This window comes from Oratosquilla oratoria, chromosome 29 (genome assembly GCF_046742065.1).
Source record: "Oratosquilla oratoria isolate Oo_2021 chromosome 29, ASM4674206v1, whole genome shotgun sequence".
NCBI lineage: Eukaryota > Metazoa > Arthropoda > Malacostraca > Stomatopoda > Squillidae > Oratosquilla > Oratosquilla oratoria.
Genome location: NC_134805.1, coordinates 26,314,957 through 26,444,956, shown reverse-complemented (window position 1 = coordinate 26,444,956; position 130,000 = coordinate 26,314,957). Strand labels below are relative to the sequence as shown.

Sequence of the window (130,000 nt, the reverse complement as noted above, 5' to 3'; positions counted from 1 at the left end):
TATTATTACTATTATTACTATTATTATTATTATTATTATTATTATTATTATTATTATTATTATTATTATTGTTATTATCATTACTATTACTATTACTATTATTATTATTATTATTATTATTACTATTATTATTATTATTATTATTATTATTATTATTATTATTATTATTATTATTATTATTATATATAATTACTATTATTATCATTGTTGTTGTTTTTATCTACCTTTCTTGACGGAATTGGATTTGGGAGAAAAATGAAGAAGGAACCACACGAATGTTGAGAATTAATGAAAATGGGAAAGAAAAGAAAAAAGCTGAGAACAAGAATTAGACCAATGAAACCGTGTGGGATGAGCTAAATGAAGCCATGATAGCTCGTGGTCGGGATGTCGAACAAGCAAACATGTGCGTGAACGACCAAATAAGACGTAGATGAGTATATTTTAGATGACGATTTGTTCCATGAGAGGGGTAGAGCACCGAGGAAGCTGTGCTGTCGAAATGCACTGGAGTAGGGGTGGGCAACCCTTGGCACGCGTGCAAAATCTGGCACGCGAGAGTCAGAGCTCACCTCTCAAAGAAAAAGTAACTAATAAATATAGAACCTCTTCTGTATAGCCATTGGTGGAACCACACGCTATGCTGAGCGGTGGATTGAAGGCCCTAGGAGGTGGAGAAAGAGGTGGCCCAAACTCGTTTGTAGGCCTATAATTGTACTCCGTTGGCACTCGACGAAATCTCGTAAGATTTGGCTGATTTTGGCACCAATACTTAAAAAGCCCCCCCCCCCCCTCTGCACTAGAGAACGAATTCGTATTGTCAAGAGTAAGAGTAGTCAGTACAGGTGCACGAAAAATAAACATCTCTTGCTCTTACCTGCAGGAGCTGCACTTTCGACGAACGCGGTTGGGAGGAGGAGGAGGAGGAGGACGAGAGGCAGCAGCAGGTGATGGCACTTATGTGCTGATTCCATTCTGGTGGCGGCGGTAGAGGCGGGGAGGAGAACATTCAACTGGTGGAAGTGGTAAGACCAGTGAGACTGTTTGCGTTAATGGAAGAAAAGGAGGTGGTGGACGTTGAGTCATGGGAGGAAGGAAACCTCTGAATTCTTTTCGAGGGGATTAGCATTTTTCTTTGCTTTCGTCTTTGTTTTCAGTCTATGCCGATAGACAGGAGCATCAACATATGTTTGTGAGCCGACGGCGCTGATTGCCCGAAGAATCTACTCGGATTTAACTCTTTGTTTCACCACAGCACTCGTGTGTGTGTGTGTGTGTGTGTGTGTGTGTGTGTGTGTGTGTGTGTGTGTGTGTGTGTGTGTGTGTGTGTGTGTGTGTGTGTGTGTGTGTGTGTGTGTGTGTGTGTTCTTGTGTGAGTGTGTGTATTGTGAGGGAATGTACGAGAAAATGTGAGAGAGAGAGAAAGAGAGGGAGAAAAAGAGAGATAAGGGGGAGCAAGTGGCAGTAATTTATGGTAGGCTCCCAACGACAGATGTTAGACTTAGAGTGAAAATGCAGCGACAAGAAAAGTGGAAGAAAGAAAAGCTAGATCGAGGTCAGGGGAAGTTATTTGGGCGCAGTTTCCTGTAGCTTTGTTACCCAGAGAGAGAGAGAGAGAGAGAGAGAGAGAGAGAGAGAGAGAGAGAGAGAGAGAGAGAGAGAGAGAGATAGAGGGGCAACTGTAAAGTCATCAAAGGCACGATTAATGTGACCCTTGGAAAATTTCCCCTTACAGTTGGAAGCCCAGAGTTTAAGATGTCCTGGGATGCGTCAACTGCAGTGACTGTGGACGGTTAGTTTCGTCCAACCGGTATCTGCAGATACACAACATAGCGAAACATTTTCTTTTTAACGCTTGTTTCCATGAAACATTCCTATAGGTTCTTCACCACATCACTTCATGGATTTTTTCTTCTTCTTCTTTCTATGTATTTCTTTTGTATTTTCTCTGTTTCTCTTCTTTTCTGAATGTATTTGTCCCTTCTCCTAGTAGATGTAGTGTTCATTCACATGTTAATAATCACTTTCTGTACCCCTGCACCTCCCTCCTCCCCATCTTTCTGCTTCCACCCACACATTGTTGTCCTTTTCCCAAACTCACACTTTGACACTCGTCTTACCAACTTCTTCACAACACGAGGAACACTGGTAACTCTCTTTTGGAACTGAATCCTTTAAGGATTATACTCCCACTGCCCCACGGAGGGTCGCGATGCTTATCGGAAGGACGGGGACACCGATTCCCAGAAGAGAGCGCCGGAGGAGAACACAACACGGCGCAGCACGACCTAGTCACCCTTCGACGACGCGGCTGGTATGAGACTGACTCGATGTGGCCCTAACGCTCCCACCCCTGCGGCACTTTACGGCACTTTGCACGCACGCACGCACGCACACGCGCACACATATACACACACGAGGAGTTGTGTGTGTGTGTGTGTGTGTGTAAGGTGTGTGTGCATTAACCATAGATCGGTCATACGAGCTCTGAGCTCTCTACCGGGAGGGAAATAGCTGTCGATCACGAGCCCAAAACGCGATCCAAAGACAAAGGTAAATACACATACACATATATACATACATACATATACACGCGTGTACTCACTCTCCACACACACTATGTGGTATTTGCAATAACGAAGAACGGGGTGACTATAAAAACTGTCCTATTTATGCTTAGTGATAATAATTCTAAGATAATTGACAAATCAACAAGCTAATAACCCCCTTCTGAGTGGAATTTGCTTTCATAGTGCGTTTTTTCCTGATTTAATTAGCTTGTGACATCATCATCACAGAAAACGGTAATAAATTCGTTCTCGGGGGGGGGGGGAACGGAACTATGCATCATTGACAGCGATACGGGAGTCTGAAGGTATCTCGTGTTGGTCGAAATTACTGAACTATTTCTCTTCAGCCTGTGGATACCATGTGGATGAAAATTATGTGTTTATTTGTTTTGTTATCATTTGTCTGTTTATTATCATTTGCTTGATTCTCAAATTTTATTATTTATATGTCAATTTATCATTATTTACTATTTACCTGTTTGTTTATTGTGTAAGTATACCTATGCACTTATCTGTGTACTTTATCTATCTTTTACATTATTATAGTTTTTATTTATTTATTTATTCATCATTATTATGATCTTTTTTCGCATCCGACCAGATATGGACCAAAAGGTCTTCTGTCGGTCGGTATGCTCCGCCATTGTATCCTTTGTAAAATCTGCTTTGCTTTCGGATTTCGTCACATTCTCTGTAGACAGAAATTCATAAGTGAAGAGCTTGTCATTTACGAGTTATTGAGTTCACTCATATCGCTTACAGCTATTCAGTGTGATATTTGCTTTCATTTTTATCTATCGTGTTTACTTTAAGACGACGATATTACCATCAGAATAGCGTCATATTACATACGTACACGCATACATACACATACACCCGCGCACACGCACGCACACACATGCGCCTGTGCAAATGCACACCACATGTACACGCAAACACATACAGACGCGCGCACGAACACACATTCTCTCTCTCTCTCTCTCTCTCACACACACACACACACACACACACACACACACACACACACACATATACATACACGCAAACACATACACACGCACCCTCTCTCTCTCTCTCTCTCTCTCTCTCACACACACACACACACACACACACACACACACACACACACACACACACACAAATAAAAAAAAACACGCATGCACTCATGGTGGCAGTGTAACACGAGACGACCTCGACGACGACGGGAGGACTGGTGATCGGCATTTTTTTTTTTTTTTTGGGGGGGGAGGGGGTGCAAGGGTGTTAGAAGGGTATGCATAGTTAACTCAGGGTGCCAATTCCATACGCATGGGGTGGGGGGACGATCTCACATCCGGTGTTGGCGTCAAGCCTCTCCCGCTGCCCCTGCAGATGCACTATCACACTGGGCTATTTTTCCTCCGACTGTTGGAACAGATTTTCAGCCTTCAGCTTTCGGGAAGGAATCTGATTTGCTGGAGGAAAAGAGTTTTCATTCAGCATATTAAAGGACTTTCCATGTATTTTTGTTTGAAAACAAATCAATTTGTCATAGTGATTTTACGGCGGGGAAAAAAATCTGGAGGTGGGCGGTACCGCCGATTTATCGGAGATTGGAGGAAAATAGCCCAATGTGATAACCTCAACAACAACAACAGCACTTCTACTGCTGCTGTTACTACTACTACTACTACTATCTACTACTACTACTACTACTACTACTACTACTACTACTACTACTACTACTACTACTACTACTACTACTACTACTACTACTACTACTACTACTAGTACTACTACTAATGATAATAATGATAGTAATAATAATAATAACAATAATAATAATAATAATAATAATAATAATAATAATAATAATAATAATAATAATAATAATAATAATAATAATAATAATAATAATAATAATAATAATAATAATAATAATAATAATATTATAATCGAGAAACAGCGATGATTGCGAATCTGAATAAATCGCCCGCACTTCGAAAACAGCTTCGGTTCTCGTCGGGAATCTTCGGGAGTGTGACGTAAGAGAACCCAAACATCGACATTCACACACCATTGTTCGCCATTGTTAAACGTTGAGTCTATTGAACAGCTGTGAGAAAATTTAGGCCATAATTTATCAGATTTTTCTCACAGCTGTTCAATAAATTTAATGTTACAATGGCGTGTGAATAACGATATGTCACAAGATTGTCGACGATAGCCAAAGCTGTTTTCAGAGTGCAAACGATTTATTCAGGGTTGAAACATAGCGTTTTTGTTGCCTAAATTTTAGTTTAATGAGTGGGAATGGTCGGCCGAGCAATGCTTTTTTATTTTCTTTGCTTGGAGTATTGAAAAAATGTCACTCGTTGTGCAATTTAACCTTTACAAGGACGTCAGTCCGCTTTATACGGGTAAAAAATGAAAAATTATGAAAAAACAAATTTGATGAAAAATAGTTTTAATTGTTGGCAACAACGCCGTGAAATTTAAAATGATACAGCGATTTTTACTATGAATGATTAATTATAATTTCAGTATAAATATCGCATGTTGGCAATCATAGCATCAGAACACATGAGTACATGTATCTAGCTTGTTACTGTTTTGACTACAGCTTCGCTCTGTTTTTTACTTTGTCCTTTTAGATCATGCATTTCACAGCAACTCCGTGATGTGTGTGAGAGAGAGATAAAAAGAGAGAGAGGAGGAAGGAGAGTACATCAGTTCATACCACAACGTGAGTAAGGACGCACGGGTGACGTGGCTGTGTTGACATTTACTATGCTTTCTTACAGCCTACAAACAGTGGAGGGGTGCAACAAAGACTTCTCGAGTGCTGGTGATCTTGACTAGGAAGAAGCCTGCCCCTGGTAGAACAAAATCATAAGAATGAAGGAGACTGCAAGAGACCATAAGGCCTACACTAGGCAGTTCCATATCCATCACCACCTGTCATCCCCATCCATAAACTTGTCTAACCGTTTCTTAAAACAACTGATAGTTTCAGCGCTCACTACATGGTTACTAAGTCTATTCCATTCATTGACCACCCTATTAGTAAACAAATTCTTGCCTATTTCATCGCCAGTGTCAGATAGTTCCCAGATAACCCCAAGGGTGTGGTCTCTGTACTATTAAAAGACTATCAATCTCTATTTTTAGAAACACTATAGATACCTTCATTTACTTGAATAATGAATTATAGAAATAATTCATTTACATATTTCACCAATCACATCCATTGCAGTGATGACTGGAGTGTAGAAATCTAAAGGTAAAATTTGAAGCCCATTTTCTAGATTTTCTCCCTAAGATATTGTCAAAGTATTACTACTCTGACAAATTTTGGTCTCTTTGCATTTTTTCTTTCAAGCTGATACTTTGTTCTAAATTCTGAACATCATTCATTATGATGTGTTGAATATTGAAATTTCTAGAGTGATTTATGTTATAATCAGTTAGAAATTCAGTGGGGGTAAATATATCAGTGGATCAAAGCATAACCAATGAACCTACACATGTTTAGTGTGTTGATAATTATAACCATGCCCAATACTTTCTGAAAAATAAATCCAAAACACAAGTCCAAATAGTTACTAGTAGTGGTTTGGATATTGATTATTTTTGCACAATAAAATAATTATTTTTTATTGTGTAAGAACAGTATCTGTTGACAGACTTCAATGAAACTTGGTCAGAATGATTACATTGATAAGCATGACTTTCAGTAAAAATGTCAGCTTCCTAACACCATTAGAAATAAAGTGTCTGAAGCGGACTGACGTCCTTAAGTTATACAAATTTCTTTTTCCGGTAAACTATATTACTACTATTACTATTACTGCTGCTACTACTACTACTACTACTACTACTATTTTTTTAATCAGACGACCTCCGCCCTCGTGGAACTGTGTGGTGAAAGCAGGCAAGATTTGTCTCCCACAGACAGCAACAACAACAACTACTACTACTACTACTACTACTACTACTACTACTACTACTACTACTACTACTACTACTACTACTACTACTACTACTACTACTTCCTGGTAGATATTTTCATTGACAACTGCTACTCTTTCAGGACAATGCTACTCCGAAAAACCCTCTCAACTCGAGGATGCAGTCCTGGGGGGTGAGAGTGTTTATTCTTAGAAACCACTGTCGTCTTAAAACGGTGGGGGTGGGGGGTGGGAGGAAGGACACCTTCTTGGGAACGAGGGTGGTGAGGTCGTTGTCATCATCATTATCATCAGCAAAATCACCACTACCACCTCCAGGTTAGGTTAGGTTAGCTTACGTTCAGTTTGGTTAGGTTAGGTTTGATTGCTTGAGTTGCTTTAGTTTGATTAAGTTAGGTTACGTTAATTAGGTTGCTTAGATTAGATGCTCTCATACACACGGCACACAGCCCTTCAGACACACAATCATCTACAAACACGTATACTCACAAGAACACATACACACAAATACACATTGACACAAAAAGCACAATCACGCACACATATTCTTACTGTCTGTCTGTCTGCCTCCTTTCCCTCCCTCCCTCCCTCTGTGGGTGTGAGTGTGGGTCCCTCTGTGGGTGTGAGTGTGGGTGTATGCATGCATGCATGAGAGTGGTTAAGGATGGTATGAGCTTACTTTACATATATATCGGGAAGGTGGGAGACAACGTGAATCACTTCTGTACTAGGGCCAGCCCTGTCATTTGCTGCAAGCAACTGTGTCGTTTTAGGCCGATGTTTGGGTTGCTTCCCCGCCTGGCTAGGGCTGTCGGGAACCAACGCAGGAAGCCCGCAGTGGGTCCTGGGAATCGCACTCACCACCACCTGCTCGCGAGTTCGACACGGTATCCACTGGGCTACCGCGCGGCCCTAGATGACCTTACATATACTGTATATATGTATATATATGTTTATGTATATATATATATGTATATATATGTATGTGTATGTATATATGCAATAAAAACACTAGGAGCGTGTGTTCACAAATGCGTAAGTGACCACTAGGAAAAGTAAACTAACGAAGCAGAGCGCTTTCGTATAATTACATCTTCAGTGGTTGCTTACGCATATATATGTGTATATGTGTGTATGTATATATATATATATATGTGTGTGTATGTATGTATATATGTGTATATATGTGTATATGTGTGTGTATGTGCGTGTGTATATATATGTATATGTGTGTGTATGCATATGTATGTGTGTATGTATATAAGTATATGTATATGTATGTGTATATGTGTGTGTATGTATATACATATATGTGTGTGTATATATATGTATATATATGTATATACGTATGTGTATGTGTATGTGTGTATATATGTACGTATGTGTGTATGTATATATATATGTATATGTATGTATGTATGTATATATATGTATATATATTGTGAATACGAATTAGGTCCACCAACCAATTGACCCTTTCGACACTTACCGGCTTTGTTGATTTTGTTGCGGGTAACGTTAAACGAATCCATCTCGCTGAGGGGGACGTCGCTGTATTGAAGCGGTTAAGACAATCTTGATGAGATCTTCCGCTTCGGTGATATAGGGATTGTGTTGTCTCCCGAGACAGAGCATTTTATTCTGCTGAACAGCGGCTTTTTTGTAACGAGATTAACCCTTTGACCTATGTATTGGTTTTATTCTGATGAATGAAATCGCCTGGCGGCAGCAAGATTAACTAAGGTTGAGTGTAGACACAATGTTAATCGAAATGTGTTCCATTTGTCACAGTTGAATAAAACCGCTTGGTGGCAGCCAAAATAAACATATTACTGTATTTGTTTATTTGTTTTGTTATCATTTGTCTGTTTATTATTATTTGCTAGATTCTCATTTATCATTAGTTATATGTCAATTAATTATTATTTGCTATTTACCTGTTTGTTTATTATTTAACTATATGCATTTATTTATTTTATTTATTATTATTTACATTATTATAGTTTTTGTTTATTCATTTATTTATTTATTAATTTATTTATCATTATTATAATTTTTTTACGCATCCGACCTAGATATGGACCAAAAGGTCTCCTGTCGGCATGCTCCACCTTTGTAATCCTTTGTAATTAAAGCCGCCCTTGTTAACGTCACCGTTATATTAGCGAAATAGAAATGTCTAGCCTTAGCTTGAAAATAGTTGTAGAGTTCGTTGTAACTGCAGTGCGGTGGGCCGAGGTGGGAGGGGGTGAGGAGGGGGTACCTTGCAGCACGAGGAACAAGGCGGGAACACCATTTTTGTCATATGTGTATATATATATATATATCTATATATATATATATATATATATATATATATATATATATATATATATATATATATATATATATATATATATTAACAATTGTTTCATTTTGCCATTCACTCCGTTTCATCGAAGTTTACTCCTCTCTGGACAATCGAATCCTTTCTACTGGTGCAGACATGTTGACCATAAGTAGTTTGTTTACTTCAGGGTGACCAGATTTTGAAAACAGGATAATGTTTACCGGCTATGTGAAGCGCAGAAAACAAACTTGCAACTCCAGGACCCGCCTCATTGACTTGTACATTGTATATTTTGTCTCGTATTACATATGTTGAAACATCACAACTTTAGAGTAATGTATATTCTGCAGGTTTAAAAGGATTGTAAAAGTTACCGTGATATATCGAATTCATTGGAGAAAAATGCAGATGATTTTTTTTTCAGAATTTTAGGAAGATTATTTTTTTGTGGATAGTCGGTTATTTTTTATTGTCATATTATGCACCTGATGCAGCTGTTTTCAGAAGTTGAGGTTTGGTTTGAGCAAATGTGATGAACTTTGAACAGATCAGTGTGAAATTGCTTTTTTGTGTTATCCTCGGCAATTGTTATTGTTATTTCGAACTATGTGTTCTTTTCATTATCTGCACTTCATTCAATGCCAAATGAAATTACTATTATTAATTATTATTATCATTGTTATCATTATCATTATTATTATGTTATTATTATTATTATAATTATTATTATTATTATAATTATTATTATTATTATCATTATTATTATTATTATTGTCATTATTATTATCATTATTATTATTAGTATTATCATTATTATTATTATTATCATTATTATTAGTATTATCATTATTATTATTGTTATTATTATTATAATAACAACAACTCTGGCTTGATCAGCTTGACACCGTACCTGCTCCTGCATCCACCCCATCGTTGGCCCATCAAAGAGAACACTTTCCACTTGGGCATTTGAGTGATGAGTACTCAGTGCCAGATCCGCTCGGTGCTCAAATATATCAAACTTCACTCAGATGTTGCTGCTTTCGAATCAACACACCTGTAAAATGTAAAATTTTCTCAAATTTTTATGCGAAGTATATAAAATCTTGAAAATACGAGACAAAACGCGTCCCCGGGGAGGGGAGGTGAGGTACGGGACGCGGGACAAATGCTTTAAATATGGGACGATCCCCTTTCTTCTCCTACGTCAACCCTGGATTGCAGTTATAGCAAGAACCTTTGTTGCACCACTTCTTAGGTACTACTAAATCTAATTAGCGAAGTGTATATAGAGACACAATACACCACTAAACACTGCCCATTTGTCACAAAATGAATATTATAATCACATATCTATCCCCTGTTTCCTTCCGACCGTTTCCACGTCGTTTTTTTCAAGAAACTGACAAAATATGAAAATGAAATATTAATATTATATATTTGTATTCCATATATGTTTCTAGAGTGTTTACTAGATTGGCAGGAGAGTCATCAGCTACAAGTGACGACAAACCTATGACGTAATGTCGTCCTAACGGGTTATCGAGCACATAATCAATATCATTGATGCATTATCAATATTGATTAAGGAAAAAAATTATATGGTTTAACTGTTAGGCATTATCTGAGGCGGATGGATACATGGACGAGTGACTGTTATGGGGATGTTCTGATATAATGGTTTGAATTTTGGCGCCTCGCAACAGCTCGAACTGTGACGTCATAATGGTTTACTCAGAAGTAGTGAGACAAACAGTTGAATGGAAGCAGTGAGACCAGGTAGGTAAATGACTAAATGTCAGTTTTTTATTGTATTGTGTCTGTATAGAAAATATATCTTTACTCGGTGTTCGTAATACATTTTGTAATATTGCAACAAAGAAGAATTTCGTAAACATAGAAAATGATCAATTTATCCTTAATGACGAAAATTCCAAAATAACTGGAAAATAGATGAGCAAATAATCCTTTACGAATTGGTATTTTCGTCAGGGATTCTTAATTCTGGGGTCCGTAGATGAGTTTCAGTGGGTCCAAAAGGATCAGGTAAAGATTAACATTTATATTTGCTATACAAGCCTCACTCTTGTCCCAGTCTTGGCAGAGATCACTTCACAGTTTCATATTCTTATTCAAGGCAAACATCAACAACTCTCTCATTGATCAGATCTGTGATGCACGAGAGGATTGTATTTCATGATCATGATATATAACCCTTACTTTGTGCATATAAAGAAGTCCTAGTTGGATGAAACGGCAATAATAAAATTTCAACGGATTCTTGGCGTTTAAACTCGCCACCCTACCACTTATAATGGAGTGTCTTTTTTCAGAATGTTTAAAGTTTAGTAACACTTTGTGTACCTCATTTATGTGTGACAATCAAAAATAAATAATGTACATTGTATACATTGCATGCAAAGTTGTGTTTATGTAAATACTCCTGATGATGAATGGAGTTCATAGCTTCCATCAGATTCTACGGTCCGTGACCTTTTAATGCAGCGACCCAAATCTCGTAAACATTTCGTTTTATTTAAATTTCAAAATAATTGTAGATGTTGAGAAGATTTCTCACATCAATTAAATCGACCGTGTCTCCATAATGTTGCCCATGACGTTAACGATTTAGGTATTCTAATAAAGTATTATTACTTATAAGAATATTTCTAATATGAATATTAAAATCTTTGGCAAACCGTTCAAATTGATTGATACCCAACTTTGGGTCGGGACGCTGGGTGTTAGGAACCATTGCTCCAGTGACTTGTTTAGTTTGATTTGTGGCTGCCTTGGGGAACAGAATCATGCATCAGTCAAAATAGATAGGATTCTAAAGGTATCTTGTGTTCATAGGAAAAAATAGATCCAGTTTGCGGTATATACTGTTGACGCTATCTTCCATCTACTTCGCTTTTCGTTATATTCTCCGTAGGAAGTAATGTGTGAGTGAAGAGTTGCCATCTACATTTTTTCTTGAGTTTGCTCGTATTTCTTGTAACTATGTTTAATGTAATATTTGCCTTACACTTATTTATTGTGTTTACTACGACACTGCACTGCCGTGATCAGCAGTGTCCACGACGAATGACTGTACACACACGTACACACATGCACACACATACACATGCTGCGCATAAACATGACATACACTCACATCAATATGGCACCCACGCGCGCACACACGTAAACACAAACGCACACAATCTCGGACTATGTCACCTCGCACATAAAATCAAACGCTAGACTCAAAATACCATGTGTAGGATGACAGATATATGAAATTAAAAAAATAACTGTGTACAGTGTAAACCTATTGACAATTCAAACACTGGAACCACTGTCAAGAGTTGGATGAAAATGACAGGAGAATTTCAAAGGCTCTAGTCAAATTGTCAAGAGCAGTACTGCCGTGAAAAGGCAGAACGCATTAACTCCAAAATCCTTGTTTTCAGAAAATCGATATTTAATATTCCAGTGCTTATTATTTCTTTTCTATTTATATCTGGAGCCTATAATTTTGCTGACTTAAATTTTAACACTTATTTTATTGCTCTATGATAATATATTCCTTGTATCGAGTTATACATTGTCACACTAGTCACACAATGCATGATAACTATTTCATAATAGGAGATAATGCGTTGTGGCTTGCAATTATTCTTTTTTAAGAATTTCAAATTGATTTGGCAAAATGTTTTTTTTCTGCTGAGAATGCAAAACAATATTGTAAATTATGGCAAATGAATAGTTTATTGTTTTTATTGCGTTTAGTAATTTCAAAATAATACATTATTTTTTTGAACAGTAAATTTGGCCATGATAAAGGACCTAAAAAAGAACTGAAATAGAAACGATTGGTTTTTCCTTTTTATAGTGCTGGTGCATACAATTATTTCACTGAAAACATGGATTGGATAGACTAAATTCAGACATAACTCCAAATAGAAAATAATTCCTGTCACAAAATAAAGCTGTTTTAGTGATAGTGCATACAATTATTTCACTAAAAACACGAGTTGCATAGACTAAATTTAGACATAACTCTGAATATAAAATAATTCCTGTCACAAAAAAAGCAATACAAATTAATGTTTTGTTTTTACATTCTTCATATACTTATGAGAGAAAGACATGATATTCCTGCACATTATGCTAAACTGCAATTTTACAAATTGAAAAAAAATAACAATACTTAATCACACCAAAATAACAAATTCCTACGTTTGTTGCACAAAAAACAAAAATAAGTGCTGCACTGTATTATTCAAATTCTCAATAGATTCCACCATACTCGTACATAGATATCTAAAAAAAAAAGATAAGGTCACATCAATTATTATGTCTATTTTGTGTCAGCATTATTGAGCAAATCTTTGCTATTAGGATTTTCTGGCATTTTTAACCAGAACTCTCGTCTGTTTGGAGGCATCTTGCATACCAGTTTCTCAAGTATTTTCTTCTTCTTTGTTGAAGATATACCTCTGGGACAATTTTTCAGAGGAGTCTCTAGCAGTTCACTTGATATATCAACATTTCTTTTCAGAAAATTACAAGACTTATACTGGCCATTAAATGATGTCTTGTACTTAAATCCATTCAATCCCTTTTCAAATTTGACTTCGACTAGGTCTTCCAAGTATGGTATATTGTCAGCACCCTCCTGGGACCTTGTTTTTCTTTTATTGTTGATTTCTGGAATGTTGAGGAAGTTTTCCTTCTTGTTAATGTCAAGAATAGATAGTCTCTTGACAGAACTTTCAATAGCATTTTTCAAATCTTCAAAGTCATACATGTCCCCTTTTCGTCTAAGGACTCGTTCAATATGGCCATGGATACCATCAGCTGCCATGAATGTATGACCTGAAGTTAAGTACTTAAAACTGACACTGTTGATTTGGTTCTCACTGTTGATCAGAATTGCAATGGCATTATAAAGGCACCAATTTTTGTTTTGTGCTGCACAATTATCTGTCCAGAAAACAAATTCTTGGGCATCTCTCTCTTTCTTGATAAGGGACAAAAATGCATTGGCAACATGTTCCTTATTCCTGCCCGCAGTTGACTCGTCCCACAACACAGCATAATGTTTTTCTCTTGCTGTAAAGATTCTTCCTTCCTTCACTTCTTTTTCTTTCATGCTGGCAAATGTTTCATTGAAAACGATCAATCGAGGTGTAAATGTGCAGCTTTTTAATCCATTGATCATTGGCAGCAGTAAGACTTTCTGCATATCAACAGCATAAACTCTGCTGACAGAGCTCCATGCTTTTAAACTGTCTTCTTTATAGGCGTGACGAGCTTCTTGAGCCTTTGCAATGTGGTTTTCTTGTGCCATTTTTAAACTGTCAGTAATTTCATCCTCTTTGAGGTGTTTATAGGCTGCACATGTGTCACAAATATCTTCCTTTGGTTCTCCAAAACCTATGTTTTCTTGTTTGAATACCTTACGGTATGTTCCGTATGTGCAGTAGCTAGGATTATGTACTAAAAAGTCATCATACATATCCTTTAATGATGTTTCACATGAGATGTATCTCCTGTTTGGTGCATGTTCCCTTCTATAGTGAGATATTTGTGGGTTATATTTCTGTATGTGCTCCACAATTATAGAGTGATCCTTTTTATTAGCGGGGATGTGTCGACCCCTCTTGTCTGGCTGTACTGTGGACATCCCACCAGTTGAACTTCTTGCTTTTTTCACAAGTTCAACAATGACTCGGTTACTGCTGTATCCGAGAGTACGAACAAAGAATGTCTGGCAAACCCGTATTTCCTTTCCAGAGCTTTCAAGGAAAGTATAAATAAGGGAACAAGTTTTTTCGGATGTAGAATCTACATCTGATGGCCTCTCTCTTTGGACTGTTTTTTTTTTTTTACAAATTCTAGAAAGAAGCCATTGTTTTTGTATGTCATGAGTCATGTTCCAAAACATGTCATGGATGTTCTCTCTGTCCTCATTAAGAAATTGTGTTCTGCATTTCTTTCTGCAACTGTCTCCACAAGGTGAGAGAAGTGGATGTTTGTTTCTTTGATTGTCCAGCCTTTCTGCAGAGGTTCTAGGTCTTTTTCTTGGATTGATATCCTTGACAGGTTATTATATACTAATACGGCATTGTAGAGGATTTCATGTTTCAACTTGCTGCAGTGTGCAGTCTGGTAGCGTGAATGATCGTGTTGACTTCATGGCATAACGCATCAAGTTTATGACATAGAGCATCAACTCCCTCAAGCACACACAATATTTACAAGCAAGACGCATCATGTCCATACAAGGAAGGAGTTAATGCTTTCTGACACGTAAATATCGATACAGTGCGTTTTGCCTTAAAATGCTTGAAAAACGCCGTGGAGTTAATGCACTCTGCCACTTGAGATATCTGTATCATGACAAGATAGACGTAAACCACTGTCATAGACATTTTCGTCTCATTCTGCTGATTCCGTAGGTATCAAAATTGGAAAAAAAAATCGCGTTTTTGGAGTTAATGCGTTCTGCCTTTTCACGGCAGAGGTATGGCATCTCGCACATATCAAACGCTAGACTCAAAATATCATGTGTAGGATGACACGAATATATGAAATTCAGATGCTGTCAAACGTTGTCATTCAGTTGTCACTTCTACATAGAATGTCTTATCATATGAAGAGACAGATCAAGAAGTTTAATTATGTGATAATGGTATCATTCAGCAACTGCTAAATAACAATGGTCACCATGTAGTTTTACACAAACACTAATTAAAATGAATGGCAACAAAAGTTGACTGGACAATAATACTAGTCATAGATATAATCGCTATGACTGCCAGACAAGAGCGAGTATCTAAAGGAAATTTCTTACAAGACTCTGAAAGACATATAATCTTAAATTGTTTGGATTGATGCATCAAGCTTGTGCCACAAACGTGAAGCTGTGAAATTGAAGGAATTTTGTCCAAAACAGACCTGAAACGAGGTAATACAAGAGACCACTAGATAGTGTGTTGTGGGAATGCACAGAGCGTACACGAACTAATATATGTTTGAGATATTTAGTTGGCTGGCCATGTACAATTTTGTACACGTGGCAAGTAGTTAAAAAGCTCACTGTTTTCCAATGTAAGCCAGTAAAGACAACTAAAATGGGGTGCATCAATATGTGTTCTAATCTAGGGTTTAATTTGAGTATTGCCCTGATACGTTTGTTTTGGCAGATTTGTACTTCGTGTTTTATGAGTTGAGATAGACTTGGGTATCATGAACAACAACCGTGATCGAAGTGACACTGCACTAGTGGAGAGACCAATAGTTTGGTGGTTTTGATATCTAGAAAATGAAGATTCTGTAAAACAACTTTACTCTGCTATTAACTTTAGTGATGACTTTATTTGCCATTGTTGTGGCATAACTCATGTTTTGGTAAAATTCCACGCCTATATGTCTAACACACTTTTTGATTGCGACATTGATTCCATTATAGGTAACATTAAAATTTGAGCACTGTTTTAACATGGAGTTTATATCGAAAAATACTCATATTTACCCAAATGCAGAGATAACTTCCTGTCAACAAGCCACTGACCAACCGATCCAAGTTCCGAACTAAGTGCACAATCAATGATATTAACATTCTTGTGTGAATACAGCAGTGTTTAATCATCTGCATACAATAACAGGTTGCAACTGACTGCAGACTTCATGTCATTCACATATATGAGGGACACATGTTACATTCATCAGTGTGACAGAGTTGACATCAACAAGTATGAGGAAAACCATTTAACACATGTTTTGTTGGATTTATCCAGAAGAATATCACTATTCATAGTATCAAATATTTTCTATGCAGCACCATAACCACAGTAGCTGTCTTTATCCAAGTCTGATCGAATATGTTCATAATGTTTTGTTGTAGGTACCCTTAGGCCTTACAATTAATCATACACCACTCTTGCATAGTTTCATGACGCTCAGAATAAACATGGGCCAGTAATTTATACCTGCATATTTTCCATGATTTTGTTTTAACAGAGGAACGACATGTGCTTGTTTAAAACCAGACACCACACCTCGACCAAATGACAAATTTACATTTTGGGTGTATGTTGAATTAGCACAATATTTAAAGTCAGTCATAAGACACTGCTTTTACAATTAATTGATATCAAAGAAAATTTACAAGGGGTGACAATAAATTTTAGTTTCGAGCATGGCTTACAAAAGAAGTATCTTTTTATACAAATTAACGATATTTACAAAACTAAATAGATAAGATTGTATAAGAACTAAATTAGAAAAAGGGTTTGATATCAATCATTCAAATGTTTCGAATTTATACAAACCTGGAAATAGTACTACACGAGCGCGTGCACACACACACACACATACATTATACACACACATTGGCTAAGTGTCTTTTCGAATAGTCTTGGCAAAGCGTCTTGTTGAAGAATCTTGACGAAAAGTTTTGTCGAAGAAAGTCTTCGCGATGAATAATTCTTGTTGAAGTCTTGTCGAAATGTCTTGGCGAAGCTTCTTGTTGTGATTCTTTGAGAAGAGTCTTAGTCAAGAGTCTTGTTGGAGAGTGATTCTTGATGAAGAGTGATCCTTGTTGAAGTCTTGGGGGAGTGTCTTGGTGAAGAGTTTTGTCGGAGAGTGAGTTTTGGCGAAGAGTCTTGTTGGAGAGTGATTCTTGATGAAGAGTGATCCTTGTTGAAGTCTTGGTGAGGAGTTTTGTCGGAGAGTGAGTTTTGGCGAAGAGTCTTGTTGGAGAGTGGGTTTTGGCGAAGAGTGATTCTTGTCGTAGTCTTGTCGAAGAGTCTTGGCAGATAGTCACGGCAAAGAGTCTTGTTGGAAAGTGATTATCTTAGCAAAGAGTCTTGGCGAAATGTCTTGACAAAGAGCCTTGTCAGGGAGAGTCTTGGCGAAGAGTCTTATCGAAGATTCTTAGAGTCTTGTTTTAGAATGATTCTTGGGGAGGAGTCTTTGCAAAGAGTTCTTGCGAGGTGTCTTCTCAAAGAAGCTTGTCGAAGAGTCTTGTTGAAAAGTTTTGGCAGTGTCGGTAGAAATCAGTGGGAGTCACCGGGACTCCCGTAAGCTGGAAAAGACTTTGAAAAAATAACACACACACAACTGTGTACATATATACACATATATGTGCAAAATTCATCACAAAAACACATGAATATCAAATATGCTGGAAACCTTTGGGAAGTAAGAAAACTTCCAGGGAATGTAGAAATATTACAAATGGAAAACAAACGAATGACCAAAGAGGTTGACTGGAAAGAAACATAGGGAGGTCACACTTTGACCTCGCTCAGACTGAGTCTGAGTAATGACCTGTATTGTCCTAGGACAGGACCTGTGCTGGGAATTGCGGGGCCCAATTTGAAAGTTGTTAGCAGGGTCCATACTCTACAAAAGTTCGAAATTGATAGTCTTAGAATTATTTTCTTACCAGTTTCAATAAAGTCCGTCACAGCTTCCTCTGCCCAAGGTCTGGGCTTAACACATCCTTGTAAAGCCTACTTGAGACGCGGGGCCAAATTTTATCAAATCGGTCAAATAGGCTTAAAACTGGTCCTGCGGATCACTGAAGCATCTAAAATTAATGACAAAATCACTCGACCTCTAATTTTAGTAATATGATAAAAAAAAAAAATTCTCGGTGTAACAAGATTTAGTTTAATTCTACAACCGAAATGAAAGCCACATTTTTCTTTGTATTGTTTCAGTCAAATACATGAATATCATCTCCAACAGGAACAAAAACACCACTGGACAATTGGGTCGTTTATTATTGTTTTACTCTTACAATCAGTCTTTTACACGTTTGTGTCCCGTGTATTTTTTACACTATTTACATGGAATCATGTAGTGTATAATACACATAAATGTATTTGTATATGTATACATGTGTGTACACACACACAAATATATATATATATATATATATAATACTGATGACCCACTTTCGGAGAAGAATAAGCGAAGATATAGAGATCTGTATATTTCGATCACTAACTGTGATCCTCTTCGGCAGATATAAGTTACAAAGTACAGAGCAATGTGTATTTATAGTAAAGCAGTGAGGTAACATGAGGGGACGAGGCTCAGGTCAACACGCCCGGCACGCATGCTCGCATCTTGGTGGCTCAAGTCACATGACCGACGTTGCATGGGCCTTGTTGATTTTTGTCCACCGTTAATGTTGATGGTAACATTTTATTTATGGCAAAAGAAGAAATACAGTCTGGTGACCATTGACCATGGGAAATGTTATAATTTGGGAAATTATTTATTAAGGAGGATTCTACTATTTTTCTTCTGAAACTACATTTGGATTTATAAATTATATATATATATATATATATATATATATAATTATATATATATATATACACATACAGTACATGCATAAATATGTGGATGGTTTTTCCGAGGAATTCTTTAATGAAAAGATACAACATAATTTATATATATTGTATTATATATAAACAACACACACACACACACACACACACGGACGTAATCGCGCCGGTGTGTCGATTTTTCGCGCCGGGAGTTCGATTTGTTCGCGCCGGGAGTTCGATTTTTTCACGCCGAAGTTCGATTTTTCGCGCCGGAGGATGTTAAGTTCGATTTTTCGCGCTGGAGGGTGTTTTGCATCGAGAAGCCCCCTCCTGAGCTTCGAAGATCTTCGACGGGAGTTCCTCGCCGCGGGATTCCACCACGCGGAGGACACGCAGGGGCTCTGCCGCGTGTCGCGCAACGGTCCTGGGGAGCCGCGTCCCTTGTATCCTTCCTTCATTCCACGGGAGCCGAGTCCTCGATGGGGCATTCGCGCAACGAATTCCCTCCGAGGACATCGACCGTCAAGTCACCTCGAAGTCCAGGAGGAGACTCCCCGACGCCGCATAGGTCGATGTTTCGCGCCGAAATTCGCTTGTGACGGTTCCCGCCGGAGTACTTCGCGCCGATGACAGCCTCTGCCTCAGTGGCAGCGAAGGATCTCGCAGTACTGTTTCCGGCAGCATCGCAGATTTACCTCCTTCTCCATACGGGTACACTACTGTATGTATATGCATATAAATATATATGTTATGTGTGTGTTTGCGTATACACACACACACACACATTATATATACATACATATATATATTAGAATATATATATATACATATATATGTATATATATATATATATTAGAAAAAAAAAATAGATATATATATACATATACATATGCATGCTAATAAGAACACTGGTATGTGTGTTCACTTATACAAAGTAGACCACTTGGAAAAAGAAACTACTTTTTGCACTGAAGATGTAATATACGAAAGTGCTCTGCTTTGTTAGTTTCTTTTTCCAAGTGGTTTACTCTGCATATATATATATATATATATATATATATATTTATATATATATATATTTGGATGATGGAGAACATAAACACAAGGGAAAGCACAGAATCCTGATCACTCTTAAGTTTCGTTCACGTAGGAACTTCTTCAGTGTGCAGAAAACTGTGACAGAAGCTCAAGTACCAAACTCGGATATCTCTTCAGATGCTTAGGAAAGGTTGCTTTTATTTTTCTGGCACGTCCTAGAATTAAAAGGCCGGTTTGTCTTGCTAAATCCTCCTCGATGGTTTGAAGAATTCTCCTCCCCAGTTTGGTAAACGGTCGAATTTTTCCGCATGAACTACTAAAGAATTAGATGTCCTACGTGCTCTAATGTCTTTCTATGTTCAAAATCCTTTTGTCCCTCTTAAATAGCCGATTCACCATAGTATGCCATTGTGAGGTCTTTATCAAATAACCTATATAGCCTCTTATTGGTTACTCTAGCCATGTTCATACCCGTTTTTATCAGATATCTATCTATTACAGGTGAAGTTTCTGAGCCTGGTACCAATATAAAATTGGTGGTAATTTTATTTCTTTTTAATCTCCTCATCAATCCCTCTGGGTATCCAAGCTTGTCAAAGGCTTACATAATGTAATCAAATTCTTCCTGTAAGTATTCTTCACTACATATCTGTAGCACCCTGAGAAAAAAAGCCTATCACTATACCACTCTTTGTCCTATCATGTGTACAGAAGTAATGAACTAAATCATATTTGTTTTCTGTATACTGTATATAGCAGAGATTGTAAACCTATATGCATGTTGGATATACCACTGAAATGTTCTTAGAGATGTCTAGATTTTTGTAAGCGAAGTCATAATCTAGTTATTCAAATGGATGTTGGAGGACAAATAGCCCAGTGTGATAACTCTTTGATATCAATGTCCTGACAGCTGGCGGCCATCATCTTTGTCTCATTCCAAGTGTCAAAACAGATTTGCCTCTGATGTCGTCAGTCCCCAGTAAGACCTTGAACTGTGTCAAATTTCTTTTTCTTCTTAGAATGAGAGAGAAAATGCTATGTTGGCTATCTTCTTGTCCTCTGCCCCCAGGGTAATCAGTAATCAGTAAAAAAAGAAAATATATTATATATATATATATATAAATAAACAAATACATTGGATAGGGATGGTATGGAAGAGATTTAGGGAGGATAGCAGGAAGTACGTACATACATACATATACCATCGGCTTTTTCCCCCCCTTACATCGGAGGTGGCCAAAAAACGAAGGTGAACATTGTTTAAGTTGGTAATTTATGTACATATTTATATATGCATACAGTACCTATATACATACATATACCAAAGTTGTGCAATGTGCTTTTATGACTGGAAAGTAGACTCCACTCAAAAAAAAATACTGATCACTTTTATATTTACTCTTCCCACTTCCTATTTCTAAAGTAAAATGGTAGGAAGTAGGAAAAATAAATATAAAAGTGATGTTAAAAAACTCCTTAAACATTGACTGCGTACATCTCATGCAATTAATACCCATTACTAAATGCACATATAAATATGTACATAAATTACCAACTAAAACAATGTTCACCTTTATATACAAGGGTAATAAAAACCACATTATGTTTTCATGTTTTCTCTTTTAATTGTTTGATTTTAAAAATATAATATTCCTTCTGGACTTTGCAGAGGTCCCTTTGTGCATCCCAAGCTTCTTTCATTGAAACTAAACTTTCGTCAATCATTTTTTCTCTTCTTGCCTTCCATGATTGACTTACTTCTCTAGGGTTCAATGGGACACTAGGATTGGGCGGAAACCTGTAAGAATTGCACATATATTTGTCTAACATCAGTTACTGAAGTAAATGTGGCCTCATCACTGGCCACTGTGATTACTATACTTGCTACTTTTTGTGCAAATAATAGTATATATTCCAATAAACAATATTGAAGATGTAATTATATGTAAATGTTCTGCTTCATTAGGTGTGTTTTCCTGGTAGTTACTCTCATTCACACACCCACACACATACCTACATTGACTAAACTGTGCAGTGGTACCATTCTCGACCGCTAATTCTGTGATCCAAGTTTGAATCGCACCAAAGGCTGAAAGTTCAGCATCTCTACACTATGAGCTGGCACTTCAGGTCAAGTGGAAAAGGTGCTGGGTGTTCGTGTAACATCACAGCATTACCCATATATGAACTCCGAGCTCTCATCAAGGAGGGTAATAGCTGATGATCATGAGTCCATGCATGCATGCACACATTACATCCTTTCTTCCTTACAAGTACGGTAACCTTCTACCCCTTCCCAGACATATCCAAGAACCCACTCATTGTCCTCTCTGCCACTTCTTAGCACCTCATGCTTGGATCCGAAACAATGGTGCAAGACACAGCACTTCCACAGTAGGGCCCAACTACTGGAACTGATTTACACCCATTTGATTACATGGCAATCTCCACCGTCCATCCACTTATGAATTATACAGCTGACCATGAGAAATCCTTTAGAGGAACATCATTTCCTCATCCATTTATGACCTCATTTCATCCATTCTCTATCTTTTGTCCTCTTTCATCCTAAGACTGCTGAGACAACAAATAGGATTGTGTATTGGTGTGGGATGGGTGTAGTTGAGTGTATGCTTTGATTTGGCCATCCCTTTATAAGAGGAAAAAGACTTTTTAGTAAGCATATATGTATAATATAAAATTCACATTGCTACATATATATATTACATAAAGTCATCAAGATTCTAGCCATACCTTTCCTCTTGGTATTTTCTCATATCAACTGCAACACTGTCTCCATATTCAGTATTATCATGCTTTGACAAATTAGGGTCTTCTGTTGCAAGTTCCACTGGCTTATCTCCATCTTTCTCTGCTCATTAAACATGAAATGATCAAAATTATTTTTTTTCCTTGTATTGACATGCACTAAATATATGAGTAAAATAGATATGAATCACTATAAACACATTTAATCAGACCCTTTCACTGCACCAGAGTTTCCCTCAACTGAACAAGTCTTCCAGATGGTATTTAGAATAAAGGTACAAGTCATACAATCCAGTAAACATGTTAAATTAGATGGTTTAACTCTTCCACTTCAGTGAATTAAGTTAACCTAACCTAACCTAACTTAACCCGTCATCCAGGAGGTGCCAAGATAGAAGGGAGGGAGGAGGGTGGAGGGGAGTGGAATATATAAGAAATGAAATGGGTGGGAGTGATTTCTATGCCTTTTTCTTTTTGGCTACCCCCCATGTCAGGGGGAAAAAGCCTCTGGTGTATGTATGTATGCACTTCAGTGAATGAAATTGCCTTATGGCAGCTTAAAAAATGTTGAAGTTGTAAAATGCAGTGACAGGATTAATCTGTTCCATTATGCACATAATGTTATAAACTAACCTGTAAAACTAAACCTGGAATGATTCCTTTTCAATACTTCAAGAATACTGCTCACATTGCAGGGCAAAGCAAACATGTCATCTTAATTCAATACCTTCTCCCCTAAAGACATTAACATCCAGAACTCATCCAATTTTCTTTCTGAACACTACTACATAGTCCAAAAATTCCTCAATTACCATCACACCCATCACCCTGGCCCATGTATACTTATGCTCATCCTCTTGTGAAACAATGTATACAATACCACCATTTACCATTTTTACACATCTCAGTATTTCCCAATCATTTTTCCTGCCACCTCATTCCTCCCTACTGGGCTGACTTTATCTCTTATCATTAAGATCACCTAACAGCACATTTATGTTTCTCTCAGAACTCTACAAACTCATTTAATCAATCCAAAACACTTCCCACATCTTATTTTTCTCACTATCCTTCCATTAAATGTGAAGGGCTAGGGCAGAGGTGGGGAACCTGCGGCCTTTGATATACATACTATTTAAAAAATTATTTATTGTTTAAAAAGTATATTATTTATTATAAAAAGGGATAAAATAATGAATAAAAAAATAATAATTTGTTCAGTGCGGCCTCAATGTGGGACGATGAATTGTAAGGTGGCCTCCATGCACAAAAAGGTTCCCCACCCCTGGGCTAGGGTCTGGGAGGGGGATGCAAAGTATTACCCTGACAACTGGATCATTGAATGTACATGGATGACAACAACAAGGGACTGGTAGTGCACAAAGTGAGAAGGTGTGTTAGTTGTCAATGAACTGAAACTGAAGGGGCAGAGTGAGTTTAGGAATGTGGTGGGTGGTTAGGGTGTCTGGACTGGTGAGAGGGCAAGGAGAGGAGTGGTATTATTGCAAGTGATGAGATAGAGAAGTGTTTGGTGGAATGGAGAGAGGTGTTATCAAAGATAATGTAGGTAGATGTGAAATTGGGATGGGAGATACTTGTATTTCTCTATCTATATCTACATACCAAAAGCTATAGGCAGATAAATACCCACATCTTCCATCTCAATTTCACTTTCATCTACATTACCTTTGATGACATTGCACATTGAATGACCCAATTGTTAGGGTTCTGTTTGGGGTCCCCTTTCCAGACCCTCTTATGCCAACTTTTCATACATACATATACCAAGGCTTTTTCCCCCTTACAAGGGAGGTAGCCAAAAAGGGAAAGGCATAAAATCACTCCCACCCATTTCATCCCCAAATACACTCCACACCCCTCCCACCCTCCCTCTTATCCCTGCACCTTGCCCACTGTCTTGGGTCAGAAGCAGTCACTCAAGAAAAATACAGAAGGGAATCCTTACTCCCCTCACTCTGTCATTTGATCACCTTCTACGACACCCATGGGCAAAGTGAAGGCAGTTTTCTTCCCCCTCCCAATCTGTTTTTACAGTACAAACCTTTGCTCGTTTATTCCTACAGTAACATTTCTACCCTCACTTGCCTATAACAGGTTACTAAGTATCATTTCTAGGTTCCTAACCACCTAGACTTTACATTCCCAATTATTTCCTTTCACTCTCTTAGCTTTCAATTACTGTTGGATTACAGAATGGAACTATCAATCATGCTGACATATACTAACCTGTTACACAATTAGGTCTCTTAGATGGTGGCTCTTGAACATCCTTTGGCAATGGGTTAATCTTGCTCTTGCACTTATCACTGTTTGCAGCTAGAGGAAAGATGGCATTAATAGCATCGGCTATACTTTTATCACTTTGTTAACCATGGACCACCCTCTTCACATCCATCACAAACTTCCTTTCATTTACTAGCTCACATGCTAAGAGGATTTGTGGCTAAGTCCATTTAACAAAATTTAATTTCGTTTTGTAGTTCTGGCACTAGTTGAGGCCTGAGGGTCATGTTTGTGAAACCACTATTTTGTAAACATTACTGAATCTCAAATTCTGGCCTCAAATTTGCAGTTAATGGAACATATGTGATGTCATCATTATTTTGTGACCAACCCAACAGTAGGCTATCACTGCGAGTTGCATTACCAAGACAGTAGTTGTAAATCCAAGCTGACATAATTCACATACCTCATCTCATCCACTAGTAATCTTCAAGCCTCCAAACAGTTATTTGTTGAAATCATACATAAGCTAACATCAAAAGTAAGTACTTCACAGCCACATATAACAAAACTGGAATATGTCATGTGTCATGGATACTGTGCTCAAATAAAATAACACACAAGACGTAAATCTTTTCCTTCGTGATCTCCCTTCATTTTAGCAGTATCAAATACAAAATAAGGTACATGTAAGTAGGAAGCTGACTGAAGAGGCAAGCAAGGCTCAGAATAAAACCCCACCAAAGAGCATCACAGAGTAGACCAAAGCTCTACTGCTCCAAGCATGCTTCAATGGCCAACTGCGCGCAATGCTCTTTTCTTATAGGAATTACAAGTTCCGTCAAGCCTAGCTGGCTACTTTTAACTTTACCTCCAAAGCCATAAAAAGTAATCTGTAAAATGTGTAAACACTTACCCTTGCTCTTTGCATTCAAATACGCCTGATAGCTGGGTGAGGCATAATATATTTTCATTGCTTTCTCATATTCAAGCTGCAAGACAAAATGGACAAGACACAAGTAGTACCTAGGAGGTAGAGTACTGGGGAGGGGAGGCAAAGAAGTGAGAAGAATTCATTTTAAATAGAAGGATGGCTAAGGTCATTCAAAGTGCAAGAAGCAGCAAATTAGTAAATTATTTTTGGATAACATAGAAAAAACTCAACAAATGAATAAAGGAACTCTCTCAACTGAGTCTGAATACTGCATTTTGTTAAGGAAAATGGTATTGAGAGAAAAAAAAAAAAAGTTTGTATTTACCTAGTTGTATTCTACAGGAAAGGGAGCTACACTTCTGGTGTCTCGTCTTTGTATCTCGCCATATCTAATTTGCTCTTAAATTCATGTAATGTTTTTGCACACCCTATTGTTTCGTCTAGTATGTTCCATGTGATTCACCATGGTCTTTGAATCATGGGCTGGGCTCATGATCGACAGCTATTTCCCTTCTGACTAATCTATGGGTAATGCTGTGACCTTACATGTACACACACCCCCAACTCCCTGCCCACGAGAGTTGGAGTAACAACCCGCAGAGCAACAGTACTGAAATTATTTCAGCCCTGGGCGGGATTTGATCCCAAACCTCCGTAATGGCAGCCGGAAACTCTACCATCTGCGCCACGAGTTGTGTGTGCATGTATTCACCTTGGTCTTTGGATCGCGTGTTGGACTAGTAATCGACAGCTATTTCCCTCCCGGAAGAGAGCGCAGAGCTCGTATGACCAATCTATGGGTAATGCTATGTGTATATATACACATGCACACACACACACAAAAGCAAAAATATGTAAAAAAGTTGTCAAAAGTAAATGGATTAAACATTTGGAAGAGAATAATACACTAAATCCAAAACAATTTGGATTTAGACATGGAAAATCATGTGCTACAAACTTGATTTGCTTTTGCTCTGAGCTAATAGAAATAATGCAAGAAAGGGACGGATGGGCAGACTGTGCCTTCTTAGATCTACAAAAGGCATTTGATAAAGTACCACACAAAAAGCTACTTAAGAAAAATTCAAATAATACGTGGAGTACAAGGAAAGTTATTGGAATGGATGGAAGATTTCTTGAACAGGAGATATATGAGGGTGGTACAAGAACTCAAGAACTCAACCTGGGAAGAAATGATAAGAGGAATCCCACAAGGTTCTGATAATGTTTGCCATATATATAAATGACATGGATGAATATGTGGAATGTTATATGAACTTCTCTGCAAATGCTACAAAACTACTAATGAGAGTAAGTACAGAGAAGATTGTAAATCACTACAAAAAGACCTGGATAAAGTCTGGGAATGGAGTCAAAAGTGTGAAGTGAACTTCAACATAAAAAAATGTAGTATAATGGAATTTGGCAATAGTAAAAACAGAATATCAGAACACTATAAAGTTGGTACAAAGGAAGTTAAAAAAGTTAAATTGGAAAGGGACCTAAGAGTAATTATCAGCAATGACATGGCACCAGACAAACATCAACAAAATAGTCAGAGAAACCTTCAATTTACTAAGATCATTGAAAGTGTTCTTTGACTACTTGGATGAAGAAATGGTAAAGAAAATATTAGTTACATTGATAAGACCAAGACTGGAGTATGCTGCCCCACTATGGACACCCAGTACTAAAAAGAATATAGAGAAATTAGAAAGAATTCAAAGATCAATAACAAAGATGGCACCAACAATCTCCAAACTGACATATGAACAAAGATTGGACAAACTTGAACTACCAACCCTGGAACAAAGAAGAGAAAGAGGAGATCTACTGACCATCTACAGAATTATGAAAGGGATGGAAGTCCTTAATAGAGACAATTTACAAAAGCAAGATAAAAGAAAAACAAGAGGACATGAAAAGAAACTTAAAAAGGATAGTTATAGAAATGATCTGAAAAAGAATAATACCCACACAGAGTGGTGGATATCTGGAATAAATTGGATGAGGAAACAGTGAGTGCAAAAACTATACAAGAATCTAAAAACAAACTTGATGCTGAAAGATACAAAGATGGGTCAGTATGAGCATAGCTCTCTTCCTGTAAAATACAACTTGGTAAATACAACAACTACCTTTAACCCTAATAAATACTCTTGCTTATAAGTGCAGCACACTGTGCTAAGCTGATTGCTTACCTTCTCCGACTCGTATTCATCAGCCAAATCCTGCCTATAAGCTTCAGGTAGGTCATTCCACATGGATAAGATCATCTTGCCAATCTCCAATAGCTTGAGGTCAGGATTGGCAGCCTTCACTTGATCCCAGACCTTGAATGTGGAAGGTATTACAGCAAATTGTGATCTTGCAGTAATGGACCTTTATAGCCAAAATCCAAAACCTCTACAAAGTCTTACTCACCGATGTTCAAAAGCTATTGTATATACAGGATCATAAGCCTTTTGATATTAAGTTGCTCTCCAACTATTACAGTTCTTCAAGTGTATCTTTAAACATGTATATCATTTAAAGTTCATAAACTTCAATCATTTTGTTCTTCTTAACAAAATAGGATGTGCATCAAACTACCTAGAAACATATTATCTTCAAAATCATATCTTTAGACATGTGAATCATGTAAGAACAAAGAAGAAAAAAATAATTATGTCCACCTATCAGTTGACTTTGGGGGTATTCATAGAATGAATCACAGAAAAAGGCAAAAGCAAAGCTCTTACAACCATAGGACAAAATTTGATATATCCAAAATCGCATCATGCGTATTGAGCTCGTTGTTAATTAAGAAAATATATGGTTTCTCTTTTTAATGGAATGGCAGCACTGCACTTATTTTGAAATAAGTCTAAGACTTGCATGGCAGCACTGCACTTATTTTGAAAAAAGTCTAAGACTTGCAATGTATTATATTTTAATATCAGCATGTCATACTCAAAAGGAGAATCATAAATCTTCAATTTTTCTGTGCTAATGAATCAAACTTCTATATGCTTCCATTACTTTCTCAACATGTATTCTTAGCCAATAATCAAGTATATACAGCAATATTAAGTACATTAACTTCAAGTGAAGACCTCCATTAATAAAGCCACAAATGGTATTCCCTGAAATAAAATAAAACAACAAATGCAAGCACATGTAGACAGCAAGACCTGTTATTGCAACAATACAACAGTGTCTTCAGCTCCCCATGTCAGAATAAAATTGTACAAAACCCAGGAGAATTCTTTGCGGAGAACCCTGAACAGCTACAAATCACCGACTTGGACATCACAGCTGAAGACATACAGTCTGCAATAAAAGAACTGAGGCCAAATGCAGCTGCTGGACCAGATGGAGTACCAACCATGCTACTCCTAAGCTGTAGAAACACCTTGGCAAAACTGCTGCTTAGACTATGGAGAAAGTCCCTAGACACAGGAATAATCCCGGAGCTCCTCAAAACTGCCACTGTGTCCCCAATATACAAGGGTGGTGACAGATGCATCCCAAAGAATTATAGACCAGTTGCTCTAACATCACACCTGATCAAGATCTTTGAAAAGAGTGTCCGCAACAAAATAGTGAAATACATAGAGGACAACCAACTATTCAATGACAGCCAACACGACTTCAGAAAAGGAAGATCCTGCATATCAAAGCTCCTAGCTCATCATGATTGGGTCCTACACAACCTAGCTAAGGGGAAGAACATTGATGTAGTGTTCCTTAATTTTGGAAAGGCCTTTGATAAAGTGGACCATGGAATACTGTTACACAAACTCAGGGACCTTGGCATCACAGGGAAACTGGGCGTTTGGATCCATGCATTCCTCACAGGACGCCTACAGACAGTCTCGGTAGGAGGGTCCCGATCACAAAAATCATAGGTAATCAGCGGTGTACCCCAAGGCTCTGTATTGGGCCCACTCCTATTCCTGATCTACATGGGAGACATAAATGAGGGAGTGAATGGCTCTAGCCTCTCCTCATTTGCCGACGACACCAGTCTGAGCCTACCAATCACCAGTACTGATGATGTACCTAACCTCCAGAGAGACCTAGACACTGTATATGCCTGGGCCTCAAGAAATAACATGATCTTCAATGAAGACAAATTTGAAATACTGCGACATGGCCAACATCAAGCAATAAAAACTGAAACAAACCTACTCACAGAAGGAGGCCATGAAATTAGCTCACTTCAGGCCACTAAATGCCTGGGGGTACATCTGGGAGAAGACTGCAAATTTCACCACCACATAGCAGAAACTGTGAGAAGAGCGAGAGGGATGGCAGGCTGGGTACTCAGAACCTTCTGTACCAGAGAACCCAAAATAATGTTGACCCTCTGGAACACCATGATTCAGCCACTCTTAGACTACTGTAGCCAGCTGTGGTCCCCTCACAAAAGAGGGGAAATTCTGCAATTAGAGGCTGTCCAACACTCTTACACTAGGCAAATCAGAGGAATGAGGGAACTAAGCTACTGGGGATGTCTTAAAAAGTTGGGGCTCTATTCTCAACAACGAAGAAGAGAAAGGTATCGTGCAATCTATGTGTGGAAAATAATTGAAGGAAAGGTACCTAACCCAGCACCCCATTCACTACAGCCTTATAGCACTGAATGTGCAGAGAGGAAAATAACAAGGAAAGCAATACCGACCAAAGCTCCGGAAAGGATCAAGACCCTGCTAATGAATAGCCTGAGCCATGAGGGTCCAAAGGTCTTTAATGCCCTCCCGAGGGATATAAGAGATATCACCAGCTGTACAGTGGACAGACCGAAGGCTGGACTAGATAAATTCCTGTCATCAGTACCAGGCTAAACTGCAGGATGCTGGTCAACAAACACCATACCAGACCAGGTGACCTTAAAGAAATTGGACAGCAGGAATGGTAACAGTGGCGGATCACCATGGCTGTGAATAAGTCTTCTAGACACATCCAAGTAAATCCAAGTAAGTAAATTACCTTACGAGAATACTTCATGTAGGGCGTGACGGGCTTCTCAGGATCTTTGGGGGGTTTCGGAATTCGAGCTTTACTCTGTGGGGTAAGAAAATTACACATATCACTACCAAACCTAAGGAGCTTATATGCCATCAACTTTACTAATATGAATACGTGTGTGTATATACACAAACCTATTCATATATATATATATATATATATACACATATACACACACACAACAGTCGAAGTGACAGCAAAGTTTGGAACTTTAGGAAAACTTCAAATTTCGTGGATCTCAACAAGGGAGTATACATATTGGTCAAATGAACATACTTTGTCACCATTGTCAGGCTTTAAGATTTTCAAGTGATATGGACACGGTAAAGGAAACATGGACTAGAGGTGAAGCTTTTATTCCTGACGATTCGTCTATCGACTTTTTCAAAGGAATGAGCATACTAGATACATACAGAGTTTATATACATGCCATACGGCTCAAGGGGGTATATGAGTGTATAATGCTGTGTTCTGATTGGCCCGCTGGGACCGCCAATCACGAAGCGCTATACTCGCTGAGGATTTAGCCCAGGTGAAGCTCCCAGCCTTATTGTTGATATTGGGACGAGTGGTGATGTAAGCAGGTTCTATAGATTTCCTGGTCTTCTTATCCATACCTTCGTGTAGAATCTCGGCTTGGTTCCATTGTGGGAGGTGCCCAGATTCGTCAACATGCACAACCATTGCGTTGGTGAGTCTATGGTGACGGAGGTCGGCCTTATGCTCCCTGATTCTAGTGTCAAGCCCCCTCTTGGTCTCTCCATAGTATGCTTCATTGCATGATGTGCATGGGATCTTATATACGACGCTGTCTTTACTCCCCCTCATCTTAGTCTCGCTTCACCTGGGCTAAATCCTCAGCGAGTATAGCACTTCGTGATTGGCGGTCCCAGCGGGCCAATCGGAACACAGCGTTATACACTCATATACCCCCTTGAGCCGTATGGCGTGTATATAAACTCTGTATATATCTAGTATGCTCATTCCTTTGAGAAAGTCGATAGACGAAACGTCAGGAATAAAAGCTTCACCTCTAGTCCATGTTTCCTTTACCATGTCTATACAACTTGTTCATATGGATTTTCATTTTCAAGTGAAATTTTTCACAGATTCTGCTAGTACTAATCATAAATATAATTGCTATGACTGCTAAACATGTACGAGTAAGTATCTGATAGAAATTTCCTACAAGACTCCGAATGACATATAATTCTAAATTATTTGGATTGATACATCAAGCTTGCTCCATAAAAGTGAAGCTGTGAACTTGAAAGAACTTTTGTCCAAAACAGACCTGAAATGAGGTAATACAACAGACCACTTGATCATGCGTTGTGATAATGCACAGAGCATACGTGAACTTGATTATGTTTGAAATATCTAGCTGTCTGACCGTGTCCGTGTACAGTTTTGTGCACATGGCAAGTAGTTAAAAAGCTCACTCTGATTTCCACTGTAAACCAATTAAGACAACTATAATGGGGTACATCAAGACATGTTCTAGGATTTAATTTGAGTATTGCCCTGATAAGTTTGTTTTGGCAGATTTACAACTGCAATCAAAGTAACACACTGTGTTACTTTCATTACGGTTGTTGCTCATGATACCCAAGTCTATCTCAACTTATAATAAATCACAAACTACAAATCTGCCAACACAAACTTATCAGGGCAATACTCAAACCCTAGAATACTTATTAATGCATTCCATTTTTGTTATCTTTAATGGCTTACATTGGAAAACAGAGTGAGCTTTTTATCTACTTGCCATGTGCACAAAACTGTAAACAGTCAGACAGCTAAATATTTCAAACATAATCTAGTTCATGTACGCTCTGCGCATTATCACAACACACGATCTAGTGGTCAGTTGTATTACTTAGTTTCAGGTCTGTTTTGGACAGTTCTTTCAAGTTCACAGCTTCACGTTTATGAAATTATGGAACAAGCTTGATGTATCAATCCAATTTAGAATTATATGTCATTCAGAGTCTTGTAGGAAATTTCTCTTAGATACTTACTCGTACATGTCTAGCAGCCATAGCAATTATATCTATGATTAGTACTAGCAGAACCCGTGAAAATTTTCACTTGAAAATCTAAAAGCCTAGCAATGGTAGCAAACTATGTTCATTTGACCAATATAATACCTCAAATGTCTACCTTCATTTACATTATTTCTTCGTTGTCTCATTCTGTTCCTCCTATTTTCAAGATACTGCCTTCTTTCCTCTTTATTCATAGCATTTCTTCTCTGTAAATCTCTGTTCCTCATATTTTCAAGATACTGCCTTCTTTCCTCTTCATTCATAGCATTTCTTCTCTGTAAATCTCTGTTCCGCATATTTTCTAGATGCTTTTCTCTCTCTTGATTGTTCATATTTTTCCTCAATGCTTGCATTCGTTCTCTATTACGGTCTCGTATTATTTGTCTTTCTTGTGCTCCTAGTCTTTCTCGTCTTCTTCTCTGGCGTTCTCTTGCTGCCTCTCTCTGTTGTCTCACTCTTTCTTCCATGTTTTGGGCTTTAGTTGAAATACCAGTAATTTCAATTCAAAATAACTACTAATTTTTGTAGTTCGATGAACCATTTAGATTGTTGTATCCGTGATAAAATTGATCCATTCAAAACATACTTGCGCATGCAGGAAAGCCATGTACAAACATTGGAAATGTCTTCACGACCTATGGAGGAGTCATGAACACTATTAATAAGAATATATCTATTTACCCATTTAATTATTCATTTATTTACCAGTACTTATTTATCTATTATTTGTTTGTTTATCAATTTATTGATCTATCAATTAGTTTATTAACTTGAAATAATAATAATAATAATAATAATAATAATAAGTTTATTTGGCAAAGAATCATCACACATGAAGCGTAGATAATCATAATGACAGGAACACATAGTTCGAACTAATAATTGCAAATGCCGAGGATAACACAAAAAAAGCTTGTAAGCTTATTTCCATTGATGATTGTGGTCCTCATTAGATTGTTTTTCTACACTAAGTTACAGACAATATACGTAGGGGGTTAAAGGGACCAGAGATAGTCATGAGTAATACCAATTATCAGTACACATGATATGACATAAACATTGTTATAGTTTTGCTAATACAGTGTAACAGTACATACAATGATACATATTCATATACCAAAATACCTGTAATAATGTAATTAGTATGTACTAATACTAATAATACTGTACTATTGTATTTCTTATTTACTTTAGCTTTGGGTGGCATAGTAATTGCACAGCACTAAACAACAGCACCTAACACACAAGCGAAAACACTGCAAACACAGCTAATAAACGTCCTAACGTCCACACCCATCACGGTCTTGTTATTAACTAGTAAACAAATCAAAATACGCGCCATCACGCCATCAGCCACTCAGCGGACAAACGCCGAACTAACGGACGCATTCACCATACCCGCGAAATTTAGACTGTCGGACCAGACCAGCGGATTTTGACCTTTGCATCCGATATCCGGTAATTCGGTGTCCGCCAATGAGAGGTCAATCTATATTACTAAAGCGTTCAGAACACGTAGGATATTGAGACCAAAACTTGAATACCATCACAATAAGGAACATTGCGTTATGCAAAGGAACAACAAAATAATGCTAAAAGGTAACAAAACAGTATGAGTGAGTACCATATCAGAGTAGTATCATTAATGATATACTACATTATTCTACAGCTGTATCAACATGTTGTTATAGTGAATGCTACATTGCAACTAGGGTCACCTATCAATTAATACTAAATCTTACCTGTAACTCAGGACAGAGTGGGTAGTTTGTATGAGCACTAGGAAGTAGTACATTATAACCTGAAGCACCAGAAGTAGGGTACAGGGGACCGGTACTCGTATGAGTAAAGCAACAAGGAGATCGAGGGAAAGGTCCAATTACCTTGTTGCCTGGTACCCTGATTCACCAGGCTTGTATTATGGTCAGATCATAACTGTTCTCGGACCCTACCTGAGACATATACCATGCTATGGCTAGCAAAACAACGGTGGAAACCAATTTGTAACATCAAACATTATTTTGCTAAACTAAACCTCCGAAGGACAAAAAGGGAAGGTCAGTACAGTTATGAGTGAACGCAGATTTGAATGGTATTACTCATGGAGTCAGGTATCCCTCACTAGGCTAGTAGTACATAAAATCAAGGCTGCTTATCTGTTTATTTATCTATTTGCTTATGAATTAATTTTTGTCTGTTTGTCTATTCATTTATTCATTTATCTATTTATTTTCATGAGGTTCTGTCAGGAGCTCAGAAAGCAACACGACATGACGTCACACGTTACCCGTTGGAAGCGCGGAATGCGCAGCGGACTCTCGAGTCGTCTCTCTCTCTCTCTCTCTCTCTCTCTCTCTCTCTCTCTCTCTCTCTCTCTCTGTCTCTCTCTCTCTCTCTCCTTCTCGATAGGTCAATCATGAAGGTATTAATTTTTTTAATAGTTTATGTCATGACACAATAAACTTTTATAGATGTTTGATTATCTTCATGTAACCTATGATTAAACTTGTATAGATGTTTGAATACTGCTAAATAAAAACTGATCTATAACAATGGGTTCTGATCCTGCGTGACACACTTAGGTACAAGCTTAAGCTTTGAATAAATGCCTTTTTTTAATATTTCATTTATCGAAAGAATGTGATAAATAGGTGAGTAAAATCGTCTGTCTTTAGCCAGAATAAAACTATTTCAATTTATTTGCACCGTGACGTCATTAAGGACGCGCTGAAGCGACGTGACGTCACCGTTCTCGGCCAATAAGTCATCTCCGTTGCCGTGACGTCACCATTGTCGCTTACCTGGCAGCCAATCAGTCATCTCCTTTTTGCCGTGACGTCACTGCTCTTGGCTAATAAGTCGTCTCCGTTGCCGTGACGCCACCACTCTCGCTTCGCTCGCAGCCAATCAGTCGTCAGCAATTTTGGAAGGCTTCGTTGCCGTGACGTCACCGCGTGGCACACATAGGTACAAGCGTATTAATATATAGATTATTGTCCAGTCAACTTTTGTTGTCATTCAATTTAGTTAGTATCTGTGTAAAACTACTACATGTATTACAGTATTATTTCTTATTAAGAATTTTGTATATTTTTGTTATTCCATTCCGTAAGGGATCTTAATGGAAACAAACCCCTTATTGTTGCTTTAGTGACCCCTACTACATCATTACATTCTTACCTGTGACTCTGTCTGTATTCTTCACATCTTTTAACCGATTAATTTGCATTGGTTATTGGCTTGAATTGCATGTGAATTAATTTTATACTGAAAAGGATTATCGTGAATCTGAATCCCAATAGATCATTATCATCAGTCACTTCCTCTCTTTATATCCCTCCCTCTCCATCTCGTTTTACTCCACCCTCCTCCCCTTTCTCTCTCCATCTCCTCATCACGCCTTCCCCCTTTCTATTCTTTCTCTCCTTTTCTTAAACTGGACTAGTGGCTACATCGTATTAGTGTAGGACTGTTTCTATGCCACTGACTTATCGTAGAAGTTGGGGAGCAGCCGACAGTTGTCAGCTCTCCTTGGCCTGGGTGAGAAAGTGAGGGAAATTCAGTCGAAGCTGATAGAGAGGAAACTTAGGAGCAGTCCAAAGACTGAGTTTCAGGCTCTAGGATTTGCACCCTCGTATGGATGTGAAGATGTTGTTGGGTTTTGAAGAGGAGTGGGAGAAAGATGACTCTGGCAATCATCCCAAACAAACACTTTGTGCAGTGTCGTAGCCAGAAGTCGGGTCGTCTAAGCGAAACCGGTCAGGAATAAACTCGGGCTTAGACCCGTGTCTTATTCTTCCACGTTCCTCAAACCTATCACAATGTCTCAAGATTTAATATCCATATTAGAATATAATTAATAGGCAATAATACTGTATTAGAATGCCTAACTTCTTAGTAATGGTAACAAATGTCAATAGAGCACAGTGTAATCAAGCTTCTGCAGGGACAGTAAAAGAAACCTAACGTCAACACAGGGTGTGAGATCGTCCCCATGCGTAGAGAAGGGGCACCGGGGGTTAACTATGCACCCCCCCCAAAAAAAAAAAAAAAAAAAAAAAAAAAAAAGTTGCCAATCACCAGACCTCCCGTCGTCGTCGATCGGTATTCTCCATACCGATCTCTTCCTCTGATGATGGGATGAACCCAGTGTTGCCGTTCCTGTATTTTGCTGTCGAGCAATATGAACGCACTCACGAAATCCTCCATCGCGACTGATTCTTGGTCAAGTTGCTCAGACGCTCTGCTCCGCCCCGCTCCTCTCCGCTTGTAGTGTGAACACCTCTCCGTTCCGCTTGTAGCGTGTGTTTGTGTATTTACGAGAAGGGGAGCTACGCTCGTGGTGTCCCGCCTTTGTATCTCGCAGTGTCTAGTGAATGTTTTTGCACACACTATTTTTTCGTCCAGTTTGTTCCAAGTGTCCACCACTCAATGTAGAAAACTGTTCTTCTTCAGATCTATTCTACAACTATCTTTTTTGAGTGTCTTTCCATGCCCTCTTGTGTTTCTCTTGTTCCAGTTTAACAAGTCCTCTCTATCGGTGTGTGTGTGTGTGTGTGTGTATACACACACACACACACACACACACATATATATATATATATATATATATATATATATATATATATATATATATATATATATATATATATATATATGTATATATATATATATATATATATATATATATATATATATATATACATACGCACACAAACATTGTACCAATATATAAAGGAGGAAGTAAGGAAGTAAGGAAGATCCAACTAACTACAGACCGGTCTCACTAACAAACATGGTAGCTAAAATATGTGAAAAAGTGATTAAAAGTAGATGGGTTAAACATTTGGAAGAAAAATCTATACTAAACCCAAGCCAATTTGGATTTAGACAAGGAAGATCATGTACAACAAATCTAATCTGCTTCTATTCGAGAATAATATATATAATAGATGAGAGAGATGGATGGGCAGACTGTGCCCATCTAGATATATGAAAGGCATTTGACAAAGTACCGCATACAAATAATAATAGGGAAATTAGAATCAATAGGTGGCATTGCAGGTAATTTATTAAAATGGATGGAAGACTTCCTGACTGGGAGAAAAATGAGGGTAGTAATTAGAGACAAATACTCGAAATGGGAAGAAATGATAAGTGGTGTTCCACAAGGGTCAGTACTGGCTCCAATCATGTTTGCCATATACGTAAACGACATGGACGAAGGAGTTGAATGTTATATGAATTTCTTCGCAGATGATGCAAAAATATTAAAGAAAGTATCAACAAATGAGGACTGTGACTCATTACAATCAGACCTGGACACAATCTGGAAATGGACTCAAAAGTGGGAGGTGAACTTTAATATCAAGAAGTGTAGCATAATGGAGTTTGGTAAAAGCAAAAACAGAATTTCAAAAAATTACAAAATTGGTGAAAATTAAATAAAAAGTGCACTCGGAAAGGGACCTTGGAGTGATAATCAGCAATGACATGACACCGGACAGACATATAAACAAAATAGTAGGTGAAACATACAACCTACTAAGGTCAATGAAAGTGGCATTTGAATACTTGGATGAAGAAAGGATAGAAAAAATATTAGTCACATTGATTAGACCAAAACTGGAATATGCAGCGACACTATGGACACCCAGTACTAAAAAGAATATAAGGAAACTAGAAAGAATACAGAGAACAACAACAAAGTTGGCACCAGCTCTTTCCAAATTAACATACGAACAAAGATTATCGAAGCTAGAATTACCAACACTAAAGCAAAGAAGAGAAAGAGGTGATCTACTGACTATATATAGAATCATGAAAGGAAGTGAAATCCTTGACAGAAAATATTTACTAAAAATGACAATGGAAAAACAAGAGGTCAGGAAAAGAAACTGAAAAAGGACAACTATAGAAGAGATAGGAAAAAGAATAGCTTCCCACACAGAATGCTGGATATATGGAATAACTTAGATGAAAAAACAGTGTGTGCAAATACTATTCACGATTTTAAGAATAAACTTGATGATGAAAGATACAAAGACGGGTCACCACGTGCATAACTCTCTTCCCGTATAATACAACTAGGTAAATACACACACACACACACACACACACACACACACACACACACACACACACACACACACACACACACACACACACACACACACACAAACTCGGTGGCGCGGTTGATAGAGTACTGGTTCGAATCCTGCCCAGGGCCGAAATTATTTCGGTATCGTTGCGCTTCGGGTCGTTACTCCGACTCTCGTGGGCGGGGAGTTGGGTGTGTGTGTAAGGTCATAGCATTACCCATTGATCGGTCATACGAGCTCTGAGCTCTCTTCCGGTAGGGAAATAGCTGTCGATCACGAGTCCAATACGCGATCCAAAAGACCAAGGTGAACACACACACACACACACACACACACACACACACACACACACACACACACACACACACACACACACACACACACACACACACACACACACACACACACACACACACACACACACACACACACACACACACACACCGGTGGCGGATTGGTAAGGCACTGGCCTCACAAGCCGGAGAACCGGGGTTCGATTCCCCGGCCGGGCGGAGACAAGTTGGGTTTGTCTCCTTTCACGTGTAGCCCCTGTTCACCTAGCAGCGAGTAGGTACGGGACCTTTGTCAAGGAGTTGTGACCTTGCATTCCCGGTGTGTGGAGTGTGAGTGGTCTCAGACCTACCCAGAGATCTGCTAATAATGAGCTCTGAGCTCACTGCCGTAGGGTGGTGTCTGGCTGTCTCGAAAAGAGGCTGCAGCAGATCCGAGGTGAGGTGAATACACACACACACACACACACACACACACACACACACACACACATATATATATATATACATATATATGTATATATATATGTGTATATATATATACGGACAGGAAAATCCTGGGCAGGATACGGACAGGAAAATTCCGCAGTATTTCAGCACGTCGCCAATAAAAACCACCGAATAAATTGGGACGATGCTGAAATAATTTATAAATCCAAATGTAGTTTCAGAAGAAAAATAGTAGAATCCTCCTTAATAAATAATTTCCCAAATTATAACATTTCCCATGGTCAATGGTCACCAGACTGTATTTCTTCTTTTGCCATAAATAAAATGTTACCATCAACATTAGCGGTGGACAAAAATCACCAAGGCCCATGCAACGCCGGTCATGTGACCTGAGCCACCAAGATGCGAGCATGCGTGCCGGGCGTGTTGACCTGAGCCCCGTCCCCTCATGCTACCTCACTGCTTTACTATAAATACACATTGTTCTGTACTTTGTAACTCATATCTCTCTCAGTACGCCCAATCTGACCGCGGGCTGGTTGACGGAGAGACTTGGGACACCTTTCTGTCCGACCGGCCCGCAACCAAACGCTGGCCTCTCGCTGACGCTGGTGAGCGAGTTTACACTTCTGACATTTACACACAATTCCCAATCGCGTAATTCTCTGTTTTCAGAGTTGTGATTGGAAGGAAAGAGACCATACAACACCCGCCCGTCTGCCCCTCCCTCGCATCGCCACTGAATCTACTCTTCCGAATTCCAAACCCAGTCTGGGGATAAACAGACAACGCTCGCCCCACCTGTGGCTCATCAGGTTCGCGCTCGCCAGCGGTGGCGGCGAGGAGTTATCTCCTTGCCGCTCCCGTTCTGGTCACTGATCTCTTCGTTGACGTCGGCAGGCGGGTGTACACCGCCCGTCTGCCCCCCCTCGCACCGCCCCTTGATCAGCTCTAAAAGGACTTCAAACCCAGTCTGGGGATAAACAGACAACGCTCGCCCCACCTGTGGCTTATCAGGTTCGCCCTCGCCAGCGGTGGCGGCGGGGAGTTATCTCCTTGCCGCTCCCGTTCTGGTCACTGATCTCTCGTTGACGTCGGCAGGCGGGTGTACACCGCCCGTCTGCCCCCCCTCGCTCCGCCCCTTGATCAGCTCTAAAAGGACTTCAAACCCAAAACCTGGGGATAATCAGGGTACGCTCGCCCCACCTGTGGCTTATCAGGTTCGCCCTCTACACGCGGAAAGTGAAATCAACTCACTTCTCGTAAGATACACACATACACCTCTCACGAACAGAGCCACAAATCACGCACAAACATATACACTTACTTTTTCTTCGACTAAAATTAGCTTCCTTTCTAACTTTCTCTTCTACTACATCTTCTCATTTCAGTTTACCTCCCACTAAAGATTTTTCCGTTTTTCCACCTTTCTCTACTACTACGCCTCCTACCATTTTCTAAACTTTAGTTGGTGATCCTAACCCCGTTGGTAATCCTAACCTCCGGCGTCAGGCGCTTCCCTCCAAGCTCCTGGTCCAGTCCTCCTAAGCCATGACAACAATCTAGCCCCTAATCGCTCGCAATTCGCCCGGTGGCAATAGCCCTCTTTTATACACTACTATCTTTTCATTTTCTAACAGACATTCTTCCCCTCCCACAAAACCCGATCCCGCGCAAGCGAGGTGGTCTTTTCTTGGAATCCAGAATCCATATCTGCCGAAGAGGATCACAGTAAGTGATCGAAATATACAGATCTCTATATATTCGCTTATTCTTCTCCGAAAGTGGGTCATCAGTATTATTTTACATATGTGCTACGACATATCTTTGTTGTGATATATATATATATATATATATATATATATATATATATATATATATATATATATATTATGTATATATATACATATATATATATATATATATATATATTTGGAAATGGCTTCAGTGGGGAGCCATCTCATCTCCATCAGTTATAGACGGAATGACTTCAAACAACCAAATCAATACGGGAAACCACATTTCAGTAAACTCAAAGGACTTAATTATGAAGCGAGACTAGGAAGCTGAACTCCAATGTTGGCATACAGAAGAGCACGGGGCGACTATAATAGACATACAAGATACTCACTGGAAAATATGATGGGGAATGTAGTCAAAGCATATTGAAACTTCGAGAAGAAAATATCTGTTAGGGGAATTCACTGAAGCTTTTCAAGACCAGGTCACGGGTGGATACAAGGAAGTATACTTTCCCATGTAGGGTGATAAATAACTGGAATCAGTTGTCTGAGTGGGTGGTCACAGCAACATCAATCAACCAGTTTGATGTCAGATTTGATAGTTTCTGGTTTAATTAAGAATTGAAGTACGATTATAAAGCAAAGATAATCCACCACACGCTGTCACAAGTTGAGTTGATAATATAGATCTAGAGTGACAGGCGTAAGCCTCATCTAGGAAGTCATCTATGTAAGATCGTAAGATGCCGAGCTAGTCTTTATATCGATAGTTCCGGATTCTTGTTATTTTTAGAGATGTCTTACTGTAAAGCTTGTTTTCTTGTGTTTTATTCTCTCATCCACATTTATATTGCATTTCCTTATGCTCCAAAGATGTACGAGGGTGTGGTTTAAGATTAGACAGTTTTTATTAAATATACGATTTAGAATTTTTCAGTGTGTCGCTGTATGCGTTCGGATTGCCGTGATATGACTGACGCTGTGGGAGTGCTGATGGAGACGAGCAGAAAAGGCAACAAATTTGTGAGAAACTACGCACTTACGGATTTCATATTTTGTAATAGGGCTTCACAGTAAATACCAGTAAGTACTGGGGACAAGTGTTTTCTTTATGTGTGTGAAAAGGTTTAATGACAGAATGTACTGGAGTCTGAAAATTTCAGCTAGTCGGCAGTCCGAGCCCACAAAGGACGCTATCTTAGACTGAGCAATAAGCAGTAGTTGTTTTGTTGTTGTTGTTGGTTTATGTGCAAACAAAATTAGGCAACATTTTCTAAATCTGACTAGGGGAGGTTTATATAAATTCAGCCATGCTATTTTTTAAGTATAGGTACCGGTAATGAGATTGTCGAGAACTTGAGGGCCAAAGAGACGATTAGGTCATTTACGGTGATATAAGTAAGATTCTAGTTTAAGTTTTTCCGTACAACGACGCACCCGTGGACCTTATATTTAGTAGGACAGTGAGGATGTTAGTAGAATAGTGGGGGTGGAGGCCCAGTAATATGGTGCTACTACCATACTAACTAGGGAATGACAAGCTATTTCCACCGTCCGGTAATCACAGCGTTAGATGTTATTTTCACCGAACGAGTGGTTTTAAATGCGTGAAATAGTATATATATATTTTTTTAAAGTACACATTACGCGATAAAGCTTTGGAAATTTGAATATTAGTTAGTTTTTGTAGATTTTAATATATCAAAGTTTTGAAAGTAATGTACTTTTTCTTGGAAATCATACATAGTACATATATATACCTAGGCTTTTTCCCCCTTTCAAGGGAGGTAGCCAAAAAAAAAGGCATAAAATCATTCTCACCCATTCCATCCCTAAATACACTCCACTCCCCTTCACCCTCCCTCTTATCTTAGCACCACCTGGCACTATCTTGGAAATCAATACTAAAAAAGTTGCTAAAAGCAAATACACTACGTCTACTGAATAAAGTGTTCATAGGATTGAGATGCCATGTCTTTCCAGTCCCTCTAAAAGCAAATACACTACCAAACAAAGCTGTGACCATAAGATCTGGAATGCATCCTCAGTATTTTCATTAGTGCCTCACTTAGAGCTGAGATTCATCCATTTCTTATCCCCTTCGATACAATGACGCCTATGTAGGCGTCATGAGGAGCAAGTGAATTTTGATAACCATAGAAAATTGATGAAGCCAGTTTAGAGAGAATGGAGATTATGTAGGTACGACTACAATAAATATAATCAAGATGCCAATGTCGGCATCATTGAGTACCCACTTGCTCCTCATGCCGCCTACGTAGGCGTCACCGTATGGAAGTGGTTAAGCACCCTGCAGTCCGATCAGATACTCACAGATATCAATACAGATGAAGTTTTGGAAGAGGCTCATGCCTGTGACTCTAGCTCGATAACCTGATAGCTGTTATTCCTGGTATGTACGGTGGTGGTGGAAGTTATTTATACTCTATAATTAGATTTCTATTCCTGGCTTTTCCAGATTTTATCTAGTCTTGATTAAAATTGTAGCATTGTCTTCACTGACCACCCACTCTGGCAAATCATTCCAAGTATTTACTGATTTGAAAAAACATTTTCTTATATTTAGTCTTGCTCTCTCTTTGAATTTCCTCTTATACATTGTTCATATTTCTGGATAATAATCTTAAAAGTTTCAATTTGATCTTGTGATCCTTTGTGGGCCAGTGTCAGTAGATCTGATTTCTTCAGCCTTTATAATCGTGTCCTTTCAGCTGTGGTATCATTATTGTGGCTCTTTGTCGGACCTACTAATTTGCGACAACATGCGACAACTTGAGACAACAACATTTTTTATTGCGACAACTAATATATTTTCCACTTTTTCCCTCAAAATTGTAATCTAGTGGGGAATTTACATCTATATTGTTAATATTGTGGTATTTGGAGACCAGAAATTTAGCGATTTCCTTTAGACTTGCACTGCCGAAAATGCGTCAACAAATCGAGCCATTTCTACCATGGCCGCACGAGCAGGTGTCTGTAAAATGAAAACTGTAAGACGGACCTGCAACATTTTTTATTGCGACAATTAATATATTTTCCACTTTTTTCCTCAAAACTGTAATCTAGTGGGGAATTTACATCTATATTGTTAATATTGTGGTATTTGGAGGCCAGAAATTTAGCGATTTCCCTTAGACTCGCACTGCCGAAAATGCGTCAACAAATCGAGCCATTTCTACCATGGCCGCACGAGCAGGTGTCTGTAAAACACCTTTCGTTGTAGACTTTTTTATTTTACTACTGCAAGGTCTGCAAGTACGGATAATAGTAGGGAGTGATGAGGAAAAGGCAATTGTCAAAGCGATGAAGGAATGCTTTCCAGGAGCAACTTTCATGTTATGCGCTCAACATCTGGAAGAGAACACAAAAAGGAAACTCAGTGCAATTGGGATAACAAAAACAAAATGTGTAATTCAGGATATATTCGGAGCAAGTGGAATATTGACACAACCCGATGATTTTGCATTTGAGCAACGAGCCTTAGAACTTAAAGCAAGATTAAATCAGATAGCTCCTTCCTTTATGAATTACTTTGAAAACAAACTTACCTGCTCTTCGGGACTATGTGCATAGACCAAAGACTCAGAACGATTTCTTGCCGTTCAGTTGGACAAACAATAACTGCGAGTCTATGAACAATATACTGAAGTACAGTATTAATTGGAATCCTCGAAAACTACCCGAGTTAATTGATAAATTGCACGGGGTTGTTAAGCTTCAAGAACTTGATACCAAACGCGCCCTGTACCAGAAAGGAAATTACGAAGTAGCTGGATGGGTAGAAAAATTCCGTGCCAACGATATGGTGTGGAATTCAAAAACCGAGGAACAAAAGAATGCAATTTACGAAAAGTTTCTAAGTTACAAACAGAAGAAAGCGCAGAGTACCCACATCGTTTCAACTGATGGACTGTTAAAAATTCCGAAAACCCCCACAACCGCTAAGAAGCCGGGTCAACGCACACGAGTGAGAGGAGAGCGGGCAAGGAAAAGGAAGAAATTAATACATGATTAACGGGGAACTCTAGATATTTTTTGTTGTGAATAAGTGTGTATGTATGCTTTTGTATCTTATAATGCAATGTTAAATTTTTAGAATACTTATTGTACCTATTGTATTAATTGTGAATAGATGACAAATTTGAACTACATGATTTTTATTTATTTTTTCCTTATCCGTACTTGCAGACTTTGCAGTAGTAAAATGAAAAAAGCCTACAACGAAAGGAAATCCCCGCCTAAATGCATGTGCCGACCTTACAGTTCCATTTTTACAGACACCTGCTCGTGCGGCCATGGTAGAAATGGCTCGATTTGTTGACGCATTTTTGGGAGTGCAAGTCTAAAGGAAATCGCTAAATTTCTGGTCTCCAAATACCACAATATTAACAATATAGATGTAAATTCCCCACTAGATTACAATTTTGAGGAAAAAAGTGGAAAATATATTAGTTGTCGCAATAAAAAATGTTGTTGTCTCAAGTTGTCGCATGTTGTCTGTTGTTGTCGCAAATTAGTAGGTCCCCTCTTTGTTGAACATTTTCAGTAGCCTCAATGTCTTTGACTAGATAAGGACACCAGATCTGATTAGCATATTCTAAATGAGGCCTTACTAGTGCAGTGTACAGTGCTTTCAGGATGAAACATTAAAAGTGAACAAAATTTCTCCTAATAGTGCCGAGAATGTCATTAGCCTTGTTGATTTTCTTGGCTAGGTGCTCTGTGAATGTGAAATGGTTGTCAATTCCAATTCCAATGTCCTTTTCATTTTTAGTGCTGGTTATGGTGTCATACATCTTGTACTCTTGTTCTTTAACATCAGATCTACCTATTCTCATATGTTTATTTGGAACTTTCCTGTTATTGCCCCACCACTATTTTTTTTTTTTTTTCTGTTGTCTTTGATTTTGTTTATCTTAGGTTAGGATAGGTTAGGTTAACCTAACCTAACCTAACCTATCCTAACCTAACCTAACCTAAGGTAAACAAAATCAAAGACAACAGAAAAATAAAAAAAATTAGTGGTGAAGCAACAACAGGAAAGATCTGTTTATTTTTATCTGGTTGGAATTTGAGCATCCCTCTCTCCAACCATTTTCACAATTCATCTATGTCTTCCAGAAGCTTGTTACAATCCTCTTCATTTGTAATTGTTTTAAAAATTTTGGTATCATTTGCACAAAGATATACCTCGCTCCCATGTGTAACTGCATCTGGAAAATCATTGATGAAGATAACAAATAACAGAAGCCCCAGCACTGATCCCTGAGGCACCCCACTGGTGACCTCCCTCCAGTCAGGCCTCACCATTAACCATTACTTGTTGCTTTCTGCCAGACAAAAAACTTTTAATCCACTGGAACAGATTACCGTCAATTCCAAAACTTTTTATCTTAGCCAGTAGTCTTTTGTGTGGAACTGTCAAATGCCTTCATAATTACAATAAATGGCAGTCAACATCTGATAATGACAATGATCCTTATGGCCTATAGAACTACAGGTATTGCAATACTAAATGAAGGTTAGGTTGGTTAGGTTAGAACAGACAAATTTATTATAATTTCCTCAACCACTGCATCTATCAAAACAGGTGTCTAAGGCAGCCCTAGTGGATCTGCTTATAAGTGTATTGCTTTTAGCAACCTTTTTTGTTATTGATTTTCACTAAGAAACACAAATTACGTGGATGTATTATAATTTACGAAATTTATATTAATTCTCTAATGCTATATCATGTAGGTGTGCACTTCCTAATATTTACCAAAATAACTTATCCGGTTGAACCATACCAATCTGGCCAGAAAAGACTGGGCAAGAGAGGAATAGGCCTTGAAGTCACTGACAGGTTACTTCATTCAAATAAAGGTACTACAAGTACAGGGTCACTGTAAATGCCCAGTTTACCTGGTAAAACAGGTGGTACTCTGGTTATTTCTTTTAGGGGACCCTCTATAACTATTTATCATGTATAATGTGTTTACTTTTATAAAAAATTAAACTTAAAAATATTAGTAAACATAATTGTGATTTGAGTGCCTACTTTGCAGCAATGTGAAAACCTTGGTCCTTTAGTAGAGTGTTTCTTGGGGGGACCTGATGTATCTATATATCAAGTTTATTATGGCTTATATACTTTTATTGTTGTTTCTGATTGATAAATATGTATCGACTTTAGAAATTTCAACTTATATGTAAACAAAATGCTTACTACATATAAGTTGAATTTTTTATAAAGTAGATACACTTTGATGACTTCTGTCGGTGATTGACGCAGCTAGACTGGGGTTCCACTGTGACCAGGCAACTCCCTCACATCAATGGTCCAATCGATCAGTCGGTTGGCGTTGGGGCTGGTGTATCCTGGTGTTGGTGGCTGGTCTGGTATTTTGGCCAACCATATATCCAGATGTTTTTTGAAGGTGTCTGTAGACCCCTGTTATGTTCCTCAATGTGGATGGGATGCAGTTAAACAATCTTGGCCCACTGAACGAGAAGCTGTTGTGTATTTCTGGACTTGATGCTCAGTGTTGATCCAGGAGTAGTCCTCACATAGCACAACCTCCCTCTTCTTTGGTGGACTGTTTCTTGAATACAGGTGTCGGGCACCCTCTTTTCTAACACCTTCCAGGAGTAGATGATAACATAGTGTTCCCTGCACGGTTGGAGAGAAAACAGCTGCAACTCCTTCAGCCTCTCCCAGTAATTCATTTCCTGAAGCCCATGTATTTTGCCAGTGAAAGTCCTTTGGTGCCCTTCAATCTCAATAATTTCTGATATTTTCTGGGGAGACCAAAGTTGGCAGCAGTATTCTAGGTGTGGTAGAACTAATTTCCACATCACTCAGAAACAAAAATAAGAGTATATAAAGCATAATAATAGTATGATAACTATACAGGGTCCCTCAAAAGAAACACTAGGGTATCTCACATTTTACTAGGTAAACCAGGCATTTATTATGACTGCAGGTACAAATTATGGAAAAATTCCAGATGCATGCAAGCATGGAGATGGATTTAAAGAAGTGCATACCTAAACGATATAACAATAGAAAATTAAACATTAATTTTTGTAAATTATGATATTTAAACATAACATATGTTTTTCCTGGTGGAAACCCATAACAAAAAACCTTGTTAAAACAATACATTACCAAGTGGAGCCTCAGTGAGTGCTTCCAGATGCCATGTTTGTTTTGGTAGAAGTATGATAAATTGTTCTGTTGTAGCCTAACCTAACCTGCATTTAGTAATGCTGTACCTGTAATGCTAGAGGCCTTCAGGGTTGTTGTCATTGTCAGGGATAGTGACAGCTGGGTTTGGCATCAGATTGGACTGGAGGGTGTAGAGATTGTTTCATTGCTTCAAGAAAAGCATGAATTGATATATTTTAATTTACAGAAATAATAGTTGATATATTGATATCGTTTAGGTGTGAACAAGGTAGCATTGCTGTCATCAAACTGACATTGATGGGACTGGACAAATGACATAAACCCATCTGGAACTTATCATAACTGCTTCATTTGATGTATTTACTTTTAGCAAGGATTTTGTTATTGATATCTGCCTAGGAAAATCTGTACTCTGTTGATGTATTTTAATGTACCAAATTAATTAATTTTGTATCAATATATTACATAGGTGTGGGATTCCTTAATACTAGCACAGATATTTAACATGAAACTCTTAGGTTCTATTCCAGTATCACATGAACATATTTTTCTTGGTGGTTATACAATTTGGAGGGAAGACCTCAAACTGGCTGAATGGTAAACAGTAGACCAGCTAGTTGGAAGCACTGCCTCTGTTTTTTTTTTTTTTCTTTCCTTCTTTCTTTCTTTCTCCCTCCACCAGAATTGCACAGGTACAGATTTTTAACATAAAACTGACATGGTCCAATAGATTCTTTGGTAAAATTCCAGAAATGTGCAAACATGTATATTTAACATGAAATTTTCATTGCCCAATAGCTCCTAAACTAATATATCCTAATCTAACCATTCCATAGAAAGAATAGAAATTTGAAATGTAAAAACGAAAGAAATGAAAATGTGTTTGTGTGATGACTAGAATAATTCTACTGTGAGACCTCTCATTAACAGACGTTAATTAGCTGTGTTTTCGGTGTTTTAGAGTGGTTTTTGGGTGGCACAGCGATTGCACGCACTAAACAACAGCACCCAAAAACAGCGAAAACATAGCTAATTAACATCCATTAATGAGAGGTCTGACTGTATCTTTTTTCTCTTCACATTTGAAAGATTATTTTTCTATGTTATGGATAAATTAGGTTAGGATAGGAACTATTGAACAACATAAGTTTCATGTAATGTAATCATACAATAAAAAAAAATGTAAAGACAAAAATGAAAAATCTGTTTACGTGATTCAGGAATAGAATCTGTTTTTCTATTATGTTGGTGAATTTTTTGCATCAGTAGTTACCATCAAGTGAGTAAAGAAAACTAAGGTATTTTTACCTGTTATTGGTTCCTATTTATTCTAATGTACCAAAGGTTTTTTTCCCCCTTATAAGGGGGGTAGCCAAATCAAAAGGCACATACCCACTCCCTCCCACTCCACTCCCATCCACCTCCTCTTCCTCCTCCCACATATCTTCGCTTCTCATAGAAAATAACTCGTCTAGTTAACTTGTCTGGTTGGACCATGTCAATCTGTGTCCGTATTAGGATGCATAGAAACAAAAAATATGAGTAACATAGTGTATTCAAGTTGTGGTCTGTTGTTTCCAGGTTTAAATTGACTAATATTATTGTTTATGGCTTTTCATAGGCCCAGGCAGGTACAGAATCAGTGAGAATATGTTGGAATTGGTTTGTTAATGTGTTCAATTTTCCAGGTCATAATGTCCCTTCCACCCAACTACCGTCAGATGGCTATGATGACTCCACAGGCCACTTCACAGCCAACTCGTAAGTCAGAATCTGTTTTAATGACTTCACAGTTTAGGAGATCCCTTTATAGATTGTAGGGAATGCAGCATATGAGAGGAGGGCTAGATAAAGTACATCAGCAAGAGATAAAGTTGAGCTTTGTCGATTATGTTTGATGGGGGGTTATGGTATTCCCTTCCCCTTTGCTATCTACTAGCCTATCCCTGTGCTAAAAACTATAGCTGTGAACTAGTTAATCCCCATTATCTTACTGCTCAATATTAAAATTCCACCTGAGGGCAACTGGATTAAAATTTTGTTCAAGATTCCAAGCAAGACTTTGCCCCTATGACTCAGGTTTGAATTTTAAGTGTAACTCCCTTGAGCGTCCCACATCATCAAGTAATTATGTGAAGGTCAGTATTTTGTTTGAATATGTCTCATGCGCTGTTTTGCTTCCTACCCCCCTTGCAACCCCAAGATAATACTATCTCAGGTGCTAACTTTGCTTATACATCTCCTTGCTCTCCTGCCCTAAGAGCTGTACCATCTAACCCTGTTACTTGCCTGAATTTGATGACACATGAATAAGGTGCTCAGTACCAGTTACTGGTCGAGTATGTGTACATAACGATGCAGGACATAAGCTTTGTCTAAGGTTATTTGCTTTTATTTGATATAGTGTCCTGGACAACCTTTTTATGGCTTAAAAAGTGACATATCAAGTGTCAAAGGCCAAAGTGGTGCAACTGAACCACTGTGCCCTTTTTGGCTCTTGGCAGGTCCCCCATTTGAAGTTGTTCAATAAACCATATATCAGTGAAAGAGTGCTTCAAAATTTGTTTGCAGTGCATGTTCTAAATAGTAATGATTATAACTGCATTGGCCACCTCATGCATGGCTGTTGGTGTATTGGACTCCCTTGTTACAAACATGGTAGACACAGGTGGCTCACCCCCACCTCTGTTTTCCATTATCAAAGGTAACCCAGATGCAAGAGACTTGACATGGTCTAACCTCATAAAGCTCTATGGCTTGCAATGCTACAGGGCAGACGGGACTCCCATGCACTGCAGTCATTATTAGCGATCATTGGCCTTGCCATTAATCCCTCTCCAGCTTCTTGGTTTAGTTATTCACTGCTTGTTTGTCCCAATAGATGTTTACATGCCGGGGTCGCCCCTAACCACCAACATCCTGAAAGGTGAGTTGTTTATAGCAAGTGTCATACTTTGTTTTTTAAACAAGTAAATGTTGGGAACTTAAGTTGTACTATTTTAAGGTTCAGTAAGGTTGCCTTCTCAAGGCTCTTTTACAACAGCTCATATAAAGGAGTGTATAGTGAACCCCACCCATATTCTAATATTGTGCACATGGAAGATTGCTTCAGTGAGACAAGTTTTGAAGCAGCGGTCTACACTTTTATTCTACTTTGCATGACAATTGTGACATTTAAATTTGTATTGCTATAATCTAAAGTCCTTTACATATTTTCCATGCATTAAAATGAGATTATTGTAAATATTCAGAGTTGAGGCAAACTAGACCTTTATTTTGGATAAGTGGGTGATGACAGGTAGAGCTTTGAGTGCCATTGAGCAGATGAAGAGCTTTGACCATGTGCTTGATTTCTTTAATGGTATACCGCTTTAAGGTTTTATAAAGCATTTTAATCATTGTGACCCCCCTACCCCCCATTTAAAAAGTAGTCAGATTAACAATGAACGTTTGTTATATTAGGAGATTTTCTCATTCATGTAAATGGTCTACATTTTGAGGGTCTTTTACGAGGCCAGACTTGGTCACCCCACTTGATAGCTCATAATTTGGGATGAATGAGAAAGTTGTTTGAAATGGAGTGTGGGGTTTGTGATAAAATTAAGGTGTAGGAAATATTTGGAGTAATAAAATATCATCATTACTCTTCATAGTAAGGAATTTTCTTGCTTCTTTGATTTCATGCAGTGTAGAATATGAACCAGCTGCTCATTTGCTGTGGCTGAGCACTTTTTTTTTTATAAAATAGAATATTTAGTTCATATTGAAGATACATAAATGGGAGTGTCTTGTAAAGTTGTGCAGATTTATGTAAGTTGTAGTTATTCTTGTGAGCATAGTCATTAATAAGTTTGCCAAGTAGGCTGTAGGCTGGCATATTTTTCATTCCTAGAAAGAGTTCAGATGATGTTATGCAATCCGTGACTATTCATTCTTCTGTTAGACTCTTGATCCTTTGTATTTTAGTTTAAATTTTTTGTATGGTTATATACAAGTCCTAAATCTCTTACCAAATACTAGCAAGTCCTACATTACTTTGTTGTGTATATTCTGCTGCCCTACATTTGTCAGAGAGTCATAGTCAGCTACAGTTCTTTGGTATTTGATATTCAAAATACAACAGTGTTCAACAATTTACACTGTAGCATTGCTGAGTATTAAGTATGTAATGTTGAGACTGTTGGTTTGATTTTCGTTGTGACTTGCATTGAGGATTGAAAGTTGCAGTATAAAAGAACTTATTTTGTCAATTGTGGTGACTAGAGGATCAGTTTGAAATGCCTCGTAATGTATTTGTAATGTCAATTTTGGTTCCTTGCTTAAAAAAAAAAAAAAAAAAAAAATGTTCAGTGAAGTGCAACTTTTTTTCTTGACGTGATCAACTAGATCAGGGGTGGGCAACCCTTGGCACACGTGCCAAAACTGGCACGCTAACTACGTTTTTCTGGCACACAAAAACCCAGAGCTTGCTTAAAAAAATACTAATAAATCTCTAACTTCTTTTGTATGACCATTGGTAACCACATGCTTTGCTGCACCCAGGGAGGTGAAGGGAGGGGTCCATTTTCATATGTGGCCTATGAATTTGCAATGTTGGCATGTGAGAAAATTTTGTATCATAAATTTGGCTGATTTTAGCACCCACATTTAAAAAGGTTGCCCGCCCAAGGACTTTTGCTGACCTATGGTGTTGTAGGTTTCTAGTTGGTGAAACTCCAGGCATCTGTTGTCCTCATTCATGCTAAATATAGCTTCGCAGCTTAATGATAGAATCAAGTGTCAGTTTGCTCATAGATTTTTGGACATGGAACTCTTTAAGAGAGAAGTTTGAAAGTTGTATTTTGAAGTGAGGTTTAGAAACATGTTACTTGGGATTGGAGCTTTTCAGAGGAATACAATAGGGCTAGGAATGAACTGGCTAGCAGCAGCAAAAAAAAAATAAAAAAAAATAGAGATGACAGTAAAGTGGAAAGGACAGTTTTAAAGTAGATTTGGAAACCTACTGGTTGCAGGAATTTCTGACATTGGAAGAAATTGCCTTATAACATCCAGAAAGAAATAGACAAGATGGTCCTAAGAACAAAGATAAATAGGTTTTGGATCTGCTGAAAGGGAGGTTTTCCTTAGCAGAATAAAATTGCTTGGCAGCATCTTTAGTAATATGTAAATATGGGAGACTTCATCAAGTGAATAGATTTTTCATTTAATCAAGATGCTGACATCGGCATCCTCGCGTACCCACTTGCTCCTCATGACGCCTACGTAGGTGTCATTGTATCGAAGGGGTTAATATTGGAGGTAGCAGCAAATGTGAAAAGATAAATAAAATGACCAAAAGAGGCTTCTCTAGAAAGGAAACTAGAATATTTCAATTTGTCCAGTCTTCCAGCATATAACAAAAGTTAAAATTTGTCCAAAAGAACATTGCTTTTAGAAGCCATACTGATGGTGAGAGAGGTTATAGGTAGAGGGATTTTTCATAATGTTCTTAGGAAGGGTTTATTAAGAAATTGTTATATAATCAAGAAATTAAAGTGAGGATGTTTGAGGGGCAAGTGGTCGCAGTTCTCTGGAATAAATTGGAGTTAATGCAATGCATTTTTTTGAAGAATGCTTGGAGGTACTTCATTTAGACAGTAAGCCTTCTTAGTATTAGTCAATGCCAGCACAGAAATATTTTTTTTTTTAATGTTTATAGAAGGCATGATTAAGTTCAGACAGCAGTTGGCTGGAATAATCCTGGAATCATCTATCACCAAGAATAATATACACACTAAAACAGAAAAACGCTTGATTTGTTGAAACAATATTTATACCATGATAAAATGCTGATGTTCAGAAGATAGGTGCAGTATTGACATCCAAGAAGATGTACCGAATTCAGTAAACATGAAATGGTAAACAGTAGACAGATGCTAAGGACAAGCATTTTAATTTTTTCTTCATCATTTCATGAAAGTTGGGTGATGCCATTTAAGACAGCGATGGGTTGATGTGGCTTGAAAATGTGCTTTAGAAATTGAATAGAATATGAAAAGGTGTGTGGTTAATCAATTTTAGACAGGCACTGTAAACATTAAATTTGTCGTCATTGGGTCGCTTAATTTAGCTGGTGAATACCCAAGTTGATCCATTTGAGAGCAGTGTCGTATACACTTGCTGCTGCTGCTGCCATATAGTTTTGTTCAGCTTAGGGTCCGTGTTGTTTATTTTACCTGATCTTTTCTTTCTGATATGAAACGTAGCTACGATTTAGTAGTATTCCTATTCAGTTCCTTAGTCTTTTGATTGCTTACCTTCACACTTGCATTGTCCAGCACTCGTCTTGCATGGCAAGCACCAATAGAACTCATGCTATGTATACAATATGTTAGGGTTGAAAAGGGGGACAGGAGTCTTTAAGTTGGTTGTAGAGTATGTACAGCTAAACAAGGATATTTCCTTGCTGAGCTCAACTTTTCTCTGATAGCTTAACTCATCATTTAGTGCCAGGAATGCTCCAAAAACAGGTGATTAATGATGCTCTGATACATTGATACATAATCTTGTAGATCCAATACCTCTGTCCTCTTTCTGTACGAGTACCAACAGTTTCCTCTCTGGTGATATATCTATATTTATCTGATAGATAGGATTTTCTGCCCATATAGAAATGAGATATATGTATATATTTAATTGGTAGCCAAGAAGGACTCTTCTGATTTGTTTTAGTAGTGGTGTTGGATATGTAAATTTAAATGGTGTTATAGTTATGCCCACCTTCTTACCCCTCCCTCAAGCCACTACCACCTCCACATCCTCCTCCTCTTCAAGTAATGGAGGCTCAGGAAGCTCCAAAGGTAAAAAGAAAAGAAAAGAAAAAAGAATAGAACAGAAATAGTGGACCCATCTCCCCTCATGCCTTTTTTTTTTTTTTTCTTTTTTTTTTCTTTTTTTTTTTTTTTTTTATTTTTTTTTTCTTCTGACTAATCCAGTCCTGAGATAATGTGATACTGGTCTTCGAGCTTTATCTGTGTACCATCGTGTATGCTGCCACTCCCTGACTTTAGAACTGTGTTTTCTTTTTTCTTTTACTTCTTCCTATACAAGAATGTCTTGAACGAAGTAGAGATGTTTCTTTGCTGGAATCGGACTTGTGTTTTTCCTATTTCTTTCAAACCAGTTGATTCTACATGCATTAGATTGTTTCTATGTTTGTTATAATTTTTTTTTTTATATATATATATATATTTATTTATTTTTTTCCATTGAAATTGGCTCGAGCATGGTGAATGTTTTTTTGCAGTTGTGTTATTGCCAATAACCCCTTCCGTACCAGGTGGCATTTTTCTATTTACATTGGCCGTCGCCAAGTGATTTTGTCACTGTGCCATCCCCTTTAGTAGTATAAGGGTTAAGTTCTACCCCTCCCATACTGAGTGGCACTTTTATTTATATTCTGGCTGTTTTATTCATTGCTGTGACACCCCACAGGTAGTGAAGGGTTTATGCATTCTGTGTTGTGTGTAAAGGAAAAGAGCATTTAGTATGCATAGTGCTTCTGTTTATGTTTCTGTGTATATTTGATTATTTAATAAGTTTTCTTCAATACATTGAATTTTAAATGCTAATGCATGGTTTTTCTGTGTTAAAGGAGAGCAAAATGCATGGTGAGGTTCTTAATCATGTTTCAGGTGGTTCTTAGTCCTTTTTGAAATGTAGAGCAAGCGTAGTAAAGAGGTTTCTACTTCCCAATGTAATGATGGATGAAGTGGAGACTTTATGAACATTGTCCTATGAAAGTTTTGTTGCAAATACATGCCTAATGCTGACTTGTGCTCTGGCGTATATGCATATATTTGTATGCAGTGTGCACATGCAGTCAAAATAATGACACTTGAAACATAATGCACATGCATGCATATGTGCATACACACACACACATATCATTGTTACCTTGAAGTTTCGTTAAGTGGAATACCCACAGACCCACCAAAACTGGCAGTGATTCTTGAGCTTTCCCACTTTGGGAAAAAAAGTTTGGACTGTTGTCGTGTTGACGTATGTGAGACAGAATGAGTGGAAGGGTGGTGAGGTAAACACCAAAAACTGTTGGAGTTTTAATTCTGATGTTTTGCCCTAGAAGGACTTCTTCACACTCTGAAGAAGTCCTTCTAGGATAAAACTTCAGTATTAAAACCGGTTTTTGGCATTTACCTCACCATCCTTCCACTCACACTGTTGTCATGTGTTGGTTTCGAGTAGGACCGTTTTTGTGTCACTGACTCGAAGTAGTAAGAAGGGTGGAGAAGTTGCTGGTTGCCAGCTCTCAAATTGTGGAATAGTGTAAGAAATAGTTGAAAGAGATTTCTTGGGCCCATTCAACTCTGTCAGATCCACAGATTGAGGTGAGGGGGTTGATGGGTTTTGAAAATAGGCAGTGCTGCTCACCATCTTGCTAGACCATCACAAGCAAGTAACTGTTGTTGGTCCTTAGAAATGGAGAAAGCCTTGTGCATATATATATAACTGATTAATTGTTGCCTTGAATTTCACTAAATGGAAAACGTGCAGCTCCATTGTCAGTTTTGTCATTCAGTCAGTCTGTTGTTTGTGGTCTCTTACATGAGACCCACAGCTGTGGTCACTTTGCAGGACCATAGGTCAGTGTTTTATTAATGTGGTACTGTTTCTGTGAAGAGGGATTAAGATAGGACGGTTTGGTAAGGTATGCAGTAGGAGAAAGTTGAAGGTAAATGTGGGTAAAAGGTGATAAGATGTACAAGGGGAGAGGGTGGCAGCAAGTCGGAAGTAAGTCTTAAAGGAGAGAGGCTGGAGGAGGTGGATAGTTTAAGTATTATGGTTGGATGTGGTAGGAAAAGGAGGAGTTGGGGTGGAGGTAAATTGTAGATTGAGAAAATCAAGTATGTCTTAGGGTGATTGAAAAGTGTCATGAAATAGGTATCTGGGAGTGGATTCAAAGAGAATATGAAGGGGTGATCGTGTTTATGGCATTGTATGGGGTGGAGAGTTAAAATTTAAGAGAGGCAGAAAGAAGAAATTTAAATGTGTTTTTGGGAGGGGGTATCTGAGAAGTATGTCAGGAGTTACAAGGTTGGATATAATAAGAAATGTGTAGAGCAGGGGTGGACAGGGAGTTAGCAGATGGGGTGATGAAAGAGCATTGGGATAGTTTGGGCACGTGGAAAGAAAGTGGAAGGCAGAGGTGGATATTGTGAACTGGAGGGGAAGACCGAGGATGAATGGGGTAAAAGACTGAGCAAGAGGGGAATGTCTGTTGAGCAGGGAAAGGAGAAGGCAAGAGATAGGGGTGAGTAGAGAATGGTTGTTTATTGATGTTTTGATGCAACCTGAAGAGATTTCTCCCCATCCTCTGTTTTCTTCATGATGGAATGAGGGAGGGAGGGTTGCCTTGTTAGTGAAGTGGCCCTGGTGTGGAGGTGTTGATTTGTTGCATTGCTTCTGGCCTGGGCAGGGAACAGGGATGACTTCATCCATGAGGAACTAAGATGAGAGGGAAAAGAGGATGTTGGGTGGGAGTGGGTGTGTACCTTGACCGGCTACCTCCCTTATAAGGGGGGAAGATGCCCCCGATAGATAGATAGATATATAGGTAGTTTTTGTGTCGCTAGATAAAAGTGGTAAGGTAAGGGGAGAAGTCATTGGTTCAGTTCTCCAAGTGTGAAAAAGTGAAAGAAATAAAGTTGGAAGTTGATAGAGATCTTGGGGCCCAGTCTGGAGACCTCAGTGTCTGCCCCGCAGGGCTGCACCTCATGATGAAGGTGTAAGGATTGACAAGTTTTGTTAATGGGCAGCATTGCTGTTTATCATGTAGGTACCTATTAGTATAGTGCTAGGGGCACAATCACTGTCTTACAGTCTTATTTTGGTGTTTGTCCAAAAGTACCTATTTTCTCATTCACCACAACTCCTCCATCCCCCAGTCCTCTCAGTTATCAGCCTCCCATATACCTTACCAACTAAACTTATCAGACTGGTCCCACGAAAAAGTACAACATTCATGATGTCGGCAAACCTTGATCTAGCCATTCCCATTCTCTTGCCTCGTGTCCACATTTTGCACTCACATTCTAGCGATTGCAACCATATTTCTCAAGTGCATATAAGCAGACCTTCTGCTTCCCTTGTATATCAAGTGTCTGCTCCATACGTTGGGTACATTCACTACTTCATACTAGCTTACCTTGACATTCAAATACCTATTTCTTATAATACTTTTCTTTCTGTCTAGACATCTACTTGCCTTCTATAATTCACCTCATCTGCTTCTCCATTACAACTCCCCAGTTACTCCAGTCACTATACACACATTTCAACTTCCCAACATTATACATCTCATCACCTTGCTTATGAACATGTTTAGTCTCGACTTCTCAAACTAGTCTCCAGCTGCAGCGTTCTCCTCAGAATCAACCATATATATATGTGCAATGTCATCCACAAACGATAACTGTCACCTTTCATGTTCTTCCCCCCTCACCCGCCAACATGTTGTACATACCTTAACACCCCATCCTATTACAACTATAATCATGTATGGACCAAAAACCTTTTTTCTGCATAGAAATCAGATGGTGGTGTCGAAACTCACACCCACATCATAAGCAAAACTCCTTTCCATCACATCACCAAAGGGACAAAAGGTCACCTTGTCCATGCCACACTGCACAAGTCCAAAGTACAGCAAGGCATAGCTCTCCCATAACCCTACTGGAGCTGGCTTACCCCAACCACTTCACTATATGTCTGCTCCATTCCTCATTACTCAAAATAAGATATGGAGTGGACAAGAACGTAACTTAAGGCTGTCATCCCTTCATCACTAACGATGAGTACCTGGATGTGGTGGTCCTGGAAGATGGTGAGTGAAGCTTCTTGCTTTCAAAGCCCATCAACCCCCATCACCTTCATTAGGTGGTGCTAACTTGGTCTCTAGACTGGGCACAAGATCTCTATCAATTTCATTATAATTCTTGTGCCTTTTCACACATGCATACATACATACATACATATACCAAAAGCTTTTCTCCCCTTACAAAGTAGGTAGCCAAAAAACAAAGGGATAAAAACCACTCCCTCATTCCATCCCCACAGACTCCACTCCCATCCCCCCCCCCCTCTTATCTTGGCTCTGCCTGGATGACAGGTCATCCCCGCATCTTACCCAATGCCCTGGGTCAGAAGCAGTGTCACACATAGAGAGCTAATAACCAGTGATTGCTGCCCTTCTACCATCTTCATCCAGTGACAGAGAAACAGTGTTACACCAGTACAGTACTACCTCTCATTAACGGACTAAAAGGGGGTAACGGTGTCCGTTGATGTGAATAATCCGTTGATTTGGAGTGGTTTTTGGGTGGCATAGTGATTGCATGCACTAAACAACAGCACCAAAAACACAGCTAATTAACGTCCATTAATGAGAGGTAGTACTGTACAACAAAGACAACAATCCAAATTTTTTCCCTAGGGGGATCTGCGGGTCCCATATCTTTCCTGTTTGACAAATGTTCTGTATGCATCCAAAACCGTCTTCACCCTATCCATCTTTCTCATTCTTGGTACTCACAATATTTTTCCATCCACATATACTTCCCACACTACTAATCTTTCCAAATTGATTCCATATGCCCAAAAATAGTTGCATCATATGGATTAATCTTGTTCAAAAGCTCCCTATCCACTCTTGTTCTCTACCTTGGCATATTTCTCATCATCTATTCTTTATCATCATTGGCTACCCCCCCCCTCCCTTGTAAGGGGGAAAAAGTCCTTGATATATTGATATATGTACATACGTTTCTCACAATTTATCTCTGAAACATTTGCTCTCTTCCCATCCGCCTTCCATTTGTTCTTGTTCTTAGTTGCATACAACTTTCCATTTGTATTCGTCCCCAAGAACCAGTTGTTCACAACACCTTCCATTCCACCCAAATAGGTGCTCATTTATTTCCATTACTTGGTGAGCCACTTCCATATTCATTCCTCCACCACAATATGTAACATTAGATACTTTAAAACTCCCCACTTCTCTATATCAAGAGTTTTCATTGTTCTAAACATCTTGCCTTCTTTTTCCCACTCCCAAATGTCTTCCCTAGCCCCCATTCTCAGAAATTTCACAATGGCTGGTACTGAAATGTCTGTTGTGTATTTACAAGTTTGTTAAAGTTTTGGTGTCATTTCAACCCCTAAACCTGGGCAGAGTAGATATCATCCTGGTCATCTTTCTGGAAAATTCTCGTTTCCTTCCTCGTGTATTGACATCATCCCCCCTCCCTCATTAAATTGAAGTAAAAAAAAATTCTTGTTAATCTTTCTGCTTGGTGTTGTATGCTTTTGAAAGTCAAGGTAGCTGTGTGAGGTAAACAGCTGGAATAGTTTTTAGGTTGTAGTGGCCAAATGCTCAAATGTGTTAGTTGTAGCTAGCACTGATTTGGTGGCCAGAGCAATCAATTCTCCTTAGGACAGTAATCAATGGAATTAAAACAAGAACTGTTTGCATGAAAACACAAATCATGATCCAAGACTCCTTTGTGTATGTTTTGGTGATGTAGCCCTACAACATGGGTGGTCAACAAATAGTTCAGACATTTGGCCAGATGAAATGCTTTGTTGGGACGTGGGTAGGCTGGTGATCTATTGTTCCTGTCTGTCTTTCATTGCCACATGACACCTAGGGATAATATTGTGGAAGAGGTCTTTAAGGCAGAAAGTTTTAAAGGTTTATTTTTGGGCCCCATAATGAGCAGTTTCACCTGGACTTGGGGGTTAAGCATGTCTTAAGTTACATTGAAGTTGTATGCTGTTGCTTGATCAATAATTGAAGAAAGAATTGTATTAATAGAAGCATGTTTGTGTAATAAAGGTTTAAGTTATGTGTTTTATCATTAATGAAATATTGAGTCATATTTTGAGTACATTGAATTTGTAAGAATATAATTTCTAATATTTGATGCAATACAATCAGATCGCCTTGCCCGCACTCCTGGGTCGTCCTCGAAGGCTGTGGGTGAATCTAACGTGCCCAGCCCCTTCACTCCAGCCCATCACAGCAATCCAGCTTTTAATCCACAGAAAATGGGTGTCACCAAGGGAGGTGTAAGTTTGGTACAGTAGGAATCTTCGGTTGCTTTGTATTCTTTTGTTCCCCATTTTGTTTAATTTATGAACTAGATGAATGGTATTATTTCTGTTTATTTCTTTTCATTGTTCATTAATGAAAGTAGTTTCTGATATTTTCTATACATTTACAGGGCATTCTTGAGTTGAATTGTATTGTTTTTAGTTTATTGTTGTATATTTCATTTACATATACATACCAGTGGTCTAAGTCAAAGCATGCCCTGACCTCACAGGAGGAAAATTCAAAAAGGGGATCCCAGTTCTTTCACTCTTGCCTTGTATGTAAATATAATCATAAACAGCTTTAAAATGACCAAGTACAGTCATTGCAACTGAGTCTCTTATCACAATAAGTTATCATTTTTGCTTCATAACTATAACTTCTTGTGGGTTTGTATATTTTGCCTGCATAGTAGGACTGGATGATCATCCTACACTTGGGGGCTGATTCCAGGTTTGGTTGTGGTAGGTGGATTTGGTTATTTGAAAGCTGTAAATGACCCAGGGCAATGGGTGAGATGCAGGGATGACCTGTCATCCAGGAGGAGCCAAGAAAAGATGGAGGGAGGAGTGGTGAGTGGGAGTGGAGTGCATGGGGGTTGTGTGAATCAGATTTTTGTGGTAAGGCAGATATGTGAGAAAGATTTAGGTAAAGGCAAGGATGTTATTTTAGGCCTTTATGGATTTGGAAAAGGTTTATGACGATTAGAGAGGTGGGCGCAATGGGAGGTATTTCAGATATATGGGATAAGAAAGCTGTTAAAAGCAGTCAAGACTTTTTACGAGAGTAGTAGAGGCTGTATTAGAATTAGTAAAGAGTGAGTGGTTTCAGGTAAAGGTGGGACTTTACCAGGGAAGTGTTCTGTTGCTTTGGCTGTTCAATTTATACATGGTTAGGGTGATGCAAGAGTAATGGGCTGAGGAATTGAAGGTGGTTAGAAAAAAATGAAGGAAAGTAGGAGATAAGCCAGTTGTTGTTTGCTGATGCCACCGCTTGTGGAAGGATCAGAGAAGGGCTTAAGGAAGTTAGTGATGGAGTTTGGGAAGGTGTGTAAAAGAAGGTAGTTGAAGATGAATGTGGGTTAAAGTAAGGTAATGAGATGTACAAGGGAAGAGGATGGCAGCAAATTGGAAGCGAGTATTAACCACTTCAGTACGGGACTTAAATCTCGCGGGCAGCAGCCAATGCCAGCCGTATGACGTAACGTAATAATATTCGCATCATAAAATATAGTCACCGCTTATATCGATCGTTCTCTCTTTCACCCGCGAATTTTGAAAACCACAGAGAATGGGATTCAGGGCACATTTGGGAGAATGTAAAAACACAGGGGCGACTACAATAAATATAATCAAGACGCCGATAGGGTAGCGTCTCGAATCCACTTGCTCCTCATGACACCTACGTGTGCGGCACCGTATGGAAGGGGTTAAGGGAGAGAGACTGGAGGAAGTAGATGGCTTTACATACTTGGGTGTAAATGTGGCAAGAAAGGGAGGTGTGGGAATGGAGGTAGAATGTAGATTGAGAGAAGCAAGTAAATGCTTTGGGGGATTAAAAAGTGTAATGGGAAATAGACATTTGGGAATGGATCTTAAGATTGTATGAAAGGGCGGTGGTGCTGACAACACTGTATGGGGCAGAAACATGGAACATAAGAGAGGAAGGGAGAGTTTAAATGTGTTCAAAATGAAATGCCCAAGAAGTATGATAGGGGTCCTGGATGGAGTGAGAAACGAGGAGGTGAGGAGGAGAGCAGGGGTGGGAAAGGAGTTGGGAGATAGGGTTGATGAAAGAGTATTGGGATGGTTTGCACACATGGAAAACATCATTCACACACACTCCCTCACTCCTACCCACTCCCTTCCATGCATTGCAGCATCATCCATACACAACTATTCTCCATTCACTCCTATCTTTTATCTTCTCTCTTCAACAGACATTCCCCTCTTTCCCAATGTCCCTTTTCCCCATCATAGACATACATATACCAAGGGCTTTTTCCCCCATACAGGGGATGTAACTAAAGTCCAATCCCACCCATTTCATTCCCACCCACTCCACTCCCGTTCACCACCCTCCCTCTCTCCCTCTTTTCTTGGCTCCTCCTGGATGTGTGTGTGTGTGTGTATATATATATAAATATATAGGTTTGTGTACATATGCACACGCATACATATTAGTAAAGTTGATAGCATATAAGCTCCCTAGGTTTGCTAGTGATATATGTAATTTTCTTACCCCACAGGGTGATGGTCGAATTCCGAAACCCCCCAAAGCTCCTGACAAGCCCCTCATGCCCTACATGAGGTATTCTCGTAAGGTAATGTCTTGCTAGCCATATGTGCTTGCATTTGTTGTTTTATTTTATTTCAGGGACTTGAGTTTTAGTCAGAGAGTTTGAACACCATTTGTGGCTTTATTAATGGAGGTCTTCACTTGAAGTTAATGTACTTAATATTGCTGTATATACTTGATTATTGGCTAAGAATGTATGTTGAGAAAGTAGTGGAAGTATATAGAAGTTTGATTCATTAGCATAGAAAAATAGAAGTTTTATGATTCTCCTTTTGAGTATGACATGCTAATATTAAAATATAATACACTTTAACTCTTAGACTTTTTTCAAAATAAGTGCAGTGCTGCTATTCCGTTAAAAAGAGAAACAGTAGATTTTTTCTTAATTAATAAGAAGTACAATGCGCATGATGTGATTTTGGAATTATCAGATTTTGTCTTCTGGTTGTAAGAGCTTTGCTCACGCCTTTTTCTATGATTCATTTTATGAATACCCCCCCGAAGTCAACCAACAGATGAACTTTTTTTTTTTATTTTTTTTTTTTTAGAAAGATATGATAGTGAAGATAACATATTTCTATGGAGTTTTATGCACATCCTATCTTGTTAAGAAGAGCAAAATGATTGAAGTTATGAACCTTAAATGGTATACATGTTTAAAGATGCACTTGAAGAGCTGTAATAGTCGGAGAGCAACTTGATATCAAAAGAAAGGCTTATGATCCTGTATATACAGTAGCTTTTGAACATTGGCGAGTAAGACTTTGTACAGGTTTTGGTTTTTGGCCGTATAGGCTCATTACTGCAAGTCCACAATTTGCTGTAATACCTTCCACATTCAAGGTCTGGGATCAAGTGAAGGCCGCCAATCCTGACCTCAAGCTATGGGAGATTGGCAAGATCATCGGATCCATGTGGAGGGACCTACCTGAAGCTGACAGGCAGGATTTTGTTGATGAATATGAGTCGGAGAAGGTAAGATATCAGCTTAGCACAGTGTGCTGCACTTGTAAGCAAGAGTATTTATTATGGTTAAAGGGGCAGTCTTGTAGTTTATCAGGTGGTCTCTTCCATGGAGATGTCGGAACTTGTAAGAATTTACTAACTAATCCATTTATCACTCGGAGCGAAATGTATTCTTTATGATTTCCTCATTATTTCCCATTATGTGAATGAAAGAACTTACATGTAGACAACGCCCATAGAGCTACAGATGGAGGTTGTTGTGTTTCTGTAAACATCTCAACATGCGTAGTACACAGTACATAGTATCTGCTAGACAACCCATGTCCATGGTCGTACTACATGAGACCACCCACCAGCACATAGTAAACAGACCCTAGAATTATTATTTGACATAGCACAGGTACAATCCTACCACCCCCATCCTGTCACATGAATACAAATATATTTATTTGTACTTAGGGTGTATGGTGGAAAGAGCTTTGAATACATGTGGTGTGTCAGTAGAACAGGAAAGACTGTACAAGAGATGTGAAGATTTGGAGGAGGATAGTGAGTGGATGAAACAGGGTAGGGAGGCTGCTGCATGGTAAAATGGTGGAGACATACACTCAGGACACCATCCAGTATTAAAATGGTCCCATTAGGATAGGCCTGGTCACAAATGCAAATTGTCTCGGATCTGACCACGACACAGAAGTCACAGAACACCTTATACTACAATGTCCCACACTAACAATACCTAGACAACAACACCGTATTTATTTCCAGTGATGTGTGGACCTGCTTGAGGGGCTGTTGCTAGTTACGTAAAGACGGCTTGTCCTCTGCAATAGTGACCAGGGAAAACAGATTTATATATATATATACATATATACAGTATATATTGAATTAATCTGTTGCCCCAGGTCTCTATTAGAGAACAAGCAGTCTTTAGGAAACTGGCAGTAGCCCGAGAGCAGGTCCACAAGTACATACATACATACATATACCAAAGGCCTTTTCCCCCTTACATGGGGGGTAGCCAAAAAGAAAAAGGCATAGAAATCACTCCCACCCATTTCATTTCTCATATATTCCACTGCCCTCCACCCTCCTCCCTCCCTCCTATCTTGGCACCTCCTGGATGACTGGTCATCCCTGCATCCTGTCCATTGCCCTGGGTCAGAAGCAGTGTCGCAAGACACAGCACATCCACAGCAAGGCCGCTTAAAAAATTCGGTCACCCCCCCTCTCCGTCCCCTCATGCAGGAAAGGAGAAGATGGGGAGAAATCCCTTCGGGCTGCGTCAAATTTTTTCTCATATATACTTCCTCACCCCCCATCCCCCACCCACTCCCCCTCATGCATCACAGTGTGTGTGTGTGTGTGTGTGTGTGTGTGTGTGTGTGTGTGTGTGTGTGTGTGTGTGTGTGTATAAAATTGACACAGCTCAAAGAGATTTCTCCCAGTCTTCTCCATTTCCACATGAGTGTACAGAGAGAGGGGGTTGCCGATTTAATGAAGCGTCCTTGCTGTAGATATGCTGTGTCCTGCAACACTGCTTCTTACCCAGGGTAGTGGGTGAGATGCAGGGATGATCTGTCATCCAGGAAGAACCAAGATAAGAGGGATGGAGGGAGGTGGATGGGAGTGGAGTATGTGGGGATGGAATGGATGGGAGTGGATTTTATGCCTTTGTTTTTTGGGCTACCTCCCTTTTAAGGGGGAAAAAAAGCCTTTGGTATATGCATGTATGTATACACACATACACACACTCATTCACAAAGCACCTGGGCTGGATGGGTGTCATTCAGAGTGTCTGAAAAAGGGAGGTACAGCTATAGTGGACTTGGTAGTACATACATATACCAAGGCTTTTTCCCCCTTCCAAGGGAGGTAGCCACAAAAGGAAAGGCATAAAAACACTCCCACCCATTTCATCCCTAAATACACTCCACACCCCTCCCACCCTTCCTCTCATCTGAGCACCTCCTGGATGACGGGTCATCCCTGAACCCTGCCCACCGCCCTGGGTCAGAAGCAGTGTCGCAAGACACAGTACATCCACAGCAAGGCCGCTTCATTTAATCGGCGACCCCCCCTCTCCGTCCCCCTTTGCATATAAGGAGAGGACGGGGAGAAATCCCTTCGGGCTGCGTCAAAATTTACTCACACACACTACCCCACCCCCCACCCCCCCGCCTATTCCTCCTCATGTCGTCACAACATCATCCATATACCACCATTCTCCACTCACCTCTGTCTTCCGTCCTCTCCCTTCCTTCCTCAACAGACATTCCCCTCTTCCCCAAAGCCCCCTTCACCCCATCCATCCACCTCATCCTAGGACGTCCCCTCATATTCACTCCCTCCACATCTGCCTTCCATACCTCTTTTACTAGTCTTTCGTCACTCATTCTTTCCATGTGTCCAAACCATCCTAATATTCTTTCATCAACCCTCTCTCCCAAATCCTTTTTCACCCCTGTTCTCCTCCTCACCTCCTCATTTCTCACTCTATCTAGCCTAGTAACCCCCACCATACTTCTCAAACACCTCATCTCAAACACATTCAAACTCCTTCTCTCTTCTTCTCTTATGTTCCACGTTTCTGCCCCATACAGTGCTGTTGGCACAATCACTCCTTCATACAGTCTCCTCTTTGCATCCATTCCCAAATGTCTATTTCTCATTACACTCTTTAAACCACCAAGGCATTTACTCGCTTCTCTCAATCTACATTCTACCTCCACCTTCACTCCACCTTTTCCTGCTACACTTGCACCCAAGTATCTAAAACTATCCACTTCCTCCAGTCGCTCTCCCTTAATGTTCACTTCCAGTCTACTGCCACTTTCACCCCTTGTACATCTCATCACCTTACTTTTACCCACATTTATCTTTAGCTTTCTTCTATCACATACTCTCCCAAACTCTGCCACCAGCTTCCTCAATCCCTCCTCTGACCCTGCCACAAGCGCAGTGTCGTCCGCAAACAACAGCTGGCTCACCTCCCACTTTTCTCCATTTTCTTTAACCATCTCCAATCCCTGACTCACTACCCTAGCATTCACCTCTCGCACCACCCCATCCATGTATAAGTTGAACAGCCAGGGCGACATAACGCATCCTTGACGAAGTCCCACCTTTACTTCAAACCACTCACTCTCTCCATTTCCAATCCTAACACATGCTCTACTACTCACATAAAAACTCTTGACAGCTCCCAAAAGCTTTCCTCCTATCCCATAAATCTGCATAACCTCCCACAGTGCCTTTCTGTCTACCCTATCATAAGCCTTTTCCAGATCCATAAAAGCCCAAAAAACATCCTTCCCCTTTCCTATAGCTTTCTCACATATCTGTCTTACCACAAAGATCTGATCTACACAACCTCTACCCGTCCTAAATCCACACTTGGTAGTGAGGTTGTTTAATGTATGTCTAAGAGAGAGGAGAGGACAGGAGGAGTGTGTGTAAAATTCTGGTTATCAAAAGAAAAGGGGACGAATTAGAAGCTCCTTGGGAGAGTGATCCAAGTGTCACAGGCCACCAGACACTGATTTTGTGCTTAACCCCTTCCATACGGTGCCGCACACGTAGGCGTCATGGGGAGCGAGTGTATTCGCGAGGCTGCCATATCGGCGTCTTGATTATATTTATTGTAGTCGCCCCTCCATAATGACATTCTTTCTAATTCTTTTGTAATCGCATTTTCTATAGTTATCAAAATTCACGGGTGAAGAGAGAACGATCGATGTAAGCGGTGACTATATTTTATGATGCGAGTATTATTACGACACGTCGTACGGCTGGCATTGGCTGCTGCCACCAAGATCTAAGTCCATGACGCCTACGTGTGCGGCACCGTATGGAAGGGGTTAACCAGCCAATCTGGGCTTCCTGCACCACCTGATGGGAGTTGGAGTTGTCTCCTTCGAACTTGGTAACTCAGAGGGAGACGAATCCAACTCCAGGAAGTCCAGGTCAGGTGGTTGGGCATGAAATTAGTATCTGGCAGTACATGGCACTTGGATCAATGTAATGTAGTAGTTGTGGAGGGATCAGCTTGTTGAATGTAGTTGGAAAGGCTTATAGTGTTTTAATTGAGAGGATTAGGAGAAAAAGGGAGTAATTGGTGAGGAGCAGTGTGGGTTTTGGGAAGGTAGAGGATGTGTGGATCAAATTTTTGTGGTAAGGCAGATTTGTGAGGTTTTGGCAAGAGGTAAGGATGATTTTTGGGGCTTAATGGATTTGGAGATGGCTTATGACAGGGTAGATTGGAAGGCACTATGGGAGCTATTGCATATATACATACATTTACCAAAGGCTTTTTCCCCCTTACACGGGGGGTAGCCAAAAAAAAAAAAGGCATAGAAATCACCCCCACCCATTTCATTTCTCATATATTCCATTCCCCTCCACCCTTTTCCCTCCCTCCTATCTTGGCACCTCCTGGATGACGGGTCATCCCTGCATCCTGTCCACTGCCCTGGGTCATATATGGATTGGGGAAAAGCTGTTAAGGACAGTTAATAATTTTTATGATAGTAGTAGAACCTGTACAAGGGGAGAGGATGTCAGCAATTTGAAAATGAATCATAAAGGAGAGGCTGGAAGAAGTGGATAGCTTTAGGTACTAAGGGTCACATGTGTCAGGAAAGGGAGGAGTGGAGGTAGAGGTAAATTGTAGATTGAGAGAAGCAAGTAATTGGCTTGGGGATTAAAAACTGTTATGAGGAATAGACATTTGGGAATGGATGCTGAGAGATTGTATGAAGGGGTGATTGTGCCAATAGCACCATATGGGATAGAGACATGGAACATAAGAGAGGAAGAGTTTAAATGTGTTTGAGATGAAATGTCTGAGAATTATGGTAGGGGTTACAAGGTTGGGTAGAGTGAGAAATAAGGAGGTGAGGAGGAGAGCTGGGGTGGAAAAGGAGATGGGAGATAGGGTTGGTGAGTATTGAGATGGTTTTGACACATGGAAGAACAAGTGAAGAAGGATTAGTAAAAGAAGTATGGAAGGCAGAGGTGGATAGAGTGAACATGATGGGTCGACCAAGGATATGTATAGATGGATGGGGTGAAAGGGGCATTGGGAAAGAGGGTGATGTCTGTTGAGAAAGAAAGGGAGAAGGCAGAAGATAGGGGTGAGTGGAGAATGACTGTGTAAGATGTGATACTGTGATGAATGGTAGGGGATAGGGGGTTAGGGAGTGATTATGTTTGAATGATATTTTGACGCAGCCTTAAGGGAGAGGAGGGGGTTGCCGATTAAATAAAGCTGCCTTGCTGTGAATGTGGTGTGTCTTGCTGTATAGTTTTTGACCAAAGGTAATGGATGAGATGCAAAGATGACCCATCATCCATGAGGAGCCAAGATGAGAGGGAGGGAAAGGTAATGGATGGGACTGGAATTATGCCTTTTGACTTTGGCTACCTCCCTTGTAAGGGGGAAAGAGCCCTTGGTATGTGTATTTAGTAGAACTTGTTATAATTTGGAAATGGAGAGGTTTAAGGTAAAGGTGGTGCTGCATCAGGGTCTTGTCATGTCACCATGGCTGTTTAGATGTATAAGGATGGTAAATGGACGGGTAATGGATGGGTTTGGGCATGGTTGGAGATAGTAAGAGAAGTGGGAAGTGAGCCAGTTGTAATTTGCAGATGATGCTGCACTTGTGGCAGGGTCAGAGGGATTAAGGCAGTGATGAAATTTGGGAAGATTCGTGATGGAAGATAGTTGAAGGTAAATGTGGGTAAAACTAAAGTGATAAGATGTACTGTACAAGAAGAGAGAATGGCAGAGAGCTGGAAGTAAGTCTTAAGGAAACAGGTTGAAAGAATGGACAACTGTCAGTATTTGGGTCACATATGACAGGAAATGGAGGAGTGGGGTGGAGGTAATTTGTAGATTGAGAGAAGCAAATGTCTTGGAATGAAAAATGTCACAAGAAATAGACATCTGGGAATTGATGCAAAGATGAAATTATATGAGAGGGTTAATCATACCTATGACACTGTATGGGGCAGAGATTTGGAATTTAAGAGAGGCAGGAAGGAAAAGTTTAAACATTTTAGAGATGAAGTGTCTGAGAAGTATGGTAGAGTTTACAAGGTTGGATAGAGTGAGAAATTAGGTGAAGAGGACAATAGGGGTGGAAAGGGAGCTGGCAGATAGGGCTTATGAAAAATCATTAGGGTGGAATGGACACATAGAAAGAATGAGTGAAGAGAAAACAAAACTGGTATGGAAAGCAGAGGTGGGTGGCTTTGACTTGGGGATGAGATGGATGGGATGAATATGGCTGTGTATAAAAGGGGAATGCCTGTTGAGCCAGGTTAAGGAGAGGGCAGGAGATAGGTGTGAGTGAGGAATGTTTGACAGTTGATGATAAACTGATGAGGCCTGAAGGGATATCTCCTCATCTTCTGTGTTTAATGTTGAGGAGATGGGGAGGGAGGGTAGCCATGTAAATGAATCGGTGGGGATAAACCAGCTATGGATGTCAGGCCCAGGTGTGGATGTGCTGTGCCCTGCTAACAGAGATGGCCCTTCATCCACATAGAGCTAAGATTTGATTTGATGTTATTATTATTATTGTGAGGGAAGAAGCCTCTTGGTTTATTGATCAGTTAGAATATATAAAACACACACACACATACATTAGTAAACGGTGCTAAAACTAGACAAGATTTTAAGAACAAACTGGGTGCAGAAAGATACAAAAGTGGGTCACTATGGGCATAGCTCCCTTCCCATAGAATACAACTAGGTAAATACATACACTAAAGGCTTTTTTCCCCCTTACACGAGAGGTAGCCAAAAAACAAAGGCCAAAAAAAAAAAATCCCCATTCCATCCACATACATACGTACATATACCAAAGGCTTTTTCCCCCTTACATGGGGGGGTAGCCAAAAAGAAAGAGGCATAGAAACCTCTCCCACCCACCTCACTTCCCACATACTCCACTCCCCTCCACCCCCCTCCCTCCCATCTTGGCACCCCACACATACACACACATATTCATACATAAAATCATATACATACATGAAATGGCCTTTTCTTCCTACAAGGAAAGGTGGCCAAGTTAAGGCATACCTTTATCCTATACCCAAAACCCACCCATCCATCCAAAACCCATTGATTACACCTGGTGGATGAAGGTCTCGTCCCAGTGCTCTGCCACACAAACATATGCAGCAGTAATCATTTGAGTTGCTCCTAAAGGAGCACACCTATGTTAATAGAACTGTGGGTGTCTTTTTACACTCATTAGACTCCTTAATATCCTCATCCTCCTTGGTATGTATGTATGTATGTATATATATGTATATATATATATATATATATATATATATTATATATATATATATATATATATATATATATATACATATACATATATATATACATATATATATATAAGGTTATTGTAAATTTTGCTACTCTACCATGAAGATGTCTTAAATAGATGAAAGTGCTTGGTGCCTTATAACTTTTCATATATGAGTGTGTGAGTATATGTATTCACTGAGCAGTTTTGTTTTTATAATGGCTATTTGTATAGAATTGTTAGTTGTCAAATTTCTAGGTTATTTGTACTGTATCTTAGATATATCTACCTCCCCTCCCCCTTGCTCTCCCCCCCCTTGCTCTCCCCCCCTCTCACCCCAATTCTCTAATGCCCTGCTCTTTTCTATATTCCTCTCTCTCTCTCTCTCTCTCTCTCTCTCTCTCTCTCTCTCTCTCTCTCTCTCTCTCTCTTTCTCTCTCTCTCTCTTTCTCTCTCTCTCTCTCTCCCTCCCTCCCTCTCCCCCTTTGCTCTCCCCCTCTCTCCCTCCCTTTCTCCCCTCTCTCTGCTCTCTCCTCCCCTTGTTCTCACTTTCTATTCTCCCCCTTTCCTCCCTCCCTCCCTCCCTCCCTATCCCATGTTCCCCACTTTACTTCTCTCCCACCTCCCCTTAGTTTCTGTCTCCCTCCCTCCCCTCCCAGTTTCTTTATTTGCACTAAAGTGAATTTATATATCAGTGTTGATGTACTATTGCATACACCTAAATCTAACCCTTGGTATATCTTTTGATAACATGTTTGATTGTTGAGTATTTTTTTTTTATAAATATGTTTTCCCCCCTCTCTCTATGTCTCTCCCTCCCTCCCCTCTCTTTCCTCTCCCTCCCTTCCCAATCCCTCCTCTTCTCCCCTCTCTTTCCTCTCCCTCCCTTCCCAATCCCTCCTCTTCTCCCCTCTCTATCCCCCTCCTATTCTCCCCTCTCTATCTCCCTCCTCTTCTTCCCTCCTCTTCTTCCCTCCTCTTCCTCCCTCCTCTTCCTCCCTCCTCTTCCTCCCTCCTCTTCTTCCCTCCTCTTCTTCCCTCCTCTTCTTCCCTCCTCTTCTTCCCTCCTCTTCTTCCCTCCTCATCTTCCCTCCTCTTCTTCCCTCCTCTTCTTCCCTCTCTCTCTCTCTCTCTCTCTCTCTCTCTCTCTCTCTCTCTCTCTCTCTCTCTCTCTCTCTCTCTCTCTCTTCCTGTCACTATCTCCCTCTCTTCCTCTCACTATCTCACTCTCTTCCTCTCTCTCTCTCTCTCTCTCTCTCTCTCTCTCTCTCTCTCTCTCTCTCTCTCTCTCTCTCTCTCTCTCTCTCTCTCTCTCTCTCTCTCTCTCTCTCTCTCTCTCTCTCTCTCTCAATTTTTCCTTCTCTCTCCCTACCTATCTCTCTCAATGCAACTATTTGTGGATGATAATCCACATATTTCAGATATATATATCATGGATTAGGTTTAGGTGTTCATAATTATTGTACCAGTATATGGTAACAGTCCCAGTTTTCTAGGTTTAATGGGGCTGTTGATGTTATTTGTTTCTCTGCATTTATTATGATTATATTTTCTGCATGAAGAGTAGTTTGCAGGTGGTGGGAATGTGTGTAGAGTATATTATTTGCTCATATTTACCCTGGCCTTAATGTGGAATGACCCTCATCTTGGCTCGTGTTAGTTTATTGGTTCATGGATTTGTTTCAGAAGCCACCCTCCCCCCTGTAATTTTTCTCCTTAATTTTCATTATGTGTGTTGCCGGCTGTTAGTAGCCACTTTAGTTCAGTGTAGTTTGTCGTCTCTTTTGCCCAAACTTTTTGTCGTGGGTGATCGATTCATGTAAATTGCCTGTGCTGTCTTCATCATGTTGCTTTACAGCTTATTTATGATTTTTCAACTGTTTGTTTGTGAAGTCCACAAAAAAAAAAAAAAAAAAGATAAAGGAAACAAATTATCTTAACTCAAAATTTTTATGTAGAGAGATTTTCAAAAGATTTTTGGGTCAAGTAAAAGAAAGAGAAGATAAGATATGAAGTCGGCAAATAAAGATGGAGTTTAGAAATAACCTGCGTGGCTGGTAGCTGACACCCTCTGATTTGCAGGCCGATTACAATAAGGCCCTTGAGGTCTATCACAACTCCCCTGCCTACCAACAGTACTTGGCGGCAAAGTCCAAAGGTAAGCCGACATTAGCCAGAGCTGGGAAGGCTTTGGTGGTCAGGCGGTGAAAAGTCCAACCAACAGGACTCCACTTGTAGTTGATACTTTACTTACCTGCACCCTAGTTTATGTTTGTGTCTTTTACTGTATGTCTACTTCTTCATGGAACGGGATGTTCCTCCCGCTCCCAGTGGCTTCACACAAGCATTGCAATATTATATATGTGCTATGAGAATGTTTACTATTGCTTATAGTTTGCTAACCACCCAGTGTGTCACTGGTCTGTTTTTGTGTTGTGGTGTCCAGTAATAACTCTGCATGTGTACCGGTCTTAATATTTTGGGCTAGCATGCTTTGTTTGTCGTTTGTCATATTTTGGTTTAACCCATTTTGTCTTGATTCTATTATTGTAGATGGTGATTGGTCTAAACCTTATTCTGTTGCATGTTCCTCTTGGATAACAACTTTTTATTTATTTATTTTTTTTTTTTTCATTGACATGGTGTACCAGCTGTTTTCTGGACCACAAGGGTAGCAAAGTGGAAAGTACAAAAGAAACTTGTCTTGTTACTTAGAGGCATTTGTGATTGACTGCATTTGTTGGGCAGAAGGATGGATGAGGGACCAACACTATATACCTACAAGAGGTGGTCCATATGAGGACATTGGAGAGATTTTGGCACTTTTAGTCATAAAATTGAGCCCAAAATCTCTTGTCACATAGAAAGTACCACATTGATAAAACACAACCCTGGTACAGCCCCACCTTGCCAAACCATTCACCCTCCATTCCAGCTACCTTTACACAAGCTGTACTACTCATGTAAAAACTTTGGACAAACCCTCACCAAGTTTTCCCCTATTCCACATAACCATAACACATCCCATAGGACTTCACTGTCATCTCAAGTCATACACCTTTAGAGCCATAAAAGCTCAAAAGACAGCCTTACCCCCCTTTGTCAAAAACTCGCATATCTGCCATTGTATGTAAGTGGGTTTTTCCTTTCCTGAACCCACATTGCTCATTCCCTGGTAGTCCTTTCATTCCTCTTCAAATCCGCTTTTGACCCAGTGGCTCAGAAAATGGAATGGAGTCTTTCTCTCAAAAATCATGAGTGACTTTGCTCACTCTTGACAATTATGAATCAAAGAACTAATCTATAGTAATCTAAATGGCCAAACCCTTTCATTGAATCAGAAATCCAAAATCTTGTGTTTCGCTCACTATACATGGGACATCAAGGACCTGACAGTGACAACAAGAAAATAAAGGTAACAAAATGAGACTGATGGGTACACAGTTCTGTGCAAGAGCCTTCAACCCTACACATCCATCTCGTTACATTACACAAGTACAAAAAAGCTGGGAGAAAAATAGGGCTGATATGGTTTAGGCATAGGACAAGAATGAGGAAAGATTAGCAGAGTGTGGAAAGCATTGTGGAAGGGGTGAGAGGAAGACTTGAGAATGAAATGGATGAATAGAATGAAAGGGGGAGATTGATGCATGTGGAATGTCTGCTGAGTAGGAAAGATGAGAGTGAAAGAAGAGTGGATAAAGAAATTACACACCAGAAAGTACGTGAAAGTATGTTCTTGGACTGTCTGTAGTTGTTGGGCCCTTCTATGGGAGCACTGTCTTGCTGCATTGCATGTGAGTTCAGCAGAGTGACTAGAGATACCATGGTGTGCTAAGATGAGAGGGTCAACAAATGGATTTTGGATAAGTGTGGGATGGGTATGTGCCTTGATATACCTCTCATTCTTAAAGGGGTAAAGACTATTTTGTATGTCTGTGTACACAGTGTGTAAAATTTCAGAGATTCATATTTCAAAGATCCAAATTTTCTGAGATCTGGACAAAGACTTTACTAGTTAAAGCAGGTAAGCTAGAAAAGTTAAAATAAAACAATGAAAAAAATATTGATAAATAGATAAGAGCACATTAGCCTGACCTATTCTTAAAGATAATCATTGCTGATGATGATCACTCAGCATATGGCTCAGCAGTCATGACTTAGTAATGGTGATGTGATTGTGTCACATTGTAGTGCAAATATCCATTATTACTATAATTAGTCTTGTCCTCTTAGGAGTTAGTGTTGCCAGATTAAAGAACGGCATTTTTTTATGTATTGCTAAGCAATACTTAAAAGGGTACAAGTTTCATTTTAAATGCTTCAGTAAAGCCTAGAATAGGATAATACAATCTTTGAAATTTGCATTTACTTGTTATAGGTGGTTATAAGTGCATTGAGGGATTAGGGAGAAATGTCAATCTAGTGGTATAGGGAGACCTTAATGCTAGGATAGGAAATGAACCAATAGATGGAGTGGTTGTGAAATGAGGAGTTCCAGGAAAAAATTGTAGTAGAGAGTTGGTGCACATGTGTCTAGAGAATTGATCTTAGCAGATACAGTGTATAGGAAGAAAGTGAAGCATAAGTATGCATGGGAGAGGGTGGTGGATGGAAGGGTGGTAGATAGAGCATTAATGGACTGTATAGTGGTAACCAGGAGTATAGTAGGAAGAGTGAAGGATATATATGATGTAAGGGGAGAGAGTGGGATATTTGATAATTTCTTTGGTGGAAGGTAAATTGAGAGTGGATGGTAAATGGAGAATCATATGAGAGGTACGAAGAGAAGAGAAGAGAAATAAAGCATAAGATAAAGGAGGCAAAGAGTATGACAGAAAACTTTGAAAGTAATAAAAAGATGTTTTGGAAAAAAAATTAAGAGGTGAATCAAGTAGGGAAGGTGCAGATGGAGAAATGATAATGGAAGAGAAGCCAGTAAGAGGAAGATGGGCAGACTAATTTAGGGGGTTGCTAAATGTGAAGGAGGATAGGGAGGGAAAGGTAGTTGCAGTGAGAAGCATTAAGAAAATGACAGTGAGTGAGGAAAATGGAGGAGAAATAAGGAAAGATGAGGTGAAGGCAGTTGTTAATATGATGAGAGCAGGTAAGGCACCTGGGTTGGATAGGTGTCATGCAGAATGTCTTAAAAAAAGGAGGTACAGTGATGGTGGACTGGTTGGTGAGGTTATTTAGTGTTTGTGAGGGTAGAGTGCTGGAGGAGTGCCTGTATAGTTCCACTTTACAAGGGAAAAGGGGACAAGTCAGAGTGTAGTAATTTTAGAGGGATCAGTTTAAGTGTAGTTGGGAAGGCTTATGGGAGGGTCTTGATTGAGAGGATTAAGAGAGGAACAGAGGGAGTAATTGGTGAGAAACGGTGTAGGTTTAGGACAGGTAGGGGTTGTGTAGATCAGATTTTTGTGGTAAGACAGATATGTGAGGAAACTTAGGAAAAGGTAAGGATGATTTTTGGGCCTTTTTTTGGAAAAGGCTAATGACAGAGTAGACAGGAGGTATTGCAGATGTATGGGATAGGAGGAAAACTTAAGAGCAGTCAAGGATTTTTACAAGAGTAGTAGAGCTTGTATTAGAGTCAGAAATGGAGAGTGACTGGTTTGAAGTAAAGGTGGGACTTTGCCAGGGATGTGTTAAGTTTCCTTGGCTGTTCAATTTATACATGGATGGGGTGGTGCAAGAGGTAAATGCAAGGGTAATGGGTCGGGGATTGGAGATGGTTAAAGAAAATGGAGAAAAGTGAGAAATAAGCCAGTTGTTGTTTGCTGATGACACTGCACTTGTAGTAGTATTGGAGGAAGGATTAAGAAAGTTAGTGACAGAGTTAGGGAAGGTGTGCAAAAGAAGGAAGTTAAAGATTAATGTGGATTAAAGTTTGGTGATGAGGAAATGGCAGTAGACTGGAAGGTATTAAGGGAGAGAGAATGGAGAAAGTGGATAGTTTTAGATTCTTGGGTGCGAATGTGGTGGGAAAGGGAGGAGTTGAGATGGAGGTAGAATGTAGATTGAGAGAAGAAAGTAAATCCCCTGGGGGACTTAAAAGTCTAACGAGAAATAGGCATTTGGGAATGGATGCTAAGAGGAGATTGTATGAAGGAGTGATTGTGCCGACAGCACTGTATGGGGCAGAAACATGGAACTTAAGAGAGGAGTTTGAATGTGTTGAGATGAGGTGCCTGAGAAGTATGATAGGGGTTACAAGGCTGGATAGAGTGAGAAAGGTGGAGGTAAGGAGAATGGGGTGGAAAGGAGTTGATGAAAGAGTATTGGGATGGTTTGGACACATGGAAAGAATGAGTGAAGAAAGATTAGTAAAAAAGATGTTGTTGTTGTTGTTGTCGTTCCCTAGACTGTCTGTCCGAGCAGTCCCGTCTCCCCAAGGAATGCCACAGCCGAAACTGGGTTTTCCCACAAATCCTTTATAGAGTGTATGCTGTGTTGTTTGCATGCATGATTGTGTATAATGCAGTCTTCCATTATGTGTTGTATGGTATGGGGTGAAGTGTTACATCCTGGGCAGCTGTTCACAATGCGGTCATCCAGCCTCTTCTGGTAGCTTAGAAGTGCTGGGTGGTGGCCACAACACAGTCTGGCCAGGTGGACTCTGTCCTTTCGTGGGAGAGAGGATTCAGAAGGGTGGATATCAGGGGGTCTGGCATGCAGCAGTGTGTTGTCTTTCAGTGTGTTAATGGAGCGGTGAGTGATATGATTATGAATATGTTTCCGGAGGCTGGTATTTGGTGGTTGTGGAGGAAGAGAAGAGAGTATCTGTGTGTGATACAGGTCTTTGGGTGTTGTTTTAATGTTTCTTGGTGTGTGTGGGTGTTCTGCTATGTAGTGTAGCAGGTGTGATGTGTTTGTGGTGGCTGCAGCAAGTGTTTGTGTGCCTCTCATGTCGAGGTGGTCCTTTACTTTGAGGACTTTTGTTTCATGGTGTAAATGGTCTGTAGGTGTTGTATTTGTGCAGCCTGTAATTGTTTTTTGGGCTTGTATGATTTGAAGGGTGTTGTGGTGTGTCTCAGTAAGAGGAAGATGGGCAGACTAATTTAGATGTGGAAGGCAGAGGTAGGAGTGAACATGAGGGGCGACCAAGGATGGGATGGATGGATGGATGGGGTAAAAGGGGCATTGGGAAAGAGGGGAATGTCTGTTGAGGAAGGACTGGAGAGGACAGAAGATATGGGTGAATGGAGAATGGTTGTATATGGATGATTCTGTGATGCATGAAGGGGAGTGGGTGTGGGATTGGGGATGAGGAAGTATGTGTGAAAATTAAATTGACGCAGCCTGAAGGGATTTCTTCCCGTCTCCTTTTCAGCATGAGGGGACGGAGGGGGGGTCGCCAATTTAATGAAGCGGCCTTGCTGTGGATGTGCTGTGTCTTGTGACACTGCTTCTGACCCAGGGCAGTGGGCAAGATACAGGGATGACCCGTCATCCAAGAGGTGCCAAGATAAGAGTGAGAGACAGGGGTGGAGTGTGTGGGAATGGAGTTGGTGGAGTGGATGTTATGCCTTTGTGTTTTGGCTACCTCCCTTGTAAGGGGGAAAGAGCCTTTGGTATATGTATAGTATACTGCATATATGCCCATATGTGTGTACTGTATGCAGCATTTGAACATTATGTTTAACCCCTTCCATACGGTGCCGCACACGTAGGCGTCATGGGGAGCGAGTGTATTCGCGAGGCTGCCATATCGGCGTCTTGATTATATTTATTGTAGTCGCCCCTCCATAATGACATTCTTTCTAATTCTTTTGTAATCGCATTTTCTATGGTTATCAAAATTCACGGGTGAAGAGAGAACGATCGATATAAGCGGTGACTATATTTTATGATGCGAGTATTATTACGACACGTCGTACGGCTGGCATTGGTTGCTGCCACCGAGATCTAAGTCCATGACACCTACGTGTGTGGCACCGTATGGAAGGGGTTGATGCATTGTATATGTGGAAAATTATCATTTTTTATAATTGTTATTTTGCAACAGATACAATCACCTAATCTTTGCATTCTTCCCAAAATACCTGTTTCCTATAATAGTTTTCATTCCACCCTCACAAAAGAGGTAGCCAGCCAAAGCTACTATTCAGCCACCCTCCATCCATCCCACACCCTTCCCCATCCACTTTTAAAAGTCTCTTAGCTTCTTGTGGATGAAGGGCTATCCAAAGAGTTATTAGAGAAATACAATACAGTACAATAATGATAATTGTTGCCGTGGGTCTAATTGACTGGAAACCTGCAGTCACCGTGAACAACAGTCCTGAGGTCCTCTCACAAATCTGGGAGAAGAAGCTTCACACTGTTAGTGTTATATGAATGTGGGAATCTATACACCAAGGGCTTTTTACTGGATACAATGGGGGTAGCCAAATCAAGAGGCAAGTACCCACTCCCACCCATTCTACTCCCATCTACCACTCTTGCCTCCCTCTCACCTTAGCTCTTTGTGGGCATACGTATATATATATATATATATATATATATATTTATATTTATATATATTTATATATATATATTTATATAAATATAAATATACATATACATATACATATACATATATACACACACATGTACATATACAAAGGGCTTTTTCCCCCATACAAGAGAAGTAGCCCAAGTCAAAAGGCATAATTCCAATCCCACCCATTTCATCCCCATTCACCACTCCTCCCTACCTCCTTCTCATCTTGGCTCCTCCTGGATGACAGGTCATCCCTGCATCTTATTCATTGCCCTGGGTCAGAAGCAATACAACAAGACACAGCACATCCATAGCAAGGCCGGTTCATTTAATTGGCGAACCCCCACCCCACCCCTTGTCCTTTCATGCAGTAACATTGAAGATGGGGAGAAATCCCTTTGAGGCGCATCAAAATATCATTCACATATAACTGCTCCTTAACCCCCCTTTTCATCCCCCTCCCATATATGCATACCAAAATACCTTTTCCACCCTATACCTGTGCCATATCCATCCAAAACCCATTCATTGCAATTTCCATTATCCCATAGGCTAAGGGTCAACTTCCCAGCCATACTTCCTGGGTCAAAAGCAGTGCATCTTGACACAGCACTTCCACATTAGAATCTTACAGCCAAAGCTGGTGTAACTCGCTGCTTCATTATATGGTGACCCCAAGCTCATACATAGTTGATTTGCGTGTATGAATCAAGGTTACCAAATAATATTTCAGATTTTGAATATATATAGATATGTCTATCAATCTATAGATAGACATGTGGAACATAATAGACAAAACAGTGGTGTGTGCAAAAACAATACATGAATTTAAGAGCAAATTACAGAGACGGGACACCAGAAGTGTAGCTCCCCTTCCTGTAAGATACAACTAGGTAAATACATACAAACCTTTTTTTTTTTTTTTCCTCTCCCAGTACCATTTTCCCTAACAAAACACAGTAGCCAGATTCATTTGAGAGAGTTCCTTTATTCATTTGTTGAGTTTTTTCTATGTTGTTATCCAAGAATATTTTATTAATTTGCTGCTTCTCGCACTTTGAATGACCTTAGCCACCCTTCTATTTAAAATGAATTCTTCTCACTTCTTTGCCTCCCCTCCCCAGTACTCTTCCTCCTAGGTACTACTTGTGTCTTGTCCATTTTGTCTTGCAGCTTGAATATGAGAAAGCAATGAAAACGTATCATGCTTCACCCAGCTATCAGGCGTATTTGAATGCAAAGAGCAAGGGTAAGTGTTTACACATTTTACAGATTACTTTTTATGGCTTTGGAGGTAAATTTAAAAGTAGACAGCTAGGCTTGACTGAACATGTGAATCCTATAAGAAAAAGCATGGCACACAGTTGGCCATTTAAGCATGCTCGGAGCAGTAGAGCTTTGGTCTACTCTGTGATGCTCTTTGGTGGGGTTTTATTCTGAGCCTTGCTTGCCTCTTCAGTCAGCTTTCTACTTACATGTACCTTATTTTGTATTTGATACTGCTAAAATGAAGGGAGATCATGAAGGAAAAGACTTACGTCTTGTGTGTTATTTTATTTGAGCACAGTATCCGTGACACATGACATATTACATTTTTATTATATGTGGCTGTGAAGTACTTACTTTTGATGTTAGCTTAGGTATGATTTCAACAAATAACTGTTTGGAGGCCTAAAGATTACTAGCTTGTTTTGAGCAGCCATTTAATGTAAAAATTAACTGCATCTTAAAATATTTGCAATGTCGTGGTTGAAACTCGCAGATGCAGGTTTAGTCACAAGTATATCCTGATACTAGAGTGTGTACTTTAGCATGTGAGAATTGTAGATTTTTGTTTATTTATTTATTTTTTTATTTTTTTATTTTTTTAACTTTTAAGGTAAGTACATTTAACTTAGAAGTTCAGTACACATTGACCCTCTGGTGTTGTGCTATACAAACTTTTCTTTCATTAAACAGTTTTCTTTTGGTGGTGTTAGATTTAAGAATGAAAAACCTTCAAAAGTACCCTTGAGTTATATTTTTCTTTTCATGTAGAGGTCACTATATTGATAGAGCAATTCTTTGTCAGTAAGTTTGTGCAGTTTCTGGTCTACTTAGATATGTATACCATGACACTTTGAAAGTCTTGACTTTGTGATCTACCCTAAGATGAAGAAAACACAGGTAATACTCTCTCCTCTTTCTCTCATTTTGCCTCCTCTCTTTCCTACATTATATCCTCCCTTCCTTCCTCTCTTTTTTCCCCCACCTCCCCTCCCTTTGTTCCTCTCGTCTTTCGTCCTTTTCTTCCTATCCTTCCTTTCCTCTTCCTCACTCCCTCCATAACCTTCCCTTCCCTTCCTGTCCTCTCACTTCCCATCCCTTCCCTTCCCTTATTGTCCCCTCCTTTCTTTCCCCTTCCAATTTTTTCCCTATCTTTCCCCTGCCTTTCCATTCATCCCCTTTCATAACTTTTTTCCTTCTCTTCCTTCCCTTCCCTTTCCTTCCCTTACTTCTTTCTTTTATACCTACATTCTTTACATTCCTCCTTTCATCTTCATTTTTCTCCTCCCTCTATATCCTTCCTTTTCTTTCCTTTTCCCTCTCTTTTCCCCTGCCCCTTCTCCCCACCCCTTCTCCCCTCCCCTCTCCCTCTCCCCCTTCCCTTCTCCCCCTTCCCTTCTCCCCCTTCCCTTCTCCCCCTTCCCTTCCCTTCCCCTCCCTTCCCTACCCCTCCCCTCCCTTCCCTTCCCTTCCCTTCCCCTCCCTTCCCTTCCCTTCCCTTCCCTTCCCCTCCCCTCCCCTCCCCTCCCCTCCCTTCCCTCACCTTCTCCTTCCCCTTCCCCTTCCCCTTCCCCTTCCTCTCTTCTCTCTCTCTCTCTCTCTCTCTCTCTCTCTCTCTCTCTCTCTCTCTCTCTCTCTCTCTCTCTCTCTCTCTCTCTCTCTCTCTCTCTCTCTCTCTCTCTCTACTGAGTATACCTATGCACTGGTGTCTAATGTTTACTGAATTATTGTTAAGAAATAGTGTCATATTTTTATATGTTGGTGTATTTATTTTTCATTAAATGTCCTTTCTAAAGTGAGCAAATCTACCATTAGGAAATATGTGCCTTAGTTTCACATCAGTATGGATGTGGATTTTGAAAAAGAATAAAGTTTCCAAGTTGTTTCAGTTTGTAGTTTTGGGTTTTGTAAGACGTTCTGGCTTTCTATCGCTCCACATCATTTTCTTGCTGGGAAATTTGCCGTTTCTTGTCAGCGTGTGATAAAATTGGCCCTGGATCTCTCTTGCCGTAGACCCATGCCCCTGAGGAATGTAGCCATGGCTGACTCACAGGTTACTCAGGACAGGAAATATTTAATGAATCTCCTGAAATGAGTAAATGTTGCCCAGATAAGATATGCTCCATGTCGTCTGTGTGATAATTGGATCTGGGGCATATCACGGCAGGTGCCATGCTGATTATCTGTTTTTTGCTGAAGATGATCTGTGCATGGTCAGACCACTGGTGTCAGGGAGCATTTTCTTTTATATGTTTATGTCTGTGGAATATCTGATATATAGCCATTAACATACAAGTTTCTACTTGTGTATCTTTAACAATGATTGGTAAGGTGGGATGTCAGTCAGTAAGTCTGTTGCCCCAGGTTACACTTGCAAGAAGGGTCAATAATGGTACTGAAATTGGTTTTAGGGGTAGGCCTGAAGCAGTGATCCTGATGTTTTGTATACAAATGGTGAACAAGCTGAATAAACCAGGCTAAAAGGGCATTTGGTGGTTCTATCAAATTATGTAATAGTCTGTTATGGGGACAGCAACAGTTGTGATGTGGCTTGTTCGGATAACCATAGAAACACACATCATAATAATTACTTTATGCATAGAGTTTTGTGCATGAGGAATGAAAATGTGACCTTTCTAAAAAGATTTTACTACATAATTTACCCTCATTGCAAACAGTTTTCTCGGAGATTTGATGTTGTTGGGAGAATGTGGTGAAACACTGAAAATGCATTACTATGGTATCCTCAAGAATAAAAGTTTTGTTTAGTAGGGAAACTAGTACCATCTTCCCCCATCATTTTTGATAATGAAATAGATGCACAGTTACAAACAAGTTAGTGGCCACCTTCTACTTGGGGAACAGTAGGAAGACGAGGAGAGAGAGAGTGTTCAGTTGTTGGCTCTCTTTGTGTGAGAAAGTGATGGAAAGTGTCTGGAGACGAAGAATGTGGTGAGGGTGTTGATATACATTGAAGATAAGCAGCACATGCACTTGACTACATCCATTCATTCTCTATTCCCACTTCCCTTTTCTCTTTCACTGTATTCCATTCCTCACTCAGTTTTGTTTGGTATCATTTTTGGAACATAAGATTTTCCTTAGTGTGAAGTTGTTCATGAGTATTTAATGAAAACTTAGACCAGATATTTTTGAAGGTAGAATACTGAAAACAGAGTGATGAATCAGCAGGCACTTAACATGAAAATTAATCTGGTTTGATTTCTGAACTGGCTTTAAAGTAACAAGTTTGTTCTCGAGCCAAATCCTTGTTTCAATTTGTAGTCTTTCAATACACAAAATAAGCATTTTACTAGTGCATATTCATGTGATGTAAGGTGCATGAAAAAGTAATTTTTTTTTATCCCAGCTGATTTAGGCAGTAATCATTGGTGCACTTGTGACTGAAAATACGGATTATTATTTGCTGTTAGAATTAAAATTAGAATATCAAACCATTTAATTTTACTGTTTATCTTGATATTGTGTTTATAAGATACAGTTAAGTAGGTGTTAGTATAAGAGTATACTATATTTTAACTTACTAGTAAGTTCCATGTCGATTATTTCTGCCATCATTTATGAAAGTTTTGTATTTAATATTTATTCATTCATACTACTGTTTGAAAGTGCCTAGAGCTTCACTAAATAACTACAAAGAACTCATGCAAATGTTGGAAGAAAATTGAAACAATGGAAATTAGGTTTGCACTAAAGTGGATGACATGAGGGATGTGTATTATGTCAGCTTGGATTAACAACTGCTGCCTTGGTAATGCAACTCACAGTGACGGCATACTGTTGGGTTGGTCACTAGGTGATGATGTCACATTTGTTCCATTAACTGCAAATTTGAGGCCAGAATTTGGGATACATTAATGTTTACAAAAAAGAGGCTGCACAAACATGACCCTCAGGCCTCAACTAGTGCCAGACCTACAAATCGAAATTAAATTTTGTTAAATGGACTTAGCCACAAATCCTCTTAGCATGTGAGCTAGTAAGTGAAAGAAAGTTTGTGATGGATGTGAAGAGGGTGGTCCATGGTTAACAAAGATAGACATACGGCCCAAAGTGATAAAAGTATAGCCGATGCTATTAATGCCGTCTTTCCTCTAGTTGCAAGCAGTGATAAGTGCAAGAGACAGTTTAACCCATTGCCAAAGGATGTTCAAGAGCCACCATCTAAGAGACCTAATTGTGTAACAGGTTAGTATATGTCAGCATGATTGATAGTTCCGTTCTGTAATCCACCAGTAATTAAAAGCTAAGAGCATAAAAGGAAACAATTGAGAATGTAAAGTCTAGGTGGTTAGGAACCTAGAAATGATACTGAGTAACCTGTTATTGGCAAGTGAGGGTAGAAATGTTACTGTAGGAAAAAACGAGCAAAGGTTTGTACTGTAAAAACAGAGAGGGGTGGGAGGGGGGGAAGAAAACTGCCGTTACTTTGCCCATGGGTGTTGTAGAAGGTGACCAAATGACATAGAATGAGGGGAGTAAGGATTCCCTTCTGTATTTTTTTTTAATGAAAAGTTGGCATAAGAGGGTCTGGGAGGGGGACCCCAAACAGAACCCAAACAATTGGGTCATTGAATGTGCAATGTCATCAAAGGTAATGTAGGTGAAAGTGAAATTGAGATGGAAGATATGGATATTTATCTGCCTATATCTCTTGGTATGTAGGTATAGATAGACAAATTAATACCAGTATCTCCCATCCCAATTTCACATCTACCTACATTATCTTTGATAAAACCTCTCTCCAATCCACCATACACTTCTCTATCTCATCACTTAGCAACAATGCCACTCCTTCTGTCCGTGCCCTCTCACCAGTCCAGACACCCTACCCACCCACCCACCCACCACATTCCTAAACTCACCCTGCCCCTTCAGTTTCAGTTCATTGAAAACTAACACACCTTCTCACCTCGTGTACTACCAGTCCCTTTTTGCTGTCATCCATTTACATTCAATGATCCAATTGTTAGGGTTATGCTTTGCATCCCCCTCCCAGACCCTGGCCCTTGACATTTCATAGAAGGATAGTGAGAAAAATAAGATGTGGGAAGTGTTTTGAATTTATTTAAACGAGTTTGTAGAGTTCTGATAGAAACATAAATGTGCTGTTGGGTGATATTAATGATAAGAGATAGTCAGCCTAGTAGGGAGGAATGAGGTGGCAGGAAATATAATGGAGAAATACCAAGATATGTAAAAAAGGTAAATGATGGTAGTGTATACAGTGTTTCACAAGAGGATGAGCCATAAGTATACATGGGCCAAGGTGATGGGTGGGATGGTAATTGAGGTGTTTTTGGACTATGTATTAGTGTTCAGAAAGAAAATTGGAAGAGTTCTGGATGTTAATGTCTTTAGGGGAGAAGGTATTGAATTAAGATGACAAAAATTCATGTGATAGGAGAGGAGAAAAACGGTAAAAGAGATATGCCTGGGTTGGGTTGTCTTTTGGAGCATGACAAAGGGAATAGCTTTAGTGGAATGGTGTCAGTTATTGTGACAATGTGTGCCAGTAGCAAGGAAATGTACTGATGGACTGAAGGAGTGTATATATAGTTCTATTATGCAACAAGATTACATTCTTTTGGCAACAGTGAGAAGGAAAGTCATTTTTACCAGTGAAGTTGTTTATCAATTTAGGTTGAACACTTCCACTTTACTGGGGGTTTGAGTAAAAGCAGCAACGACTGCAACAGCACTGTAGGAGAGAGGCCAAACGCAGAGTATGGGATCCAATATATTGGATCCCATACTCTGCGTTTGGCTTCTCTTCCCTACAGTATTGGGGGTTTCCCCAGTACCAAGTGAAATTCCTAATAGTAGCCAGAATAAAGGTACAAGTCATTATCAGGAGTGAAAGGGTGAAATTATGCATCCACAGTCTGGTTTCTCATGATAGAGAACATCTAAATATCTTAAATAAACCATATTCTGAAAGAAAAAAGCTTCCCAATTGAGTAGTATCTACCCCATCCACAGTAACCATTGGAGCATGTGGAGCCTGAAAACAGGAGGCACAAGCAGAAATCCATTGTACCTCAATACCAACCATACACACCAACACCAAAACCTTATGTGAGACTCTTAGACTTCCCAATACTCCTGTCAGACTTGGCTAGAATAAATGACCCCACACTTGTGGCTAAGTCAGACAAGGTCTTGGGGCAGCTAGTGGTGTTGTTTGGGACAAATCTGAGATGAGAAAGCGGAGAGTAAGGAGATGAGGTGTACAAGGGAGAAGGGTGGCTGTGTGTTGGGGTTTGAAATAGATTCCAGAGTAAGGGAAACAAGTAAAAATTTTGGGAGTGGAAAGAATGAATGAAGAAATATTAGCAAAAGAATTGTGGAAAGTATAGTTGGATAGAATGAACTCGAAGGGTGACTGAGGATGAAGTAGATGGATGGGGTGAAAGGGGCTTTGAGTAAGGGGAATGTCCATTGAGCAAGGAAGGGAGAAGGCAAGGGATAGTGCTGAGTGGAGGATGGCTGTTCATGGATATTATTTTGATGCAGCTTGAAAGGATTTCTCCCCATCGTCTCTATTTTCTGCATGAGGGAGGTTCATTGAGTAATTAAAGTGGCCCTGCTGTGGATGTGCTGTGTCTCGCAGCATTGGTCCTGACCCAGACAGTGGGCAGGAGACCAGGATGACCCTTCGTCTACAAGGAGCTGAGACACAAGGGAAACAATGGTGGATAGGAGTGGGTGTGCACCTTGACTTAAAAGGGGATGATAGTGGTGCTGCCTAGACGGTCTCACCAAGCAATCCCAGGGAAAGAAAGATAGATAGGAAGGTGTCCTGAGAATTGAGTATCTGGAGATGAATATAAAGAGAAGACTATATGAAGGTGTGATTGTGCCCATGACACTTTATGGGGCAGAGAGGGAGGCAAGAAGAAGACAAGTGTGTTTGAGATGAAGGATTTAAAAAGTATGGTGAGAGTTATGAGGATGGATAGTGTGAAGTGAGGTAAGGTGGAAAACATGGATGGAAAGAGAGCTGGCAAATAATGTTGATGAAAGATAATTGGGATGGTTTGTAGGTATTATGATTCTTATTATTTTTATTTATTCATTGTTTTCGTTTGCTACTTTAACTTAAGATTATAGGTGGGGTGAAACGAGGCTGTGATGAATGGGTTTGTAGTAAGGGCATACTACATTAAATTTCCTCTTTCAAAGAGTCCTCTATCAGTACCATCTAAGCCCTTCCAGAGAGAGGGGTTCATGATATAAAATTGAATCTCTGAATCATATATGTTATTATGATAATGAAGACAATGACCAAGGTAACATTTGACTTGCCAAAAAAGGGTCAATATTTTCCACATATACATACATATACCAAAGGCATTTTCCCCCTTACAAGGGAGGTAGCCAAAAAACAAAGGCATAAAATCCACTCCCATCCATTCCATCCCCTACATACTCCACTCCCATTCACCACCCTCCCTCCCTCCCTTCCTTCCTCTTATTTTGGCTACTCCTGGATGATGGGTCATCTCCATCTTGCCCACTGCCCTGGGTCAGAAGTAGTGTCACAAGACACAGCACATCCACAGCAAGGCCGCTTCATTTAATTGGCAACCCCCCCTCTAAGTCCCTTCACGCAGAAAAAGAGAAGACTGAGAGAACTCTGTTTGGGCTGCATCAAATTATTTTTCACACATACTCCCTCACCCCCCATCCCTCACCCACTTCCTTTCATGCATCACAGCATCATCCATACACAACCATTCTCCATTCACCCCTATCTTCTGTCTTCTCCCGTCCTTCCTAAACACACATTCCCCCCTTTCCCAATGCCCCTTTTACCCCATCCATCCATCTCATCCTTGGTCGCCCCCTCATGTTCATTCCTTCTACCTCTGCCTTCCACACCTTTTTTACTAATATTTCTTCGCTCATTCTTTCCATGTGTCTAAACCATCCCAATACTCTTTCATTAACCCTAACTCTCAACTCCCTTTCCACCCCCATACCTCTCCTCACCTCCTCATTTCTCACTCTATCCAGCCTAGTAACCCCTACCATACTTCTCAAACACCTCATCGTAAACACATTCAAACTCCTCTCTTCATCTCTTATGTTCCATGTTTTTGCCCCATACAGTTCTGTTGGCACAATCACTCCTTCAAACAATCTCCTCTTAGCATCCATTCCCAAATGCCTATTTCTCATTACACTTTTTAATCCCACAAGGCATTTACTCGCTTCTCTCAATATACACTCTACCTCCACTCCTCCATTTCCTGCCACATTTGCACCCAAGTATCTAAAACTATCCACTTCCTCCAGTCTCTCTCCCTTTATACTGGCTCCATATGAATTAGCATTTTTTTTTTTTTCCATCATCTTCGATGTAAGTGGCAGATGCACACTTTCCAACCCAACCAGGATATCATTTAATCAACTAAAATTGCGCTCTAACTAAAGAAAGCCAGAACTTGGTGATACTGTAGATTAGGGCAATTTCCTACAAGGAAAGGACAAGTCCGTGCAATTGAGCAGTCTAAACCTGGAAGTTTCATGGTTACCACATCAACACAGAGTAAGAAATTTACATGAAGAGTGGACACCATTTGAAAGTTGTTCGCAATTTGAAAACTTGATGAAGTGCAGGATTGAAGAAGAGCGGCAGATAGATCTAGCAAGGAACATCAAATTAATTATCTTGGGATATGCTTGCTTTGCCCTGCAACGTGAGCAGTATTCCCACAGCATTCAAAAGGAATCATTCCAGGTTTAATTTTACAGGTTAGTTTATAACATTCTCTGCATAATGGAACAGATTAACCCTTTCACTGCATTTTACAACTTCAACATTTTTTAAGCCACCACAAGGCAATTTCATTCACTGAAGTGGAAGAGTTAAACCATCTCATTTGATATATTTACTGGGTTGTAAGACTTGTACCTTTATTCTAAATACCATCTGGAAGACTTATTCAGTTGAGGGAAACCCGGGTGCAGCGAAAGGGTCTGATTAAATGTGTTTATAGTGATTCACATATCTTCATCTATTTTGCTCATATATTTAGTGCATGTCAATACACGGAAAAAAATTAATTTTGATCATTTCATGTTTAATGAGCAGAGAAAGATGGAGATAAGCCAGTGGAACTTGAAACAGAAGACCCTGATTTGTCGAAGCATGGTAATATTGATTATGGAGACAGTGTTGCAGTTCATATGAGAAAATACCAAGAGGAAAGGTATGGCTAGAATCTATGACTGTATTTAATATATATAGCAATGTAGATTATATATAATTGCTACCTCCCTTGTAAGGGGGGAAAAGCCTTTGGTATATGTATGTATGCATATATGTTTACCAAAGCATCTTTTTCCTCTAATAAGGGGATGGCTAAATCAAAGCATACACTCACCTACACCCATCCTACACCAATACAAAATCCTATTTGTTGTCTCTGCAGTCTTTGGATGAAAGATAGAGAATGGATGAAATAAGGTCATAAATAGATGAGGAAATGATGTTCCTCTAAAAGATTTCTCATGGTCAACTATATAATTCACAAGTGGATGGAGGGTGGGGATTACCATGTAATCAAGCAGTAAGAAAGAGGATGTCGTGTGTGTGTGTGTGTGTGTGTGCATGCATGAATGAATACCCCCCTCCCCCCTGTTTTGGATCACGTGTTGGACTCATGATCACCAGCTATTACCCTCCTTGATGAGAGCTCAGAGTTCATAAATGGTTAATGCTGTGATGTTATACACCCAGCACCTTTCCCACCTGACCTGGAATGCCAGCTCATAGGGCAGAGATGCTGAATTTTCAGCCTTAGGTGCAATTCAAACTTGGATCACAGAATTAGCAGTTGAGAATGGTACCACTGCACAGTTTAGTCGATTTAGGCATGTGTGTGGGTGTGTAAATGAGAGTAACTACCAGGAAAACCCAGCCAATTAAGCAGAACACTTCCATACAATTACATCTTCACAGTTTATTGCAGTATATACTATTATTTGCACAAAAAGTAGCTAGTAATCACAGTGGCCAGTGATGAGGCCACATTTTCTTCAGTAACTGATGTTAGACAAATGTATGTGCAATTCTTACAGGTTTCTGCCCAATCCCAGTGTCCCATTGAACCCTAGAGAATTAAGCCAATCATGGAGGGCAAGTGAATTTAATCCTAGAAGAGAAAAAATGATTGAGGAAACTTTAATTTCAATGAAGGAAGCTTGGGATGCACAAAGGGACCTCTACAAGGTCCAGAAGGAATATTATATTTTGAAAATCAAACAATTAAAATAGAAAATATGAAAATATGTGGTTTTTATTACCCTTGTATATAAAGGTGAACATTGTTTTAGTTCGTAATTTATGTACATATTTATATGTGCATGCAGTAATGGGTATTAATTGCACGAGATGTATGCAGTCAGTGTATAAGGATTTTGTGAACAGAGTCATGTAAAGTTCTTTTATGACTGGAAGGTAATCTACACTCAAAAAGGAATACTGATCACTTTTATATTTACTCTTCCTACTTCCTATTATCCTCCCTAAATCTCTCACATACCATCCCCATCCACCATATTTTTTACTGATTACCCTGGGGGCAGGGGACAAGAATGTAGCCAACATAGCATTTTCTCTTTCATCCTATGAGTAGGGTAGCTAGGCCAGGCCACACATCACACATGCTTTTGTCATAAAAATTCGTAATGCTATACATTTACTTCTGATAATTTGTAGGGCTATCATGATTATATTTTACCACAGTCAGAGATCTCAGAAGGGAAAGGACAGAATATTTTAGTCTGAATTATTCTTTAATGGCTGCTTTGAATTGTGGGTGCTAATGTGCCTCTCCATTATATATATATATACACACACACATACATATATCAAAGGCTTTTCCCCCTTACAAGGGAGGTAGCCGAAAAACAAATGCATAGAAATCACTCCCACCCATTCCATCCCTTACATACTCCACTCCCCTCTACCTTCTTCCCTCCCTTTTATCTTGGCACCTCCTGGATGATGGGTCATCCCTGCATCTTGTCCACTGCCCTGTGCCTCTACATTTTATATTTATATATATATTAGTGTCGCACATATTGAGATTTAGATCTGGGTTGTGAACTGACCAGTCAGTTGTTAATGATACTTGAGCCATTACGCTTTGGAGTTTGAGCTAGGGCACTTTCTTTGTAAAGAAGTTTCATATCAGTGTGTTCAAAACTATCAGGAAGGTACATTGATCATCCACAGGGCAGGGGATAGGGATTACCCTTCATCTATGCGGAGCTAACATGATAGAGAAGCGAGGATGGTGGATGAGAGTGGGTGCGTGCGTTGACTGGCTACCTCCCTTATAAGGTGAGGAAGAAGCCCTTGGTATATAGGTGGTAGACATTGATCATATTATGGTAGTGTTTCATAAAGACAAAAAAAGCAAATTAAAATTATTGATTTTGTGGTCATCTTCATGATAGTTTCAAATGCACTGGCATGAAAGCTTTTCCTTCCATCAGATGATCAGATATTCTGCAGCACCTTTGGAGTAAGTTTTGGACGTTACTACAGTACTGCTCATTTGATTACTATGCCAGAAATCACTGGCCCATGCATAGTACTAGGGGTGTGCCGATTAATCGGATTGACACTTTTTTGGTGAATCAGCATCGGCAAGAATCGGCACTTTTGGTGAATCAGCATTGGCGAGAATCTGCATTCTTTTTTAGAATGGGATTCTGCATCGGCAATATTTTGCTGATGCTGATGCTTTTAAAATAACAGCACAAGCCAGAGTAAATGTTAGAGCAAATTATATTAATTTTTAATTTTATTTTTGTATTTTTTATATAAAATTAAACTAAAAATTATATATATATTTAAATAGCAAAGTTTCTACAACAGAAATAATGTGAAAGTAATATGGGAGTAAATCATCTGTGTGTCAGTGTCAATTTTACCCTCTTAAAAGTGCGAAAAATGGGCGGATGGATTTACTCCCACTTATTCTGCAGCAATTTATAACCAAACAAATTTAAAGATTTTTTTTATGTATTTTGACAAGTAAATATATAACAATACATTTTTATACATTTTGGCTTAATAGTTCTGTTATTCAAAAATAAAAATTTTGTACATAGACTTTAGAAGCTTAAAAATTGCTAAATTAAAAACATCTAGCATCTTTGGTAGTATCACATGTATTTTATTAGCGTTTTGAAAGTTTATATTAAGGTTTATTTTGTTTAGTAAGTTGTTCATCAACAACATAATAAAAACGATTAATTTTTTTTATGCATTTATGTATTGTTTTAGAGATTATGTACTACTGGCTTATAGAATAAAACCATGAATTAATTGTGTTTAGTGATGCTGGTTTAAAAATATATGTAAACAAGAATTTTTTATGGAAACAAGTACATAATGAAAAGTAGATACATAATAAAGTAGTAAAAAAGTAGCCCAATCTGGCATGTATGAATCTGCATAGATTATAAAGCAAGTAAAAATCATAGTTCAATTACTTTATATAATTACGGTATATCAGTTTTAATATAAAGTAGAATTGGCATCAGCAACTAAAAGTGAATAGGACTGCATCGGCAATTAATGGTAAATCAGCATCGGCAAAAAAATGGAATCGGCACACCCCTACATAGTACATCTTTTTCATACAGTGTATAGATGTTTACTTAATAACATTTTCTCTGCTTTTGATCCCTGCACACCACACTTGTTACTTGATCTGCTGGCTCATCCTGTACTTGAGCATTCAGATTTCCCAACACTTTCATATTCCGTCCAATTCTGTTCACAAGTTTGTTAAAGTCGCTCCAAATTCTTTCACTTCACTTTTCTCATTGCCAGGGCTATATACTCTGAACCCATCCTAACCTATTCTCAGTTTTGCCTAAATAAACCTTAAAGGGCCATTTACACAGTCAAACAGTTTGACAAACCCGGTTTGTCAGACAAGTGTTTGAAGTGATGTTTGACCATGTGAATGGGGTATTTGGTCATCAAACACATTTGTCGAACATGTTTGACAACCAAATACCCCATTCACATGGTCAAACATCACTTCAGACACTTGTTTGACAAACCGGGTTTGTCAAACAGTTTGACCGTCTAAATGCCCCTTAACTCTATTCACACTACATCTCAATATTTGCCAACAGTACCCCCGCTTCTCTATGCTCTTCCTCTATGGTTGAACACCTTAGCAATCACATTCCCAAATTTGCCCCTGCCTTTCCCTTTCAGTTTGTTTTCATTCAGTGCTAATACATCCATGGTCTCACCAACATGCTACCATTCTTTAGTTTACTCACTTGTTTTGCCTCCACTCACATTTAAAGACCCAATCAAAGGTGATCGGAGAAAATGGCAGTAAGGTGATTCCCAGTCTCCACATTTTATCCATGTATTGGAACACATTGGTGGGATTCTAGTTCCCATCAGCACAGACAGATAGGAAAAAGTAAATGTGGAAACTTGGGGTTGTAAATGAGGGATTTAAGGGGTACAGCTAAAAGAAGGAACAGCAAAAGTTGTTTAAGAAAAAGAATTGTATTCCTGATATAAAAGATGTGTGACTGGTCTGCAGCAGTGCTACTGAAGTTCCTTATGTATTGACTTCATAGTAACTAAATTATGCAGTCAGCACCTGAATATGATACATATATGAAATGCTTTATCCCTATTACAGGGGAGATAGCCAAAGTAAAAAAATATATAAAAAGACCTAAAATTCCTCAAGGCCACAGGTCCAGCAAGAGAGATCTAGGACAACAGGTTGATGAACTAAGTTTTTCTAAACAAAGCATGTCTTACCTTTGGTGGAACAGAGCTCTACAAAATCAAGTGATTTATGGGCAGAACTAGACGTTGGCTGATTTCTTAAAGGTTGCAAGAGAGAACCAGGGCAACAGATTGAATATTGTTAGGATGGCAATCTCGTGTGTGAAATCTGGATTGTGTGGTATGTTTTTCTATAGCCTGTGGAGATATGTTTTTACTATTGTTATGGATTCATCCTAAAAGGGTAACTTTTATATCTATGTTTTCTAAACATCTTTCAGTATCTCCTGTGTATTCCATTTCATGGGTGGTTTACATTTTTTCTGCAAATTTGTTGGCGGTCAGAGGGGTTTCTTGTTCCTTGTGGATAGATTTCAGGGCAAGCTCATTAAAATGTGTAGGAAAGTTGCTTGGTGGTTGTTTTGGAGGGGAGGGATCGTCTTTGGAGGAGATCACTGAAGTTCATTATGTTTAGGTTGAGAGTTGGTCTAAGACTTCATTTTCTCATTGATTAGTTGACAGGATATGTAGAGGGAGTTTTATCAAAATCTTTGTCTATGTCTATTGGTACCTTTACTCTCCCATCTGGAGGCAGTTTTTTACCGAGGCCCTCCAGTATTTGTTGTGTGGTGTTTGTTAACAGTGTGCTGGTGGAATGGCCATCTTTGAATTCATGTTGATATCAAGAAGTGGGTAAATATGACGCTCACATTAGACAACTATAAATCAAAGAACCCAACGGGCACAATAAATGGCCAGTTCTACCTCTGGATTAAAAACTCTAAAATTCGGGACCTTACTTTCAATATGCATATGTCCTTCATCCCACAAATCAAAGACAATGAAAACAAACAAAAACTAAGACGTACTAAGATATGTAACAAACACTGTTTGCCTAGCAGAAAGAAATATCACATTGTACAAGCAAATTTTAGAACTATATTTGATTATATCTCCACAGTACAGTTCCTAACAATCAAGAAATGGCCGACAAACAACACAAAACTTTAAGAAAAATAACTCTAAAATCACCCCAGTAGAACATGCACACAAGAAACCAAAATAGTCTTCCTAGAACAACTCATGAAAATGATGGGCACACAGTTCTACGTAATCATGTTACCCAAAGTATCTCGTCCATGAGACCCATGGTTCATAGGTAATCAGCAGCAGCCACCAGATTGACCCAGAAGTCAATCAAGGAAGAAATATTGTGCTTCTGAGTACAGCAGGATGTGACAATGAGACTAGGTGTTCAGTGTCCCGTATGTGATAGTTGCATCTGGAGCAGGCCCATTCTTTGTCAGTATTGTTTTAGTGCTGGGTGGTGACCCGAACGTACTTGCACTAATGTGGTTCTTGTTTCTCTTTGGAGAGATTTTTTGTGGGGCTTATGTGTGGAGGGGTTAGGAGTCGAATTTGGCGATTGTTCTTGAATTGATTATTTTGTAATCTGAATGTGGGTGTGTTGTGTAGCCAAGCTCGGTACCCCAACAAACCCCAGACATAACCCCACAGAAAAATCTCTATCAAGAGAAGTAAGAATCACACTGACATGTTTGCATGGATGCCATTCAGCATTAAAACAGCATCAGCACAGAATAGATCATGGAATCAAACTGCCCTAGATGGAACCATCACACAGAAGACACTGTACACCTCATTTTACAATGCTCCATACTAACAATCCCTTGAGAACAACACACTATTTCTTTGAGTAACCTATGAGCTTGCCAGTTACCTGGCCATGGCCACTGGACTGTTGGTAGAATCACTACCTCATGCAAAATTACGATTGCATTCATCCCCATTTTTCCTATATCTCGGAACATTTCATTTCACCCAGAAATTGACTAGCTTCCTTTACTAAAATTCACCACTATATCCACTCTATTCACTCCCACATCAACCACACTGGGTACTGAACATCTAATATTACAGTATCCCACACCAACAATGCATAGAGCAATGGTTCCCAAACTTTTTTTGGCTGTGACCCAAATCCAGATCTGGTGAAGATGTGGCGACCCAAGCATTATTAAAAAGCAATTTCGAAAGTCTTCTTTTATTGAAAACACAAGTGTAGGGAAGCTTTTGATTGAAATTATTTTTTTTTTGTAACAAGGTCTTGCGACCCATGTTTGGGTCGCGACCCATAGTTTGGGAATTGCTGGCATAGAGACTAGATAACTGCATTGTCAACAAATGCCCAAGATGTAACACTTCACCCCATACTATTCAACACATCATGGAAGACTGCAATATACATAATCACACATGCAAACAACACAACATGCACTCCATAAAGGATTTGTGGGAAAACCCAGTTTCGGCCATGGCATTCCTTGGGGAGACGGAACTGCTTGGACACACAGTCTAGGGAATAACAACAACAATGCATAGACATAAACACAATATATCTTTCCTAAGTGACTTTAGTGCTAACCAGAGGCTGTTGCTGGTCTTGTATAATAGCGACCAGGGACAATGGATTGACTGATTGGTCACACATACTTCAAAAGTCGCTACCTAATTAGGCCTTGCCCATCATGCTTACATTCAACTGGTCACCATCATTCTTTGTACATTTTGTTACATTACTTTTGCCCACATTCTCTGGTAACTTTTGGATACTCGCCCAAACTCAGTTACCAACTGCTTCAATCTCTTGTCAGGATGTCCCATAAGCACAATATCAACTACAAGAGTTTATTTATTTATTTATTTATTTATTTTTTGTCAAACCTCCATCTAGCACTCAGAATTTTTACCCCCCTTTATTACACCATCCATGCACACAACTTACAAATAGCACACAGCCCAGATGTCCTACATATACCTCAAACCCTTCTCCCGACCTTCACAAAACATACACTACTAACTTTTGTCTTGCTTCAACAGACTTCATTCTATGGCATATATTTGTAACATGCTCCACAAAGCTTCTGTTGGCTCTATTATACACCAATGTCCAAGACAGCCAAAAAACATCCATAGCTTTTCCTAAGTTCTCCTTAATAACAGTCTCCCCATAAACACCTTACCAACACACTCTTATTCTCCTAAACCTACACTGCTCTTCTTTAAACCTGAGACGAAATGGACATATAAAATGAAAGCTGGACTGTCAGCAATATTTGACCATGCAATATCCAAATTATCTGTAATTTTTATTTGGTTCCTTTCCTTTGCCTGTTTCTGTATTTGATGTTTGTTACTAGTTTCAGCTTGTGAAATCTTATTAACTGTGAAAGTTAAGATCACATTTGATTATTGTTTGATATTTAAAATGTATTTGGGCCTCAGAGGGTCAGAATGTTATTCTTTTTGATATGTAGATTGTTCTTACAAAAATGTAGTTGTAAACATTAAACTGCACAAAGAGCGAATTCATACACATAGGTGTTACACTAGTGTTATTATGTTTTGCTCAGTTTAGTTATTGTTCTGAGGATTTTTTTGTGCATTGCAGCCACTCTTGGTTCTCAGCATCAACCCATTTTGGTTACACAGCAGTCCTTAGAATGCATAAAAGTTGCCATTTAATTTTTTCACCTCATTGATGAGTGTACTGGTCTGTGTGAAAATGGATTGATTAGTTGATGGCCATGTGTTTGGTCATTCTCCCCACTGTGTGTGCCTTGGCATAGAAGTTAGGACAAGTGCATTGTTGCTTGTAGGCTTTCTCCGTAGGGTGCACCTGGCTTCAGTGATGTCTTGACAATCTGGATTAGTTGTAATTAGTAGAGTGAGACTTAAATTTAGGTGCTTGTAAAAGGAGAATAGGAAATTAATATTTTAGAAAATACATGAAGCCTGCTTTGAATATCAGCACTCAGCTGTGGCAGTTATAAGGGAACACTTTAATATTCTTACCTTGTCAATCAGCAAATGAATCCAGCTCGGCCAACCAGTTTAGTGAACATGCAGAGCACTGTCCTTAGACCAGAAAGGGTTGATGTTGGATTGTTCTCAACATACAATGTGCACATGCAGCAATGCCGTTCATTTTCAAGATAGGTTTTCATCGGTAAGCAAGAAAGACTTGCATTACCATAATTTATTTTTCCCCATGAAAACACTAAAATGTTGATATCCTCTACATGCTAACCTGGACTTTATTGTATGATTTGTAAGTTGTTCCACTGTATCTGTGCCTTTATGGGATTCATGTTCCCTTAGTTCAGATTGCCACTTATAGTAATTAGATCAGTTTAGAGATTATTAGTCTTCATTTCTTGAATAAAATGAGAGGAAGACCAAAGACATGTTTGTAAAAAGTAATTCTGCATTGCACATTGAAGGACTCATGTTACTAGAGGTGCACACTTTGTATAAATGTAAACTGCACACACACATTATTTGCCTTTGCATAGAAAACTGCAGGCATGTGTGTGCTCAAGCTTTAATGGACTGAAACAAATAAACTGTCTCTGTAATACTTAGCCTTCAAAACAGGTGTGGCAGCAACAGAGGAGAAGGAAACTTTAGACAGGTCTTCAGGCTCAGCAGCTAGTACCAAAGTGGATCGGCGCATTGATATACAACCAGCAGAAGATGAAGAAGGTATGTTGCTCTAACTATACATCAGTTTCCTTATTTTCTCTGTGCTGAATGAGGAAACAGTGAATGCAAAAACTATACGAATATTTAAGATCAAATTGGATGCTGAAAGATATAAAAATAGGTCACTACGAGCATAGCTCGCTTCCCGTAAAATACAGTTAGGTAAATACACACACTATATTAAAGAATATCATCAGTATGTGACTGATAGGCTTGTGATACAGTACTAATAATACTATGTTTGACTCAAAAGTATGTATTAATAATTGTGTGTGCAACAGATTATGATGATGGCTTAAATGTGAAGCATGTATCCCATGCCCGGTATATGAGGAACCATCGTCTGATCAATGAGATCTTCTCTGATACTGTTGTGCCTGATGTCCGATCAGTGGTGACCAGTCAGCGTCTCACAGTCCTGAAGCGACAGGTGCAGTCTTTGACAATGCATCAGGTAAGATTGTGTGATGTGGAGGGAGGAATTGGCTTTAGTATAAAAATGTGTGCCAATCATTTTCATGTGCTGTTCTGCGGGGAAGACCTTAGTTTTTTTTTGTTTTTTGTTTTTTAATTTGGGTTTTTCTAAACTTGACATTCACTCTTCACATCTGCCACCCTTATATTTTAAATCTCTGCTTAATACAGTACCTACATTTCCACTGTATTCATCCCCAGATAATTATTTCTCAAAGAATTGTTCATTCTACCTTTGCTTTTACAGTTCACCTCCACAACAACTCTTCTGTTCATTGCCTCGTACTACCCCAAATACTCAAAATTTTGTTCTTCCTGAAGCCTCATCCTTCATATTCTCATTTAACATGCCACCATCATTTTCTCATACATCTCGCTCTTACTTTTACCTACATGCACTTGTAACTTTCTTTTTTCAATTAACCCTTTCAATCTCTGTCGCCTGTTGCTTCAATCTCCTCAGAATTAGAATGAAAGGTGATTTGGTTTAATGTCACAAATTCCCCCCTATCGGGAGGCTTGAATGAAAGGTAAAATGAAGATTATATTTAGCATTAGGTGTTAGTTACTAAAAATTGAAAAATAGGTTGTAATCATGATCATTATTTTTTATAGAAAAAGCTTGAAGCTGAACTGCAACAAATAGAAGAAAAATTTGAGGCCAAGAAACGGAAGTTTATGGAAGCAGGTGGGCTCTTCCAGGGAGAACTAAGAAAAGTTAAGGTAAATAACTTTTGTATGGGGGTTCAGTTTTCATAATATTTTTCATAGCAAGCTGATCTAGCCAGGCCAGTAGTTCTCTTGAATTTCATGTTGCACAAACATGATTATTTTAATAAATATATTTTTATTTACTATGTTATTTTCTTGACGGATTTGTTGTTATAATTTCCATATAAAATTGTAATTCATGTCATAATTTGGAGTTGTTAGAGGGTAGTCCCCACCTCCACTCTAACCTTCCATTAAATGTAAATAAATATATGAATATGTAAATTAGTTAATTAATTTGTCAACATAAATTGGCCATGTTTTCATTCTGTCTCTCTTTACTACTGTTTCTGTTTTTGTTTTTTTCTGCTTTGTCTCTCTCTCTCTCTCTCTCTCTCTCTCTCTCTCTCTCTCTCTCTCTCTCTTTCTCTCTTTATAAGAAGCATTTCTTCACGGTACTCATTGATTTCCCTTTTTTAGTTAACAGCCCCTAAGTTGGACGAGACTTCTTTTGGTTTGATGGTGGAAAGACAGAAGGAGCAAATTCGGCGAGAAACGGAGGAGAGACAGCGGTCAACACAAGGACACTTACCCCAGAATATGTCCAACTCCACGAACCCATCAATCCCAGGAACTAATCCCCCCGGAGGTCTCAAAGAAGATAGCAATGACGCTACAGGACCCGCACCCCAGAACACTGCCACTTTTGTAGAAAACACACCTTCACCAGCTCCTCCCTCCGCAACAGGACCCGGACAGGAATCTCAGGTCAGTTGAAAATTGGAGACACCATTCCATACTTCCAAAGTGAGGTTTTTGTCATCTTATTTTTCACTTTAGATAGCTCCTCGTCTTGTATCTCTATTACTTTGAAGCTACAAATGACCCGGAGTAAAAGACTGTGACCTTAGTATTTCAACTATTTTCATGCAGTTGGTAAAGCTAATTTCATGTAATGTATTTTTCTTAGATAATGTACAATTATAGGAGTCAACTTTCTGAATAATGTACAATTCATGCCATCCTTTTGAGATGTCATTTGTTATACAACAATGTAATTCACTCTTTGAACTATTTCACAGCCTACTGAAGGGAAGATCTCTGTTTTCTTGTGTAGGTGAAATGTTGAAACTCTAAGCACCATATTAATGTTAAAAAAATTCTTTGTAACAAAGTTACAAGCAGATTTCAGTCAGCGGTGCAAGTATAATCAAATGTGAATCTATTCCCTCATTGTCACATTTGTATGAAGCAAATAATTGTCTTTAGTTAGCCAATTGGTAATTGCCTAGCTTTTGGTTTGCTAGTTCCTTTTCCACCTGGCAGAAGAAAATTGTATACTCTTATCTTCATTTACTACATTATTTTCTCTACACTATCAGGGATTATGTTATGAGGATTTTTTTCCGTTGCATGGTTGTCTTTCTGGTAAAAACCTCAACATTTCCTTTCAGAATATACCTCTGCACTAGTTCTGTTTTTTGTGTATTTTTCTATAAAGTTTATTTTTTTTTCTCATGCCTTCATGTAGATGTTGCAGTCTGTAAAAAATTCAAATAAAGAAGTAGATCTCTCTTGTGTTTACCTTTATTCCTTTCTTCAAACATGTAGCCCATTTGGAGTGTAGAGTTTGGGTGGTGGTCTCTGTAGATCTTCTATGCTAAGTCTCCTAAATCACTTCCTTAAAATCTGTCCTTACTTCTTGTGCTTTCACAGAACAGGCTACTTTTTTGCTTAGTACCTTTAGTATGGAGTAACATTAGTTTAATATTGCAAAATGAGTTTATAAAAACAAGTTCATAATTGGAATTGGTGTGTTTAACCTTGACATTTCCCAGGCCAATGGACCAGCCACTGAATCTGAGGAAGCAGAGAATTCAGGTAATTTCCATGCACTAGCTAACATAAATATATATATATATATATATGAATATAACTGCAGTTACTTTTGATATTATTTAGTATAGCACTGTATGGCTGTATCGCTTTTTTATTTTGTGTTCAGAAAATATGGAGGGAGGTACAGATTCGTCAACCCCAAGAAATGGGCCTTCAAGTGCTGTTCCTGTTGGTGCCGTTTCTAGTGCTGCAACCACAACAGATAACCAGTCCCCAGCATCTGCCCCTTCATGAGCCAGAATAGGCCAAAAATGGATTGTAGTTATTAAGTCTGACAGCTGACAGGACAATGGCTGTTGCATAGAGAGTAAGGAGAAATAGAGCATGGATTTTCTTGGAACATTGAAGAAACTATAGAAATAAATTTTACTATTCAATTACATGTAGTTGTGGTTAATTATAACAATAAAACTGATAAAAACCAAGAAATTTGAAGTTTCACTTCCTTTCAGTTACCTCCATTTCACTGGGTCCTTTGTATATGATAACATGATAGATATCTTGAAAGAGTATGTGATAGAAATTTATGGTTGTATTTGGACAACAGAGCTAAAATGAGAGGGAAACAAAGGAGGTGGGTGGGAGTGGATGCTTGCCTTTACTTTGGCTACCCTCTTACAAGGGGGAAGAAGCTGTATTGATAAAATGTGGACAAAAGGAAAGAGATGAGATACAATGAAGTGATGCCGGAAGGTTGAACATATTGGACAAAGGGTCAGAAGACAGGAAGAGCTTTACTAAGAATGTGGGGTCACAGTGAAGTGTTTGGAACCATGGATGTAAAGTGACTAATAATAATAAAAAATAAATAAATAAATAAATGCCTGGGTGAATCAAAAAGTATTTTGAGAAACCAGTACTTAGGGATGAATGTACAAGGGTTGTATAAATAACTAGGGCAGCAATTTGAAATATAATGATGGAAAGGAAGTCAAAATATTGTGAAACAAAATGTGGAGATGAGGCCGAGAATGGTGGTGGAAGGAGCTGTTGGACACTAGGTCAAAGGTTGTTGAGGTTGTTGAAGTGGTTAAGGCATATAAATAAAAAAGGAAATATTTGCACAAAGAGTGAGAAACGGAAGTAGATGATGTGAACTTTTAGAGGAAGACCAAGAATGAGGTGAAAGGGACTTTGTACATGAAATCTATTTGCAGGGAAAGTGTGTGCAAAAGGCCAGAATGGAGAGATTGTGAATGGACAAAGAAAGAGGAAAGCTAATGGGATGTTCTCATCTGCTCTATAAATTTCAGAGTTGATGATGTGGGTAAACATGATAAAATGGTGGGGATAAAAACAGTTTAGATGTGAAAGTGCTGTGCCTCATTGCATTGCCCCTGACCTAAATGGCACTGAGGACAAGAGTAACCCATTTACCATGAGGTGCTGAGATGGGTGAGGTGTTAAATGGGATTTATGTATGATATAACAGCTATTATGGGTGACAGGACATTAAGTGGGAGTGAATAAATGTATGGGAAACGACTCCATGAGTGTTGCTCATTTTTTATAGGGAGTAATTGCAGAGCAGTGTGGGTTTGGGATGGAGAAAGGAACGTGGATTGTAGCAAGATGGAGTTCTTGGGGAGGAGTGGGGGTATATTTGAGCTTTAGTGGATTTAGAGATGTATGATGAGACATGTGGATGTATGGGATGGGAGAGGCCTACTGAGGGTGGTAAGGGTGGTTTGTGCAAGATGCAAAAGATATGAATAAATGGTTGTAAATGGATGAAGAAACTGGCAACCTGAAAGGATTTCCTTTGCTCTATATTCCTTAACCACTTCAGTATGAGTCAAGTTCTTGTGCACAGCATTGGCTGCCATATAAACAATGAATCACACTACTTGCATTATAAAATATAAAGTCACTGCTGTATTACTCATTCTCTTTTATTCTGAGTAATAATGAACAGAGAAAACGTGATCAAACCAGTTTACAGAATACGTGGGTAACTCATGTACAACTACAAAAAATATAATAAAGATGCCGATGCTGGCACCTTCATGTACACTCATGCCTCAAGATGCCTACATAGGCATCATCATACTGAAATGGTTAAGTGGATCTGGGAAGTGCTACATAATGAAGCAATGGGGTAAACCAGTCATGATCGTCAGGCCCCACTGTGGAGGTGCTGCTTCATGCATTACCTTTGCCCCAAGCAATATGGCAGGAGACGGGTGACCCTTCGTCCATAATGAAATAAGAGGAGAGGGACAATGAATGGGTTTTGGGACCCTTCGTCCACAAGTAGCTATGATAAAAGGGAAATAGGTGATGGATAGATGGCGGACACATGCCTTAGCTGGCTATCTCCCCTAAGGAGGAAGAAACCTATTAGTATATAGATAGATGTAGCATCTAAAATAACAAAAAGAAAGAAAATAGGAAAACAACAAATGTGGAGAATTATATGTTATAAAGAATAAAAAAAAAATAATAATAATAATAACAACTAACAAAATACTCCACCCCAACCCATGAAGCAGTTGGAACAACCCAAGGAAAAATACCATCACCAAAACTACAATATCAACAAACACTTCTCAAAAACAAGTTTGAAACCCACTACAAAAAAATTAGGAAGATAAGTATGACAATTCAAACTAGACAACTGCCAATACAAGGCTTTCCTTTTAATATGTTACTAGAATGTCTAATATACACAACAGCCACCTGCTCTGTCATCTGCATATTCTAGGAAAAATAATGTCAATAGATGACATACAAGATAATCTACAACAGCACTGCAAGTTTGCAAGGATAAATGCATTGGTAAATCACAGTGCATAACAAACCTAAGACAAAAACTCACATATGCAAATACATAGATATACCAAGGGCTTTTCCCCCTTACAAGGGAGGTAACCAAAGTCAAAGGCATAAATCCACTTCCACCCATTTCATCCCCACATACTCCACTCCCATTTACCATCCCTCATTTTCTTGGCATCAGAAGCAATGCAGCAAGACACAGTACATCCACAGCAAGGCCACTTCATTTAATTGGTGACCCCCTCTCCATCCCCTCATGCAGAAAAAGAGAAGATGGGGAGAAATCCCTTTGGGCTGTGTCAAAATATCATTCACCCATACTCCCTCACCCCCCAATCATGCATCACAGCATCATCCATACACAACCATTTTCCACTCACCCCTATCTTCTGTCTTCTCCCTTCCTCAATAGACATTCCTCTCTTACCCAATGCCCCTTTTACCCCATCCATCCATCTCATCCTTGGTTGGCCCCTCATGTTCACTCCATCCACCTCTTATCTTTCTTCACTCTCCATGTGTCCAAGCCATCCCAATACTTTTTCATCAACCCTATCTCCCAAGTCCCTTTCCACCCCCACTCTCCTCTTCACATCATTTCTCACTCTATCCAGCCTAGTAACCCCTACCATATTTCTCAGGCATTTCATCTCAAACACATTTAAACTCTTCCTCTCGTGTTCCATATTTATGTCCCATACAGTGCTGTCAGTACAATCACCCCTTCATACAATCTCCTCTTAGCATCCATTCCCAAATGTTTGTTTCTCATTACATTTTTTAATCCCCCAAGGCATTTATTTGCTTCTCTTGATCTACATTCTACCCCCACACCTACCTTTCCTGCCACATTCACCTCCAAGTACCTAAAGCTTTTCACTTCCTCCAGTCTCTCTCCCTTATTACTCATTTCCAATTTACTGCTATCCTCTCCCCTTGTACATCTCATCACTTTATTTTTACCCATATTTATCTTCAACTTCCTTCTTTCGCAAATCTTCCCAAACTCCATCACTAACTTCCTTAATCCCTTCTCTGATCCTGCTACAAGTGCAGTGTTGTCAGCAAACAATTGGCTTGTCTTCCATATGTCTCCATTTTTTTTAACAACCTCCAATCCCCGGCCCATTACCCTTACATTTGCTTCTCACACCACACCATCCATGTATTAAATGAACGGCCATGGTGGCATGACATCCCTGGTGGAGCCCCACCTTTACCTCAAACTACTCATTCTCTCCACTTCTAATCCTAACACAGGTTCTACTATTCTTGTAAAAACTTGACTTCTTTCAACAGCTTTCCTCCTAAACCATACATCTGCAATACCTCCCACACTGCATTCCTGTCTACCCTGTCATAAGCCTTTTCCAAATCCATAAAGGCCCAAAAGTCATCCTTACCTTTTCCGGAAGCTTTCTCACATATCTGCCTTACTACAAAAATCTGATCCTAAACCTACATTCCTCATCAATTACTCCCTCTGTTCCTCTCCTAATCCTCTCAATCGAACCCCCCCCCCCCATAAGTCTCCCAATTAAATTTAACAAACTGATCCCTCTGAAACTACTACACTTACACTTGCCCCTTTTCCCTTGTAAAGTGGAACTATACAGGTACTCTTCCAGTCCTCCGGCACCCTACCCTCTTTGCATGCAAATAAGCTAACAATAATAGCCCAGCATTGCAGCTACAAAATCTAACCAAAAGCACAAATCTATCTTAACAAGCTAGAATCATGGCTAAGACCAGACAATGTATGTATCACCTCGGAAGTCCTTAGTGGTATTGTTTACCTAATTCTAATGAATTAAAGAAGCACACAATGTTCAAATTAAATGGTTAATCCACTGAATTAAACCACTAAAATTCTGTCTGTATCATCCATTCACTTTTATCTCTTCAACATTCTGCTCAATAGACATTACACCCCTAGTCCCCTCTGATGTGAGGTAAACAGCATTCCCTTTAGAGGACTGGTCAGTCATGCTAAGTTGCTGGTGAGTTTACTGCCTTCCCAACCCCACTATAGGACAATCATTGGGCCTACACCACCATATGAATTATAATTAGGGGCTTCCAGATATCACCATCTGCCCTCACTGTTATGCACTGTCACTGACAGACCTGTGATAGGAAGAATGAAAGTACAATGATGAGATAGTTGGAGGAGTATTGACAATGAATATACTGTCAGTCTCAGTCAATATCACCCTTAGCATTAACTTCCCAGGTACGAGTTGACCCCAGGGGATACCACAAGGTAGTAAAATGGGAGTATGTATTCCTCCAGGGAGAAAACCCTAGCATCCCCTCCAGGGTGGTGTCCTCTTTATCTTCATATAGATTGAAATGTTAACCAGAGGAGTGAGATAAGTTTGGGAATGTAATGTCATTTTGTGGTATTGGAGGAACAATCAATGGCTTTGGTTGTTGTTGTTGTCGTTCCCTAGACTGTCCGAGCAGTCCCAGGCTTTGGTTCAGTGACCATCTTGTTGCAGTGGTGATTGTTCCCTTAATTTGGAGTGGGGTAACCAACAATGTGTCATTGAATCAAATTAGTTCCAAGTGTGGGAGGAGGCCTCATCATTCTGTTGATAGGGTAGGACAAGGTGTATGTGTGCATGTGGGGTTTGGGTTTAGAAGGGCTGCTGCTTCTGCCCTTTTTTATTGGAGTTGCATTGTTGTAGCAGCAGAATGGACCTTCTTGAAGGTTGCTCCCTAACCAGATGAAGGAAGGACAAGCTATATTTAGGACACTTTTCCTAACTCCTGTCCCATGTTGAGTGAGCAGAATGGATCCTTCAATTGGCTGCTTAGATGTGCAGTAGTTGTCAAACTATGCTGCTACAAAGACCATAGTCCCAGATAACCGCTGGGCCCACACTGTCCCTTGGTAGGTTGTATCTAAAGGCTTCCAGAGATATATTCTGCCCCCACTGTTATGCATAGTCACTTGATGGACTTCTGTTAGTAAAAAGAGCTACATAGTTATTTCTAGAAAGGAGAAAGTTATGACTGAATATACTGTCAATCAGTCAGTTACTACCTCACTCTTTGCACCGACTTCCTTGATGGGAGTCTATTCTAGGTGACACTGTGAGGAGGTGGTGAGGCAGTAGGTAGCCACCCTATGAGGACAGCCTAACCTTCTCTGGAATTATTAATGACCAAAATCGAATACAAAGTATAAGTACCTGCCAGCAGCTTCCTGAGTATGCATTGATATCCCTACAATGAAATTATGCCACAGGCAAGATGTAGCAGAGACCAGTCTTTGTCAATACACCATGCAGCTGGATTGTAGTGGATGATTATTGGTTTGAAAACAAGCATCTCACAGGTTGACAGCCCTGTCCCTTGGAAACTCTCTACCATAAGAGAATGACAAGTTCTTTACTAAGGGCATGAATACCAAAACTCTATACATCCATCCTCACACATACATGTTCAAACATCAAATCTGTAAAGGGCAAGCAATCAAATACTTGCAGTTGATGAGTTGATGAAAGATGATGTCAATGATTTGTCTCTCCTGTTTATTCTTTAGGCATGAACAGTTAGGCAATAACAAATCAAACATAATTTCTGCATTAATTTAGTGTATAAACCTTTAAACTTATGTTCATATAATGAATTTCCAAAGACAGACTTTGAACATTACCAAGATATATCTTTATTGCATAGGCAAGTTCACATGTTTTTACTATAATTCCTGTGAGGATCACCAAATGCTTCAAATATGATCTTTAGTGTGAAGGAAGCAACACATATACCTCACATTTGAATGCTTATCCATTATGAGTCGTCATATGCTTAATGAGATTACCTTCTTTTGAGAAAGTAGCACCACAAAGAAAACATTCAGAAAGCTTTTCTCCAGCATGGTTTCTTACATGTTTAATGAGTTCCCGTTTCCGTGAGAAAGCAGCATCGCAGAGGTCACAATGAAAGGGCTTTTCCCCAGTATGGTTTCTCATATGCTGATGAAGATTACTTATTCGTGAGAAAGCAGCGACACATAGCTCACATTGGAACGGTTTCTCTCCAGTATGGGTCCTCATGTGCTCAGTCACATGACTCCTTCGTGAGAAGGCGGTGTTACACAGCTCACAATGAAAAGGCTTCTCTCCTGTGTGAGTCCTCATATGCTTACTGAAATTACTCTTATCTCGGAAAACAGCATCACATAAGTTACAACGGAAAGGTTTCTCTCCGGTGTGTACCCTCGTATGCCTAATCAAGTGACTATTTTGTGAGAAATCGGCACTACACACTTCGCATTTGAAAGGCTTCTCCCCTGTGTGGGTCCTCATGTGCAGACTGAGTTTACTTCTGCGTGAGAAAGCAGCACTACATAGCTCACATTGGAATGGCTTTTCTCCAGTGTGGGTTCTTCTATGCATAGTGACGTCACTCCTTTTTGCAAAAGTAGCACCGCAGAGTTCGCATTCAAAAGGTTTTTCTCCTGTGTGTGTTCTTACATGTTGAATAAGTTTGCTTTCATGAGAGAAAGCAGCATCACACAGCCCACACTGAAAAGGTTTTTCTCTAGTGTGCGTTCTCACACGTACTCTGGCAGCACTTTTTGGTGTGAAAATGGCATTGCAAAGATCATGTTGAAAAAGTTTCGTTCCTGTGTGGGTTCTCATATGTTTACTAAGATTCCTTTTAAATGAGAAAATAACATCACAGATTTCACATTTAAAACTTTTGTCTTTTAAGTGTGCCATGATTTTTTTTCCAGTTATGTAATAAGCATCCCCACAAAGGTCGTCTGTAAGTTTCTATTTTTCAGGATGTCATATCTATGGGCAGCTTTTCCAATATGGGCTTGAAGGTTATCTGTACCCTGTTCAGGAAATAAAAATAAGCAAATTATAAAATAAATTGTGATAAGAATACCACATAACTTCCAAAAGACAATTAGTTGTCATAATTCTCTCTCTACAGACTTGTAGCCCCAAAGTACCCAGCAACAGCCCTGTTTAGTCAATGACACTGATAAGAAATTTTGTGCTGATGTCTGCGCTGTTAATTTTGGGCATTCTAGGATACTCTGTGTCAGTATATGGTGATTGCATCCTGGGCAAATGATAATCTACTTCCAAGCTAGTTGTGTTGATATTATCTTAGTGATGTCAAAAGGATGCCTCCAATATCAATGAGACTACCTTGGATACTGAAGGGTCACCTTCAAATGGATCTATCCTGCATCACTTCCCTCTGAGGGGAACCTAATTGTCCTAACTTGCCTTGTCTTGAAGGAGGTGCTCCCAGGAATGCTACTACTTTGGACAACACCTTCACAGGACCATCCATCATAGTTGATGGTGTTATTGCTGTAGTGGGACACCTCTCCACAGGATGAGCAATAGTTGGGGTGCTGATCTCCCCTCCTGTTTAATCGAATCCCCACCTCAAAATATTCCCTCAGTTTTCCATACAGATTCACTGATTAGTGGAATGACCTATGTAAAGTAGTAGTCCAGTCAGACAACATATAAACTTAAAAGCCAATTTATACCAATGGCAACAGATGAAACCCACAAATCTAGTGTTTTTCCTGTATATTACAATTAGGTAAAGACACACACACTGCTGGGGATTTGGTGGTGGAAAGATAATGTTGCAGCATTTGTTTCACAGCTACTGACACTTGCCAGTAATATACAACAAAATCCAACACACCTGTACCATTAGCAGACGAAATTACAAACAGTGATTCATCAGGCTCATTCCTCTGCACCAGTTATAGGAACCAGTTCCATATGAGATGCACCAACCTCACCTCTACTCACTATGTCACATCTACATGGACGTACCAACACTTCAAAGAGGGAGGTGGAAAAATAGGTATTATAGTAGCATACATCCCTTGAAAAACAAGAACATGGAATAAGAGTAAAAAGAATTAACAAAAAATACTAAGCATCAAGAATCATTAAAAAAAACAAAAACATAATTGATGGGCAACTTTGTGGTGAAGTGAAATTGGAAACAGTGGAAGTGATGAATCAAGGGACAACACACTGTTAAATATAGTATTTTTATTTATATATTTTTTTTTATAATTTCTATTTATTCATATATTTATTTTTCATTAGTATTTCCTTTATACATATATGTATATATACACATATATATACAAATATGTGTTATGTCACCCTGGCTGTTCAACTTATACATGGATGGGGTAGTGCGAGAGGTAAATGCAAGGGTAGTGGGTTAGGGATTGGAGATGGTTAAAGAAAATGGAGAAAAGTGGGAGGTGAGCCAGCTGTTGTTTGCGGATGACACTGCGCTTGTGGCAGGATCGGAGGAGGGATTGAGGAAGTTGGTGACAGAGTTTGGGAGAGTGTGTGATAGAAGAAAGCTGAAGATAAATGTGGGTAAAAGTAAGGTGATGAGATGTACAAGGGGTGAAAGTGGCAGTAATCTGGAAGTGAGCATTAAGGGAGAGCAACTGAAGGAAGTGGATAGTTTTAGATACTTGGGTGCAAATGTGGCAGGAAAAGGTGGAGGTAGAATGTAGATTGAGAGAAGCGAGTAAATGCCTTGGTGGATTAAAAAGTGTAATGAGGAATAGACATTTGGGAATGGATGCTAAGAGGAGACTGTATGAAGGAGTGATTGTGCCAACAGCACTGTATGGAGCAGAAACATGGAACATAAGAGAGGAAGAGAGAAGGAGCTTGAATGTGTTTGAGATGAAGTGTCTGAGAAGTATGATGGGGGTTATTAGGCTAGATAGAGTGAGAAATGAGGAGGTGAGGAGGAGAACAGGGGTGGAAAGGGAGTTGGGAGATAGGGTTGATGAAAGAGTATTAGGATGGTTTGGACACATGGAAAGAATGAGTGAAGAAAGACTAGTAAAGGAGGTATGGAAGGCAGATGTGGAGGGAGTGAACATGAGGGGACGTCCTAGGATGAGATGGATGGATGGGGTGAAGGGGGCTTTGGGGAAGAGGGGAATGTCTGTTGAGGAAGGACGGGAGAGGACAGAAGACAGGGGTGAATGGAGACTGGTTGTATATGGAAGATGTTGTGATGCATGAGGTGGAATGGACGGGGGGATGGGGGGTGAGGTAGTGTGTGTGAGCAAAATTTTGACGCAGCCCGAAGGGATTTCTCCCCGTCCTCTCCTTTATATGGGGGGACGGAGAGGGGGGGTCGCTGATTTAATGAAGCGGCCTTGCTGTGGATGTGCTGTGTCTTTTGACACTGCTTGTGACCCAGGGCAGTGGACAGGGTGCAGGGATGACCCGTCATCTAGGAGGTGCTAAGATGAGAGGGAGGGTGGAGGGGTGTGGAGTGTTTTCAGGGATGGAATGGGTGGGAATGATTTTATGCCTTTTCCTTTTTGGCTACCTCCCTAGTAAGGGGGAAAAAGCCTTGGTATATATATATATATATATATATATATATATATATATATACATATATATATATATACATATTATATATATATGTATATATACATACATGTATATGACTGGGACCCATCCAGAACTCAACCTTACAGCAGGAGGCAGTGTCCATGTTATGCCACTGTTAAGAGTGTACCTGGTGGAGATCAGGAAGGGAGAGTATCCCTTGACCCTAGACAGTGCCGGGGTGAAGGTGTGCCTTCAGGAAGCTGAGGGTTGCCTTGGAAGGGGATATGGTGAGGTGCTGTGCCACGTCTTCTGAAGTGAGTGGCAGGCTTAGGCCTAGGCAAAGAATGGTAGTGGCTCTGCACTCTAGCAGGTAGTGGTGGAGTTATTGCAGTGTAGCCCCACAAAGATTGCAATATAGCTATTAATAACATAATGACGCAATGAGTGAAGAAGCCATACAGAGGCAAAGATACACCATATGGTTCTTGAATGTACACTTGATGTGAGGAAGACAAATAAGAAAAGAAATATATAGACAAGAACAATATAAAAATGCAAAAGCTATTTTTGAAGAATTGAAAAAGTATTTTGAATTGGGTAGTTCGGCAAGATGGAAAAAACAAAACGATAATTGCCTCACAGCATAAAAAACCTACAATGAAACATCATTGGTAAAATACCAGAATCAAGCAAACATGGATATTTAGCATGAAACTTGTGTTGTCCAAAAACTCCTAACCTAATATAACCTAACATAACTATTCCATAGAAAAATAATCTTTCAAATGCAAAAAAGAAATTAATTTCTTTTTGCATGATACTGGAATAGAGCCACATACTATAAGAATATTATACTCCCATATATATATACCTACACTAGCTAAGGTAATACCAAGAACTCAAGATATCAATTGACCGCAGCACAATATTGTCCATATGGTTAGCAGTGCTACTGAATTGTGAGCAATACCCACCCACCTATTCTAGTAACTAAATTATCTTGCAGTAACCCAGACCCCTTACATGCCTACATACCGCCCCCAGTGCAAAATTCTCAGTGACACCACTCCCTTCCCCACTTCCTATCTCCACCATTCCTTACTGCCTATTATAGCTATTGGCTTGCAAAACAATTAAACAGATTTTACAAATGTCCCTATTGCAGAAAGGATATGGGGAAAAAATGTCATATTCTGTTGTTTCTAATGCAAAATTCGGATGTTATGGTAAAATATTCAGGACTCGTTTGACCTTTTTTTTTTTATTATAATTATTTTATCAACCTTGTGGGTGGCATGTCTAGACTAGAATTGCCACCACCCTAAATGTGCTACCCCAGGGCATATGCAGCCCTTGCCCCCCCTCCCCCCCATGTGAGGGCCCTGCAGTAACCTAACCCTTTTCTGCCATTCCAGTACATGGAGATATCAAACTCATGATTTATGTAAATCAGAGGCTTCTAAAAGTAAGATTCGTGGGTAGACACAACACCCCCAAGGTTAATCTAAGTTAAACTAGGTAAAAATAATGTCCTCCCAACTAAGTGGGGGGTGGGGACATTACTACTGTCTACAGGTTAACTAAATTACATGGCAACCCCATGAGAAAGGGGGTGTTCCCCGATCCCAACTACTATTTGGTTTAAATGGAATGAATTAAGACTACGATATCGCCATAATTTCCTAAATCCCCATAGGTAATTTATTAAGACTAGTTTGAGTCACGTTAGAACAGGTATTGCCAAACTTTGCCTGGGCTTCCAAATGTTACCACACCAACGGTAGTATTGTTTACATGGTGATATAGTCATCTTAATTTACCATTTCGGTAGTCACTTTCCCCAAAATTGATGTATTACGTTGATCAGGATAGGATAAGTAAAACCATACATATCTTGGAGTATTCAAGATATTGCCACACCAACGATGGTACTCATCCGATACTGCCTATTTACATAGTAGTGATTGCGGTACTAACACTAACTTTCCCTAAACATCACACATTACCCGTCATTTCCTAAAATTATGAAACATTTAAACACCACATGAAAATGCATCGGGGAAACATGACCCGCATTAAAATTTTGTCTTCAATCATATTTACCAGAGACGCTAAAAAGTACGGACTGTGGTAGTGAAAATCTATAATACCTATCATCCTAGGGCGATACTGATCATGGGTGCCGATAAATCTCGCAGATGCAGAAGTCCAATAGTATTGTTGTTATAATGAACTTGAAATTATAAATGATACATATGAAATAAGAACTGTGTTGATATGTAGACGTAGATGTAAATCATTTAGACTTTCCATGACTGAATACTTGGACTATCAGACTATCAGTGGACGGTGAAATAAAACTTTCAGTTGCCTCTCATGAATTTGTGTACGTTAGTAATTACATACTTCATCCAATTAAAAACTCATTTTTGGCTTATGCTTACCAGAAATTATCCTGTCTAATTAATTATCTATAGGGGAATTACATCTATTGAGGCAGTTATTATGGTACTGGATAAAATATGTTGATAAAATCATTTCACTAGCACTATATATTATGGATGGATAAACTCGTTAACAAACCGAACAAGTTATCTTTGCTTTAGAGGAAAAATATACATTCATAATTCTCATTATTGTTACATTTCATATATACAGGAAATATACATGATTAGAAAATACCATTAGGCGAAAAAATACTAAATAAAGTGGATGTCGAAAACAGCTGTCTACCAATTTCCAGTCCATCATCTCAGCATATTGTTTTCGCCCTCTGTGAAACGTTTGTGCTTACCATATCATTATCACTATTGTCATGCTATCGGACTGGTTGTCGATAGGCACTGTCCTGAGTCTTGCCTTATTTTCAACACAAGTAAACTAGAAATTCTGAAGTACACTAACACTTAGGTCTTTAGTGGGCCTTGTCTAACAATATGAACCCAATTATTTTAGATATTTGTCATATCTGGTTTTAGATAAATTCACCGAGCTCGCTTCATTGCAGTGCTGAGATCAAATTATATTGGATGATAATCGGACACATTTGTAACCTGGATCTCAACTTAAAAGTTCCCCGGTTGACACATCGCTCCTGGCGGTATTTGGAACTGAATGATGTATGTTTCCTCTCTTCCTGACTATATTTTGTGCATATTGATAAGGTATTTTTTTATTCTCCTTTGAGTACGAGTCAGGCAGATGATCCTCGTCTCAGAAATAAGTGCAGGGGGCAGCTGAAAGCTTCAGGTACACCAGTTGACAGAGGGTACACTACTATACAACTATTAATATTTATGGGTACAAAGACTAAGTTGTGTACCTTATGCAGCTCACAATATAAACTTAAGTAACTAAGAGTATTAATGAATAGATAGGTGGTAACAACAATCAAATAAGTAAAGGTATGAGCCCAGGCATTGTGGAGAGCGGCATTCTCATCAGGTAACGATTCCCAAAGGCTGACAAATGGATTCTGAAAACCAACTCTGTAGTACATTTCTGTACTTTTTTAAGGTGCTTTATGTATTTTTATAATGTGCTGATACCTGAATACAAAACCCAAGATCTTCTCAAATATAAAAATAATAAGATTATACATTATGTGAAAACTTTCTCAATGACATTTTCAAAACCTTCTCATGATTTTGGACTGATTTTAGTATGTTTATTTTCTTGTTGGTTTACATTGTAATAACATAGTTCACTAAAACCACTCCAATAGAACACCTACACATGGAAACTAAATTGCTACCCATATATCATATAAGGATGATAGTACACATTTCTATGCAAGAGCCCAATATTACCCATCTCATTATATTACAAATGTGCAACTGACTGGAAAAAATACACCTCACAATACATCAATTTAAAAACACAGTCACACACATCATAACACAGGCACTCCAAGATCAACCACCCAACTTCCTCTTCCAACAACCCATCCAGAAATAAGCACTTCAGAAAAATCCATCCTAAGAGAAGCAAGAGCTATACTTAAATGAATGTATTCAGGTCACCATCCAGTAGTTAAACAGTACCTGTACAGAATATGCCTAGCCACAGAAACATATTACCCCAGATGCAACCATCACACAGAGCACATCATATTACACCACTCCATTGTAGCCAGACCCAGACAATGCAATATTTCTTCCTTGAGTGGGTTATGGGCCAGTCCAGTGGATGTTGCTGGCTACCCAGGAGCTGTGTGTCTCCTGCAAAAGAGATATGGCCAAAAGAGTGATCATCTGATCCTGAAGTATGCCAAGTGACCAATGTCTTCATACTTCAATATCAAACACTGTTGCTGACTACATATACAAGAGTGGGAACTACAGTTGCCTGTATGTAGTGACACCACTATGCAAGAGGTGGAGAAACTCACCTCCCAGGGACAAAGTTTTCACATTTAATCGCACATTTCCTAGATACAGAGCTGCCACCTTTCCTCATGCTCACTAGGGATTCATGTATACAAGTTTACACCTAGTCCCTGAGTGGGTTCAGGATCTTGCCTAGAGATCTGTGGGTCTGGCAGCTGTCACCAACCTTCTAAATGCTGTGGGGGGCTCCTAAAGAGGAGCCTCTCAATATATGAAGTATTTGTTTTTTTAGTTATTTGAATAATAAAAAAAAAATTGTCAATATTTTTTCATTTCAAAGCCTAATGCTGTAAAAAGTGTATAAATCATAGATTGTATTTTACTTTTTTCATATATATATATATATATATATATATATATATATATATATATATATATATATATATATATATATATATATATATATATATATATATATATATATATGGTGAAGGTGGGTGAGGAAGACATAAATCAGAGTCCAAGTAAAAAAAACTTGGACTCTGATTTATGTCTTCCTCACCCACCTTCACCAACCTGTCACAATGCCTCAACATATATATATATATATATATATATATATATATATATATATATATATATATATATATATATTCTTTATTATTTTTAATTTACTTATATATCTATTAATTTTTTATTTATGTTTTTAGACAAGTCTTGAAAAAATGCTGGATGAAAAATCTATTGAATTTATAGTCTACAAAAATTCACAGCACAAAGTCTACAAGAGTCAGGCCAGTTTCTGCATATTTGCAGGGAAAAACAATGCTTTTCTTTTGTGACATTAACAATATGTTGAAAAAAAAAATTAATATGAACAGTAGAAATTTTGATAAAGTGGTTAATTAAGAAAGATGTGGTATATGAGACATCCACAACCAGAGGTACATGACTATAAAAACTGTTTTTGAGTAATTAACACAACCACATTAGTGAGAGTACCGGGTAATACAAATAATCACTTGATGTCATTATCTTATCAACCACTATTCATTACTGCAGTAATAAAATTAAGAACATTTAGGTGCCCTAAATTAGCACCTATGGTCAGAAAGTATTCCATTTACAAAATGTATTATATCTGACAGTATGAAACAAGAATAAACTTAGGCTTTTTCAGAATCAAACACCCTGATGCTACTAGATTTATCTTGTAGGATGCCTACAGCTTCCATATAATTGGCAGTGGCCACCAGTTTGGCCCTCGAGTTGTTCAAGGAAGAGATACTGTGTTACTATCTAGGAAAGGTGAGAATGGAGCAGTGTAGGATGAAGTGTTCTGTGTCTTCTGTGTAGTGATTGCATCTGGGGCAATTTCAGTCTGTGACCAGGCTTATTCTATGTTGGTACTGTTTTAACGCAGAGTGATGGCTCGATACACTTCTTTTTGATATCTGTGGTGTTTGTAAGATGTCTTAGTTTTCTTGGTTGTTAGGAGCCATGCTGTGGTGGCATAATCAAGTGTGGTTCTTTTGAGTTGCATGGTTGTTTACTAAGAATAATGGTTGTTTTTGCTGGCCAAAACATGCCCTTGCCACTGATCTTATTATGCTTAGTTTCTTGTTTGTTTTCAATATCAGGTCCTTGATGTGTAGGTTGAAGGACATATCAGTATCAAAAGTGAGGACTTTGAGTATAGGTTTTTTAACCTGTGCTAAAAGTTGGCTGTTTAATTTGATTATTAGGTGTTTCTTTGATTCGTGGATGTCTGGGCTGAACAATGTCACTAATGATTAATGAAGGGAAACTGCCATTCTGTTTTGTCTCAGTCACAGTTCTAAATTGTCAAGATATAGATGTTTTTCGAGCTGTTTTGAAGTAGCTTTACTTCTATGTGACTCATGAAATACTTCACATAATATTGTGTATGAAAGTAACAGTACATTTCTGAAATTTCCACTTAGTATTCTCAGCTGTGAGTGCCATCATCTGCTTCTATAATTTCTTTTCAATAAAGTAGAGCTCGACGGGCAACACATGTAGGACCATTCTCTACATTAAACATTTATACACTAGGCATATGTTGCTCTTCCAGTAAGTGTTTGCTGGTTATTATTACACTGTTGAAGAAGTTAAAGTAATTTACGAGACCACAGAAACAGAGGAGGCATAAAAGCAACATAACTTGCTATTTCCATAAGTTCTTGACATTTCTAAAGTTTATAGATTAAGCCTTTCATTACCATAGGGAACCTACAGATATGAAAAGAACTGCGTCCTGGTAGCAAGCAGAATAAGTGGGAAAAGTCCATCCTATATATGAGTAAAATACAGATTACTGACAAACATGAGATTAGTATTTCATTGGCAGTAACCACAACAGATGGATATTAGAAATTAAAATAGATAAGCTTTCACTTTTCTTTTTAATTGGTATTAGTCTCCACTTGTCTAAGAATGCTGTAGAACCCTGGTCCACAGTGTTGATTGCATAAAACAACAGTCAGTACTCCATATATGGGACAAACATGAGTGGCTCTTCGCTACATGGGCAGAGAAGGAGAAAGCCAAACCTGTTTGAAATTAAGACATAGAGTAACAGTGAGGTCCCCACACATGTTGAAGGCTTAGACTGATAAGATGGAGAAAATACATAGAACAACAATCAAATTGATCCCCAGCCTAGCAGACAAACCATATAAGGTAAGATTAACAAGTACTAACTTGACATAAAAGGAAGGAGCAAAAGAGGCAACGAGATCACGGTGCGTTATACGGCGGTCCGGTTTCGAATCCTGCCCAGGGCTGAAATAATTTCAGTATCGCTGCGCTTCGAGTCGTTACTCCAATACTCGTGGGCGGGGAATTGGGTGTGTGTGTGCGTGTAAAGTCACGGCATTACCCATAGATCGGTCATACGAGCTCTGAGCTCTCTTCCGAGAGGGAAATAACTGTCGGTCACGAGTCCAACACGTGATCCAAAGACCAAGGTGAATCACAGAAAGGAATGGATGAGACTGACAGAGGGAATCTCTTGGTTTTGTACAAGAGAGCACCATAAGGTCATGGGATAATGACCATACATATGTATCAGGTCATGAGATAGCCTAAAAAATTCCCAACAATATCATATGAAAACTATGTTGGACTGTTTTTTTTTTTTTTTTTTTTTTTTTTTTTAAGTAAATGGGATGAAATTCGAAATTCCAGACACCTCGTGATATATATATAAATATATATATATATATATATATATATATGTCTATATATATATATATATATATATATATATATGTCTATATATATATATATATATATATATATATATATATATACATACATATATATACGGAGCTGGGCACGTTCCTAGGTGCGTTCCGCTTAAGTTTGGCCGCGGTCAGTGCTCCCAAACTATCAACGCTTAAGAGGCGGGTTCATACCGAAATAAAAGTCCGGTAGGCCACATACTATACGAAAGAAAAAACTCGTAGGCCACATACTATACTGGCACTTATATTCCTTTAATAGTTTGGGAACGCACCTAGGAACGCGCCCAGCTCTCTCTCTCTATCTCTCTCTCTCTCTCTCTCTCTCTCTATATATATATATATATGTATGTATATACATATATATGTATATATATATATACATATACATATATATATATATATATATATATATATATATATATATATATACATACATATATTTGTATGTCATGTATATATCAACACAATGTTCATCTCTGAATAACCGTAGCAAATTATCCATAGCTAATAATAAACAACGAACTACCATTTATTTTTCCCACAAAATAGATTATTGATAGAATAAGTAAATAGATAATGAAAAAAGCACAATGCACTATGGTCACTGCGTAATGAAAATGGTTAATTTACGGCTCGTATAGAGAATGTGAGAAGAGGTCATGATTGAAAACCAGAAAAAAAGACATATCAAATATGAAACACAAGATAATGGGAAAAATATGGAAACAAAAGAAGAGCAATATTATATATATATATATATATATATATATATATATATATATATATATATATATATATATATATATATATATATATATATATATATATATGTATATATATAACGTGTGCGCGTGTCGCGCCTCGCTGTCGGGTGTCTTTGGTCTAAGGTGCATATTTTGTTATCCTTTGTTTTCAAAGTCAATAGACGCCTCCTCGCGCGCGCTTTCCACACTCCCTGTGTTCCTTCGCCAACTGGAGGAATGCCGTCGCCACTAGCAACGTTGTTCGTTTTCCTCACCACTGCGGTGCTTTTCGTCGTTACTTCGGCAGTCGAGTAGACGACAGAAGACCGCCTTGACCTGATCAGGGTCATCCTTGGGGAATTTACGCGATGTAACGATAACCTTGCCTGTGGTTGCTCCTCGAGAATGGACGGCGAAGGAGCTTGTTCGGTGACGAATCCCTTGTCACAAATTCAAGGTCCTTTGCCCACGAACTGCAGCGTCCTCAGAGGACGGGCAGGGGACCTGGGGTAGATCATTGTGTCACAATGCGTACCTTGTCCCCTTACTGATGTCTGTGCGTCCCACCGACGCCCCTCGTGGTGCGCCACGCCCCAGGAGGCAGTCCTTACATGTGCTCGACGGACAGATTCAGTCTCCCGAAAATGGTGTCCAAAGACCTGCCTGACAGAGAAGTGGTGCAGTGAGGACTCTACCATTGAATACCCTGGGGAGCTACCGAATCAGTTCCTGGAGAGGGAGGGCCCCAACTTTGACCTCTAGGTACTTACCGAAGCCACTGATCGCTCAGGGAGGCATCTGTTTGTTGCGCAGGTCCTTAACAGTGGATCCGCGCAGGCGCAAACGCACAGAGAAAGAAGCCAAACCTTCCATCTGGCTCATGTTCATCGCGAGATCACGATACAGTTGGTTATTCGTTGGGACAAGTGGCGCCACAGCCGTCGCTTGAAACCTGACGAGGTGCACGTGACAGGGGCGTGCCCCGCGTGTCCTGGTGTGCCCCTGTCCCGGGCGCCTTGTCGCATCCGCTCCCACAATGGCACTCACCTCTTCTGCGGTTTTGGGGCCAAGTTCAATGAAACCGGGGACTATGGTTTTGCGTTCAGTATTACTTACAATAGGAGTCACAACTTCACATTTGACCAAGAAAGAAATGTCTATGCCTTCAGCAGGAATGAAGACGGCCCAGTATTGGAGAAAGAAACCATAATCCATATCAGGGTTATAAAGAAATGCATTCCTAATTTGAGACTGAAAGACTACGAAGAGAAGAATCCAGCCAAGAAATCTGAACGCCAACATCGACTTATCATAAAAGCAATGTGGGATAGTTATGAGGCGGAATGCAATTTTAAGGCACCCGTCGCAAAGATGCACTGGAACCGCGAGTTTCAAGGGTATGATGCAGAGGCGGAGGACCTTTTCCCGGACCCTTCCCCATGCGACACTACCCAATGGAACCTAGACACGGAACTGCGGCAGGTTGACTATCCGGGGCATAGCCTAGACTACGGCCACTATGTCTTTACAGTAGGTAGTCGTTTGTAGAGCAACTCGGCAGACCAGGACGTCGTGGTGTGTGGTCACGGCTTTGTGTCCATCGTACCGTCGGACTTGGTGGTCAGCATCAAGGGCGGTTCACACGTCGTCGTCAGCGCCTTCGAGGATGTCGTTTTCTATGCCTCCTCCCGTGACCCGGATTTATAGTCAAAGGAAACAAGCCAGTATCTCCAGGTCACGTGGATCTGCACAGGACATCCCGTTTGCCAGGAAGGGATTATTAATAACACTCATTTCATCACTGAAGGCGAATATGCTCTCAGGGTCAAAAAGGGGCTATTCTTACCAGGGCACAATTACACATTTACAGTTTTGATTGAAGACACGAGGAGACAGCTGAAAAGAAAGACACAGAACTTCACACAGGCAGTCTAGGTAGTAAGTTCTAGACTGCCCAAACTTACATTTAAATGCAAAAAATATTGTGATGAAGGAAAGGTTGCGGCAAATGACCGCTGGGCAATAGGGACCCAGTGCACTAATTGCAACGGGGAGGCTCTGATCTACGACTGGAGCATTCGCCTGAGAAATGTTAAAGCTGGTGAAGCTATAAACTGGTCACGAGACAGTGAAGGAGGCACACAACACGGGGCTGAACTCTCTACAATAATCCTGAGGCCGAACGCTCTTAGTGTTCGAACAGAGTACGTCATCCAAGCAAGGGCACGCTATAGCAGCGCTTCTGATGCAGACGATCACAAAGGATCTTCTTCGCTTTATATTACCACGTACGGACCACCCATCTCGGGATCCTGTTCTATTCGCGGTGAACCAGCAGGATAGTATCTTGCCATGAAAACCTCATTTACTATTGAATGCCAAGAGTTTACGGATGAATATTAGCCTCTGACGTACCAATTTTTGATGAAGAAGAACCAACACGCTGATAGCATCACCTTACAATTCGGCCTTGAGCCAAAGTATTTGGGTCCACTACCGCAGGGTCATCTATCCCTGCAAGTGAGCGTGGAGAATCAAGTGGGGCAGGCTATTACGTATGACATAGGTACAGTAATCGTAAAACCGATCACCGTGAATTCAACAGAACTTAAAAAGTTCGGGGTTGTGTAGGCAGAGGAGTAGATGAATAGAGGATACCCAGCAGAGGCAGTAAAGCTGATCAAAGTCGTCTCACAAGTGGCATCAGAGTAGAATATAACTGGAGGGTAGACGAGTGATCTTTTTGAGAACATGGTCGACTTGCTGTTAGCAGTGCCTGTCGAAGGTAAAGACTCTGTGGAGGATGTTGCAGGAGCCGTGGCATCAGTTCTACAAAACCAGAAAACAATAGAACCAAATGTTCAAGATAAAGCCGTTCGGGTGATCTCAAACCTTTCAGGAGCTCTGAAAGTTGCCTCTGGAAAGGACGACCAGAAAGAAGTCGTAGACACTATGGTCAAAGCGTGTAACCAGACTCTTGGGTTGATCACTGATGTTTTAGAGCCACAGGTTAATGCCACGACCGGGAACGTTACTCCCGGTACTAATAAGAAACGCGCGAAAAATATGAGCAAAGTCATAGTAGACGCCATCAGCAACATTGAGGATGCACTTCTTGGTTCCTGCGAGGAAGGCTCTGAACCACTTTTTGTCAAGTCGGGTAACTTAGAAATAGCTGCGTAGAAACTTTCCACTAAGCAAACCCAGGGATTGAGTCTGAACTTCCAAACTGGAGGTTTCTCGTTGCCATTTGGAATTCCCTCAAATAACAACTCTGTATCTATAATGGCATATGCATATGATAAAAATCTAAGATGGCATTCTGAAGGTCAGTTTGATAAGTCATTCATCGATGTTAGTGTAACTGGGGTTGACCGTTCAACCAAATATTCTGAATCTACAAGCCATCCAAGTGGGGAAATACGAGTAGCCAGAGCCGTTCATGTTTCACCAAAGAGCAGACAAAGCGAACAGGCAAAAGATGAAGGCAAAAATGTATAGGAGAAAGTACCACTTCAAAACACTCACCCATTTATATTTCTGACCAAGAGAAACATCACATATGAAGACGGCTCGCCTCACATTATGACGATTGAACTTGCTCATACTTTTCAATGTACACCGTCAGGTTGGGGGGTTGGAGACGGTAGCGCCATCAAGATGCACCTCATAGTTCCTTCTCGGGGAAGGACTAAGGTTTTCTTTAACTTAAAGGACACCAAATTCCCTAGCATTTTGACAGACAATTCCAAAATTATGTTTTATCCAGCCATAAGATTCACAATTAAAGGTATAGATTTTTCGTCTCACGTAAGACGTTTTTGTTTACCGTTTGGTATCGGTGAAAGGTTCATAGATCGTAACTACGATTTCACCATAACTAATCAAATACTCGGAAAGAAAATGCAACAAGGTTTCTACATAAACAATTTTCTGTGGAAGGACATAAAATTAAATACAACAATCAAGTTGGTTTTTACCAGGCGGAAACTTGGGGCGACTTCTGCAGAGCCGTTTCCTAACTTCAGAAATCAAAACATGGATCCCTGTGAGTCCTCACCGGAAACCTCTTCCAGGACACCACGGGTAATGAATTCTACCATGTCTCTGAGACTTCACCAGTACAGTTCACAGTGCTTAGTCTTTGACGAATCAGAACAAAAGTTCAAACCCTCGGATAGCTGCCTTATTGGTCCTGAGTGTAACGAGACAGTAGTTTAGTGCATTTGCTACGGAGCTTCTTTACATACAAGCGGGGCAATCAAACCTAGTAATGATTTTGAAACTGTGTCAAATGCTGATTCCAACACCATTGGTCTGGAAGCTATCTTCTACATTCTTGCCTATGTAATATTCTTTGTTTTAGTGGTTCTAATTGCAATGCACTGGGATCGAAAGAACTTATAGGTGTTTGTGCCACTGTCAGACAGACATCTTGAGAATATGGGAAAGACGTACATCTGTTTTTTCAAGACATCGCCCTTACATAATGTCAGAGGGTCAATAAGTAACTTTGGGGCAATACTACATGGACAGAGAGGTCGAACACTGGAGAACATTGTACCGACTAGAGGGTTTATTAGGCGTGGTTCATGGTTAACTGTTATCGTCCACACAAACACGGACATAGGACCTATTTTGGCACTCGAAGTGCGGCAGCATCCAATCGATGACCGTAAAAGATTTTGTTGGCCTATGGAGTGTGTCATGATCAGAGACGCCATGCAGGCGTAGTTGGTTTTGATGGAGGTAGAGGAAGAAGTTTGGGCAGGCCGGCAGGTGGCCAAGAGGTCTCTAAGGTACTCTGAAAAATTCTTTGAGGTGATGTTGAAAGGATTGGGCTTCGTTTTCCATCCCCGAGCTTGTCGTGTTCTCAAGCTAGACTCGGCGCTGTGGTTGTGGTGTTCGACATTCACTTTGGCTCTATACTACCTGGCACAGCTACGGCCTGAGGCAGTAGGGGAAGATATAAACGAAGAATGTCCCCTTTCTGGAGAGACCTTCGAAAGCCAGCTCCAGGGGCAACACAACTTCTACATGAAATGGCTCATCAATTTTATTTTCTCCCAGGCTCTGTACACAGTCCTTGCGTAGATTGCAAGAAACTCAATGAACTGGCGAGATTCCAAAGCCACTAAGACCGTTCTTCCCTTTCCTGCGTGGGTAGCTTCCTTGGCACGTGCAGCTGTGCTGATCTGTAATGGAGTCGAGACAGCCTTAATACTTCGTGGAACTTTCGCCTTAGATCATGACACGTTCATGAAGTGGCAGGAGGATATCATCCAAGGACTCTTGACGTCTCTTGTGTTCCATCTTATGGTAGGTCTTACCACCCATGTAGTTGACTACTGCTTGAAAAAACACTGCAAGATGTTTAAAGCTGGACGAGGCAGTGCTGAGATGGACCCACTCCGTGGATACTGCCCAATTTGCAGAACTCACATGCCCGAGACAAATACCCTCCGGCATTTGCAAGAGCAACACTAGAGGAAAATACCGCCACCCGTCTTATATTCCTTCTTTCATTGACAAGAATGTAACCATTTTTCCAATTAATTCAAATCAAAGGGAGATATTGGTAGGATTGTATATGTTTCTTAAATTCAGTGAACTTACATTTCTACGTTTAGGTTTACGTTAAAAAGACTTGGCAATGTATCACACACAAAGAACATTTTTGTGAAGAGTTAAGATCCGAGGGGCGTTATCAGTTCCGTGATGAGTTGACGGGTCGAGCCTCCAGATGATAGATAGTTGGAGAAACAATATACAATACCATCACCTTCATCCTAAAGGCCGCCCCTCAGCTGAATAAAATAATCTTATGTTTTCTAGAGCACTGGTGTCTCTGGTGTATAACATTGGTTTAGATAAATGTGAACCCTTCAATCCAGGGCAGGATGCGATCTTGTGGTATCTGCTTGCTATGTCCCCTGTCAACTCCGCCCTGGTCTTCGGACCGGACGGAACGATCGTCTTGGTCCCTTCTTTGATCTGAGAACTGGCGTGGTCATGGAAACCAAAGGGTAACATTGAGGCATCCATTGTTGTGAGAATCGTGTTATTATCATTAGAATGCACCGATTACAACGATTACCCGGCACTTCTCGGCCCACATGGGTCCAGAAGCTTGACTTGCGTCGTTGGTCCTGGTATTCCAGGACTGATGGCACAAGGAAAGGGATCGACCATGCTTGGTGGAGAAGCCTGCAGGACTAGTTTTTTTTTTTTTTTTTTAGTGGCCACAGATATGTCATGGCTACACAAAAGCTGTTACTCAAATCTTGGAGATCTTCATATCATAGTTTTTCAACTTGAACTTAGGTGAACTTGGACAAACTCTGGAATGAGACAACCATTTGTGATTATTCCAACACATTTCTCCAGAATTCCATAGAGTGAAGTGAAAGTTTCAGTAGCATCTCTTTGTTCACCAAGTCAAAGACCCTTTTAAAGTCTAGAAAGATGATATCACCAATGGTCACCTGAACTTGAAGAAGTACTAAGGTGGTTGTACATACATATACCAAGGCTTTTTCCCCCTTACAAGGGAGGTAGCAAAAAAGGAAAAGGCATAAAATCATTCCCACCCATTCCATCTCTGAATACACTCCACATCCCTCCACCCTCCCTCTTATCTTAGCACCTCTTCCCTGTGGTGAGGGAAAAGAATACTGCCACCAAATATTTCCACTTGGATCGTAAGAGGCGAGAAGAAAGGGACGGGGATTGGGAATAGGCATCCTTCTCCTTGTAGCCCCACAGGGGACATTCCTAAAAAAAGTAAAGGCTAAGGTGGTTGTAGCCACACTTAAACCAAGGAATTCTTTCAGTGATCACAAGGACGAAATAAAACTGCGGAAGGATTAGGCGGGATTGCCTGAAATCCTCGTCCACTCGGTGTAATGGTTTGACGCGTTTATTTGCCAGCAAATAACGACCTTCGCGAGTAGAAAAATAAATAACCTCCGCCCGTCTGCCTCCTTTGCAGATACATGAATCTAATGATGATGCACTAACTCTAAGCAAGTAAAATTCATGGAGATTTTCAAAACAGGCACATGTATATGTAATAGTGTAGCAAGGTAGGATATTTTCTTGAAGGCATAAAGGGTTGAGAACTGTGGCACTATTTGCTTTATCTATTTTCTTGTGTACAATTGTATGATGATCTTCGTGGTATTTATCTAATAGTAATACAAATGTGAGCGACGTTGTGGTGACGGGGCACCGGTTTCTATAGAATTGATATATGCACACTGGGAGAGGTCAAGCACTAAGATAGGTCACTTATTACCACGATAGACTCGTTGGCGTTACTGTAACTAGAGCTATGATTCTCTTTTATAAAGGGTGTATTTGGAAACCTGGTTGTGTTTCCATGGTTGGCTGTTTTGTCAGCATGTATATAACTTCTAAAACTGCGAGTCGGCGAGGGTTTTGCTCTCTAACGATGAGAGATAAGTTGTCTACCACATGCTTTCATGTGAGGTAACAATTGTATAGAGTAGCATGATGGTCATTGAGAGCTCCGTAACAC

At 39.4% G+C, this 130,000-nt stretch overlaps 5 protein-coding genes across 29 annotated transcripts in view; 2 read left to right on the top strand and 3 right to left on the bottom strand.

Moving 5' to 3' along the window:
* The window catches only part of LOC143040687 (uncharacterized), a 51,172-nt gene extending 48,839 nt beyond the window's left edge, over window positions 1-2,333 (bottom strand). For both annotated transcript variants that reach the window (XM_076211984.1, XM_076211983.1), the window contains exon 1: window positions 878-2,333. In XM_076211984.1, coding sequence (XP_076068099.1) covers window positions 878-1,009 — 132 coding nt within the window. In that variant the 5' untranslated portion in view covers window positions 1,010-2,333. The remainder of the gene's footprint in view (window positions 1-877) is intronic.
* A 19,383-nt stretch (window positions 2,334-21,716) lies between these two features.
* Window positions 21,717-34,551, bottom strand: LOC143040684 (TOX high mobility group box family member 4-like). Of its 5 annotated transcripts, none has more exons than XM_076211974.1 (7): window positions 33,361-33,839; window positions 31,149-31,223; window positions 28,376-28,507; window positions 26,157-26,232; window positions 25,244-25,333; window positions 22,982-23,099; window positions 21,717-22,025 (listed from the first exon to the last, which is right to left on the bottom strand). In XM_076211974.1, exons 1-7 carry the CDS (start codon window positions 33,700-33,702, stop codon window positions 21,836-21,838), a joined length of 1,023 nt encoding a protein of 340 aa, XP_076068089.1. In that variant the 5' UTR covers window positions 33,703-33,839; the 3' UTR covers window positions 21,717-21,835. The 5 variants fall into 5 exon arrangements, with proteins under 5 accessions (XP_076068089.1, XP_076068092.1, XP_076068094.1 ...); XM_076211977.1 differs by having other exon boundaries at window positions 21,724-22,025; window positions 33,351-33,371; XM_076211979.1 differs by lacking the exon at window positions 33,361-33,839 and adding an exon at window positions 34,481-34,499 and having other exon boundaries at window positions 21,726-22,025.
* An 8,195-nt stretch (window positions 34,552-42,746) lies between these two features.
* Window positions 42,747-104,392, top strand: LOC143040681 (SWI/SNF-related matrix-associated actin-dependent regulator of chromatin subfamily E member 1-like). Of its 18 annotated transcripts, none has more exons than XM_076211960.1 (15): window positions 42,747-42,901; window positions 50,702-50,774; window positions 51,895-51,939; window positions 55,793-55,852; window positions 62,008-62,134; window positions 64,414-64,486; window positions 65,305-65,436; window positions 74,832-74,907; window positions 86,620-86,709; window positions 100,760-100,879; window positions 101,161-101,333; window positions 101,969-102,076; window positions 102,545-102,832; window positions 103,903-103,945; window positions 104,070-104,392. In XM_076211960.1, the coding sequence occupies exons 2-15, from the start codon at window positions 50,708-50,710 to the stop codon at window positions 104,195-104,197; spliced, it is 1,530 nt and encodes a 509-aa protein (XP_076068075.1). In that variant the 5' UTR covers window positions 42,747-42,901; window positions 50,702-50,707; the 3' UTR covers window positions 104,198-104,392. The 18 variants fall into 18 exon arrangements, with proteins under 18 accessions (XP_076068075.1, XP_076068072.1, XP_076068071.1 ...); XM_076211957.1 differs by lacking the exon at window positions 74,832-74,907 and adding an exon at window positions 82,408-82,483 and having other exon boundaries at window positions 62,008-62,138; window positions 64,412-64,486; XM_076211956.1 differs by having other exon boundaries at window positions 62,008-62,138; window positions 64,412-64,486.
* On the top strand, window positions 90,938-95,462 carry LOC143040682 (uncharacterized). Its single transcript, XM_076211973.1, has 3 exons — window positions 90,938-91,281; window positions 91,622-91,739; window positions 92,611-95,462. Exons 1-3 carry the CDS (start codon window positions 91,206-91,208, stop codon window positions 92,804-92,806), a joined length of 390 nt encoding a protein of 129 aa, XP_076068088.1. The 5' UTR covers window positions 90,938-91,205; the 3' UTR covers window positions 92,807-95,462.
* Window positions 104,393-110,262: 5,870 nt separating the features above from the next.
* LOC143040899 (uncharacterized) lies at window positions 110,263-116,480 on the bottom strand. 3 transcript variants are annotated; one of them, XM_076212347.1, is made up of 2 exons: window positions 116,271-116,480; window positions 110,263-111,593 (listed from the first exon to the last, which is right to left on the bottom strand). In XM_076212347.1, the coding sequence occupies exon 2, from the start codon at window positions 111,472-111,474 to the stop codon at window positions 110,533-110,535; it is 942 nt and encodes a 313-aa protein (XP_076068462.1). In that variant the 5' UTR covers window positions 111,475-111,593; window positions 116,271-116,480; the 3' UTR covers window positions 110,263-110,532. The 3 variants fall into 3 exon arrangements, with proteins under 3 accessions (XP_076068462.1, XP_076068463.1, XP_076068464.1); XM_076212348.1 differs by lacking the exon at window positions 116,271-116,480 and adding an exon at window positions 115,941-116,071; XM_076212349.1 differs by lacking the exon at window positions 116,271-116,480 and adding an exon at window positions 114,308-114,425.
* Between the last annotated feature and the right edge of the window lie 13,520 nt (window positions 116,481-130,000).

Bases quoted from the DNA above. Each gene is read 5' to 3' on its own strand.
- LOC143040684 (XM_076211974.1), bottom strand. From the start codon at position 33,702: ATGGAAGAAAGAGTGAGACAACAGAGAGAGGCAGCAAGAGAACGCCAG. The intron at 28,508-31,148 runs GTAATTTACTTA...TCCACATTCAAG, and splicing joins ACATGAAGTATTCTCGTAAG to GTCTGGGATCAAGTGAAGGC. The intron at 26,233-28,375 runs GTAAGCAATCAG...TTTGTCTTGCAG, and splicing joins ATGAATACGAGTCGGAGAAG to CTTGAATATGAGAAAGCAAT.
- LOC143040681 (XM_076211955.1), top strand. From the start codon at position 50,708: ATGTCCCTTCCACCCAACTACCGTCAGATGGCTATGATGACTCCACAG. The intron at 55,853-62,007 runs GTAAAAAGAAAA...CAATACAATCAG, and splicing joins AGGCTCAGGAAGCTCCAAAG to ATCGCCTTGCCCGCACTCCT. The intron at 64,487-65,304 runs GTAATGTCTTGC...TCCACATTCAAG, and splicing joins ACATGAGGTATTCTCGTAAG to GTCTGGGATCAAGTGAAGGC.
- LOC143040682 (XM_076211973.1), top strand. From the start codon at position 91,206: ATGCTTGCTTTGCCCTGCAACGTGAGCAGTATTCCCACAGCATTCAAA. The intron at 91,282-91,621 runs GTTAGTTTATAA...TTTAATGAGCAG, and splicing joins TTCCAGGTTTAATTTTACAG to AGAAAGATGGAGATAAGCCA. The intron at 91,740-92,610 runs GTATGGCTAGAA...CAATTCTTACAG, and splicing joins AGAAAATACCAAGAGGAAAG to GTTTCTGCCCAATCCCAGTG.
- LOC143040899 (XM_076212347.1), bottom strand. From the start codon at position 111,474: ATGGCACACTTAAAAGACAAAAGTTTTAAATGTGAAATCTGTGATGTT.